This window comes from Anguilla rostrata, chromosome 17 (genome assembly GCF_018555375.3).
Source record: "Anguilla rostrata isolate EN2019 chromosome 17, ASM1855537v3, whole genome shotgun sequence".
In the NCBI taxonomy this organism is placed as follows: Eukaryota; Metazoa; Chordata; class Actinopteri; order Anguilliformes; family Anguillidae; genus Anguilla; species Anguilla rostrata.
In genome coordinates, this window is record NC_057949.1 from 2,006,533 (window position 1) to 2,150,711 (window position 144,179).

The 144,179-nt window shown below is 43.8% G+C and overlaps 3 protein-coding genes across 10 annotated transcripts in view; all 3 read right to left on the reverse strand.

The window, feature by feature from the left end:
* The window catches only part of LOC135243354 (dnaJ homolog subfamily C member 7-like), a 30,275-nt gene extending 29,004 nt beyond the window's left edge, over positions 1-1,271 (reverse strand). The window contains exon 1 of the mRNA XM_064315108.1: positions 1,115-1,271. Coding sequence (XP_064171178.1) covers positions 1,115-1,182 — 68 coding nt within the window. The 5' untranslated portion in view covers positions 1,183-1,271. The remainder of the gene's footprint in view (positions 1-1,114) is intronic.
* An 11,596-nt stretch (positions 1,272-12,867) lies between these two features.
* LOC135243588 (zinc finger protein 385C-like) lies at positions 12,868-87,115 on the reverse strand. Of its 5 annotated transcripts, none has more exons than XR_010326687.1 (10): positions 86,727-87,115; positions 45,678-45,819; positions 40,575-40,685; positions 31,772-31,970; positions 22,502-22,822; positions 21,786-21,973; positions 19,109-19,207; positions 18,470-18,559; positions 13,672-15,575; positions 12,868-13,537 (listed from the first exon to the last, which is right to left on the reverse strand). XR_010326687.1 is itself a non-coding variant. In XM_064315530.1 (10 exons), the coding sequence occupies exons 2-10, from the start codon at positions 49,749-49,751 to the stop codon at positions 15,345-15,347; spliced, it is 1,452 nt and encodes a 483-aa protein (XP_064171600.1). In that variant the 5' UTR covers positions 49,752-49,781; positions 86,727-86,809; the 3' UTR covers positions 12,868-15,344. The 5 variants fall into 5 exon arrangements, 3 of the variants coding, with proteins under 3 accessions (XP_064171600.1, XP_064171599.1, XP_064171601.1); XR_010326688.1 differs by having other exon boundaries at positions 12,868-13,000; positions 13,410-15,575; XM_064315530.1 differs by adding an exon at positions 49,685-49,781 and having other exon boundaries at positions 12,868-15,575; positions 45,678-45,823; positions 86,727-86,809.
* A 39,405-nt stretch (positions 87,116-126,520) lies between these two features.
* The window catches only part of LOC135243180 (ATP-dependent RNA helicase DHX58-like), an 18,852-nt gene continuing 1,193 nt past the window's right edge, over positions 126,521-144,179 (reverse strand). For 3 of the 4 annotated variants that reach the window (XM_064314800.1, XM_064314801.1, XM_064314802.1), the window contains 11 exons: positions 143,984-144,166; positions 142,575-142,779; positions 140,496-140,680; positions 138,625-138,741; positions 137,884-138,010; positions 137,214-137,405; positions 136,054-136,304; positions 134,462-134,773; positions 133,353-133,543; positions 131,958-132,051; positions 126,521-130,534 (listed from right to left, as the gene is read on the reverse strand). In XM_064314800.1, coding sequence (XP_064170870.1) covers positions 130,355-130,534; positions 131,958-132,051; positions 133,353-133,543; positions 134,462-134,773; positions 136,054-136,304; positions 137,214-137,405; positions 137,884-138,010; positions 138,625-138,741; positions 140,496-140,680; positions 142,575-142,779; positions 143,984-144,160 — 2,031 coding nt within the window. In that variant the 5' untranslated portion in view covers positions 144,161-144,166 and the 3' untranslated portion in view covers positions 126,521-130,354. The remainder of the gene's footprint in view (positions 130,535-131,957; positions 132,052-133,352; positions 133,544-134,461; positions 134,774-136,053; positions 136,305-137,213; positions 137,406-137,883; positions 138,011-138,624; positions 138,742-140,495; positions 140,681-142,574; positions 142,780-143,983; positions 144,167-144,179) is intronic. The other variant, XR_010326574.1, reaches the window with a different exon arrangement.

The following is a 144,179-nucleotide window of genomic DNA, read 5'->3' on the forward strand; positions in this document are numbered from 1 at the left end:
TAAAATTCATTTTAGTGGGTCTAAACGATGTTTCAGACCGAAATAAATATTACTTTCATTTTGACCGTACATGTCGCGTCGCATCGCATCTAGCTTCTTGTTTTAGCTGTTAGCTTATCTCGTTCGTCAATGAAACACCACAGCCATGATCGTGTCTTTTTCAAGATAGTACATGAATCAGCTCGCTGTAGAAAAATTCACGTGTATGATCATAATGTGTTTCCAGGGTGCGATGACAGGACAGGCAATACGCTGTATTGTTCTTGACAGTAATAAACTTCCCGAACGCTTAGCTACCTATTTCTAGACTATTCCTATTCCGCTGTGTGAGAAGATGAATATATACCAGCAAGTAGGTTCGCTTACAATGAAAACGTCATATGAAACACGACCACAAAACACAACAAACAGAGGTAGCCAGTAGCTATACTAACGTTTAAAACTATGAACATTTAGTTATCTAAGTCAGCTAGCGTACCTTACCCAAGTCACCCAAGATTTTTCTAGCAAGCCATAGAAATTTCCTAGCGAGCTGAAAAATACACACTGACAGACTAGGCAGTTAGCTAACTTTGTTGAATAGTAGGTTGCTAGCTTGTAAATGTGATCTACCAGTAGTTATAAAGCAAATGCTAACCAATTGCATGTCGTAGATATTTTGTTAGAAATTTTCGTTAGTTAACAGCACACCACTAGCAAGCCAAGAACGAACAGAAAAATTGGGATGCATGTTAGGCTAACTTGGCTAACACTGAAGTAGCTTGCTAACAAGACTGAAAATGACAATTCATCTTCTCACAGCAACGCTGCCGCAAGCCGTAAGCGCGTAGAAGCTTATGTGACAGTTAATACAATGGCAAACCCAGGACATCAGCAGTGAAAAGCCACCGAGAGGACAGCAGGCCATGTCATGTACCCACACTGTCCAGGAACGTATAGCCAGCTAGTCAGCTACCTGCGGCAACTGCCGACTGACCAAATTGGATATGCAGCGGGTGGAAGACAGGTTGCCTAATGCTAACCAACCTTACATTATGTAGTAACAATTAATTTAAGATGTGAACTGCTAGCTAAGTCCCCAGTAAAGGTCACAGATCTATTGTGCTGAAGTTACCTTTCCAACTCTTCGTCACTCATTTCCAGCTCCGGTTCCATGGGTACATCACCGTCTATAGTCGCCATTTTGCTGCCGGGAGGCGGTAGGGGAAAGCGCAGAAGACGCACTGCCGCTGACTCTGTCAAGCTCCGCGTTGCTTCTGTTATTACGCATGAATCACGTTGACTATTTTTGCGCAGACCCGGCACTGAGCGAATGAATATAGGCTATGCTATATGTGTACATTTTATTTTTTAAACTTTTGCAATATAATTTGACTCGGCTGTTTTGTCACCTAAACTTACGTATTTTCTCTAATTCTGTGTAAAATATGAAAATCATAATCATAAGAATTTGGGGAGACCATGGATGAACTGCCCGGAAACGTTGGATTTAGCCTACATTCTTCGCTCTGATCTCTATCTCTTTTCTCTTTTTTCAGTGACCCACTCAAAACTATCTTTCTTCTTTTTTTCCCAACAAGGCTCCAATGTACACTGGATGACCCACTGTGACCCTGTTGATTTACCCAATAAGTTCATGAAAGCTGAGTTCTTAAGTTTACTGGCGTTTCTCCCATCTACACGTGCAGTGCTGCTACTGTGATTGTTTTACTTGGTCACAACATAATATTAGTGCTTGGCATTGAATTGTATCTAATTTCTTTAGCCAACTGTTAGCTACATAGCCTACTACACGCCCGTATTCAAAAACGAATCGGAAAATATAACCTAAATATATAGTAGTAACGTTGTCCTTTCTGCACACCCTTCACCTAGTAAACACCTTATCACATTTAATACCTTTTTAAATTTATTGACTATCTTCTGTATGCGTACTGCCCATATTAATCTCTCCTCAGACCATAAACCTAAAAATGTACTGTATGTATTATGTAGGAATTAAATGCTCCACAATGTAATTCCTTGAATAACAATTTCCTACTTTAACATGAATTGCTCTATGAAAAAAACCAAAACATTTTATCCACCTCTATATTCTTCCTCAAATTATTAATGTAACTTTATTATAATTATCTTAATAATTCTTCTTTCCACAACATGTCAGGGCTATAGGTCTGTAATTAAAGGGGAATTTCACTTTATAACACTTCTGGGCTCATTTTCACACCTACCCGAGCTTTTGTGTGCACCCCAGACAGTTTTTAGGTTGCTTGCTTCAATATTTAGATATTTGTAGATATTTGATACTCATGTAAACACACATTCCTGCTTCTCATGACTAATATTTCAGAATTAAATTCTGAAAATGATCAGTCCTTGTCATGAGTCTAAAAGCTTTATTTAAACTTGTCACTGCCTCAGCACACTCAAAGCCCCTTCCCCCATTCTTGAATTCTTATACCAGAGGAACTGGATTTTCTATTGGAAGTTTTCATATTTGAATTTCAGGTGAGCTTCTGCTGCTGTAAGATTTATCAAGATGTTTAATTTGAATACTTTTCATATTTTTCTACAGTTGTAAATTGTGAGCTAAAGTGAGTACAGATCCATGTGGTTTATTTGTGTAAAATCATCGAAACTTCTAGGGTAACTTTTGCCAGGAGCATCTTGTTAATGCTGAAATAGGGGCAAGAGAAGAAGTTCTGATAGACTAAACTTAATTGGGAATATTATGACAAACACACTTCTAGAAACATATTAGTTACGGATTACAGAGCCTCCAGGTGATTTGGTCATTTTGAAGATTTGGAGTTATTGGCTCAAAAAGTGTGGCTGTTATGACTTAGGCCAGTGGTGTCAAACTCGTTGCCATGGAGGGCCGTGTGTATGCAGGTTTTCATTCCAGCCTCAGATCTTGATTATATAATTAGTTAAATTATTTGCTGAATTAGGGATGCAGGTTTGTGCACAATGGTGACCTGACGTCTATGGTGACCCGCATTGTCTAAATAAAAATTTTCTTATATTCTGTGCTTCAATGCAGTTAAACGCATATGGCTGACTGAGTAATTGGACTCAATTAAGGCAGCATTAATTGGTTGGAATGAAAACCTGCATACACACGGCCCTCCATGGCAACGAGTTTGACACCACTGACTTAGGCAGTCAATGAACTGCATAAAGAAATGTTGTGACTGTCTAGTTTGTGCCGGCTCTCTCTCCCTGATGCAGCCCAACAGTCGGTAGTGTTTCTCAGCAGTTCCATAGAACGTGTGATGTGTAATGACTGCCATTGATCTGCAGGGGGCAGTGCCTGTTTAGCTTCTCTCTCCATAGAGTATAAAGGACCGCAAATTGCCGGCTAAAGGCTTTGATTCTGGGGACCGCTGTCATGGGAATTGCTTAATTCAGGGTAACCTTTAATCTGTTCTCTGTGACAATTCACCAAAGCTGCCTGCTGCTCTCCTGTGTCTCCAATCAGAGGAGGAAGAGACGTGAGACTGGAGGCAGCTGTGATTGCTGGGAAGCAGGAACTGAAGTTGAATAAGTTCCATGGCATGGATAAAAACCTTTTATTGCTGTGTTCAATTGGACAAGGGAAAACATACGACTCATTGGAAATCAGTGATTTCTTATGCAGATACAGGCCCCCTATGTTTGTTGGTTTTCATTCCAACCACAATTGCAATTACAGAATTTTAACAAGCTGTTAATTTGTTTAAATTGTGTGCTTTTCGTGTTTGGATTGATTATTTACTCTCTTAAACCTCATTATGCTAGAAATAGCTATGCAGGCCATGAAGAATAAAATATAATGCTACAAGCGTTGAATAAGCGTTTCATTTCTTACACTTATTAGCACAATGCACGTTTGGCATGTTATCATTTGCTTTGTCTTTGAATTTTTCATTATCTTTCCAGATGGTTAGTTTTAGTGGCCAGGTGTCCACAATGTCACCAATTAGAAGCCTATTGATTGATTCACCTCAGTCATTAATTTGATCAGTTAATAATAATGCATCTCTTTTTGTGAAATGTTTTGCATCTAGCACAATAAGCACAATATGAACATGGGAATTTTATTGTTCATGGCATGCATATCTATTTCTGACATATTGTGGCATAAGAGGCTAAATAATCCCTCTGAACACAAAAAGCACCTAATTGAGAAACAGTTTGTTATGATTTTGTGGTTGTAATGAAAACCAGCATACACAAGGGGGCGCCAGGACCATGTTTGGGAACCACTGTTCTGTTTGATGAGGAAGTGTCATCTAGCAAACTGCAGTATTGGGGAACCAGACTGGGAGATTGGCTAAAGGTGCGTCCCATTGCTTTTAACTACTCACCTCCTTTCCTCCACTCACACTACCACTTGCCCCTTACCCAGAAGTATGTACAGGAGAGGGGAGGAGGGGAGGAGGGGAGTGGAGGGAAGGAGAGAATGAGGAGACATGATGAAAATTGGGTGAAAACAGCTGATCTGCTTCTCCGTAATCAAAGCCAATGCTAACTACTGATGAAATAGCCCCATCATAATCGCTACGTTTTTGCAGAGCCCACACACAGTCTCATGGCCAATCACAGATCTTACATGCGGTCAGTCCATTTAAAGCTGAAAAATAGCATGTAACGTTCAAGTATAAGAAGTTGCATGTACAGTAGCCTGTACAAAAATGACACTGGCATTGCTGTTCAAGTCAAGACACTAGCTGATATATAATCAGCAACATTAGATCACAGTAAACATCTTACTATGTACACAAACATTTTACTGTTCCATTACCCTAATGTGCCCAGTGTTCACAGAGCACTAATTCACCTCATATCCTGTAGTTATAGCCTACATTCTGTTGCCCATTCATTGCACCTCACATAAGCTAATTCAGCAATATTTCCATAGATTAGTGAAACGAATCATCACTTCATATTATCTGAGCTATGGTTATTACAGTGGAAAATAATAAACAACGAATAATTAGTATTAATCACTAACATCTTAAATCTAATTTATTGGTAATAAATACATCCTTTGGAAACTGTTAAATAAATAGATTCATTCACTCTGTTCACATACTAAAATAATGGTAGCTTCCATTCTTATTTATGTTTAGTTATGTTCATCTACAACAGGGAAGCAGGTTTTTTATTTGCTTGTATACATGTTGCTTAAATGAACAAATTTGTCTGTTGGTTTAGAGCCACAAAACTAACTGACATTTTGTTATTCGTTGTATATCTAACCTTCTGGCATGTGTGATAACCTATTGAACCACACACAAATTTGGCTAAATATCTTGCATAATTGGTGAAATTCAGGTTCTCCACCATCTCTACTTTCTAAAGTTTGGGTGGGCTCTCAATTTTTTTGAGCTAATTAAAAATGTCTTATATTATCCGTCCTTGTTTCCTTGGTCCTCGCCTGACCTGGAAATCGATTGAGGTCAGCCATCCAGAACATTCCGACCCGTTAAATACTCCTTGAAGGAGCTAAGAGTGAGGAGCTAGGAGGCTCCCGAAGGATGCGTAAGCAAGGAAAGACAAGTGCATTCTTTGCAGAAGTTTTTTTTTTGGAATGCGTGACGTATAAATTATTGACCTGTGGATCTACCTCTCCCCATCTGCCAGGTCTGTAATTGATGTGTCTTCAAATGAATGCTTGACTGAACAAGGACGTTCCATTTGCCTAATACACTTTTACTCGATTCCTCTGTCCTCGCGTCCTTTCCTCGCTTCCTTTCTTTGCGTCCTCCAATGAGTGGAACTAAGAAGTGTGGAAGCCGCTTTGCGCGTCTCCTCCGATAAATGGGAAATTAGAGGGAGGGAGGAAGGACACAAAGATCCATTTCTGGGACACAGAGGAGACCAGGTGGTATTTCTGTGACAAACATAAACATTATTGGGAAAATGTGTAGAAGTTTAAATTCATTCATTCATCCCTATCCCTATACAGATACCCTTGTGGTAAACTAGAAAATTTCCTTATTATTATTCCTGATTTATTAATTGTGACAAGATAGATGTGTATCTATGATTTAGGGATTTCATTTAGGGTCTCGTTTCTCCAAAACACTTTCCTGTCATGAAGAAAAATACTGGGATTATAGTATCTGCCTGAGATGCCTGCTCCACAGTGAGGCAGTGATTTACCATACAATTGGATTAGGGAGTGAACCACCATACAGTTGGAATAGGGAGTGAGCTACCATACAGTTAGAAAAGGGAATGAACTACTATACAGTTGGAATAGGGAATGAACTACCATACAGTTGGAATAGTCCCCAGCTCCTTGGTTTGAAAGGTAAAGCTCCCAAACCTTGAGGCCATAGAGTCTGTGTATACTAATATATTCATTTGATTTTCATCTCAGATTCATTTGTAACTTTTATTTGTAACTTCTTGAAGCATCAAGGTGAAGTGTCTTCTGCTAAAAAAGTACACAGCAGAGTCCGACCTGGGTTTTGATTTTGGCCTGGGCCCAGGTATATCCACTCAGAAGATAAATACAGCAGTATAAAATGTTAAGTAAAATGTAACCATTCAATTTTAAAAACCGTCTTTGTACTCAATGTTCTGTTAGCTGTGCCTGTATTAAAACAGCATATGGAGGGGTGATAACTAGGTTTTGTTTAGATTCCCAGAAATCACTTGTGCTATGCTGAAGCTGTCTGCTCTCCATTGACTCTGACAGAAGCCATCTAAAAGTTTTAGGGGCACTTCAAAATTACAGTCTGTGATTTAAAGGCTATTAACTGAGCAGTGCTTTGCATTGCATCACTTGAACAGTTTGAACACAAGGACCTGTATTCCTTAAAATACCTACAAGACCTCCCTACTACGTGAGCTCTCAATCATGGTTGATGGCACCATAGTGACTGCCTCTCACTCTGCAAAGAGCCTGGGGGTGGTGCTGGACAACCAGTAGGACCTCAAGGACCGCATCAAGGCAACATCACAGTCCTGCAAATTCCTCCTGCACAACATCAGGAGGATTCAACCATACCTGACTACGCACTCCACCCAGCTAATACTTGTCCAGGCTATGGTGACCTCCCATCTTCACTATTGCAACTCCCTCCTTGCAAGCCTGCCAGCTTGGACAATAAAGCCACTACAAATGATTCAAAATGCTGCTGCCCGACTAGTCTTCAACCTTCCCAAGTTCTCCCACGTCACTCCTCTGCTGAGGTCACTCCATTGGCTACCAGTCGGTGCCAGGATCAGGTTCAAAGTCCGGACTCTCGCCTGCACTGCAGCCAACAGGACAGCCCCTGTCTACTTACAGGACATGATTCAATTCTATATGCTTGCACAACCACTCTGCTCTGCGGCATCCGGGTAAAGGGTTCTTGCTCGTCTCTACCACGGAGCTTCTCCACCCTAACTCCCCCAACGAATGAACTCCCTTTCCCTCAACACACCACTCCTTCACTTCCGACATGGTCTGAGGACGCATCTCTATAACTATACCAGGACTAAGTAACTATCACCAATCTGTGATCATTTTTATCACTTAAATTCCCCTCTTTCCTGTGCCACTCATGTTACATGTAACGCCACCCGGCACTTATTGCGCCTTGTATCACTGTCTTGATGTTGTAGCTTATCATGCCTCCTAGTTTGACTTAGCATAGGTTAGGTCAGAGTAATGTTCACTGTGTGAACTGGACTTAATGTGTTCATGGCTATGAATAACTGTACAAAATGAGTATTGTACCTTATCGGACCTGTGTTTCGTCATTGGAACAATGACCTTTTGATATGCACTTATTGTACGTCGCTTTGGACAGAAGCGTCTGCCAAATAAATGCAATGTAATGTAAAATAAAATACACTTGAGAACATTGGTCTGAGTAGTTACACAGTGTACATCATTTACAGATTATTTACACTGTGTAGATTCTTAGTTCTGCACAGAGAGAAATACAGGACATGAAGGAGTCTCTGTGCTACCTAATGCTCTCTGAAGGAAACATTTAGTAGCTCAGAAACAGACATTTTGATCCCTTGTGTGAACTTACAAGGATGAGAATGTTATTTGTCTTTTGTGTTCATAAAGTTAGCGTTTGTGAGCATTATAATTGTGTGCTGCTTATTCTTATCACCTCAGAATAGCATTGATGAACCAACTCATGGTGCATCTGAGACTTACTTCACACAACACTTCTTAGATCACAAACTCAGCTTATTCACTGGGCTTAGATCACAAACTCAGCTTATTCACTGGGCTTAGATCACAAACTCAGCTTATTCACTGGGCTTAGATCACAAACTCAGCTTATTCACTGGGCTTTGAAACTATTTTACAATGAAAGATATTTTAAATTATGCAAAATATCTGTGCTCGTACACCCGAGAATTTCTCAGTGACTGAGAATTATAAAATAAACTGAAGAAAATGACCTCCATCTTTTGAATTCATTTAGACCATGTGTGGGTACATACTGTATGCATACCAGCACAAGAACATTAAAAGGGCTTCAGGCAAACAGTGACAGTAACCTCAGAATTTGGGGTGAATGAGTGTTTTATAAGTGACCCGTTACACAGGAACACTCTACCTATGATGCTGTTCGGCCCACAGCTATTTTGTATTGTCATATATGTGTGGGGCATGTATGTTTGGTATTGTTTGTTATATCATGTATGGGACATGTGTAGTTTTATCTTTTGAAATACAGCAGCATTCATGTCCACTGAGACTAATTTCCTTTTGGGGAAAATAAGCTTTAGCTTGTCTCGGTTTAAACTTGGTTAAATTCCCTGGAGTCTTTCTGCAGGTTTTGCATTCTCTCTGTTTGAACAGGCTCACTGATCAAACTGGTTGCTAGCTGTACCTTATTAAGTACCATGAATATATTTATCCATAATTACTTTCTGGACAGGGCGTATAATTGCATATTTGACAGAATAATTAATGGAGCAATGTAAATTAAGTGCTTTCAGTGTTTTAATGAGTGCCAGGGAGCTGCCTAACACCTTGGTCCAGTACTGGAAAATCCAGGTCCAGAAGGTAAAAGTCCACCCCAATATTTTGTTCCAGTCACCTGGAAGTCTCTGAGCCCCTTGTCACAGTAGGTAAAAAAAACCTCTAATGCAATAGACATGTTTCTTAGGCAACAAGTAATGGGATTAGGGCCAACGGTGTGTTTTACAGTACTGTTACCTGCACTGGAGCTAGGAACAGATGACTTGTGTATTGAGCATTTCCAGTTACCATTTCTTGATAGTAAACTGGTGCAGGCTTTGTCTGACAAGGTTTAATTATGCAGGCCTTGAGCCATGTACCTCAATGGCAGCACTGAGTTTATTGTAACTTTCCTACCTATAGCGCTTGCTTGAGCTAAAAGCACTAGCAGGCAGGCACACACAGACTGTTTGACTGTATTAATTTTAGCTTCCTGCTTCACCAATGGTGTTTTGTCCTCTGATTTTCTGCTGCCCAATGATTTACTCACACTTAAAGACATTAATTAGCGGTGTGTGAATGTGTTGTATATTGCTGCTTGCACTCAGATGCTAATTCCATTTATGGAAATACCATAATCAAGATTAAGCAAGGGCCTCTCATGATGAGCTCTTGGCCTTGTGGGTGAGTCCCGTCATTACAGTGCTACAGCAGGGCTCTGTGATGCTGGTCCTGCACAGCTGTAGCATCTGCTGCTAATTCTGGGCCAGAATTGGTGGCACAGCTGGTCATAGTGTCACACAGGTAGGAAGCAGTTTAAGCCAGTAGGGTGTTCTTCAACTGATCGCACAATACTGACCCCTCTGGTCAATAGGGTGCATGCAGTCTGTCTGCGCTGTCTGCATGAGAACCGCAGTCCTCTAGTGCAGTGACTGCGCAGCTCAGCAGTCTGTCTGTGCTATCTGCATAAAAACTGCGCAGTGCTCTAGTTCAGTGACTGCGCAGCTCAGCAGTCTGTCTGCCCTACAGTATCTGCATAAGAACCGAGTGCTATTCAGTGACTGCGCAGCTCACAGATCTGTCAGGGCGCTATCGGTTTCTGCATAAAACCGCAGTCCTCTAGTGCAGTGACTGCGCAGCTCAGCAGTCTGTCTGTGCTATCTGCATAAAAACTGCGCAGTGCTCTAGTTCAGTGACTGCGCAGCTCAGCTGGTGAATTGCAGAATAAAAATAAACAGCTTCTGGAGGCATGAGTAATTTACAGTGATGAGGCAGATCTGGCAGAAATCAAATCTAGGAGATGACCTGCGTTATTAACAAAAAGATCCCTTCTTGAGCAGCCATTGCTTGTGACAGGTATGGGAGATAGCAAATTCCTCTGAAAAACTAAACAGAACGAGAACCAAAGTAAGTTTTGTTGCCAAGGGAGAAGAAAACTGTGGCGATGAATGTGCATTTGAGCTGAGAGGATAAAAAATGTCCCCTTCTTTCAATCACAGATACAGGCCCATCAATCACCCTGCCCCCCTCCCAATTAATGGCAGCCGGTTGTAAGATGACTGATTGTAATTGTGGCTCTGGTTAGCAGCAGACCAAGTTTCCTGCAGGAATGGATAGAAACAGTAAGCTCCTTTTAAAAGCCATGTCGCATGTTCTCCAGTAAAAACTGATAGGTGTTCACCGATATCTTGCTTTGATATTGGATGTTCACTGTATCAACAGGGCTATCAGTCTCCAGGAGATTTCCAAAGAGAAAGTACTATGGGTTTATTTACACACACACACACACGCACACACACGCATGCACACACACACACACACATATACATACACACGCACACACAAACACACACGCACACACCGAGTCAGTGACGAACGCCAACACTGCTTCTTATCCTTCCCAACTCAATGGGTGATCATCCAATCCAGGTCCCGGACATGCAATCACAAGCACCAACAACAAATAATCCACGATTTTTGCAATGTAACAGCTAGCTTGCTATCCCTCTGAGACTGTCAGTTAGATTTTTCCACACACAAAAATGTGAGCTGGAGCAATTTTTTATTGTCTTTAACTCGAGCAGTTCACTCAACGGCTCCGTGCGGCTGGAAAGCTGTCGACCCATCACACAGAGAGACAGACGGCTGTCCTCACAGAACTGCACACAGGCACACAATGTATTCTTCAAGGAAAATGATCCCATACCATTATGAGGGTGACCGTCCAGTTCACTTCACTGAACAAGTTGATTTTACAATTAAATTGTTTTTTGATTAATCAGTGTTCCTTCTGCTCCATCTGCGAGAGAGGCACAGCTCCACAGACTCCCAATGTAAAATCAGCAATGAACACTATACCTTTTTGTGATAAGCCACACCCACAGAAAATTAATTGGATCGTCATTCAGCCATATTTTTCCATAAACACTCCAAACAGTGAGTTCCATCATGTTTTGGACTAAGACATATTTTATTTGATATGGCTCTGTACTCCAGAATTTTCGTTTGGAAATCAAACAATGCATATGTGGTTAAAGTGCAGATCCTCAGCTTTTATTAGTATTTTATCACATTTTTGTTTCACCATATAGAAATAACAGCACTTTTTATACATAGACCCCCCCCCCCTCATTTCAGGGCACCATAATGTTTGGGACAAATGGCTCCACAAGGTGTTTCTGGATAGCTGGGTGTGTTCGACTGCTTCCTTGGTGCAAGCATAAGAGTTTTCAGTGTATAGTCTAGATTCTAGGCTTTTTATTGCCTTTGAAGTCTGTTATTGGTGTTTGTAAACATGAGGTCCAGAGTTACACCCGTGAAAGTCAAGGAAGCCATCATGAGGCTGAGAAATAAGGAAAAACAGCCAGCGACTTACCTAAATCAACCGTTTGGAACATCATTAAGCGGAAAGAGAGCACTGGTGAGCTCAGTAATCACAAAGGGCCAGGTAGGCTAAGGAATAGCTCTACAGTTTATGACTGAAGAATTGTTTATGTAAATGTCAATGCACATGTAAAGTTTTAAAACTTTATGTGAAATGGTTTAAGAATTATTTGCAGTTTTGTGATAAGCCAAGCTCAATGAAAAAACATGGGATCATCATTTTGCTATATTTTGACATAACATAAAGGTATGTGAAATACCAAATTTTTGTAGGAGAAGTATTTTAGGTGTTTTCAAAAACATTCAAAATGGAAGAAAATCCAATATGGCAGAGTTTAGGGGTCCTTGAGACAAATTTGTTCCTCATGAGGAAAGAGATTTGTGCACTAAATTTGACTCCAATGGATCACACATCTCCAGGGGATCACACATCTCCAGGGGATCACACATCTCCAGTGGATCACACATCTCCAATGGACCATGTCCTTCCTTGATGTGGCCCTTCCCTCTCGGAGGAGCCCTTCTGTTCTGGGAATGGAGTCCTGTGCACCGCTGCACCCAGATAGACACGCATCTGTCTGTGCTGAAGGCCTGTTACTGTAACTGCAGGCTGTCTGGCCAGGTGCTGTAATGGCTGGCTGTCCTCGTGAAAGGATGACAGCCGTACTGTATCTGGGCCCAACAGAGCAGAAGGTGTTTCTGTAACCAGCTGGATGTTGACCCGTGAGGCTCACTGAACGCTGGAGGATAATGGTATACACATGAATGGAGGTTTACTATAGAGCACTGGTGCAGGACTCAAAAGGCCAAAGACACTGCATGTATAAATGAAACACCCACGCACATTGCTGTCATCACGTTGGTCCTTTTAAAGTGTCTATCCTTATTTTTTCAATTAGGCGGATTTGACAACATCTATGGTGAGTGGTGGTAGTTTTCCCACTCCAAGAGTTCCATTCAAAACAAACCTATTCCTAGGAGCACATTCAGTGCTTATTTTTCTTAGAAGATAATCCAGCAGTAGCATGTTCTGGAGACTGCCTAGAGACAACCAACCATGCAATCTGACATGGTAATATTGAGCAACGTATCAAACCTAGTTTTAACGTTACCTTCTGGATTTTGGGTGCACACTCAGCATTTTGCATTCAGCATGCAAGTTCCTGTGCTTACATCATCACATCTGAATACTTGGCAAGATGGCTGCACCTGACGCCACCAGTGGAAAATGACATATAAGAAGAGTAATTACAGAATGAAAACACATTTAATCAAGCGTACAAGATGCCATTCAAAAAGGTATCAAATGTGGCATTTCTCAACACAAAAAATTAAAATGTAAACTTTAAAAATGTAAAATGAGGAAAACAAAACAGAAAAAAGAAAGAAAAACCTTACATTTACTCTATTCCGTCATATTTACTCTTACAGTACATATGTGTATGTGTGTGTTTAAGCGAACAAATGAATAAAACTAAACATAAAACAGTGGAAAATTGATTGGGATTCAAATTAATTGACCTGGCTTGATTTTTAAACACCTGCTGGGGGAAAAAAGGAGCATTGCGTGACAGTACAGTTTCTGGAGTAAGGTCTGCAATGTGACAACCTGACCTACAGGTGGCACTGTTGTTTCTTCTCAGGATAGACTGGACCTGGGCCATTGGCTTTTAAAGGAAACATCTGCAGGATTAGACACACGGCTTTTCATGTCCATTTATGGCTCCTGTCCTCCTTCTCTCCCCACTGTGAAAGGGAAACAATTGCTTTTTAACAATTAAAATTCACTCCTTGGGCTAAAGTTCAACAAGGATTATAATAATTTGCGTGTGTAGCCAGTGACACATTATGAAATGTGATTTAGGTAGGGAATCCCACACCTTTCCTGGAGCACAGAGGAATGACGGGTGGCTGACTGCAGAGTCCGGCTCCTCCTGAATGGGACAGTGCCAGCCCAGGCCCTAAGGGGGCTAACTGCTCCATTATTACACAAGCTAGCATTCTCTCTTCACTGTCCAATTTTACCGTTTTGAAAAAAATGACAAGATGGCAGTTTCCCCAGATAAAAGATTCAGTAATGGCTGATATCCATGGTGTTTGTCTAAATCACGCTAACACACACAGGCACACTACTCATGGATCCCTAATGATCCCTCCATGTTCTCTTTTCCCTGTTTCTGCCTGGTAAACTGAAATTTAAATATAAAAAAATCCCACTGATATTTTTACACTGAAAGACCGAAGTGATGATGGCTGCATGTTTAAATAATAATAATTCACCATTCATGAAACCTTTCAAGTGTTGGGTCCATAATCAGCCATTGAAACATTCTGGGTTATGTTCAGCTGTCAGATACATTAGCAAAAAAAAAAAAGAAAAAAAAAAAGCAATTTCTGCATGAACAGCATTAGAGATCTCAAAGTCTGATGACCATAGAAGCTGACAGGTGACATTTTAACTTATTTTCTTTTTTAATATTACACATATTGCTTTCATTTTCCGGAAATGAGGTAATTGAATTCAGTCCTGTTGATTAGTAGTTAGCAGACAGAACACAAGGTGCAGTCATGAATATTGCATTGAAAAATGAAAAAAGAAATAAAATTATTATTGGAACCTGAGTTGAGAGAACTTGACAGTATGACCTTTCAGAGACTGTAATGAGCGCTTAATCTATTCCTGTGGAGATTCTGGGTGAAGATTAATTAAGCATTTCCGTGTGGTTCTGTTCCGAAGCTCATAATTCTCTAGCATAACACAGAAATAAATCATATTCATGTTCTCAATACTCCATGTTGAATGCAGAATTTGGAGAAGGTTTTGTGCTGCAGAATATCCAATGGTCTATCCAAAGGTCCCGTGCTCAGCTGGTAGGTCATGGCTAAGGGGCACCAGTTTACCACGTTCCCCAGCATCCCTGGAAAGTGCACAGTGCCTTCTGCCAAACTCATCTGCAGACTGTATACCTCCAGATACAACATCACAGCTGTAAGGTGGCGAGAGGCACACACATTCTTTACTAAGGGGGGTTATAGACCCATCACTGTTTTTCCCCATAATGCCCACAATGCAACTCTGACCTTGAATGCAACACACGCACCAATCAGAACCAGGAGCATGACGTTCACAACTGTTCGGACACACCCACGCTGAAAATGTGCTCCAGGTGTCAAGTAATGTGATCTTATTGACTGTGGAGCAATGCTAAATATACTGCTATACTTCTCAAATGTTTTCTACCGTCTCCTAATAAATATAAAAAATGATAAATTGATCTGTCATTTTGTCTTCGCAGACGATGGGGAAATGGGCACTGGTTTGAGAAGAAAGTGCACGATGGATCCAGCTTCACACCAGGGATCCTGTGCAGTGCGGACCCATCTGACCAAGGGGCAGGTCTGCCTGCGATATTCCCCGCTCGCTGGTCCCAGTGCGCTCTCTGGTGTGGGCTGGGGGGTTGGGTTAGCAGGGGGTGTGGGCTAGGGGGTTGGGTTAGTAGGGGGTGTGGGCTGGGGGGTTGGGTTAGTAGGAGGTTTGGGCTGGGGGCTTGAGTTAGTAGGGGGAGAGGATGAGGGGGGTGTGTGGGGCCCTCATGGGGCCTGAGGGGGGCCGGAAGGTGGCAGGGCCCAGCAGTGGGGCCTGGATAAAGGTGGCGGTGCCCGGGGGGTGACACAGGGTGAGGGGGCCGGTCGCCATGGTGCAGAGGGTGGCTGCTCTCAGCGGGCGGGGCAGGAAAGCTGACGCTAGGCACCTGCTCAGCTGCTTCTGCAGGGCCAGTCTGGCCTGAAAGAGAAGAAGGCCCACTTCCTATAGCATTCATATTCATAGGCCCACTTCCTATAGCATTCATATTCATAGGCCCACTTCCTATAGCATTCATATTCATAGGCCCACTTCCTATAGCATTCATATTCATAGGCCCACTTCCTATAGCATTCATATTCATAGGGCCACTTCCTACAGCATTCAAATTCATAGGCCTGCCTCCTATAGCATTCATATTCATAGCCTCACTTCCTGTAGCATTCAAATTCATAGGCCCGCTTCCTATAGCATTCATATTCATAGGCCTGCCTCCTATAGCATTCATATTCATAGGCCCGCCTCCTATAGCATTCATATTCATAGGCCCACTTCCTATAGCATTCATATTCATAGGCCCACTTCCTATAGCATTCATATTCATAGGCCCGCCTCCTATAGCATTCATATTCATAGGCCTGCTTCCTATAGCATTCATATTCATAGGCCCACTTCCTATAGCATTCATATTCATAGGGCCGCCTCCTATAGCATTCATATTCATAGGCCCACCTCCTGTAGCATTCATATTTACCTTATAATGACTAGGCTAACATCACAGATATGTTGTACGCATCATGCCAGTACAAGCTCCCACCCACATCCGCACATGTGTACATTAGAACATACCTCTTTATTAATAAGAATAAAAGTCCCGCTTTTCTTTAAAGAATGACCCACTCCATGCACCTGTCCCACTCTCTCTACACATGCGCTGTAACTCAGTCAATTGAACATACGCTTCTTGTTGAATTTTTTTTTAATGATTCAAAACTTTATAATGATTAGTGCCTTTAACATTCCACAGTATTATGCTCAATTGGGTTGCCCTATATGTAAGGAACCTTTGGCACAGTCAATGGCACGGTGTAGGGGCGCACTGGGCATGGCTCCTGAATGTTGGTATTTTTGTGGCTAGAGGCATACTTCCAATGTCTGTGGCCTATTACTGCCAACCTCATTATGTATTGTTATAGCTAATAGATGTATACTGTCGCTGTAATAATGCATTTGTTTCACAAAGTAATGTCTAAAATTGCAAACTAACCTTGTATTGTAGCAAGTGCTTAATCAGTTCACATTAACCTATACCTAATAATATTGCCTGCAACTGTTGTCCATAATTTAAAAAAGTAAATCCAACATTTTGAGGATGTGGTAGGATATTATAATGAAACAAAATCCACACATACTGAAAAAGCAGATACAAAAACTAGTTTATTTGTATATTTAAATGACCAAATAGGCAACCGCTAATAAAAGATTTCACCTAGTAAAATTGATATGCATTGCATTGATTGATGTGCAAAGCATTGCCTACCATTAATAGTTTTGTAGCCTAAAGTGAATAGTCTACATGTTTCCATGTGATGAAACGAGCAACGCTTTCATTCCTAAGTTACTTCAAACTAATAAATGATTCTTGTTTTAACATTTGTTTGCAGCTATATTTGAGAGTAAATACTCTGAAATAAGCCTCCGTTCCATATAGGTCTATGATTAGAGAGATTAATAGAGTTCACTCCCAAAAAGGTGATGCATTTCATAATCTTTGATGACAAGTAGATCAAGCAGAGAAGTGCCTATTACATTGCCCACTGGCACTGAAACATTAGATTAGATACAGTATTGTAACTGTCTCTGTCCCAGTAGTTATGTTACACCATCAATAACTAATTAGCTAACATGTACAATAAGAGTGAATGCCAGCCCAGCATGGTACAATGTGATGCCAATTCAAGCAAAATATTACAGATTGTCCAAAATAGCTAGCTAGCTAGAGCAGATGTCAATCTAATTGAGTTAGTAGTTTTGAATGATTGCATGTTTCTTGGGAAAATGTCCCCATGGGGATAATGAAGTATTCTTATGTACTGTATGTATGTATGCATGTACAGTATCTTTAAAAAAAAAAAAAAATATATATATATATATATAAAGAACTCGTATATTTTGTAAAATTAACATGGTAGTCAAGTATCATATCAAACATATCGTTTCTAGTACGTAAGTATTTATCAGTTGCTTAAACAATCATTTAAAAAATGTCTTCTTCCACAAGGCAATTTTTGATATTTGACACTTCGATGTCGCACTTAAAGTTTGAATGATCACATTCTCTTCAGATGGTCAGATGAAAAAACACCAGACCAAGTTATTTGAAATAATTTAGGAAACATTGGGTAGCATTGCTTTGGAATAGAGCTTGTTTAATTTGTGTGAGCTAAGATACAGTAGCCAATATTGTTTCTTGTTACTTGGCCTAATTTTGAAAATAATACTTTTAATGGAAGGACTAGATTCCTCAGGCTTGAATTAATAACTTAAGGACAGTGCTTTTAATGTGTGAGTAACTTGGCATTTTTGTACATTCAAAATGTGTTTCTCTTCAGATATTTTTCTTCAGACCAAAAATGTATGAATTTCAAAAAATCTAAAATATGTGCCTGCTGTATATGTTCGTATGGCTGATTTTCTACATAGAAAGATGGGCTGCATCCTCTAAATAAAGCCTATACTCTGACGATTTGTTAAAATGAGCTCACTTTGTGGGTCTTTGTGAGGCTCCTTAAGGAAGTTATGTTGTGGAATCCTTCCCAGACAGGCTTGAAACAGCCTGGTTCCCCAGCAGCTGCGTAAACAAAGCCTCTGTGGATTCCACTGATTATGTGTCTGAACACTTTTTCTGCTCTACATGATAAATAAGCCAGTAATGGTTATTTTTATACCGTCTGAAAGAGGACAATGGCCAAACCTGCCACGCTCTCCCTGTGGTTGGTGATGTTGATGACTGGTTTTTGCTTTGCGTATGAGAAGGCAGACAGAGGAGCTGCACACCTGTCCTTTTGTGACTGCTACCTCCCCCTGACACTCACCTGAGAGGAGAGACAGGTGAGGCTGCAGCTGTTGAACACCTTCTTCATGGCAGAGATAGTTCCCCCTGCGTGCCCGTTCCATCTCACACTCTGCAGAGACACAGAGACAGGGGGACACAAGAGATGGGGGGACAGAGAGACGGGGACACAGAGAAAGGGGGACACATGAGATGGGGGACAGAGAGACAGAGGGACACAGAGAAATTATACCAGCAAGCAGCTGAGCTGACTCGGGCTGTGTGTCAGTACTAAGTAACTAGACTCACCTGTATGCAACTGAGCTTGGCTGTGTGTCAGTACTAAGTGACTAAACTCACTGGTAAACAGCTGTGCTGACTCTGGCTATGTGCCAGTACTAAGTGACTAGACTCACTGGTAAGTAGCTGCGCTGGCTGTGTGCCAGTAGTAAGTGAGTAGACTCATCAGTAAGCGACTGAGCTTGGCTGTGTGCCGGTACTAAGTCACTAGAGTCACTGGTAAACAGCTGTGCTGACTCTGGCTGTGTGTCAGTACTAAGTGAATAGACTCACCAGTAAGCAGCTGAGCTTGGCTGTGTGTCAGTACTAAGTGACAAGACTCACCAGTAAGCAGCTGAGCTTGGCTGTGTGTCAGTACTAAGTGAATAGTGAATAGACTTACCGGTAAGACGGTGCTCTGCTGACTCTTGCTGTGAGGGCTGAATTTGGGCTTGGGGGGCTTGCCTGCTAGCCGGTCCTTGTGCCTCCTGCTGTTTATGTGCTGCAACAACAACAACAACAGAGAACCATCATCATCATCCTCATTATCATTGTCACATAATTATCACATCATCATATCGTCATAATTCTCATTGTCAGTGTCACACCATCATCATCCTCATAATCACATAATCATGACCACCTCATTATCCACGAAAAACCAATGAGAATAAAAACCCATAAAAAATGTGTATGTATCATCCACAGGACCCATTTACAGTAGTAATATGGTAAGATACATATGGCAATGTAGGGAATAACATAGAATTGAATTCATACTTGATATTTAATTCTGTTATTATAAAAGGCATACTGTTATGTTTATTATATGTGACTTCAATATATATTAATATATTTAAGTCACTGTCCACTCAAAGGGTGTCTTAATGTTCTAATCAAGAGTGTTAATAGGATGTTCTCTCTCTGACTTTAATTCCTCCAAGCCTTCTCCTGCAGCAGGTTATACCTCAATTATTAGCGAAAATCCTGAGGATAACAGGGAATCAGAGACCACCCAGCAGGCCTCTGGGAAGTATGACTGACAGTCTGCGTCAAGCTGACCTTAACCTTGTCCTCTCTCTTTCCATGGGGCTCCGCCCCTTACCTCGCCCTGAGTTCAGAGACCGCTCCAGCCTGTTTCCTCGGCCTGAATCCCCAGGATCGCTCCAGTTCTGTCCTTCGCTCTATGGTCATGGACTGGTTTAGCCCTGTTCCTCCCCTGCCCATGCCTTGATGCTGTCTGGAGCTATAGATCCATCATCCGGATCCTGTAAACTGCATTATTCTGAACTACACCATTTGGTCTTCTATTATTCCAGTTAGCTTTCACCTCAGCTGTAACTTGCTTAACCCATTTTATTTGTTGTCTGCTACTTTACACCAGGCTGGCCAGTGGAGGAGGGGCTCCCCCTCTATAGCCAGGTTCCTCTTGAGATTTCTTCCCATTGGGAAGTTTTTTCTCGCTGCCGTTTGAGGGTTTTCTCCCCACTGGGATTTTTTACCTCATGTACTTGCTATTTGGGGGTTCAGGCCTGGTGTTTGCTGTGTTTGCTCTTTTTGCTATGTTTCTTACCTTGCTACTCTGTAAAGCGTCCTTTTTTTAAGATAAAATAATTACCTAATGGTTTTTCCTTTTGGGCATAAACATATTTGCATATAGAATGAGACCAAGCCATCCAACTCATGGCTTATTAAGGATTTTGGTTATTATTTGTGCTACCTTAAACACTCTATAATGCCAAAGCCAAAAATCTTTTCAAACTACTGGAAAAATATATGTTTATCAAATTGGCATATTTTTATGTTTTCCTAATTGCAATGTTGTATCACAGTGTTGTGACTGTGCCATGTTTAATGCCCCTAGAGTAGTGTATTTTTCTAATGCTCGTTTTTGAATGTATGAATGCAAAAAAATAAATGCATAATACATACAAGAACATGAACAATCTGTCAACTGAATGGCTCGGTCTTTCATTGACTGTGACATATCCCAGCTTTTTGAATGTTCAACAAAACTTGCATTGGGTGAGTGAACATTCCATTTTTAATGATACAGCTTAGTTACATAAGTACTGATTATGAAGTGTAAAAATTATAATATAAGGACCCCATTATTAAAAGCTATTGAAATTGCTAAGTTTAAAGTGGATGCGCAGGGGTCCTGTTACTGCCAAACGGCTTTGGCTGAATAAATGTCGGCTTGGTTAGTACTTGAATGGGAGACCTGGGAAAACAAAGTCGCTGCTGCAGCAGAACAATCATGGGGTCACTGTGCTGTAGTCAAGTGTCTCAGATGAGATATTAAATCAAGGTCCTGACTCAAAGTGTTAAATAAAGGCTTCCTGATGTCCTGACAGCTTTCATCCCTTCACTGTGAAGTGCTTTGTGGCTAAGGCCTAATTCATAGTAATTCTGTGACCCAGGCATTAGCACAACAGTGGTGCAGTGTAAATAAATAATAAATGAACTGTGGGTGTGGTCTCTTTAGAAACAGTGCATCAGTGCCAGAGCTAACATGTGATTTCCAATCACCTGTTAGAATGTGAGAAAGAGGGATATGTCCAATCACCTGTTAGAATGTGAGAAAGAGGGATATGTCCAATCACCTGTTAGAATGTGAGAAAGAGGGATATGTCCAATCACCTGTTTGAGTGTGAGGGAAGGACACGCCCCCTCACCTGTTTGAATGTGAGAAAGGGGGATATGTCCAATCACCTGTTAGAATGTGAGAAAGAGGGATATGTCCAATCACCTGTTAGAATGTGAGAAAGAGGGATATGTCCAATCACCTGTTAGAATGTGAGAAAGAGGGATATGTCCAATCAACTGTTAGAATGTGAGAAAGGGGGATATGTCCAATCACCTGTTAGAATGTGAGAAAGGGGGATATGTCCAATCACCTGTTAGAATGTGAGAAAGAGGGATATGTCCAATCACCTGTTAGAATGTGAGAAAGAGGGATATGTCCAATCACCTGTTTGAATGTGAGAAAGGGGGATATGTCCAATCACCAGTTAGAATGTGAGAAAGAGGGATATGTCCAATCACCTGTTTGAGTGTGAGAAAACGACACCCCTCACCTGTTGGAGCTGTGTTTCTGAGTTGACATGGATCTCACACATGGGGCAGTGGTAGGCCTTGCTGACCACGCCCACACTACCCTTGACCCTGAGCCGCTTGGTCCTGCAGGCAGAACGAGACGACCCCGCCATGCTCCTCCTCCGCGGCAACACACTCTGACCCCCCAGCATGAGCTTGTGCTTAGATCCTGGGAGGGAGACAGAGGGAGAGGGAGAGGGAGAGAAAAAGAGAAAGGGAGAGAGAGGGAGAGAAAGGGGGAGAGGGAGAAGGAAAGAGGAAGAGAGGGAGTGAGGGAGAGAGAGAAAGCAAGAGGAAGTGAGGGAGAGGGTTACTGGTTCTGAAGCTATTATCATTAGTTGCAGAGTCAGTTTAAACTGCGATGGGGCTGCATGGACTGCAGAGTCAGTTTAAACTGCGATGGGGCTGCATGGAACTGCACAGTCAGTTTAAACTGTGATGGGGCTGCATGGAATTGCACAGTCAGTTTAAACTGTGATGGGGCTGCATGGACTGCACAGTCAGTTTAAACTGTGATGGGGCTGCATGGACTGCACAGTCAGTTTAAACTGTGATGGGGCTGCATGGACTGCACAGTCAGTTTAAACTGCGATGGGGCTGCATGGACTGCAGAGTCAGTTTAAACTGCGATGGGGCTGCATGGAGCTGCAGAGTCAGTTTAAAGTGCGATGGGGCTGCATTGGGTTCCCCTGCATACCGCTGTAGTGGGCCGCAAGCTGAGACGAGGAGTTGACAGTGACTTTGCAGACAGGACAGTGGAGGTGCTGCTTGTTTATTGGGGGGTCCCCATCCCTCTCGGTCTGAAGCTGGGGCCCCTGGCACTGGGGGGACTCCTGGCAGGGGGGGGTTTCTGCAGTGCTGCTCTCCGACATGCTCTCTGACAGCCCAGAGGACGGGGACGGCTGGGGGGAGCTCAGACCAGCCAGGTCCAGGGAGGAGGCCTCTGACACGGGGGTCAGCACCACCAAGCTCCCTGGGGAGTCCTCCAGCTTTAACACACCCGGCTCTGACAAGAGACCTGCAGGGACAGAGTGCGCCATCACTCAACACAGTGCGCCATCACTCAACACAGTGCACCATCACTAAACACAGTGCACCATCACTCAACACAATGCGCCATCACTCAACACAGTGCGCCATCACTCAACACAATGCGCCATCACTCAGCACAGTGCACCATAACTCAACACAGTGCGCCATCACTCAACACAGTGCGCCATCACTAAACACAATGCGCCATCACTCAACACAGAGCGCCATCACTCAACACAGTGCGCCATCACTCAACACAGTGCGCCATCACTCAACACAGTGCGCCATCACTCAACACAGAGCGCCATCACTCAACACAGTGCGCCATCACTCAACACAATGCGCCATCACTCAACACAGAGCACCATCACTCAACGCAGTGCGCCATCACTCAACACAGTGCGTCATCACTTAACACAGTGCACCATCACTCAGCACATTGTTCAGACACACTCACAGTGTTTCATCACTCAACACAGTATGCAATCACTCAACACAGTGTTCAGGCACACTCACAGTGTTTCATCACTCAACACAGTATGCAATCACTCAACACAGTGTTCAGGCACACTCATACAGTGCTCCATCACTCAACACAGTGCACCATCACTCAACACAGTGCTTCATCACTCAACACAGTGTGCTATTACTCAACACAGTCCTCAGACACACTCACACAGTGCGCCATCACTCAACACAATTCTCAGACAGTCTCACACAATGCTCCTCACTCAACACAGTGTTCAGACACAATCACACAGTGTGCCATCACTCAACACAGTGTTCAGCACACTCACACAGTGCGCCATCACTCAACACAGTGATCAGATACACTCACACAGTGCGCCATCACTCAACACAGTGCGGCATCACCCACCACAGTGCGGCATCACTCAACACAGTGTTCAGAAGCACTGACACAGTGCACCATCACTTAACACAGTGTTAAGACACACTCGCACAGTGCACCACCACTCAACACAGTGCGCCATCACTCAACATGGTGTTCAGAAGCACTGACACAGTGCGCTATCCCTCAACACAATGCTCCATCACTCAAAACAATGCTCCATCACTCAACACAGTGCGCTATCACTCATCACAGTGTTCAGACACTCTCACACAATGCTCCATCACTCAACAGTGTTCAGACACACACAATGCTCCATCACTCAACACAGTGTTCAGACACACTCACACAATACTCAATCGCTCAACTTAAGCCGCGTTTCCACCAAAATTACCCGGAACTTTCAGTCCCAGGAACTACTTTACCAGGAACTAAAAGGTTCCTTCAGCCAATGGTTGTCTGCGTTTCCACCGGGGTCTAAAGTCCCGCGAAGATTAGGCAAATTAGCCCACTGACGTATGAAAAAGCGACGTTGTCGTCGGTCCATCTGTCATATGATTTCTTCTGTAACCCCATACTACCACCGAAGTTGCCTACATTATTTTCTAATAACCGGGACAGCCCGGAGGGGTTTATTCCACTTATATACAATGGGTTACCAACAATGACTATATATGGTTACTTTTGTATTTATTGATTTTTATCGATTTAATCACATGGAATTGAAATATTCTTCTGCAGCCGTTTGGGCATATTTTACCGTTGTCAAGCAAAACTGTCGTTGGTAGTTGAACTTGGACCGTTATGCAACAAATAGGATATAACAGACCAATAGTCAGATTGTAACTGTTTTATATATCCTCTCAAACACATTCATTATGTTTTTATGCGAACATTCGCTTTCATGTCTTGACATCCGAAGCGACAGAATGCATTCACATTTCCAATATAACTGGCAACAACAGCAGAAAACATGCACACGTTGTAAACAATTTGCTGTTTGATTACTTTCTCATCGTCAATTCTATATAGGCTAATCGCAAAATGACAAGAATAGAACGAAAACTCGGACTTGCGTGAAAATTTAAATTAGTAGTGGTACAGCCACCGTTTGTTTTCCTTCGAAGTTACTGCTAGCCGAGCAGCGAAGTGTGCCCTCCAGATGCGAACCATGCACCATAAATTAGTCCATAGTCTTCCTGGTCTTTTTGTGGAATTGAAGAATGGCAGAGTAAAATTACGGCAGTCTGAAAAAGCTAAAGGTACGATTACTAGAATTAACCTGTATTTTACCCTGACAAAAAGTGCGGAAGGTGATTTCCAGTTTGCTTTTACTGTATCACCAATGTGAATTACGCAGAACTACCGCATACCTCACATAACTGTATCAAACGTTTTGAGTCTATTACAACGGGCTAACAAAGAAAATCCGGAAGAAAATATTCAGCAACCGAATTAATCCGTTTGAATGTTTTAGTAGGCTACGTAATATGCTGTCCCAGCACGAATGCTTAGCATTTTATAAAACAAATACTAAAGCAAGAAAAGAACAGAAGAGCACACGTTATAATTCCAAGACGTTGGCAGGCTATAACCAAAAGTAGGCTACTGCGCCGCATAACATACAAGTTTGATTTGAAGTTATTATGAAAATAAATTGGTTTGCGCCTGCATATTTTCAAACATGGCGCCTGAAAATAGACACAAAAAAATGCTGCGAGTACTCAACCAATCAGAAATGTTCAGCGCTGCAAGCTCCACCCAAAAGGTTCCTGTATTTTCGGAAAGTACTACCCCCGAGTAGGAACCTTTTGGGGGGTAAAACAAAGCCCCCGGAACTAAATTTAGACCCTAGTTCCTGCGGTGGAAACGCACTGAGTTCTTCAAAAGGTTCCTAGTTCCGGGGTATAGTTCCTGCGGTGGAAACGCGGCTATAGTGTTCAGAAGCACTCACACGATCCTTAATTACTCAACACAGTATTCAGTAACAGTTATATCAGTGAACCAAGACTGGAATATTTCCATGTGATTGTAAATATCTAATGCATATCAATAACTCTGATAATATGTGCATGATTAAACAAATATATTTAGAAATGGCTGTTTTTCTCAATGGTTTACACAATAAAACTGGTGCTATGACTGTAATGAGCAAAACTTTTAAGTTCACATGAAAAACAAAAAATGATATCCTTAAAACACATATGGCTTGTAAGCACATATGGCTTGTTTTCACAAAGATTTCTGCTTCATTTAACACTTTCCCAAAAACACCTCAGACAATTCTCCTCTTTAGGCACAATTTTCACAATGTAAATCTGTTGTGTTCACATGGAAAACATTGCCATTAAAAATGATAAACTGCTATTATCAATTGAACACGCCCACTCAAGGTTACAGGTTGAACACTAGTTGCTTTCATTATTCAATCAGCTGTTGGAGCTTGACCTCTCCTGTGTTGGAGAGCAATGGCTGATGCTGTTGCCAGAGGTAGAGGAGGGAGAGTGAGGGAGGAAGAGCACAATGAGGAGGAGGAAGAGGAGGAAGAACAAGGAGGACAAATATCACAGATGAGATCCGGGTGGACGGACCTTAAGGGAAGCTGGGCAGTGTTCAGTAGAATCTCAGCCACGTCACCATTGCCTCTATCACACAGACATTTAGAAATGAGAATAGGTAAGTCTGCTCAATTGATATTTACTGTAACAGATCAATACTCAGTGATTTATACTACTACGTAAAAAATTGAAGTTGTGTTTATATGTTCCCAATACTGTATTTATTAATTTGGCAGAGTTGAAAGATGACCATATGCTGGTGGTAGACAATGACTATTCACAGCAGAACAGGAAACTGCCATCTTCGACATGGTCTGGACAAATAAAGCAATTTGAGCGTGAGGGACCCAGAGTTTCCGTATTGAGGACAATATCATGTTTCCAGGCATTGACAATGTGGGTCTGTCAACAATTGCCTACTTACTAAAAAAAACCCCATTGGGACAAAGCAGGACTTCTGGGTGCCTTCTGAGAGGAATTCAGCAAGGGTGAAAGAACTGCGCTAGCAGTATATACAGGTATGTAGGCTACTGTACTGTAATTCCCATGGTTTGAACTGTAATTCTCACAAACAAATAATAGCAATGGTACTGTAAGAACCTGCCAGGTCACAGATCATGCAAGGCTTATTGGAACAGGAGTTTGTGCAGTTACTTGAGCGTTTGATCCACTAAAGATATACCAACAGCAGTCTTTTTGTCATTGTTCTTCACTGTCTTGAGTGCTTGAGATCTCTTTCTGAAACTGCTATTTTCTTTTTCAGAGAGTATTTGAAATGGAAGGCAGCCCTATTCCACATCAATATATTTTAATTGGTGAAGCCAGGTACAATTTAACCAAGCAGCAGAGACGAAGAAGGATTATTATAGGCCCAATTTGCCCGTTGTCCCTGGCCAGCGTGGGAGAAATGTAACTCTCTGTGCTGATATCAGCATCCAGGAGTCCTCCATCGCCTTGCCTATTTTTGTCCATACAGTCTTGCACATTTCCCTTTTCCAATTTCCGCAATCTTCCAATCCCACCTAATCCCAGAACCAGAGTAGCTCACACACATGGTCATATCTAATCCAGGGGAATAGATTAACCAGAGTAGCTCACACACATGGCCATATCTAATCCAGAGGACTAGATTAACCAGAGTAGCTCACACACATGGCCATATCTAATCCAGAGGACTAGATTAACCAGAGTAGCTCACACACATGGCCATATCGAATCCAGAGGACTAGATGAACCAGAGTAGCTCACACACATGGTCATATCTAATCCAGAGGACTAGATTAACCAGAGCAGCTCACACACATGGTCATATCTAATCCAGAGGACTAGATTAACCAGAGTAGCTCACACACATGGTCATATCTAATCCAGAGGACTAGATGAACCAGAGTAGCTCACAAAGCAGCAGACATTTCGCCTGCTCACATTTTATATTGTGAACTCCCTATATGTAATTTGGAGAAAATAAATTTACAAAATCCATCTCATTGTTCCTTTTTACATTTGAGCTGGCTGGTATATTCAAACAATGAGATCCTGTCTGTAAATTGACAGTACAAAAATAATAGTGCCTTTATTTATAATTTACCAGTATGTAATTGGTATTCATAAGGTTCATTTGGTGACTTGTGTTTACAATAAGCAAAATGTCATTTTCGGGGAGTACACATGATTTTGAACACACATTTAATTTTGACAGATATTTTCAAAGTTTTGCAAAAACAGTTCTGGTTTTATGTATATATTTTTCAGAAATTAGTTTCAGGAAATGTGTGTAAACAATCTAAAATAAAATAAAACCATTTCATCACATTGCCTTGTAAATGTAAATACAGTATTTTTGGAATGAGATTTTATCCACGCTCATTGAGTTTTTACCTTCTCAATGAGCGTAATGTATAATCATTGATTAATTTAGTCATTTTCGACATATTACCACCTGGACTCCATATAATCATATAGTTGAAAGAGGAAGCAACAATTTCGCATTGATCTCAAACAGATCAATCCAAGAGCCTTCCAATAACCAATAAACCTTTATCAAGTTAAGTATTCTGCTTCAGATTGCATATCGAATGCCTTAAAACAGTTTATTTTTGCTTTTCGCACAACAGTCAGTTATAAAATATCTGGAGCACAGGACAACATCATTTTATAAAAGTGCGCAGCCATTCATCAACTTTGCTGTAGTTCCCAAGCACAGTAAAATTAACACACTGACAGCAATCCACAGCTGATTAATCAACGCAGCTCCCCGACACACCTTCCCAAAAGCATCCCAGCCTGAGAAGCACAACACACCTTCCCAAAGGAATCCCAGCCTGAGAAGCACTGACACACCTTCCCAAAGGAATCCCAGCCTGAGAAGCACTGACACACCTCCAAGAATCCAGCTGAGAGCATGACACACTTCCCAAAGGAATCCCAGCCTGAGAAGCACTGACACACCTTCCCAAAGGAATCCCAGCCTGAGAAGCACTGACAAACCTTCCCAAAGGAATCCCAGCCTGAGAAGCACTGACACACCTTCCCAAAGGAATCCCAGCCTGAGAAGCACTGACACACCTTCCCAAAGGAATCCCAGCCTGAGAAGCACTGACACACCTTCCCAAAGGAATCCCAGCCTGAGAAGCACTGACACACCTTCCCAAAGGAATCCCAGCCTGAGAAGCACTGACAAACCTTCCCAAAGGAATCCCAGCCTGAGAAGCACCGACATTCCTTCCCAAAGGAATCCCAGACTGAGAAGTATCTGGACACCCCACAAACCGTGCATTTCATTTGATTTAAAAAAAACAAGAATGACAGGTCAACCTTTTTGTCTCAACATCTACAGAATCAGTCAATTGATTTTTCCTTAGAACAAAATCATTACATTAGATAAGTCTCCTTTATTCAAAGTGGAGGAGAATGGAGGCAGACAGGACCAAAGATTCCTGGGAATGCTGAGATGCTGGCAGACAGGACCAAAGATTCATTGGAATGCTGAGATGGTGGCAGACAGGACCAAAGATTCCTTGGAATGCTGAGATGGTGGCAGACAGGACCAAAGATTCCAGGGAATGCTGAGATGGTAGCAGACAGGACCAAAGATTCCAGGGAATGCTGAGATGGTAGCAGACAGGACCAAAGATTCCTGGGAATGCTGAGATGGTGGCAGACAGGACCAAACATTCCAGGGAATGCTGAGATGGTGGCAGACAGGACCAAAGATTCCTGTTGGTTACTCTGTAAGACAGTTCTGGCCTCCAGTGAATAGACCGGTTTTAGCTCTAGTATCTCTCATGAATAGAAATATCTCAGTAATTAAATGTGATAAAGAGAACCCTTCGGATCACAATACATTTTTTTGCATAATAGAAGCTGTCATTTAAAAAACTTTCTGGTGTAGGAAGATTTTTGTCACAACAAAAATTCTATATTTATTAAGAAATAGCAGCCTTACAGGGAAAGAAATAATGATAAATTGAAGATATTCTCGATCTCAACAGTTCAAAAGAATACTCAATGACTGATTAAATTATGTTCTTATTCATTCATCTTCGCTTCCAAATGAGTCATTCAGTCCCTTCCATGAGGCTGCCGGTGAATACCTAACCTTATGTCTGTAAAAGGCTGTTTCTGCTGCAGCTGTGCGAGGAGCACAGCTCCGCCACGGCATTGATATTGGGATCAATGTCTCATTTTAAGCCATTTGTTTCAGCATGAAACAGCTTTTCATCAAGGTCTTACGCTAACGAGTTTTAGCCCCCCAGGTAACCAGGATCAATGGGACAACATCACAGAGGAGCACCAAAGGATGCTCTTTTGTTTTAATATACTGGGGGGGGGGCACTTTGGGGGAAATGTCTTTGGTGGTACAGGGATTCCCATGCATCTGAGCAGTCATGATCCCAGCCTGGTAGTAATCGGTTCACAGTGGACAGTTCTCTGAGTAACATTAACTGCCCATTAACTCCACACTGGCTGTGACAATTACACAGGTGACTCATCAACTGCCACATAATCCTATCACATCCTAACACACGCTCCATTCTTCAGCTTGCCCAGCCAGAAATAGTGCACTCTCCATAGATCACCTCAATTCTTGTACTATCCCAGCCGTATCGCCCAAGAAGATGAGGGGATTATGGGTTACTGAAAGCAGCCCGTGAAGCTGGCCCACTGATTGGCTCCTGGTGCAGGGTTAATGACATGCACAGGTAATAGGCTGCTAAATCAGCCATTACTCTATTAGAGAGCGCCATTTTGACTTCTCGTGGATGGACCGTTCTGACGCATTTCAATTTCACACAATCTTACAATTGAGTTTATTAAGAATCGGTCCAGGTTGCAAAATTAGCTTGAATCGGTAAAATTATTCACGGCAAAAAGCCAGCCAGTGCTTATGTACTCTCGCTTTCTCCTCTCACTGTTCATTGTCATTTTCTCTCCATTTCCCTCCTTTTGTATCGTTACAGTCCCTTTCACATACTTTTGACAAAAGAATATGAAATGGGATTTTATGGAAAAAGTTATTTTTTGACTCGATAACAGGCTTGAGGGCTCCAGCGGGGTGCAGATGGCCTAATTTTCATCCTGTTCTTAACCTCTCCAGTGCTTTTGGCAGCTTGCACATTAATGCTGCATTTCAGATCTCACAGAGAAAGGGCAGAGCACAATGGATTTAATTCCCTCTGCATGCTTATCGCCATCATTTATATAACTGTTATTGTTACTTATTCCTTTATTAACCTTTTTTAAAAAAAAAGAAAAGAAAACTGGGGAAAATGCTTTCTGCACTGTTCTGGTCAGGATTTGAACCCTCAGTTCATGAACTCAAAGATGCAATTATAACATCCATATATCCGTACCACCTACACTGCACTTCATATAAATGAGTAAAGGAACACAAAGAAAGGGTTAGAAATCCACACTTTGCTGAATACATAAATAAAATCCATGCTGTGCTATTTAGCTTAATCATGCCTTTCTTCACCCCATATTTTCTCATTTTCCTTCATTCCTTCCTGTGAGGCAGCTAATCTGCTGTTGCTCCTGCCACTGAGACACACAAAGGGAGAGAAGAGGAGAGACGAAGAGGAGAGATGCTCCAGAGACAGATGAGGGGAGAGAAGAGGAGAGAGAAAGAGGAGAGATGCTCCAGAGACAGACGGGGAGAGTGGAGAGGAGAGATGAAGAGGAGGGACACTCCTGTGGATGTGCCCCTGAGCTCATACCCAGGAGAACACCTCCCTCATCTGCACCTGATAAGAGGATGTGGAGAGAGAGATGACCAGATGAACAATAAGACGGAGCAGACAGGGAAAGATCACAAATAATGCACAGCTGGAAAAAAAGAGTTGCCACAGGGATGAGGGGAACAGAAAGAGGCAGAAGATGAGAGGGGAAGAGGTAAGGGAGTGTGATTGGTGGGATCATGTTCAGAGTTCACTGGTTGAAGAACAGGGCAGTCAGAATGAAGAAAAGTGCCCAGGGCTGTCTGCTCCATCCCTCTATCCCTCCATCCCTCTGTGGGATTACTCACGCATTCTTTCCATCACAGCGGCGTCCATTAGAGCAGGGGGCACCTCCAAGGCGCGTGTCGTCTCCCTGTCCGTCTCCCTCTCCTTTCCTCCGCTGGCCCCGCCCCTTTCTCCCAGGTGTTGTCGCCGAGTCTTGTGCGCCTGCACGGCCTTCAGCTTGCGAGTGTGTTTGTGGCCCTGATAGTGCGCTTCTGCCTGCTTCTGCAAGAGAGCCAGAGAGACAGCATGATGAGGATCATTGTGCCAGTAGCACGAGTTGAGCCCTACTCGTTCTGAGAGACCAGAGAGACAGGATGATCCAGTGTACATGCTTACGCATCCATACTTGTGCCCTGATAGTGAGCACAGAGTACGTGCTTAAGCATCCATACTTGTGCCCTCATAGTGAGCTTCTGTAAGAGAGCCAGAGAGAGGAACAAGGGTATGATCACAGTGTACATGCTTACGCATCCATACTTGTGCCCTTATAGTGAGCACAGAGTATGTGCTTATGCATCCATACTTGTGCCCTCATAGTGAGCACAGAGTATGTGCTTACACATCCATACTTGTGCCCTGATAGTACGCTTCTGCCTGCTTCTGCAAGAAAGCCAGAGAGAGGAACAAGCATATGATCACAGTGTGCGTGCTTACGCACGCGCGCACACACAAGCAAACATATGCATGCACACACACATGCGCGCACACACGTAAACACAGGCCCGCACTCAAACACCCTGTAATACTGCAAAGCAAGGCTAAATGTCAGCATTGAGCTTTGACCAGGGTGAAATTTTCATTACTTAAAATACACATTTATTTCTGTCTTGTTTTGTCATTTATTTTAGCCTTGAGTTTAAGACAAAAGAATTCTAAAAAGGCATGCATATCAGTATTATTCACTGTTGGTAATCTGGTGAAGGGGTTTCTTGTAAAGTCTTCTAAGATGACATGTCTTTCAAAGAAAAATTGACAGCACTTAAATGTTAAATGTTATTACTTATTGTTATAGTGGTAGTAATCTAAAAAAAATAGCAAAATAGCTTGTTTCATTTTTTAGAATTATAAATTAACGAGTTTATTTTAAAAAAACCTGTCATTCTCAGCCTTCTAAATTTGGATTGTAATTTAAATTCTATCAATTATTTCAACAACATCATAAACAATCACTTAAACATTAAACTATTGGAAACAGAGCCAGCAGTAAGTCAGAACGATCCATGTATACTTGCTATAAAGATACAAACCCAAACAGTTAAATATAATTGCTTTTAATATCCTGAAGATAACTCTAAGTAGCTGAGAGCATTAATGTTGATTTTGCCAGTATTCCTGACATTACACACGAGCAGAGCCATCAGGAGTAATGTTTCTAAAGCTGAGCATAGTTCATGTACACTGCCTGACCAAAAAAAAAGTTGCCGTTTGGATTTTTTTGGACAGTGCCCACTGTACAAGCCTCTGGAGGTAGCGTTATGATCTGAGTTTGCTTCAGTTGGTCAGGTCTAGGCTCAGCAACATTATGCGGCAATAAAATTAAGTCAGCTGAGTACCTGAATGTACTGAATGACCAGGTTATCCCATCAATGGATTTTTTCTTCCCTGACGGCAGGACGACAATGCCAAGATTCATTGGGCTCAAAATGTGAAAGAGTGGTTCTGGGAGCATGAGGAATTCACACATGAATTGGCCACCACAGAGTCCTGACCTTAACCCCATTGAAAGTTTTTGGGATGTGCTGGAGAAGACTTTACAGTGTTTCGACTCTCCGGTCGTTAATACAAGATAATGCAATTCTGGATGGAAATAAATGTTATGAGAACTTGTGACGTTGCATAAGGTTGTCGAAACAACGCCATGACGAATGTGTGCCGTAATCAAAACTAAAGGCGGTCCAACGAAATATCAGAGTGTGCAACTTTTTTTTTTTGGCCAGGCAGTGTATGATGCTCACACGCACACACACACACGCACAGACACACACACACACGCACACACACACATAATAAGGACTCTCCAGGATGAGCGGAGTCTGCTCGCACCTGACTGCTCTGGCACTACGATCTTTACTTCACTCTCGTGTGTTTTTCTGCACCTCTGCACCTTGAACCAATGCACTTGTTGTACGTCGCTCTGGATAAGAGCGTCTGCTAAATGCCTGTAATGTAATGTAATAATGTAATGATCATCCACCATAAACATGCTCACATCCACAATAAACATGCTTACATCCACAATAAACATGCTCACATCCACAATAAACATGCTCACCGTCACTCACATACACATATCCGCCATTATACCTACACCACAATCGCTACCAAACTTAGAATCTGACATACACTTGCACACACACAGGAATCACACACCTACACCCAACAAACATACACTCATTCAGACCCCTCCCAGCATTCTCTAATCTATCACTTCCCTCAGAGCAGTTCTGCACTGTAAACACCCCGTTAAACATGCAGTGTGAGAGCTCAAAGTGTGACAACGGCTTCCGCTGGCTGCCATCAAACACACGCTCACTACTCACAGAATGACACGCATGGGCAGGTCACATGCACACCTCCCGAGCCAGCTGAGGCCCCCAGACGCCAGCAAGAGGCTGGAGTCAACAGGAACCAAGTGGGAATCAGCTCTGGAGAGCTCCTCCATTAGAGGGGCAATAGCTGGGACTTTTACTGGCTCATGCTAGGTTGCTAGTGCAGAAGCATCACTAGCACCCTGGTTTTGGGTGGGAGCTATTTGTCCCTGCTCCTTAGAGAGGGAAATGAAAATGGCCCCTCTTAATTGCGGCTTGTTTAGCGTGACCTGCAGCTGAGCTGCCGAGCTGTCATGGCAGCAGTAGTCACAGGAGTTGCCCGGCTATGGCGAAGTCGCAGCACACATATTTGGGTTTTCTCTGGGAGCACAATTCAGTGAAACCAATCATAGGCTCCGAAGCAGGGCTGAAGTTAGAGGAATGCTAATATGTACTCGCCAAACACAAGTGGGTACACACTGCAGACAGCCGGTGAGCTTCCCATAGCAGCATACCTGTATTTCATTTGGAGTCATAGAGCCTGGTGAGATAGTACACACTCACTATATAACACATGGAGCCTGGTGAGATAGTACACACTCACTATATAACACATGGAGCCTGGTGAGATACACACTCACTATATAACACATGGAGCCTGGTGAGATAGTACACACTCACTATATAACACATGGAGCCTGGTGAGATAGTACACACTCACTATATAACACATGGAGCCTGGTGAGATACACACTCACTATATAACACATGGAGCCTGGTGAGATACACACTCACTATATAACACATGGAGCCTGGTGAGATACACACTCACTATATAACACATGGAGCCTGGTGAGATACACACTCACTATATAACACATGGAGCCTGGTGAGATACACACTCACTATATAACACATGGAGCCTGGTGAGATAGTACACACTCACTATATAACACATGGAGCCTGGTGAGATACACACTCACGATATAACACATGGAGCCTGGTGAGATACACACTCACTATATAACACATGGAGCCTGGTGAGATACACACTCACTATATAACACATGGAGCCTGGTGAGATAGTACACACTCACTATATAACACATGGAGCCTGGTGAGATACACACTCACGATATAACACATGGAGCCTGGTGAGATACACACTCACTATATAACACATGGAGCCTGGTGAGATACACACTCACTATATAACACATGGAGCCTGGTCCAATACACACTCACGATATAACACATGGAGCCTGGTCCGATACACACTCACTATGTAACACATGGAGCCTGGTCCGATACACACTCACTATATAACACATGGAGCCTGGTGAGATAGTACACACTCACTATATAACACATGGAGCCTGGTGAGATACACACTCACTATATAACACATGGAGCCTGGTGAGATACACACTCACTATATAACACATGGAGCCTGGTGAGATACACACTCACTATATAACACATGGAGCCTGGTCAGATACACACTCACTATATAACACATGGAGCCTGGTCAGATACACACTCACTATATAACACATGGAGCCTGGTGAGATACACACTCACTATATAACACATGGAGCCTGGTGAGATACACACTCACTATATAACACATGGAGTCTGGTGAGATAGTACACACTCACTATATAACACATGGAGTCTGGTGAGATAGTACACACTCACTATATAACACATGGAGTCTGGTGAGATAGTACACACTCACTATATAACACATGGAGCCTGGTCCAATACACACTCACTATATAACACATGGAGCCTGGTGAGATACACACTCGCTATATAACACATGGAGCCTGGTGAGATACACACTCACTATATAACACATGGAGCCTGGTGAGATAGTACACACTCACTATATAACACATGGAGCCTGGTGAGATACACACTCACGATATAACACATGGAGCCTGGTGAGATACACACTCACTATATAACACATGGAGCCTGGTGAGATACACACTCACTATATAACACATGGAGCCTGGTGAGATACACACTCACTATATAACACATGGAGCCTGGTGAGATAGTACACACTCACTATATAACACATGGAGCCTGGTGAGATACACACTCACGATATAACACATGGAGCCTGGTGAGATACACACTCACTATATAACACATGGAGCCTGGTGAGATACACACTCACTATATAACACATGGAGCCTGGTGAGATAGTACACACTCACTATATAACACATGGAGCCTGGTGAGATACACACTCACGATATAACACATGGAGCCTGGTGAGATACACACTCACTATATAACACATGGAGCCTGGTGAGATACACACTCACTATATAACACATGGAGCCTGGTCAGATACACACTCACTATATAACACATGGAGCCTGGTCCGATACACACTCACTATATAACACATGGAGCCTGGTCAGATACACACTCACTATATAACACATGGAGCCTGGTGAGATAGTACACACTCACTATATAACACATGGAGCCTGGTGAGATACACACTCACTATATAACACGTGGAGCCTGGTGAGATAGTACACACTCACTATATAACACATGGAGTCTGGTGAGATAGTACACACTCACTATATAACACATGGAGCCTGGTCCAATACACACTCACTATATAACACATGGAGCCTGGTGAGATACACACTCACTATATAACACATGGAGCCTGGTGAGATAGTACATACTCATTATATAACACATGGAGCCTGGTCAGATACACACTCACTATATAACACATGGAGCCTGGTGAGATACACACTCGCTATATAACACATGGAGCCTGGTTCGAGAGTACATTACATTACATTACATTACAGGCATTTAGCAGACGCTCTTATCCAGAGCGACTTACACAACTTTTACATAGCATTTTTTACATTGTATCCATTTATACAGCTGGATATATACTGAAGCAATTTTTGGTTAAGTACCTTGCTCAAGGGTACAACGGCAGTGTCCTACCCGGGAATCGAACCTACGACCTTTCGGTTACAAGCCCAGTTCCTTACCCACTGTGCTACACTCCGTCCATACTCACTATATAACACATGGAGCCTGGTCAGATACACACTCACTATATAACACATGGAGCCTGGTCAGATACACACTCACTATATAACACATGGAGCCTGGTCCGATAATACATACTCACTATATAACACATGGAGCCTGGTGAGATAGTACACACTCACTATATAACACATGGAGCCTGGTGAGATAGTACACACTCACTATATAACACATGGAGCCTGGTCAAATAGTATACACTCACTATATAACACAGCCTTCCAAGCACACTGACCGGTGTGCTGTGCATGCTTAATGTATACTGTAAGCTTATTATGGATGTAATAAAGCAATAGTTGAAATAATCAACAATGAATACTTCCTCAAAGAACTTCATCCAGAAGTGAACGAGAGTCAAACTTTTAAAAAAAGTTTATTTAAATTTTTTTTTTTTTTTAAATTAAAATACTGCTAGCAATAAAAATAATAAAGTAAGTCCAGATCAGAGACCGTGAGCAGGAGTAAAGGTGGGGAGGGGGTGTCGGTGAATCCTGATAGGCCGAGGGGGAGCAGACATTACTCAGCAGGCGATGTACAGGAGTATGAATGGACGGGGGTGCTGAAAAGCAGGGGTGGGGGGGTGGGTGGGTGTGGTTTAAAAGCCCCACCGGCTGCAGTGCCGTTACCGGGAGCCTGTGGGACAGTAACTGGGGGGATGAACGGTGGATTAGTCAGGGTCTGAAGGTTTATGCTTGTCCAGCAGCTTCTGTGTGATCGATTGATCCAAGCCTGTTTAACAGAGACATGACAAAGTAGCTGGCTGCGGTCTACCAAGATGCTCGGATTTGGTTGTGTGTGTGTGTGTGTGTGTGGGGGGGGGGGGGGCGTAGGTGGTTGATTTTATGTGTTGTACATCAGTAATTTTTCAGGTGTACACCTGAGTGCTTGATTAAGCATGTTTACCAGCATATTTGTATAAGCGTGTACACCAGTGTGTTTAAGCATGTTTACAGGGTATTTATTTCAGCATATACCTTAGCATGTACACCATTTGTTTAAGAGCGAATACTAGCATGTTTCCTTAAGTGCTTATACCAATATGTTTTAATAAGCACATACATTAGAATGTTTGTTTATGCATGAACACTAGGAACCCTGTAGGGGGTCTGGGGGATGCCCCCCTCCATGCACACTTAAAGGACACAGCTGAAGTGTGGATTCTTAAAGATGCACACTTAAAGGATACAGCTGAAGTGTGGATTCTCAAACATGCACACTTAAAGGACACAGCTGAAGTGTGGATTCTCAAACATGCACACTTAAAGGACACAGCTGAAGCCTGGATTCACACACTTCTGCCAGACTGTCTGCCCTATCTGTCCAATCCACTGTAAGGGGTGGGGGGGTCACAGTTAAGGACATTTACTTTTTAAAATAGGGCTCATTTTTAGATGCTGAGAGCATAGCCATTATTCAGTGTGCTGAACCCACCTGTGATAAAAATGTCCTCCACGCCGCATTCAAAGGATCGCCTCATTAGAATTCTGTAAATTTCGCTCATTTCCATATAAATGTAAATAAGTTATACAATAACTCAAGATGCAAGCACAGCTTAAATTAATTGAAGTCGAGCGGGAGAGATAGAAATGCCAATTGAAAATGGGTTTCTTTGCTAGACAGAAAGCATGAATGAACTGGTTCCAGTAATAATGAGTTTGCTTAGCTTCTATAGGACATTTCATTTCAAATTTTGTCTCACAAATGTGTCTTTGAAGACATTTGTTAAACTGTCCAAAATGGCAGGTTCCTGAGCACATGCAAGCATTGATTATAAAGCTCTGTGACACCTAACGGCCTCTTCCAATTACAGAAAAGAAACTAGAAATGCTGAGCAAATCTGAAAAGCATTTTTTGAACACGTGCTTAGTGGGTTGGGGTAGATTTATAAAAATGCGTTGAGCAGCTTTTCAACTTATCTTAACAATACTGCCTTCAGAATAAAATGTAAATAAAGCACCCTTCTCTAAATCTTGGCCAAATATCAGTGCTATTGCTAACGTGTATACTACACATGGTCTAAACGCTGTTGTGGGATTAGCACAACCTGCTCACGTTTATTCTGCATCTGGTAAATGAGCAATGCCACCACTTTCCAGTCGCGGCTCACGTCCATTTCAGCAGTACTGACTGACAGGTTTATAAGGCGAGTCACAGCCAAGCTGGAGAAAATGCCAGAACTGCACTGAAATGTTTTCCCTCAAAGGGGCTGCATGTTGCGCAAACAGAGACTTCAAGCCTTGTCACTACTAGCACAAAAACACTATTATTATTGAAAAGAAAGAATTCAATTCAGATTCAATTGAGAAAAAGGAAGCAGAGACCACTTAAAAGGAAGAAATGGTGGACAAGACTTTTAAAAATAATTAAGACATGTGTGATGTTGAAGGGCTGAATACACACTGCAGTTCTTTAAAAGTGGAAAGGATTTGAATTCCTTTCACATACACACACACACAGGAAGGCACAAAAATACACAAAAACAAACACCTACCCACCCACCCACCCACATACTCTCTCCAAATACAAATGGACTATGCTTTTCCTTCTATCCTCAGGATTTTCACCGATTGTCATGACTAATCTGCAGGTGCTAAAAAAAATGCTTAGAGAAATTAAAGAGAGAGAGGAAGTGAGAGTGAGTGAGTGAGAGAAGGAGTGAGAGAGAGAAAGGTTGACTAAGAGACAGGAGCAAAGACAGAAATCGGGGCGTGTGGGAGGGACTTGTGCAGATGCGCAGTATAAACGCACAAGGTGAGCTCATGCAGGTGTGTGGGGCAGGGTGAGCTCATCTAGGTGTGCGGGAGGGATGGGCTCATGCAGGTGTGTGGGGGCAGGGTGAGTCATGCAGGGTGGGCAGGAGCTCATGCAGGTGTGTGGAGGATGGGCTCTCAGGTGTATGGGGCAGGGTGAACTCATGCAGGTGTGTGGGAGGGATGGGCTCATGCAGGTGTGTCGGGAGGCAGGCTCATGCAGGTGCGTGGGGCAGGGCGCGCTCATGCAGGTGTGTGGGGCAGGGCGAGCTCATGCAGGTGTGTGGGAGGGATGGGCTCATACAGGTGTGTGGGGCAGGGTGAGCTCATGCAGGTGTGTGGGAAGGCAGGCTGCGCTCATGCAGGTGTGTGGGGGCAGGGTGAGCTCATGCAGGTGTGTGGGGGCAGGGTGAGCTCATGCAGGTGTGTGGGAGGGCGGGCTCACTCACCATAGAGTTGAACCTCAGGTGGCAGATGTTGCAGGAAATTATCTGCTTCTTCCTGAGAGGCTGGGGGACCCCAAACGTGTGGTTGATCACCGCTCTCTGGACTGGGTCCATCTATGAGAGCCAGGAAACACATTAATAAACACACAGCACGAGGTTCCAGGCTCATACACTGCCTCTCTGCAGAGAGAAGAGCACAGTGCTGTACAGGATACAGAGAGAAGGGCACAGTGCTGTACAGGATACAGAGAGAAGGGCAGAGTGCTGTACAGGATACAGAGAGAAGGGCACAGTGCTGTACAGGATACAGAGAGAAGGGGGCAGTACAGGATACAGAGAGTAGTGCACAATGCTGTACAGGATACAGAGAGAAGGGGACAGTGCTGTACAGGATACAGAGAGAAGGGGACAGTGCTGTACAGGATACAGAGAGAAGGGGACAGTGCTGTACAGGATACAGAGAGAAGGGGACAGTGCTGTACAGGATACAGAGAGAAGGGCACAGTGCTGTACAGGATACAGAGAGAAGTGGGCAGTACAGGATACAGAGAGTAGGGCACAGTGCTGTACAGGATACAGAGAGAAGGGGACAGTGCTGTACAGGATACAGAGAGAAGGGGACAGTGCTGTACAGGATACAGTGAGAAGGGCACAGTGCTGTACAGGATACAGAATGAACGAGGGAGGGGGAGGGAAGGGGGGGGGGGCACTCTCCTGCTGGAAGTCCAGGACATTTAAAGCCTTCTAGACATTCTGGCTGGCAAAAATAATAGAACTAAAAAGATAAAAATAAATATTCATAGGCTAGAACCTAAATCATGGCCCTTCACATGAAGGGTTTAGAGTATGGGCCTGGGCACTGCGGGTGGTGTTTAGGGTGGGGCCTGGGTAATGTGGGTGGGGTTTAGAGTATGGGCCTGGGTATTATGCGTGGAGTTTAGGGTAGGGATCTGGGTATTGTGGGTGGGGTTTAGAGTATGGGCCTGGGTATTATGGGTGGAGTTTAGCATGGGGCCTGGGTAATGTGGGTGGGGTTTAGGGTGGGGCCTGGGCATTGTGGGTGGGGTTTACAGTGTGGGCCTGGGCATTGTGGGTGGGGTTTAGGGTGGGGCCTGGGCATTGTGGGTGGGGTTTACAGTGTGGGCCTGGGCATTGTGGGTGGGGTTTAGGGTGGGACCTGGGTATTGTGGGTGGGGTTTACAATGTGGGCCTGGGTATTGTGGGTGGTGTTTAGAGTGTGGGCCCTACTATAAACTGGTGTGTCTCATCTTATCTTTATATTTTATTGATTTCCCGTTGTGCACAAATGTACAAGAGTAAAGAGTAAACCTGAGTTAATGTGGCTGTGAGGCACTCTGTCCTGTATGACGGCTTCTTGCCTGATGAGGGGGGAGGAGCCAAGGAGTGGGAGGACCCAGTAAATGGGAGGAGACTGAGGGGCAGAAGAGCCACTCAGGCAGATTCACTGTCAGAGGAGATGATGCACTTAAAGGATTTTGGGAGGATTTCCTTTTCCCCACTCACTCTCGGCTAGTTAGCTCTAAACAGAGGCTTTCTAAGAGCATGTTCTGAGTGATTTCTAGAGCCAGAATGGCCAACTGAGTAGGGAACACACAGAGAGGCTTTCTAAAAGCCTGTTCTGAGTGATTTCCAGAGCCAGAATGGCCGACTGAGTAGGGAACACACAGAGGCTTTCAAAGGAAATGTACACACTCACACAAACCCCCCAAAAATCTCCTTAAACGCTTTAGTGCATCAGCTCCGGATACGACTGTGTCCCACTTATTTCCACTTCCTGGATTTTCTTTCCCAGACCTCCTTTAAGGCAGGGGGAGAGGATCTGGAGAAGGCTAAACGCGCTTTTACTTAAAATGGAGGCAGAAGAATGCCTAAGACAAAGCCAGTCAGAGGTAAAAACAAAACTGACAAAGGGAACCAAAAAGAGAGTGTGGGTGTAAAAGAATGAAACACAGATTGCCTTCGTCTTACTGAAAGCCAGATAATTACAACAGCTCAAGATGTACAGGCAAGATATACCACACGGGTACAGACAATCAGAAAAAGAAAGACATGGAGAATTTCTTCAGGGAAATAGTGCTTGAATCTACCACAGTTGTTTAAAACAATGTTTGCCAGGTTTCTGAGAACAGCGTGCAGCTCAAGAGGCGTATTGTTGGGGCTGTTGTCATGGACATCCTGCCACAGAAAAATATATATTTAAATGGGCAGTCAGCGAACGAGAATGAAGAGGGGGCGTGTCCATGAGAGAGGCTGGCAGAGCTGGGAATATACGGGGGGGTTAGGCTCTGTTCATGCTGATAGACGATGATCATTTAAGAATGGCACAATCATGCTGAAATCTGTGTGGGCCCCCACCTCTCTACTCTCTAACTTCGGACCTGCTGCCAGTGGCAGAACTGGTTTCTGGGTTGGTTCAAGATGTGAAACCTTTTGCTAAATTTGACTAGGGCAGCGTTTCCCAACCTTTTTCTTTCGGTGGTACACTTTCCAAATTTACATAATCTCATGGCACACCGCGAGCGACGTACTGACGTTGATGTGACGTGCCAACAGTAAGCCTAAATGTTCTTTTGGGGTTTTAATTAAGCAATATGCATTTGACATTTATTTTGGCTTTTGTGAATGGGATTTGTTCTTTTAAGATCTTTTAATTAATTTGAACATTAAATTTTTTTTTTTGAATTTGACAGCACTCTGAAACCAGACGTTCAGTATAGCACTCTGAAACCAGATGTTCAGTATAGCACTCTGAAACCAGACGTTCAGTAACAGCACTCTGAAACCAGATGTTCAGTATAGCACTCTGAAACCAGACGTTCAGAAACAGCAGTCTGAAACCAGATGTTCAGTAACAGCACTCTGAAACCAGACGTTCAGTACAGCACTCTGAAACCAGACGTTCAGAAACAGCAGTCTGAAACCAGATGTTCAGTAACAGCAGTCTGAAACCAGACGTTCAGTAACAGCACTCTGAAACCAGACTTTCAGTAACAGCACTCTGAAACCAGATGTTCAGTAACAGCACTCTGAAACCAGATGTTCAGTATAGCACTCTGAAACCAGACGTGCAGTAACATCACTCTGAAACCAGACGTTCAGTAACAGCACTCTGAAACCAGACGTTCAGTATAGCACTCTGAAACCGGACATTCAATATAGCACTCTGAAACCGGGCGTTCAGTAACAGCACTCTGAAACCAGACGTTCAGTACAGCACTCTGAAACCAGACGTTCAGTACAGCACTCTGAAACCGGACGTTCAGTATAGCACTCTGAAACCAGATGTTCAGTATAGCACTCTGAAACCAGACGTTCAGAAACAGCAGTCTGAAACCAGATGTTCAGTAACAGCACTCTGAAACCAGATGTTCAGTAGCAGCACTCTGAAACCAGACGTTCAGTAACAGCACTCTGAAACCAGATGTTCAGTACAGCACTCTGAAACCAGACGTTCAGTACAGCACTCTGAAACCAGACGTTCAGAACAGCATCTGAAACCAGAGTTCAGTAACAGCTCTGAAACCAGACGTTCAGTAACAGCACTCTGAAACCAGACTTCAGTAAGCACTCTGAAACCAGAGTTCAGTAACAGCACTCTGAAACCAGAGTTCAGTATAGCACTCTGAAACCAGACGTCAGTACACACTCTGAAACCAGACGTTCAGTAAGCACTCTGAAACCAGAGTTCAGTATAGCACTCTGAAACCGACATTCAAAAGCACTCTGAAACCGCGTTCAGTACAGCACTCTGAAACCAGACGTTCAGTACAGCACTCTGAAACAGACGTTCAGTACAGCACTCTGAACCGACGTTCAGTAAGCACTCTGAACAGAGTTCAGTAAGCACTCTGAAACCAGACTTCAGAAAGCAGTCTGAAACCAGATGTTCAGTACAGCACTCTGAAACCAGAGTTCAGTAAGCAGCACTTGAACACAGAACGTGTTCAGTACAGCACTCTGAAACCAGATGTTCAGTATAGCACTCTGAAACCAGACGTGCAGTAACATCACTCTGAAACCAGACGTTCAGTAACAGCACTCTGAAACCAGACGTTCAGTAACAGCACTCTGAAACCAGACATTCAGTACAGCACTCTGAAACCAGACGTTCAGTAACAGCACTCTGAAACCAGACGTTCAGTACAGCACTCTGAAACCAGACGTTCAGTACAGCACTCTAAAACCAGACGTTCAGTACAGCACTCTGAAACCAGACGTTCAGTATAGCACTCTGAAACCAGACGTTCAGAAACAGCAGTCTGAAACCAATGTTCAGTAACAGCACTCTGAAACCAGATGTTCAGTAGCAGCACTCTGAAACCAGACGTTCAGTAACAGCACTCTGAAACCAGAGTTCAGTAAGCACTCTGAAACCAGACGTTCAGTACACACTCTGAAACCAGACGTTCAGAAACAGCATCTGAACCAGAGTTCAGTAACAGCATCTGAAACCAGACGTTCAAAAGCACTCTGAAACCAGACTTTCAGTAACAGCACTCTGAAACCAGAGTTCAGTAACAGCACTCTGAAACCAGATGTTCAGTAAGCACTCTGAAACCGACGTCAGTAAACACTCTGAAACCAGAGTTCAGTAAAGCACTCTGAAACCAGACGTTCAGAAGCACTCTGAAACCACAAATGCTCAGGTAACAGCACCTGAACCAGACGTTCAGTACAGCACTCTGAAACCAGACGTTCATACAGCACCTGAACGAGTTCAGTATGCACTCTGAAACCAGACGTTCAGTATAGCACTCTGAAACCAGACGTTCAGAAACAGCAGTCTGAAACCAGATGTTCAGTAACAGCACTCTGAAACCAGACATTCAGAAACAGCAGTCTGAAACCAGATGTTCAGTAACAGCAGTCTGAAACCAGATGTCCAGTAACAGCACTCTGAAACCAGACGTTCAGTAACAGCACTCTGAAACCAGATGTTCAGTTAGAGCAGTCTGAAACCAGACGTTCAGTAACAGCACTGTTTCAGTGTATGAAACCACTGCTATAGGTTTCCCATCTTGAATGGAGCCCTGGATCTGATCATTGTGGGCAGGTCCTGTGGTGGCCAGAAAGGGCGGAACTCACCGTGTTGAAATTTGGGAAGAGGCTGAGTGGGGAGGAGGCGCTGAGGTGAAAGGGAAGGAAGTGCTTGATGTCCAGCTGGGGTTGGAGAGGGGGGCGTCCCGGGACAGGCAGAGGTGGCAGGAGGGGGCTGCTCTGGGTGGGGCTGCCTTCGCAGGAGAAAAAACACAACATTTCCGTTAGGATGCAGAGACGACGCAAGAGGCACACTTTAAATGACCCAAAATTGGTTTGCAGAAGGATAAGCAGTCTCAAAACTTGTAGCACATTTTTTTTATTTTACTCATGTTAAACACTGTCATTCATATTTTTTATGTTATGAATGTCGGTGAAGTGGGTTTATAGAGCGTATATGCATCACATACAGCCGCCATTACTGCCCGCACGTGCTGGGAGGCTGGGAGAACATGTCACGGTTCATTGGCATTCTCTGTGTACATCTGGCATGTTCATACCGCACCACCACCCTGCTGCATCAGCTGCTTACTGCAGGGGTGTCCAGTCATATCTGCAAAGGGCTAGAGTGGGTGCAGCTTTCAGCCCAGAGCTAAAACAAGGATGCACATGCAGACCCCCTCACACACACAGAGGCACACACACACACAGGCGCACACACACACACACACACACACACAGGCGCACACAGCGTTTCCCAACCTTTTTCTTTCCGCGGCACACTTATCAAATTTACAGAATCTCATGGCACACCACGCCGACAGAAAAAACCTGCGAGCGACGTACTGACGTTGATGTGACGTGCCAACAGTAAGCCTAAATGCTCTTTTGGGGTTTTAATTAAGTGATATGACATTTTAATGACATTTATTTAGGCTTTTGTGAATGGGATTTGTTCATTTAAGATTTAAAAAAAAAAAAAAAAAAAAAAAAAAAAAAAAAAAAAAAAAAAAAAAAAAAAAAAAAAAAAAAAAAAAAAAAAAAAAAAAAAAAAAAAAAAAAAAAAAAAAAAAAAAAAAAAAAAAAAAAAAAAAAAAAAAAAAAAAAAAAAAAAAAAAAAAAAAAAATAACACAGTCAGGTACAAACCACTGCTAATTCCCATCAAAGAGCCCCAGGACCTATCATGCGCATGGTCTGATGGCCAACAAGCGGACACCAACACACTAATTTGGAAGAGGCTGAGTGGGGAGACAGCTGAGGTGAACGGGAAGGAAGTGCTTATTCAGCTGCGTTGGAGACGGAGGGCACCGGGACAGCAAGTGGCAGGAGGGGGCACCCGGGTGGGCCCTATCCAGGAGAAAAAACACAACATTTCGTAGGATGCAGAACGACCAAGAGGCCACACTTTAAAGACCCAAATTGGTCAAAGGATAACAGTCTCAAAACTTTAGCACATATTTTTAATTTTACTCATGTTAACACGCATTCAATTTTTTCATGTTATGAATGTCGGTGAAGTGGGTTTATAGAGCGTATATCGCATCACAACAGCCGCCATATACTGCCCCACTGTTGAGGCGGGAAACAGCACGGTTCATTGGCATTCTCTGTACACTGGCAGTTCATACCGCACCACCACCCAGCTGACATCAGCTGCCTTACTGCAGGCTGTCATCAACGCAAGCATGCATGTGCCACTTCACCGAGGCTAAACAAGGATGACATGCAGACCCCCTCACACACACAACACACACACACACACAGACATGCCCACAACACACACACCAACACACAGGGCACACACACATACACAACACACACACACCACAACACCACATCCATACCAACACACACACACACAAGCACACACACACCATACAAGCATCCACATCCATACACAGACACACACACACACACTAACACACACACCATACAGGCATCCACATCCATACACAGACACACACACACACACCAACACACACAACCCAGCGTCCCAACCTTTTTCCTCCAGCGCACCATTACAATTACAGAATCTCATGCGTTCCAACCTTTCCTCGCGACAGAAATTACAAACCATGGCGACACTGCGACTTGAGACGCGTCGACGAGTATAATGTTCTTTGGGTTTAATAATAAGTTTTTTGCGATTTTTAATGAACATTTTAAATTTTTAGGCTTTGTGAATGGGATTTGTTCATTTAAGTTTTTTAAATTCATTTGACCATTAACATTTTTTTAAAGGATTTTTCACACGGCACACCAGAGTGCCGCAGCACACCGGTTGGGAAACGCTGCACTAACACACACACACACCATACAGGCATCCACATCCATACACAGACACACACACACACCATACAGGCATCCACATCCATACACAGACACACACACACACACACCATACAGGCATCCACATCCATACACAGACACACACACACACACACAGAGGCATCCACATCCACACACACACACACACACACACACACACACACACACCATACAGTCATCCACATCCATACACAGACACACACACACACCATACAGCCATCCACATCCATACACAGACACACACGCACACACACACACCATACAGGCATCCACATCCATACACAGACACACATACACACCATACAGGCATCCACATCCATACACAGACACACACACACACAAGCACACACACACCATACAAGCACCCACATCCATACACAGACACACACACACCATACAGGCATCCACATCCATACACACACACACACACACACACACACACACACACACCATACAGGCATCCACATCCATACACAGACACACACACACACACCATACAGGCATACACATCCATACACAGACACACACAAACACACACAGAGGCATCCACATCCATACACAGACACACACACACCATACAGGCATCCACATCCATACACAGACACACACGCACACCATACAGGCATCCACATCCATACACAGACACACACAAACACACAAGCAGGCATCCACATCCAGGCATCACAGCACACACACACACCCAACTAAACAAGGCATGCACATCAGTACCACTACACACACACACACACCATACAGGCATCCACATCCATACACAGCACACACACACACACGCACACACACACCATACAAGCATCCACATCCATACACAGACACACACACACACACACGCACACACACACACACCATACAGGCATCCACATCCATACACAACACACACAACAACACACACACCCATCAGCACCACATCCATACACAGACACACACACACACACACACAGAGGCATCCACATCCATACACAGACACACACACACACCATACAGGCATCCACATCCATACACAGACACACACACACCATACAGGCATCCACATCCATACACAGACACACACACACCACACAGGCATCCACATCCATACACAGACACACACGCACACACACACACCATACAGGCATCCACATCCATACACAGACACACACAAACACACACAGAGGCATCCACATCCATACACAGACACACACGCACACACACACACATACACAGGTATGTGCATGCACACACAGACACACATGCACACACACACAAACATGCATATCCACACACATGTACACACACAGACACAAATGCACACACACACAGACATGCATATCCACACAAACGTACACACGCAGACACACGTACACACACACACAGACATGCATATCCACACACACGTACACGCGCAGATGCACACACACACAGACATGCATATCCACACACACGTACACACACACATGCACACACACACAGACATGCATATCCACAGACACGTACACGCGCAGACACACATGCACACACACACAGACACGCAGATGCATACACACGTACACACGCAGACACACATGCACACATACACACAGACACACGCAGATGCATACACACCTCAGCAGTCATTTAATTACTGAATTATAGCCCAAAGGGAACGGTGGTATCAGATTTCAGATGGACTGGGGGTGTAGAGATTTCCAATTTTTCGCATGGGTAAGTTTAAGCACTCTCCCGGGGCTCAGCTAGCTGTGGAGGATCAACAGATCAATCACGGGCGTCAACGCGGGGTCACATGACTCACAAAGAGAGCAGACCCCAGGAGCAGGAACAAATGGACCCACTGAGCACCAACAGTGGGCTGAATGCATCAATCCCAAAGGAACACAGGCCGCGTAGAGCTAGCGTTAACACACAACACACAACACATACACTGCACACAGAGCTAACGCTAACACACAACACACAACACATACACTGCACACAGAGCTAACGCTAACACACAACACACAACACATACACTGCACACAACACACAGAGCTAGCGTTAACACACAACACACAGAGCCAGCGATAACACACAACACACACCCTACACACAACACACAGAGATAGTGTTAACACACAACACACAAAGCCAGCGTTAACACACAACACACGCCCTACACACAACACACAGAGCTAGCGTTAACACACAACACACACCCTACACACAACACACAAAGCTAGCATTAACACACAACACACGCCCTACACACAACACACAGAGCCAGCGTTAACACACAACACACAACCACTACACTGACCAACACACAGCTAGTTAACACACAACACACACCCTACACACAACACACACCCAACACACAGAGCCAGCGTTAACACACAACACACACCCTACACACAACACACAGAGCCAGCAGTAACACACAACACACAGAGCCAGCGATAACACACAACACACACCCTACACACAACACACAGAGCTAGCGTTAACACACAACACACACCCTACACACAACACACAGAGCCAGCGTTAACACACAACACACACCCTACACACAACACACAGAGCCAGCGTTAACACACAGCACACAGAGATAGCGCTAACACACAACACACACCCTACACACAACACACAGAGCTAGCGATAACAGACAACACACACCCTACACACAACACACAGAGCCAGCGTTAACACACAACACACACCTACACACAACACACAACACACAGCGCTACACACAACACACAGAGATAGCGTAACACACAACACACACCCTACACACAACACACAGAGCTAGCGATAACAGACAACACACACCCTACACACCCTACACACAACACACAGAGCCAGCGTTAACACACAACACACACCCTACACACAGCACACAGAGATAGCGCTAACACACAACACACACCCTACACACAACACATACACTACACACAACACACAGAGCCAGTGATAACACACAACACACACACTACACACACCCTACACAACACACAGGGCCAGCGTTAACACACAACACACAGAGCCAGCATTAACACACAACACATACACACGTACACACAACACACAACACACACACATTCCACATATGAGGTGTGGAAAACCAGCGGTGTGTGGTAACACAGCACACGCCGGACCGGCAACCTGCAGGCACATGTGGTTACTGAGCGTTTGCGACTCATCTCAATTTATACGTGTCATCAGGTACGCCACAGGGGGGCTGGGGCGCCAGAGGACTGTTTTGGGGTGCAAGTGCCACTCTCTAGTGCACTCGATCGAGCAGTCTGTCTGTCACTGCTCACAGACTGAGCAGCAGGCCACTATGTTACTGCGGGCAACAGCCTATTTCACCACCAATTACAGTCATCAGCCAGAGAGGAACAACCCAAAGATGCCACAATACAGTTACATTACATTACATTACAGGCATTTGGCAGACGCTCTTATCCAGAGCGACGTACAACAAAGTGTATAACCATAACCAGGAACAAGTATGACGAAAACCCTGTGTGACAGTTCCTGTGTGGGCCCACAAAACAGGCTGAAGATGAGAAAATTCAGACTGACTGACTCTGATAAAGCAGTGAATCAGAGACTGACTGACTCTGATAAAGCAGTGAATCAGAGACTGACTGACTCTGATAAAGCAGAGAATCAGAAACTGACTCTGATAAAGCAGTGAATCACAGACTGGCTGACTGATAAAGCAGTGAATCAAACACTGACTGACTCAGATAAAGCAGTGAATCAAATGGTAAATGGACTGCATTTATATAGCGCTTTTATCCAAAGCGCTTTTTAATTGATGCCTCTCATTCACCAGAGCAGTTAGGGGTTAGGTGTCTTGCTCAGGGACACTTCGACACGCCCAGGGCGGGGATCGAACCGGCAACCCTCCGACTGCCAGACAACTGCTCTTACCTCCTGAGCTATGTCGCCCAGAATCAGAGACTGAATGACTGAATCAGAGATTCTGATGATGGTCTCTGTCTCTGAGAGTTAGTTTTCTGTCTGCACTGACTCTGTTCATTCTGTCACAGAGAGAGGAAGCGTACTGATGCACACAGAGCATATCCACTCACCCAAATGCAGCTTTGATATGCTGCTGATGTGAGACTAAAGGCACTGAGAGACGCTGTTATCTCGCGCTCTTCTGCTGCAGCTCTGTCATCTGGTTGATAAGTGCAAACACACTCAGAGCATGAAAGCCACAGGAAAGCCACTTGGCCTTCTCTATGGGAGAAGAGAATGACACCGTGTACGCACAGATTTCTGCTTCAGGAGTACAAGGGAGAAACACTTATTGAACTGTGGGGCTGAACTGTGTGCTGTATCTCTCCATCACACAGTCAGTAAAGACACAGTCTCTATAGTCACAGTCTGCCCTGTCACAGTCTCTATAGTCACAGTCAGCACTGTCACAGCCTCTATAGTCACAGTCAGTACAGTGGCAGCCTCTATAGTCACAGTCAGCACTGTCACAGTCTCTATAGTCACAGTCAGTACAGCCACAGTCTCTATAGTCACAGTCAGCACTGTCACAGTCTCTATAGTCACAGTCAGCACTGTCACAGTCTCTATAGTTACAGTCAGTAAAGACACAGTCTCTATAGTCACAGTCAGCACTGTCACAGTCTCTATAGTCACAGTCAGCACTGTCACAGTCTCTATAGTCACAGTCAGTAAAGACACAGTCTCTATAGTCACAGTCAGCACTGTCACAGTCTCTATAGTCACAGTCAGCACTGTCACAGTCTCTATAGTCACAGTCAGTACAGCCACAGTCTCTATAGTCACAGTCTCTATAGTCACAGTCAGTACAGTCACAGTCTCTATAGTCACAGTCAGTACAGTCGCAGTCTCTATAGTCACAGTCAGCACAGCCGCAGTGCTATCACTGGCACAGTCACCCAGTCCACACAGCCACAGTGGAATCACTGACACAGTCACACAGTCAACGCAGCCACAGTGCTATCACTGACACAGTCACACAGTCCGCACAGCCACAGTGGCATCACTGACACAGTCACACAGTCTGCACAGCCACAGTGCTATCACTGACACAGTCACACAGTCTGCACAGCCACAGTGCTATCACTGACACAGTCACACAGTCTGCACAGCCACAGTGCTATCACTGACACAGTCACACAGTCTGCACAGCCACAGTACTATCACTGACACATTCACCCAGTCAGCACAGCCACAGTGCTATCACTGACACATTCACCCAGTCCACACAGCAGCAGTAAGCTGGAATGTTCAGGATTCAGGCCACTGCATACAGGTCACATTTCTTAAAGATCTCTTTTTTTCCTTACAGGAAGGCCTGTGAATACATGATATAATTAATGCCAATAATCACCAAGGAGTGGCAGGGAGATGATTTTAAATGAAATCTTTGTCTGTCATTTCATCTTTGTCTTAAACGCTGTTCAGATTGTTCAGATAGCCACCAACACTATAATGGACCTATTTATGATAAATGATTTACATCGAAACTGTAGTCTTAAATCAGATAATTCACCCTGTGTGAGTATGTGACTGCGTGGGCAAAAACAGTTTCAAATACATGGTGCCAGAAACTGTTGAAAACATCTGCCGATATATTGCGCGTGAGCTAACCACAGTCTGTTAGACCTGCGCTGGTGACCCTCATGCCACCAGGCAGCTGTGAAAAAACCAAATGGACCATTTTTCTGTGAGCGTCGCTTTCTGTTTACCTCTCTGTTTACCACTTATGCTGCCCACAGAGCCATGGAGGCCATGGGGTGCCCACTCCCACATGCAGCACATGGCTCGTTTATGAGGCCTGGTCTGAACTACTGGCTTACCGCTGCAGGTTTATGAAAACTGCTCAGGTGAGAAATGATTGGATACAACATGTGCATTTGAGTTTGAGATGAGGGGGCAGAGAAACTGCAGGTGGTGTTTTGTCCTTTGCAGTATCATAGGAAACAACCCACACATTATTTTAAGAGGCTCATGACAATGAAAAGACGTTCTAATTAAATTATTTTTTTTTTAAAAACTCATTTATTAAATGAGTAACTCTCCTGGTTCTGATTTGTGAAATACTCACCGTTAATGCTGAAAGCTTGGTTTTGGTCACACTTTATGCTAAAATCTGCACAGTGTAGCACAGGTAGAAACCAAACTGTGCACAAACAGACTGTTGCTGTTTCAGTTTGACCTTCTACCAGCAGAAAAAAAAGTAAAAATGTTAATTTCTTAAAGATTTTATTCCATAAAAATGACCAGGACAAGTTGAACTCCACCTGTGTTTGTTGCCAATATAGCCAAATGTTTTTATCCACAACAGCTTGAAGACACAAAGGTTTGTATTTTGATTCCGTGACTCATGCAGTTTTATGAACAGTTCCATTTACTTTCAGTTAGCTATTTGATTAACAAGGGACCTGTACCTGGATTCTGTAAGTGAGATTGTTGATTTGGAAATGCACAATATTATACACATACAGTATGAACAGACATCCAAACACCACATACATTTTTTGGTTATTTATATTTATTTCCTATTGCTGTGGGTCAGTTACCATATTTTTAAAAACTATTTTTCACCTTTATTTCGCTAAATCTACATGTTGAGATTTCAGAGTCATTCCTGCAGTCCCATTACTACAGTATTATAGAGAAACTAATTTTAAATCATATATCAATATTCTAGCACTTGCTGGTCCAAGTTTGTTGATTTATGCCTTTCTGTGCTTTAATGAGATATGTAACTGCACTCTCATCACTAACACTCGACATTTCTTAACATGATTTCTCCGGCTCCTGCTCCATTGTAAGGTAATCCTGTCACATGTTCGACAAACTGCTGTCAACACGTGTTGCCACTGATGCTGCCAAAAACAACCTGGCACCAGCCGTGATTAGCACAACATGCCGAATTTCACCCTCTGCTGTGCTGCTTCTGATCAGTCCTGCATATCATGTGCCAATCTGATAAGCTATTAAACCACTTCAGAACAACACCAGTCATTGGTGAATGCCCTGCCAGCCAGAAAGAGCCCTTTAATTCCCCAGGTTGCCTGTTCCCTGAGTGGACCAGCTGGACCTCAAGGAGCACATCAAGGCAACATCACGGTCCTGCAGATTCCTCCTGTACAACATCAGAAGGATTCGACCATACCTGACTACGCACTCCACCCAGCTGCTTGTCCAGGCTATGGTGACCTCCCGCCTTGATTAATGCAACTCTCTCCTTGCAAGCCTGCTAAATTGTGCCATACAGCCACTATAGATAATTTAGAATGCTGCTGCCCGACTTTTCTTCAACTTTCCTAAGTTGTCACTCCTCTGCTGAGGCCACACCACTGGCTACCAGTTGCTGCCAGGTTCAGGTTCAAAGTCCTGACCCTTGTCTACACTGCAGCCAACAGGACAGCCCCCGCCTACTTACAGGACACGATTCAATCCTACACGCCAGCTCGACCACTCTGCTCTGCTGCAGCAGGGCGACTCGCACCCCCTGCCATCCGGGTGACTGGTTCTTGCTCATCTCTACCACAGAGCTTCTCCACCCTAGCTCCCCAGTGGTGGAACAAACTCTCCGTTCCTCTACGAACCACTCAGTCATTGCCCAGCTTCCACCATGGTCTGAAGACGCATCTCTTCAGACTGTACCTGGACTCACTACTCTGCAGGTCACTCCCAATCTAGGATCGCTCTTATCATTTGTGTCCTTCTAATTCCTGTAGCACTTCCATGTTACACATGTAACTTCATCCAGCTCTTATATTGCACTACATCTATCTTGATCTTGTAGGTTGCTGTCTTGCCTCCTAGTTTGACTTAACATTTCTCTCTGACCTACCTTATGCTTACTGTGTGAACTGGACTGGACTTAATGTGTTCATGGCTATGAATAACTGTTACATAATTACATACCAATTTGCCCTTTTTGATAAAAATGCCATTTTTTCTTATGCATGTTTATAAGGTAAAACAGGTATCATGTATATCAACTGCAAGGGTTAGACTTGAATTCCAAGGAAGAGATGCACATTTTGATTGATATTTGTTCATGACAGTATGCTAAAGAATCCTTTGTGTGTACTTATATGATTACAAATTGGAATACTATTTGAACCCATTGAATGTGCTGAAGGCCACTGTAGATAGACACCTGGGGAAGCCAGACATTAAATGATAAAATGTTGAAAGATGCAGAACATGACAGAAGCTTGCCTCAGGGCCGAAGAGCTTGCCATGTATAAGCACATTTCCCAACTATTAATGCATTGAAGCAAGACTGATGGGCTGCCTCAGGCACAGATGTGAAGCCTAAGTCAAGTGGAGGAATGCTGGGTTTCACCATTGCACAGTAGCTGCTGAAAAACACCTGAGGTTTCCTCCAAAAGGAGTAACATCAATTCAAACATCCATTCACCATGTCCAAAAGAGCAATTCATCAAGGCTTCACTGAATCCATAGCCTGGAGCCTTGACATCCCAGCCAACATGGCTAAACATTCAATATAACTGGCTGCACCCAATGCAATGAGAAGACCCATTCATCAAGGCAATCCACCAACGTTCAAGCATGAAAAGAAGAAACCAGGACAGATATAATGATTTTAAGCATTATTTCACTCAATACACTGTACATTTGTCAAAAACACAAAAGTGCATAGCACATAGCAAGCCTCTCTAAGCTAAGATCTAGAATCATGCAAAGTAAATGTTTGTTTATTTTATTCCTTTTTTTTCAAATAATAAAAAATCGGACATTTTGGCTCCATCATTGGCTGAACGCCTCAGGATATTGGACATTTTGGCTCCATCATTGGTTGAACGCCTCAGGATATAGGACATTTTGGCTCCATCATTGGTTGAACGCCTCAGGATATTGGACATTTTGGCTCCATCATTGGCTGAACGCCTCAGGATATTGGACATTTTGGCTCCATCATTGGCTGAACACCTCAGGATATCGGAGACCTGGCTCTGCCGGGCTGTATATCAGCTGACCTCGGTTCAGAGGAAGGCTCGTCTCCGCGCTGAAGAAGACATGGATCTAAACCTCCAGGATACACAACCAGGCCTCCTTTCTTTCCGTACGCTCTCTGGCTGTGTGCCATCTGACCATCTGGCTTTCAGTAGTTATTCAGATATTTGGAATGAAGGGTTTCATTGCATTGCAGCTTTGAGCTGCTATAAGGAGTTAGGTGGATACTGATGACTGGCACTGACATTGGAGACATTTCAGCCCAGTGTTTCCCCCAATGCCAGCTGAAACACAGAGACCAAAAACTAAGAGCAACTCCTGCCTGTCACCAGGAGACTTTCAAAGGCAAACTCTCGCTGGGAACCTTCTGTGAGTGCGGCTGCAGGCGACGGGCTCTCCCACCCCAGGTGGGCCCGTAAGCAGGAGCCTGCCTTTCAGCCAGGAGGCTCTGAGAGGCTGCCTCTCATCAAAGCACACGCTCCCCTCAGGAACACTACCCCCACCAGGCTACTGCACTCAAAACCAACATCGGCATCTCCCTCTCTGTTCTTACCATGAAAAATCATCAGCATCTCCCTCTCTGCCCCGACCATGAAAACTCATCAGATCTCCCTTGCTCTACAGTGAACTCATCAGCATCCCCTCTCTGTCCCGACCTGAACTCATCAGCATCCTCGCCGACATGAAACTCATCAGCATCTCCCTCTCTGTCCCGACCATGAAAACTCATCAGCATCCCTCTCGCTTACATGAACTCATCGCATCCTCTCTGTCTTACATGAACTCATCAGCATCTCCTGTTTTACATGAAACTCATCAGCATCTCCCTCTCTGCTCTTACCATGAAAACTCATCAGCATCTCCCTCTCTGCTCTTACAGTGAAAACTCATCAGCATCTCCCTCTCTGCTCTTAGCATGAAAAGACTCATTTAATTAGATAGCTGCTGTTCTGAATGTCAGCTTTGTTAAACTGTGCTTTGGAATTCATCCTGAATCTTCCAAGTATAATGTACATGTTTATTCATTTTGGAATAATTATTGTATCGAACAAAATGTTGTGCAAATAAATATACAGTAAGAGGGCTTAAAGATTTAATTTTCAGCCAGATCTGATTTAATGAAATATGGATGGCATGATATATTCCCCGTCAAAGGGACACTATTTCAAATTGATAACTTGATACATGTATGAAAAATGACAGCAGGATGTATCTGAGTGCAGTTAATATAGAGCCCATCCCCTCTCTCTACCGCTGAGGATGATTCCAGAACATAAGAGGCATTATACTTATAATGCCAGTGAGGGAAATACTGCAGGTTATACTACAGAGTTAGCTACATACAGCATGTTCCAGTTAAAAGCATACTATAATACTATTAGCTGTGCTTGTAGGACATATCACGGCTGGGCAGAACACAAATATACATATTACCAGTATGGTAATTCCAAGCTCTCCATCTGAAAACAGCTGAAGCCTGGCAATCCTTCAGTCCCACCCAAAATCACAGGCAAACGAATGCATGCAATGCATTTGCCACATTGGAAAAATATATAATATAATAAGCCTTAATGTTTTATTTGTGTATAATGTGGGTAACAAAATGCTGCGAAGTACTCATGACTAAAAGTTAGGTTGAACAGTGGAGGAGTTATTTTTATGGACTCCAGGCTGTAATCATTTCAGATATGCTCAATGAATCAGATTAGCGTGGCAATAATTGCTCTCGAGCAACAAGATTAATCTGCATCTGTGTGACTTCATTTACTGCTTTTATTGTAATTCATTATGGCCGGCAGCCTGATTTATTGAACTAATTTATTCACCTCAAATAACATACACAGCTAAACAAAGGTGAGCGATTATACTAATGATGGAAGCCAAAAAGCAAATTGAAATGGCTCTTTAAATACAAAAAAAAAAAATAGACGATAAGAAAAATATAAAACACACAACCATCTGAGATGTGTGAAGTATGTAATCTCTTACACAAACACATTCATACCCAAATACACGCCCACACAGACTGACACACACATACACAAGCCCACATAGACACATTCATACCTACACACAAGCCCACACAGACTGACACACACATACACAAGCCCACAGAGACACATTCATACCCACACACAAGCCCACACAAACAGACACACACATACACAAGCCCACAGAGACACATTCATACCCACACACAAGCCCACACAGACAGACACACACATACACAAGCCCACATACACACATTCATACCCACACACAAGCCCACATAGACACATTCATACCCACACACAAGCCCACAGACTGACACACACATACACAAGCCCACAGAGACACATTCATACCCATACATACGCCCATACAGATACAGACAGACACACACATACGCATGCATGCACACACATACACAACGTACGCACACACACGCATGCATGTACACACACAAGCCCACACAGACAGACACACGCACACAAGCCCACACTGGCAGACACACACATACACATGCATGCACACACACACATACATACACACACACAAGCTCAGAACAGACAAATTCATTCACAAACACATGCCTCACACAAACACTCACACACACACGCATGCGCACATACACAAGCCCACATAGACACATTCATACCCACACACAAGCCCACACAAACAGACACACACATACACAAGCCCACATAGACACATTCATACCCACACACAAGCCCACACAGACAGAACCACACATACACAAGCCACATAGACACATTCATACCCACACACAAGCCCACACAGACGACACACATACACAAGCCCACATAGACACATTCATACCCACACACAAGCCCACACAGACAGACACACACATACACAAGCCCACAGAGACACATTCATACCCACACACAAGCCCACACAGACAGACACACACACACACACACAAGCCCACACAGACAGACACACACACACACACACAAGCCCACACAGACAGACACACACATACACAAGCCCACATACACACATTCATACCCACACACAAGCCCACACAAACACATTCATACCCATACACACACCCACATAGACAGACACACACATACACATGCATGCACACACACGCATACATACACAAAAGCTCAGAACAGACAAATTCATTCACATACACATGCCTCACACAGACACTCACACACACACACACGCAAGCTCACATAGACACATTCATACCCATGCACAAGCCCACACAAACAGACACACACATACACAAGCCCACATAGACACACTCATACCCACACACAAGCCCACACAAACAGACACACACATACACAATCCCACATAGACACATTCATACCCACACACACGCCCACACATACACACACACACATATACCACACAGACACGCACGCACATGCGCTCACACACACAAGCCCACACAGACAGACACACACATACATATGCATGCACGCACATGTGCATGCATGCACACATACACACACACAGACACATACGCACACACGCACACACGCACACGAACACACCCACGAACACACCCACACACGCACATACACACAGAATTATTGTCGTATTTCTAAGCGAGACAGCAATTGTTTGCACAACAGAGGAGCTGAGCAAATAAAACTGCAGAGGTGGACTGGCTGCCCACAGCACAAGCTGCTGCCGCTGCACCAGGACCTACAAGAAGTAAAAGACAGCGGTGATCTCAATTCAAAAACAACATGGTGGCAACTGGAATAAGCCTGTCAAGATGTTTTATGCTTTTCTTTAAAAAACCCCAAAAGGGATCGAGTTTTTCGCCTCATCGTGTCTAATCAGAAAGACTTGAAGGCGAAGAGAGGGAGACAGTTTGCCCCATGAAGCCCTCTGCACAGGCCTACCATGGCCAAGCAGTACATTTATTACAAATTACGACTATGATGAGAAAATGAACTCATAATAATAGAAAATTAACAAATATCACAAACAAGATTATTCCTTTCCTGTTGACCTGTCCATTGTTTTTATTCAAAAAGAAACATCTTAGAAATATTCATAAAACTGACAACCAGTTCACAGCCATGACTTCAGACGCAGCCGGGTTAGGATCAGGAGGTGTGGCTGTGCAGATCCTCAGGAGCAGACTTCGCTAAGCACCGGGTGATTCCTATTGGATGAGGCCTGCAGCCACACGTGAGTTTCCTGATAATACAGAACCCTCACTTTGACATGCGCTGGGCCAACACACTGCGTTCCTGCCCGCGAATGTCTGCCGCTTAGTGGAGCCTGGGCTTTCTAATCATCGCTCTGGAGATGGGAACTGGAAATAGGAAGCTGGCCAAAGGGGAAAGCAGTGAGCTTAAGACATTTCGAGGGTCATGAAGGAAAGGCAAACCAATGTTCCAAATCTCTGGGGTTTCTCTGCGAATATTCACGTCGATTTTAGAGAGCGACTGTGCATCTTGTCGTCTGAGCAATGCGATCAGCTCTCTCACGATGGCGCACGGTTTTGATCAGTGTCATTTTCACACATTAACGAGCATGCCGCTTTGCATGCAGGCTAATTACGGATGAATTTTATGGTTTAAAGGCCTCATTGAGTGGAACCTAATTAAACTTCACATTCCAGCTGGTTTCCAAATGCCCCCCCCCCCTTTGTTGTCATGACAACTGAAGTTCAGCTCAATCATCTCATGCTCTGGCAAAGGTCCCAGGTTCGGAGGAATCAGGTTTCTGTTACTGTGGAACCTGGTCAAAGGGGCGTGTTTACAAGGTGTATGGATCATTCTGCCAATAAGTAGCAATCCTTAATTTTTCACATTAAAAATTCTATACTTTTTTGATATTGATTTAATACCTTTTCACGCTGGCATATTTTTAGCAATAAATGATCATTTTGACACAAGTCAGATTCAGCGGTAAGCGACGTAGCCGCAACATCTTCCCAAAGGGCAAGCTCCCGGCCACAGAGTGCGACAGAGGGCGACAAGCTCCCGGCCACAGAGTGCGACAGAGGGCGGCAAGCTCCCGGCCACAGAGTGCGACAGAGGGCGACAGAGTCTACACGGGCCTCATGACAGGGATATCTGTGCATGATACAATTTATATAAATGAGGATAAAACAACATCAAACGCATATCTTGCTGATTACAAAAGGGTATGTGGTAAATAATTAGGCATAAAGCTCTTGCAAATGACACTGGTGAACAAGCATTCATAACAACGTGTTAATAAACATGATTTAATTATCTATCAAACTTTAGGAACCAGTTTTTTTTTATTAGTGGGACACTCTAGAGGAGTTTTTTCTATCACCATGGTTTTTTTTTAAAATGCTTACGTGTCCCCTCAGCCATATTGAATGATTCGTATCAATTCTAGTTTTTAGAATACTGACTTTGAGAAACAGACAAAATAATTTGACCCAGCAAACTCTCTCATAGTCCACACAGAGGCATATGTGATCTAGCAGCTTGCTGTGTTTGACCATAGGAATGCTCTCTCTATCCCTGCTCTCCCCTCCACTAACATCACAGGAAACATCCTTGGGGCGGTTACAGCCATGCCGAGGGTCTACAAAATGTACACAAACCAGGGGCGTCCTGGAGTTCTCTCTCCTCTGAAAGTTTTACTTGAAGACACAGCACACCAGAATTATTTTTGGTCAGAGGCCCATCATGGCTACAGAACACACAAAGATCATGTCCTTTCTGATTTTATGTTTGAATTCAATTTGTGAAATTTAACTGAAATCATTTATTAAAAAACTTAATGACTATATAGGTAATAGTGGGTGAAGACTGAAATGTTGAAATCTACATTTTTTTGGTCGTATTGCATGGACAACATTTTGCCTGCAGGTGGAGATTACTGCTAGCTGGATTTAACAATTATGTCTACATTTATCACCCGTTGTTAGTCAGAATTCGACTTGTTTTCCAATAGCTGAGCTGGATTATTGCCTAACATATTAAAATTTGGCTTTGCTATAAAGAAGCTAAAACAAATGACTCTTCTGATAACAATATCATAGTGCTCAGCCTGGCTTCCAACAATATAAGGCAACTGTAATTTATGAAGACTTATCTCTTCAGACTATACCTGGACTATCACCACTCTGCGGGACACACCCAGCCTGGGATCATTTTTATCACTTAAATCCCTCTACTTTGTTCCTATAGCATGTTCATGTTACACATGTACCTCTTGCAGCACTTATATTGTACCTTGCATCGTTATCTTGATGTTGTAGCTTGTCATGCCTCCTAGTTTGATTTAGCATAGGTTAGGTCAGAGTAATGTTTACTGTGTGAACTGGACTTAATCTGTTCATGGCTACAAATAACTATTACAAAATGAGTATTGTACCTTATCTGACCTGTGTTTTGTAGTTGTTCCAATGACTTTCGGTATGCACATGTTGTTGGCTACGTTGCTTTGGATAATCTTGGAATGCAGGTTTTGCCTTAATTGCAGGTTGTGCTGAAAGCTTTAATGGTAGCTAACAAAGTGGTATATCTTTTTTGTTTAATACTTAATGATTAACTGCTGTCTAATTTACCATTTAATCCCCAAACCTGATGTAAAGAAAGAAGCTGTGTGTTTACCTGCTAATGTACTATTCAGATCTTTTGAACAGTTGTAAATTAAGGAAAATGAATGAAAATGGGTTGAGATCAATCATCAGTTAAGGTGGAGGTCTACCGCCCTGTCTGTTTTCAGCTCAGCAACAGCCCCTGGGTGTAACAGAGCAAAATGCGAAAAGCGATACAGGCTGCTGAATCACATGAAGAAAATACAAACCTACTGGTAAAGTCAGCTGACAGCATTTCCGTAGTTACAGATTTACCAATTCATGGCAAAGACAATAATGTTTTATCTGTTTTGCAAGGAAAATAATTTACACCAAATTTGACAGTAGTCCAACATGATGCATGGAAGTGAGAAGTGCCTTTTGGACGTGCAGGTGGATTTGAGCAGTATGGCTGCACTCACCTCTGGTAATAGAGGGTAATGCTGAAAGTATACCAGGAAAAATTCAGAGGTTGGATGCTAAATGAAGTCCAATAACTGCGAAGCCCGCACTGTGCCAGTGTCAAGCAGTATTTGGATGAGCAATATAAAAGGTTTTTAAGCATTGTCCAAGCAGAAATCTGCACTGCTCAACACTTCTAAGGAACCAAATAACAGAGCAATGCTCAGAACATCTAAAAAGATGGGACAGTTGGTATTTTACTGGAGAAATCTCACAAAATACTGCCATTGCTGGCATAGCTCAAGAAGTTGTCCTGCGATAAGGGCATATGGACACAGCTTATGTTGATTTGCTAGCGTGGCAAAAGCCTTGTTGGTCCACTGGTTTCAGAGTAGGGATATCAGAATTGAATGTAAAATCAATGTGAACAGCTAAAGTGAATACCAAACCCTGGCTCAGCAGACACACTGCTCAGTCAAAGCAATAAACAGACAATGCTTCAGAACATTGCAAGCAGTTGCCAAGAAACCAATAATATATTACAACCCCAATGCACTTCATGGAACTGCTTTTCTTTCAACCACCAAACAAATCACTTCATTAGAATGAATCAATTCATTAGCAAGTCTGCACACATGACCTGCCAAAACTGCCTGTGGACTGGCCGTTCTAGTATTTTACAAGAACTGCTCTTCTGAATTCATAAATTACAAATGATGTGCCCAAGAAAACTCATGGCCCCTGCAGGGGACAAAAATGAATTGCCAGGTCTTAGGAGGCTGTAAACAAAAGTATGCCCAGAAATTACAGCCAATACTGTTAAACCATTGATCATAACTCAATCATCAAGTTTAAACTATACATTCAATTTCAGTTCATCCTTTTTAATATTTTTAATGAGCCTATTCCTGCTGCAATCAACATCAAAATTATGAATAGCTTTCTATGTATCATGTTTTACACATGAAATTGAACTGTTTATGTGTATAGGCTACTTCACGTTATGTTTAAATAACAATTATATAGCACAGCACCACAAAAATATGCCACTGCCCAAGGTGGTGGTAGTAACCATAGTGACAGTATGGGACTCAACAACTGATAATTGACTTATCACCCTGGATGACTGGGGAGGTGCAATGTGATAACTTTCACAAGCGATCAAAGAGGGTTTGATTGACCTCATGCAAACAGACTTGCAGGGGACAACCGGCTTTGGAAAAAATGGCAAGTCTGCTCATGCCATCTCTGATGGTGTCCCCCAGGGTTCAGTGATTGATCTTCTATCTCTATGGCAAGTCTCTAGGTTCAATCATCTTCCCCCACAGTCTATAGTCACCACTGCTACAGTGAAGACACACAGTGTTTACTTCCTCCACTGGCTGCTGATATTGGCTTGTATCAAACACAACCATGGTGTTAGCCATTCGGGCAGTTACAAAACACACTAAAACTGGTTCTTTTAGCAAAAACTCCCAAATGATTACTTCAGCTCTCAGAGGACCAATACATCTCTTAAAACTAAAAACACCTTTCACTTTTTCTGAAAATCTCTACAAACAAATGGTCTCATGAATCACTGGTTACACACTGTGCTCATGCAACAAACACTAGCAGTCAAAACATTTAACTCAAGTCATCACAACCTAAACTCAGGTAGCACACCTTTCTCTAGGTGCAAACTCTTGGCAGCAAAATTGTAAACACACCAGTTACAATCTCAGGATCAATAAATAGGGCCACAGATTGCTCTAAAATGGATCCTCAAAATGGACGACAAAGGATGACAGGAAGACAAAGAGGAAGAGGCAGGAGACAATTTGTCCCAGACGAAATACGTGCCACCTTGATTGACCATATGCTGGTGCATGGTATGACGATGAGGGAAGCTGGACAGAGAGCTCATCCGAACAGTTTCACAGTGGCATCCATTGTTCGTACTTTCAGACAAGAAAACAGGTACTGTAATTTACTGTACCGTTACATTGTATCTGCTGTACTACTGTGAGAGGATATACTGTCTATGTAAATGTTGAAGTGTATTTACAGACTATATGTTCTTTAGATTATATTGTACAAATGGATGACTCAGTAATCATCAGTAATTGTTTGCTCACATTGTGTTTTTGCAGAACTGAGAGGCGGCCACCGGCTGGAGGCAGGCAACAGCAATTGTGAGATGACCAAGAGATGGCAGTAGTGAACATGGTCATTGCAAACAATACCATTCACCTGCGTGAAATTCAGACGAGGATCATTCAAGATCAGGGCGTTTTTGGAGGGATTGACCGTATTGCCATATCAACCATACAGCGCATACTTCACTGCAATAGGCTGAGGATGAAGAAAGTTTACAGAGTACCTTTTGAAAGAAATGCAATCAGGGTGAAGAACCAACGGTTTCAATATGTTCAGGTAAGCCCAAAATTATACCTTATTTTTAGGTACATGTACAGTACTGTATTTGTAGAGTGCACTATGATGGTCTACCTCTCCAGTACAACAGTGCTGTATAGTAATGTAATGTGTGTACTGTAGTGCCTTACTGTAAATTACTGTATGCAAGGCATATCTTTCATTGTGGTAAAGTGTGTGTACACTGCATACTCTAGTACATACCTTACTGTATTTACAATACATATACAATGTTTTTTTGTGGAGAATTTTTGAGCTTGATGCTCTGGCCGAACCCCATGAATACGTCCTTGTTGATGAGGCGGGGTTTAACCTGACAAAAAGGAGAAGAGGAAGAAATATCATTGGCCAGCGCGCCATTGTTGAGGTGCCAGGACAACGAGGAGGCAACATGACCCTATGTGCCACCATCAGCCAGCGGGGCGTCCTCCACCGCCATGCTACCCTGGGGCCTTATAACACAGCACACCTCATTGCATTCCTAAATAACATGGAAAACAACATACATCAACAGGAAGGGGAGCCAGGGCAGCCAGAGCAGTCCCACTATGTTGTCATTTGGGACAACGTCAGTTTCCATCATGCTGCTCTGGTTATTTCTGCCTACATATTCACCATTCCTGAACCCTATTGAGGACTTTTTCTCTGTGTGGTGGTGGAGGGTATACGATCGCAACCCCTACGATCGTGCTGGAAAATCTCATGCAGGCCATGGAGGAGGCCTGTGGAAATGTTGTGCTCGAATCCATCCAAGGGTGGATCAGGCATACCAGGGCATATTTCCCACACTGCCTTGCAAGAGCTAACATCATATGTGATGTGGATGAAATTTTGTGGCCTGACCCAGCCCAGAGACGAGACAGCGATTAAGCTGACGATGCTGAGTAGCGTGTAAACTATTCTCTACATTGCAGCTTTTTTTATTGTGCTGCACATACTTTTTTGAGTTCCTTTTTTGAATGCTACTCTCTTTTGAAATTACTACATTTTTTGTTCCTTCAACTGTGTTGTTTACAGTAATTTTCACTTTTCAGTACTGCAAATAAAATATTGGGAAAGTTGCAACTCCTGACTCACTGCTATAAAAGGTTTTTGCAGTATGCTTTGAATTTAACTCACTGTGTTACAGGTAATCTACATTGTCTGTGATTTTGATGGCTTGAATGTGCAATATGAAGTCAAAGTTTAATTTTGATGGAAGTGTATATGTTTTTGAGAAGAGAATTTGAGTTTGGCATGGATGTTTGAGGTTTGTACTGACGTGTAGTTTTGGGATTGTGTTAATAGTTTTGAGAAAAAGGGGAATTGTTTCATAAAATGTGTCTTAGCAATCAAAAAAAAAAAAACTATAAAAGGGACTGCTCCGTTATATCTTCAATAAGAACATCAGACCCTATACCAGAACTCGGTTCTGCTACTTTTGCTACCTGGTTTGATCAGAAAATAATAATTGTGATTTTAAAAGTGTGTGGTCTGCGAATGGCATGACTGCAAAAAACGAGGCTGTGGTCTGTGAGGTGCCAGGTATTTCTGTGTTAAAGCCTTCCAGCAAATGCATTTGTAATTCGGTGAGAGCAGTGGGTAATTGCAGGCCACTTAATTGCATTTAGAAAAAGCAGGCTTCAATTTTCTGCTGTCAGAGTTGCAGAGAGAGTGGATGAGTGGGGAGGGAGACAGAGCAAGCAAAGAGGCTGCCCTTTATTATTATTATTATTATTCTTATAAGCCAAAAATAGTATTCAGACACTCTCTTTTGAGAAGAGACTTGCTTCTGTAGCCTACATTCCCCAGTTTCATAGACAGCAGTACTGCAAAGTAGGAAATGACAAAAAACAGTTTTCTTTAACGTTTCCCTGTTACTCTGGTTCACGTTCCCATTCCAGATTGCAGGGCTGTATCTGGTTAATGTTCCCATTCCGGTTTGCACGGCTGTGTCTGTTCAACCCATTCCGGTTTGCAGGGCTGTGTCTGGTTAATGTTCCATTCGTGCTGTTTGTTCCATTGGTGCAGCTGTATCTGTACTTCCCATTCTGGTTTGCAGGGCTGTGTCTGTTCAACCCATTCCGGTTGCAGGCTTGTCTGGTAAGTTCCATTCAGTTGAGGCTGTGGTTCCATTCCGTTCAGGTCTTATTGTTTGTTCCCACTCCAGATTTCAGGGCTGTGTGGACAGGCTCCTTCCTCTATATGTCCCCCAGTCAATGCCAATAGCAGGCTGAGGGGCCTCATGTGCAATCCTTTTTATTTTAGAGCCTGTTCACAAGCCAGGCTGGCTAGCCTCTTCTCACAGAGGGAGTTGGAGTGCTATTTGTGTTGAAACACATTGAAATAGACTACAGAATGACAATATTGCTTACTGAAAGTAGGTTATCATTTTGACTTTTGGTTACACAGATCTGGGCAACCACACACATTGTTTTTAGATGGTTTTTATCCTCTTCATAAATCTTTCATATTGATTAACCTCTTAGCCCTAGTGATCGGCACACCGGCGTGCCGAGATTATTAAATTCAGACATTCGGTGCTACTGCAGCCAAAGTAAGAGTTAAAAACAGAAATGCATTGTTTTAGTTTCATTAGTAGACGATACACGACAACTATGCCGAATACGGAGTTTCGCAGTGCCACCACCGCTCTGGTCGTTCATTTAACACGCACCCCCTCCCTGCAGTCTCATCTACAAAACACACCCCACCCTTGACATAATGGACAATACTGTCTATCTTGGCATTCATAAAAATATTCTTTCACCACTAAAAAATCGTATTCCGTCATAGCAACGAGATAAACCCGACAATGGCCCTAAGATATGCCTGTACATCAGTGAAAGCGCTGCTCACTGTATAACGAAATAAACGAGAAAAAGTTTTTAAAAATGATACCATGTCATTCTACAGTCAATATCTGGGACTAAATATTGAATGAATATACAACCTTACCATTGGTTTTATGCATAGAGATGTCCCTTTTGAGACTGAGGGGTCATATATTGTCTTGGACAATCCGTTTGGGAATTATACGCGCATTTGTGATGCCTGGGTACCTTCCAAAATAGCTGTGCGTAATACCACCCCTGTAGTTTACGGCGTCGTCGCCCTTTTTAGTACAGTCTGGCTTGACTGACAATTCATTTATTCAGTAGGTGAGAGTATAAGATTTATAACGATGTATAACATGTCTAATTTTGCTTTTGGAATAGCGTTTTATAGGTCAGCGTAATCGGAAATTTTCTTATCATCGCATTCAATTACGCATTCACCTGGTAGCAGTAAAACAAAGATGCTGCTAACGAAACGCTGCTAATTTTTCAAAACTTCTTGGAAAATACTATTATTATTGAGGACTTCTGAGCATAGCTAAGCCATATGTTTGCTGTAGACCTAGCTGACATAGTTTTCTGGTGTAAGACAGGAGCGGATAGAACTATATCATTGATTTCCTGTCTCTGTCTCCATCTACTGAAAACAGATACGATTTCATCATTGCTATGCAAGTATTACTGCTCAAAATACTTCGGTTATATGCATTATTTTTGAAATTGAGTGTCTTTATATAATACCACTAACCTATTTAATGTGGATATTTCACACTGTAATGTAAGCGTTAGATGGAAGTGTAATAGTTTTTGTGAAGCATGCAACAGTGATGACGTGAGAGTTGGAGCATTGCCAAAACGTGGTGGACGGTTGAAAATTGTTTTCATGTCGTCGTCCCATCCCCATACAAGAAAACATACGAGAATACAAAGTATAGAAATACATACAAGAGTTAATTACACATTTAGGTACTGTACCGCATTGTGTGACAATATTTTTGCATTATTTTTTAACCTGATAGCAATGTTCCATCTTAAAACTTCATAAGGGGCTCGTTTATATGCTTTATAATGGACCGAAAGTATTCTATTTAATTTTGGAGAGATTTTGGATATGTTTCTGGACACCTAGCTATTTTAGACCACTGTACTGACTGAAAGCTTGTAATTCCGACTTGAAAATGATGCAACAGTGATTTTATTGAGTCAAAACAGTTGATTTGTAGTGAAATACGTGAATATGTTGTGATTCACAGTAATGCATAATTTAGACATTTTGGATAGATTTGTAGACGCTGGCTGCACTGTTTAGTTTTTGCTGCATACATCTATAGTAGTTCTACATATCCACCCTTAGATTTTATGAACTTGTGGTCAAGAAGTTTTTGATCCAGCACATGTACAGTTTAACCTGCTGTATATATGCAGTCTCTCAGTATTTCATTGCAAACTAAAAAAGTGCAAATTCATTTTTTATTTTTTTGTCTAGACAATTGCATTTGTGGCACTTTATTTCTTCCAAAATTATGAATATAAACTAATCTGCATTAGTATTGTAAATTGTACAAATGTCTTGCTTCATTTAAGCCATTTTTCAAGTCTCTGTGATGTTCACATCTGGAGTTATAAAACTTTAAATAGGGTACCCCCTAAATGGGCAAAGATTGGCAAGATTTGACATGTGTGCTAAGGGGTTAAGTTTGATCAACTGTGCTATGACAAAATATGACAACAAGCTTAATGGATCATACCAGTTCAGACATTTCAGAATTTTCTGTGCAATTACACCCTCTTGTCTTGACAGCAGACTAAGAAAGCTTTGAAGATCCAAAGATAAAACAGTAATTACCAAACAGCTGGCACAGAGGGGTGGGGTGAGTGGGTTCACTGTCCCATCGAAACACAGCCCATTAAATCAGACTGTATAATCTCTTAACTTCTGTCTGTTATCTTACACCTTCAATCTCTGTCTTTTCAATTTACAGTCAATTTACAGACCATTTTTAACAGAAATGACTTTTATAAACGGATACATAATAAATGTTTTGAGTGGTGGTATAGAGAAGATAAAGAATTCCTGTACAGAGGGCCAGTGTAATAAACTTCAGGTACGAGGAGAGATCCAAGGTGCTTTGTACTGTCAGTGAAAAGCCCCTCCCATGGAGCATGTTTCTACACGCGGTGCACTACCGTAGCGCTTCTGTCTGAAGCTCAGGCTGTTATAACCGTACAAATACAGCCACAGTGCCCCCTCTCAGGGGTGTGCTGTCTGGACTGCCCCCTCTCAGGGGTGTGCTGTCTGGACTGCCCCCTCTCAGGGGTGTGCTGTCTGGACTGCCCCCCTCTCAGGGGTGTGCTGTCTGGACTGTCCCTCTCTCAGGGGTGTGCTGTCTGGACTGCCCCCCTCTCAGGGGTGTGCTGTCTGGACTGACCCTCTCTCAGGGGTGTGCTGTCTGGACTGCCCCCCTCTCAGGGGTGTGCTGTCTGGACTGCCCCCCTCTCAGGGTGTGCTGTCTGGACTGCCCCCCTCTCAGGGGTGTGCTGTCTGGACTGCCCTCTCTCAGGGTGTGCTGTCTGGACTGCCCCCTCTCAGGGGTGCTGTCTGGACTGCCCCCCTCTCAGGTGTGTGCTGTCTGGACTGCCCCCTCTCAGGGGTGTGCTGTCTGGACTGCCCCCCTCAGGGGTGTGCTGCCTGGACTGCCTCCCTCTCAGGGGTGTGCAGTCTGGACTGCCTCCCTCTCAGGGGTGTGCTGTCTGGACTGACCCCCTCTCAGGGGTGTGCTGTCTGGACTGCCCCCGTCTCAGGGGTGTGATGTCTGGACTGCCCCCCTCTCAGGGGTGTGCTGTCTGGACTGACCCCCTCTCAGGGGTGTGTGTCTGGACTGACCCCTGCTCAGGGTGTGCTGCTGGACTGACCCTCCAGGTGTGATGTCTGGACTGCCCCTCTCAGGGTGTGCTGTCTGGACTGCCCCCTCTCAGGGGTGTGCTGTCTGGACTGACCTCTCTCAGGGGTGTGCTGTCTGGACTGACCCCCTCTCAGGGGTGTGCTGTCTGGACTGACCCCCTCTCAGGGGTGTGCTGCCTGGACTGACCCCCTCTCAGGGGTGTGATGTCTGGACTGCCCCCCTCTCAGGGGTGTGCTGTCTGGACTGCCCCCCTCTCAGGGGTGTGCTGTCTGGACTGACCCTCTCTCAGGGGTGTGCTGTCTGGACTGACCCTCTCTCAGGGGTGTGCTGTCTGGACTGACCCCCTCTCAGGGGTGTGCTGTCTGGACTGCCCCCCTCTCAGGGGTGTGCTGGAGGCTCGGAGACAACCCATTTTCATTTTCTGTCCCAAGAGAAGGGAGAACAGCAGGACATTAGGCCACTTTACAGATGAGTAGTATAGCAGAGCAAAGGGAAAATACTAAAGCAGGGATCTCAAACTGAAATCCTGTGTATTGGGGGAGACACTGTGTAGCTGTGTAGCCAGCTCAGCCAGTTGCTCCAGTGTGAGTTCAGAGGAGCAGGGACTTGTGGGAGGTAGAGGGAATCCTTTCAGTCCTGGAGATGAGGACTCTGAGTCAGTCAAACAGTAGGACAGGTGGGTGGCTCAGTGTGGAGTGATGGGATACCATGACTTGCTGTCCCTGAGAAAGCAGGGAAACGTGATGGACAAGGGCCTCTTTTCCCTGGAAGAATCAGCGCAGCAGGAGGCAGAGAGGGGGAGGGAGTGAGGGGCAGCAGGAGGCAGAGAGGGGGAGGGAGAGAGGGGCAGCAGAGCAGAGGGGGGAGAGAAGAGGGCAGCAGGAGGCAGAGAGGGGAGGGAGGAGGGGCAGCAGGAGGCAGAGAGGGGGAGGGAGAGAGTGGCAGCAGGAGGCAGAGAGGGGGAGGGAGAGAGGGGGCAGCAGGAGGCAGAGAGGGGGAGGGAGAGAGGGGCAGCAGGAGGCAGAGGGAGCAGCAGGAGCAGAGAGGCAGCAGGAGGCAGAGAGGGGGAGGGAGAGAGGGGCAGCAGGAGGCAGAGAGGGGGAGAGAGAGAGGGGCAGCAGGAGGCGAGAGGGGGAGGAGGAGAGAGGGGCAGCAGGAGGCAGAGAGGGGGAGGGAGAGAGGGCAGCAGGAGGCAGAGAGGGGGAGGAGAGAGGGGCAGCAGGAGGCAGAGAGGGGGAGGGAGAGAGGGGCAGCAGGAGGCAGAGGGGGGAGAGGAGAGAGGGCAGCAGGAGGCAGAGAGGGGGAGGGAGAGAGGGGCAGCAGGAGGCAGAGAGGGGGAGGGAGAGAGTGGCAGCAGGAGGCAGAGAGGGGGAGGAGAGAGGGGCAGCAGGAGGCAGAGAGGGGGAGGGAGAGAGGGGCAGCAGGAGGCAGAGAGGGGGAGGGAGCAGGGAGGCAGGGAGGCAGAGGGAGCAGCAGGGGCAGAGAGGAGCAGCAGGAGGCAGAGAGGGGGAGGAGAGAGGGGCAGCAGGAGGCAGAGTGGGCGAGAGAGCAGAGGGGCAGCAGGAGGCAGAGAGGGGAGGAGAGAGGGGCAGCAGGAGGCAGAGAGGGGAGGAGAGAGAGGGCAGCAGGAGGCAGAGAGGGGAGGGAGAGAGGGGCAGCAGGAGGCAGAGAGGGGGAGGGAGAGAGGGGCAGCAGGAGGCAGAGGGGGCAGCAGGAGGCAGAGAGGGGGAGGGAGAGAGGGGCAGCAGGAGGCAGAGAGGGGGAGGGAGAGAGGGGCAGCAGGAGGCAGAGAGGGAGCAGGAGGAGAGAGGGGCAGAGGAGGCAGAGAGGGGCAGCAGGAGGCAGAGAGGGGGAGGGAGAGAGGGGCAGCAGGAGGCAGAGAGGGGGAGGGAGAGAGGGGCAGCAGGAGGGAGAGAGGGGGAGGGAGAGGGGCAGCAGGAGGCAGAGAGGGGGAGGGAGAGAGGGGCAGCAGGAGGGAGAGAGGGGGAGGGAGAGAGGGGCAGCAGGAGGCAGAGAGGGAGAGGGAGAGAGGGGCAGCAGGAGGCAGAGAGGAGGCAGTGAGGGGGAGCAGGTGGCAGTGAGGGGCAGACAGAGAGGTGGAGGCAGATGTGGCAGCAGGGAGTCCCTGTTTTCTCTGAGAGATAGCATGGTGTTGAAGGCTGTGAACGTGCAGCAACAGCTGGAGATGACAGCGAGAGAAAGCGATTTGTTAAAGCGTGATTAAAAAAGAGCCACAGCTCTTTGCTAGGGCACTGGGTTACACAGAGCAGGGGAATCAATTACCAGAGGCCTCAGGTTGCCTTGGAGAGAGGGAGACAGTCAGGGGGTAGGATGATCTCACTGTGAGCTTGATCAAATAGTGCAGAAATGAGGGTTTTCTTTCAAAAGCCCAAAAAACTTGCTGAAACTGGGGCCCTCCAGGACTGGAGTTAAACCTGCGGACACTGCGGCCCTCCAGGACTGGAGTTAAACCAGCAGACGCTGCGGCCCTCCAGGACTGGAGTTAAACCAGCAGACGCTGCGGCCCTCCAGGACTGGAGTTAACTGCGGAGCGCGGCCTCAGGACTGGAGTTAAACCAGCAGACGCTGCGGCCCTCCAGGACTGGAGTTAAACCTGCAGATGCTGTGGCCCTCCAAGACTGGAGTTAAACCTGCAGACACTGCGTGTCTCCAGGACTAGAGTTAAACTTGCAGGCACTGTGGCCCTCCAGGACTGGAGTTAAACTTTCAGACAGTGTGGCCCTCTAGGACTGGACAAATAATTTTCATATAGAATACTTTATGCAAATGAGTTGGACACACCTACTCACCCACCCCCAGAACACATTTTTCAGAATTGCACAGAGAGGTTGAAGCAATTAAAGAGCGCAGATACTCTTTAATGAAAGATATTTTCCAATATGACACGTGACATATTTGATTTGGACTGCACTGCATTTCTGTATATGCCTTCAATACGTGACACACATCCACTGCAGCAGGTGTGATATGGCAGAGAGTATTCCATAGATGCACTAGTACTGTATGCGCGATTCCTTCATAGACTAAAGTCTGGAATTCAAACCTTTTTGAAAAAGTGAGCTTATTCAACAGGGAAGGAAGAGGGGAGCATTGAGACAGCAGGGGGGTAGGAAGCATGAGGAGCTAAACCCAAACTCTTCAGTGTGGGCTGGGGTTGGGGGTGGGGGTTCGGGGTGGAGGGGTGGGGCAGGGGGGGCTGAGGGAGAAACACAAATTTCAGAGGAGAGCCTTAAATCTTAAAGAAGCCATAATACACCCTGCCTCTCCCGAGGGCTAGCAATGCTGCTGATGTCATCGCCCTGAGCGGATCATCATCAGGCCTGATAGAATACTCCAGGAAACAGGTGTGATCAAACCACTCCTCCTTCTCCTCTCCTCTCCTCCCCTCTCCTTTCCTCTCCCCTGCCCCCAGACGTGATCAAACCACTCTTTCTTCTCCTCTCCTCTCCTCTCCTCTCCCCTGCCCCCAGACTTCTGATCAAACCACTCTTTCTTCTCCTCTCCTCTCCTCTCCCCTGCCCCCAGACGTCTGATCAAACCACTCTTTCTTCTGCTCTCTTTAGCGCAGACATCCCTATATTTTAGTAGTCACAAACACACTGGGAGGTTGACAGTGCAGTATGAGCAAATCCATGGCAGGATAAGCGTCCCTCTGCTTCAGATGGGGTATTTAGAGTGGGCCCTGGGCAACAGACTGGGGAGGCAAGGTGTGGGCCAGCGATACACTCAGATGCACCACATATGGACTGTGTAAACGATGGAGCCCTGAGACAGAGTTAACCCAGTGCAGACACCTAACATCAAGCTCTGTCATTTTACAGCCTACAGCCTTGTGTGTGCCTGCTTGTGTATGTGTGTGTGTGTGTGTGTGTGTGTGTCTGTGTGTGTGTGTGTGTGTGTATGTGTGTGTGTGAGTGTGTGTGTGAGTGTGTGTGTGCACGTGTGTGAGAGTGTGTGTGTGTGTGCACATGTGTGTGAGTGTGTTTGTGTGTGTGTGTGTGTGTGCGCATGTGTGTGAGTGTGTCTGTGTGTGTGTGTGTGTGTGTGTGAGTGTGTCTGTGTCGAGGTCTGCGTGTGTGTCTGTGTCGAGGTGTGTGTGTATGTGTGTGTGTGTGTGAGTGTGTCTATGTGAGTCTGTGTGTGCGTGTGTGTGTCTGTGTCGAGGTCTGTGTGTGTGGGTGAATGCATCCACAGTGAAAAGTCCATAGCACTTCAGATTACCTGCTGGCTTTGCTTAAGCAGAGACAAAAGCATATTTACACCCACAGAGGCTCATTGATGCAGCCGTACAGACTGCAGCATGTGGCCCAGAGCAGGAGAACAGGCCTGAAACAGGGAGCTAGAGAACAGCTGAACAGGACAGGAGACAGGTGACAGGAACAGGAGAACAGGGCTGGAACAGGGGAGTGGTGGAACAGGGCTGAAATGGGGGAGTGGGGGAACAAGGTTGCTCAGAGAGACACTTCGGCTCAGAGCCAAGGGGCTGTGGGGTGGGGGGGGTTAAACTGCAGCTTGCCCCCCCGACTGTTTGCCAGTGATGAAATGAGGTTTGCCTCAGAGACCAGGACAGCTGTTACTTCAGGCTCTTCTGCCTGTCTCGTAGCCAGTGAGAGTCTGAGAGCAAAGGCACGTAAAGAAACCCTGCCTAATAACAACTGAATTTGTCTGGATGGGATTTGCATGTTCAAATGCACTTCTTAATATGTCCTGGATGCTGTGGCCTGTATTTTGTCTATAAACCAAATCTTTAATCTGTAACTGCAAAAAAAAAAAAAAAAAAAACTTTTGAATGTCATTGGGATATAACTGTATTTGGGATTGGAGTTATATAAGTGTGTTTTGAATCTGACAGTACCGTATAAGGTTTATTTTTGGCTGGACCGCAACAGCGGGGCCAGCCCTACAAACGTGAATGTCTGTGAGTGACTGACTGGCTGACTGACTGACTGAGTGATGAAGTTACACCATCGGTCGGCCGGATCACGTGTGTTAGGTCCAGCCATATACTAGGTTTTAACCTGGTCTTGTTTCCCATTGTATTGCTGAAGTCAGAATCACAGTATTTAAGAAGTAACCGAAGGTTAGAGCAATTGTTGGGATCCCTTGTCTAAAATGGTGGGGGTGGGGGGGGGGGAGTGCAGTTCATTTACTGTGGCCCAAAGTAATGTCAAATCCAACACATTAAAATGAGAGAGATGCATTATTCTGAAGCTGCAGATGCATTTTAAGGCAGAGTAGTCCTCTCTACTGTTCCAGTTTGTAAGAATCATGGAATATGGCCCGCAGAGATTGCTTAATTTGGCCTATTTTCAGGCAACATTGTATGGATCCTTATTTTTGAAGGCAATCCCAGAAGTATTTAGCAAAAACATAAATCTAACTTCCATTACAATAAACGTGGATGAGCAAAGAGAAAAAAAAGGAGTTTTTGTTTTAATATAGGTTTTTGAAGTCATGACCAAGAAAATGTAAGGGCAACTATTCCACAGCTTTGGTTTTGTTCCTTTTGAATTAGCAAAACAGTGGCTAGGTTAACATGGGTTAACATTTTACTTCGTGATTAAAATGGGCCTTCTGTACCTTCTTAGGAGATCACTCCTGAGACTAACACTGAGATTAACACTGAGGCTAACACTGAGACTAACACTTGGATTAACACTGAGACTAACACTAGTACTTAGATTACCAACAACTGAAACAAACACTGAGATTAACACTGAGATTTACACTGAGACTAACACTGAGACTAATACTGAGATTAAAACATAGATGAACACAGACTAATACTGAGATTAACACTAAGACTAACACTGAGACTAATACTGAGATTAACGCTTAGGCTAACAATGAGATTAACACTGAGACTAACACTGAGATTAATACTGAGACCAACACTGAGACAAACACTTAGATTAACACTGAGACTAACACTGAGACTAATGCTTAGATTAACACTGAGACTAACACTTAGATTAACACTGATACTAACACTGAGATTAACACTGAGACTAACACTTAGATTAACACTGAGACTAACACTTAGATTAACACTGAGACTAACACTAAGACAAACACTGAGACAAACACTGAGACAAACACTTTGATTAACACTGAGACTAACACTTAGATTAACACTGAGACTAACACTGAGACAAACACTGAGACTAACGCTTAGATTAACACTGAGACTAACACTGAGACAAACACAGATTAATACTGAGACTAACACTGAGACAAACACTTAGATTAACACTGAGATTAACACTGAGACTAACACTTTGATTAACACTGAGACTAACACTTAGATTAACACTGAGACTAACACTGAGACTAACACTGAGACTAACACTGAGGCTAACACTTAGATCAACACAGACTAACACTAAGACAAACACTGAGACAAACACGTAGATTAACACTGAGATTAACACTGAGACAAACACTTTGATTAACACTGAGACTAACACTGAGATTAACACTGAGACTAACACTGAGAAAACACTGAGAAAACACTGAGACTAACACTGAGACTAACACTGAGACAAACACTGAGATTAACACTGAGACTAACATTGAGATTAACACTGAGACTAACACTGAGACAAACACTGAGACAAACACTTAGACTAACACTGAGGCTAACACTGAGGCTAACACTTAGATCAACACTGAGACTAACACTAAGACAAACACTTAGATTAACACAGACTAATACTGAGATTAACACTGAGACTAACACTTAGAATAACACTGAGACTAACACTTAGATTAACACTGAGACTAACACTGTAGTTAACGGTTACTTAGATTAAGCCTTCTGATCTTAGGAGATCACTCCTGAGACTAACACTGAGATTAACACTGAGGCTAACACTGAGACTAACACTTGGATTAACACTGAGACTAACACTGATAGTAACACTTAGATTAACACTGAGACAAACACTGAGACTAACACTTAGATTAACACTGAGACAAACACTGAGATTTACACTGAGACTAACACTGAGACTAATACTGAGATTAAAACATAGATGACCAGACTACGATAACCTTAGACATGAACACTGAGACTAACACTGAATTAATACTGAGACACACTGAGACAAACACTTAGATTAACACTGAGACTAACACTGAGACTAATGCTTAGATTAACACTGAGACTAACACTTAGATTAACACTGATACTAACACTGAGATTAACACTGAGACTAACACTGAGATTAACACTTAGATTAACACTGAGGCTAACACTTAGATCAACACTGAGACTAACACTAAGACAAACACTGAGACAAACACAGATTAATACTGAGACTAACACTGAGACAAACACTTAGATTAACACTGAGAATTAACACTAGCAAACTGTAACACTGAGACTAACACTTAGATTAACACTGAGACTAACACTTAGATTAACACTGAGGCTAACACTTAGATCAACACAGACTAACACTAAGACAAACACTGAGACAAACACTTAGATTAACACTGAGACTAACACTTAGATTAACACTGAGACTAACACTGAGAAAACACTGAGACTAACACTGAGACTAACACTGAGACAAACACTGAGATTAACACTGAGACTAACATTGAGACAAACACTGAGACAAACACTGAGACAAACACTGAGACAAACACTGAGATTAACACTTAGACTAACACTGAGGCTAACACTTAGACTAACACTTAGACTAACACTAAGACAAACACTTAGATTAACACTGAGACTAATACTGAGATTAACACTGAGACTAACACTTAGATTAACACTTAGATTAACACTAAGACTAACACTGAGACAAACACTTAGATTAACACTGAGACTAACACTGAAATTAATACTGAGACTAACACTGAGACCAACACTGAGATTAACACTGAGACAAACACTGAAATTAGTACTGAGGCTAACACTGAGATTAACACTGAGACAAACACTGAGATTAACACTGAGACTAACACTGAGACTAATACTGAGATTAATACTGAGACTAACACTTACATTAACACTGAGACTAATACTGAGATTAATACTGAGACTATCACTGAGACCAACACTGATGTTCAGCACTTCTCTGGATGAGAGCATCTGCTAAGTGACTAATGTCATTTAGTGACTAGATAGTTACTTTACTAGCAAACCAACTGAGAAAACAGTAGCGACAAACTCTTAAGTGCTGCACTGCTCTCTAGTCCTTTCATCTGCCTGTCTCAGGAAAGACATGGACAAAAAATATATATTACTGACAGTAGTGTAGTTAACACAGTTAATCATTCTCCGTTATTTAGGCTATTGTGTGCTGCTCCATATTTATAGACCACATTATCACCTGGCACTTGGATATTTGCATCTGTTCAGTGTCTGTGTCTCAGCTTTACTGCACCCTCACTGGGCCCATATGATAAAACACCAAAGAATGTCTTGGGATACACAGTGAGAGGCCTATTGGAAAATGAAATCAAGCAAAAAAAAACAAAAACCACTAAAATAGTAAAATACCACAACATAAATGTACCACTCATTGTTTCCAAGAGATGGGCATGATGTGAGGACGGAAGGCTTGAATATTACAAACCCTTACCCTACATTTCCACAGTCAGTCTCATACACTGTGAGGAGGGAAGTGTAGAATACTACATCTCCACAGTCAGTCTCATACACTGTGAGGAGGGAAGTGTAGAATACTACATCTCCACAGTCAGTCTCATACACTGTGAGGAGGGAAGTGTAGAATACTACATCTCCACAGTCAGTCTCATACACTGTGAGGAGGGAAGTGTAGAATACTACATCTCCACAGTCAGTCTCATACACTGCCTGACCTTCTTTTCCATCAACAAACTCCACACTCCACTAAATCTTAATGAATTTCACAGACACATAAATGTGCACACACACACACACGCACATGCATATGCTCGCTCTCTCTCTCACACATACACACAGACACACATGCTCACACACACACTCAACAGTTGGGAAGGGGAGCTGGCACACAGACACAAGCAAACACATCCACACATGTGCAAACATGCACACACACAAGCAAACACATGCACACACACTCTGAGCACACTTATCCACACACACGTGCACAAACACATCCACACACACACGCACAAACTCATGCACACAAACTCTGAGCACACTCATGATTGGATATCTTTACATTTTATTTATTTTCTGACAGACCATGCTCAGCCTGTTCACAGGAGAGCTAGATTAAGGTCTGTTTTCTCTTAGGTGAATTAGCTGAACTCTCCGACAACATGCACTCCAATCAGATACAACTTCAGGTTTCATGCCTTGCAATTGGCCTCTGCAGTCTCCACACGACTAATGCAAATACGCCAAGTTCACAGCCAGATGGCTGTTTGCATTAATTTATTTGCTGTGTCGCTAGGCTGGACTAACCCTGCTCAGCCTTCAGCTGTGTCCTTCAGCTCAGCCTGTCCCGACTGTTTTAATCATGGCTGTAGGAGAGGGGAGAAGAGCACCCCTGAGACCATATGCAGAGGAACAGCATATAAACTCTCTAGCAGGTCACAAACACACGACACCTGTGTGCATCTAGAGAACCTGGTGCCATTGCCTGATTCTTTTTTGATTTTTGCAGTGAGCTGCACTGTCATGTGTCCAGCCCCACCCTGCCAGGCCCCGCCCTTCCAGTAGTCCAACATGGTTCCTTTCTTCTCTTAAAGAGTTGTCTAGACTCCCCCAAACTGACAGTGGGTTCACACATGAACACGGCTGCAGTTGCAGTTGGGCATTTCAAATTAGGGTGGAAACTGGACATGCTCAGCTCCAAGGTGGGAGCCAAATTATTATTATTTTCAAAAAGGGCACCCTGTATGTCGTATACCAGATGGACTGATCCAGGAGCTGAATGACCCTTTCCATTGGCAAGGACAAAACTGTGTTTTGTACTTGGTACTAGCTGTTCACTGGGTTTTGGATCTGCTGCCTTCAATCATCCCTCATCAAAGTGAACATGCACCCAGTGCCCACCATGGCTTTCAGTGGGAGGTCTCATACCTCTTCTGGAGCACACCACAGCCATTGAACTACATGAGATTTGGCCTCAGTAATGTTTCTGTTCTGTCCAGTGGGAATCAATCAATGTACTCTAGCTCTTGCATGGTACTAATGGTTTTAATGCTAGCCCTGAGTGCACTGGTGATGCTTTGCTATTCTTCAGTATCACCTGGACCAATTTCTTCTCTGTGATCCCAGTTCCAGCATGAGCACAGTGCATGGTAATTGTAAACGAAGTCCTCTGATGCTTTTGATGGACCCCAAGAATTCTCTCCAGCGGTTGTTCAGCTTCTGCTTCATAATCTTCAGCCAGAAAGGCATGTTTGAATCCTGTCTTGAATTCGGCCCATGAAGCAACTTTAGCATGTGTGGCTGCCCACTAGTCTTTCACTCTCTCTCTTGCAGTGTGCTCGGCCAGGATTTTGGCATTTCTAGTGGGACACATAGCAAAGAACTCATTTTCACTGACCCACTGTACAGCCCACATTTTCACTGACCCACTGCAAACAGTCCACATTTTCATTAATTAGGGAGTTGAGGTGGAATGACGACCAGCTTGTCTGTGAGCCATGCACGCTGCAGTCATTTGAACATGAGAACACTGATGGACTCCCAAAGCAGAACAGCCCCTTCCACTGAGACTCCTTCTCTGTCTGGTCCTCTCTCAGCTGAGACACACACAGTTCCACTGAGACTGTTCTTCTCTGTCTGGTCCTCTCTCAGCTGAGACACACACAGGTCTCATTTCACTCCTCCACAGCTGGTTCTTGTCCCGCAGTCAGCCATCTGAATCCTATCAGCCCTCTGAGTCCTCTGCTCTAACAGCAGCCGTTTTGTTGTGAACGATGGAGATCCGTTTTTCTGCAAAAATTTCGCCCATCGCCTCTCTTACAGCCCTGAAGGCCTGCTTGAACGCAATTGACTCCTTTCTTTTCCTCTTTCCTCTTCATGGCGGAGATAGCGGACTAAGAGGAAGAGACACTTCACTCTATCCTCCTGCCATCCTGGACTCTAATTAACTGCCTTCCCCCCACCCCTCCGCCTCGCCCATGGCTCACTGACACCCCCACCCCCCTACCCCCGGAACAGAAAACCGCATGGTCCACCAGAAGGTATGGCACAGGTAGGCTGATCACTTAAATCCTATTTGTTGAAGGCCAGATTAGCTGTTGACTGAAGGAAACAATAAAAACTTGCAGATGCCCACTCTTATATTGCTGTGAGGACTGTAGGGTGAACACTTTGAATGCATGTGCACACAGCATGGCCTTCAGGTGAATAAGAGGTATCTCAGTAAGCACTGTTTCCAAATTATGTAGTAAAAATGGAGAAAATTAAATATAACAGATGAAGTGTTCATTTTAATCCTGATGCCTACTTTACAGTTCATTAACAATAAAACGATAGTGTGAAAATGCCTCAGGTCTACTCCGGCACACAAACTCTCTTACACACACGCACGCACGCACACACGTCATACAGTCTACTTCCATCATCATCTCCCTACACATATAAGCGTATGTCCATGTAAAGCTGTGAGAGGGCACTATGACACAACTGCAGAATCATGTAAATGCTGACAGAATTAATTTGCAGAAATCAATGACGTGTGCACTGAAGCCATTTGAAAACAGACACTCATTTCTTGCATCTAAACTAAACACAGATTGATCATCTGCATGAACTACATAGATAGGCCTAGAAAGCCATTACCACATAACCATGACACTTAATAGAATTGAAGTACCTTCCTCATCGGCATAACAACAGCACTCCAGAACGGAATTAAACCTGCAACCTTTGTGCTCCCCAACAGTACACTGCTGCCATTCTGCTCATAGGAGATGAACACCAGTTTATGAATTGATCCAATAAGCATAATCTTAGATATTTTAAACAATCGCAAAGCCCCAGGCAATTGGCTGTGTTGTATAATAAACCTCTGTCTGGGAAGGGAACTTTTTGTGTTCAAACACTGGACTGGCTGATCTCTATCAACACTAGAATCTGTTCCTACTTGAAACGTACTGTAAGTATACAGTCAAATTGATTCCAAAATTGTGCACAACTGCAGCAAATGCAGAGTTCAAATTCAAAACAAAATTCAGAGTTGGTTGCTATAGCGCTGTATCCAATGGTAAGTAGACCCTGACAAGAACTGCATTCAGAATCCGGCCAGCAGCCTGAGCCACTCTATTTTAATCTACAACAGGGGATTTATTGATGCAAGTGTAAAAAATAACAACTTATACAAATAAAAAAATTGCAATATAACTGGTGAACTTTCAATATTAGATGACAACCTGGAGCCAGATGCCCCTTGGCAGGGCTTTTGATCCCAATAGTGGGGCAAGATGCCCCCATATTATTTTTGGGGCTGCTATAACAACAAAGTTGCGCACAGTTACAGTTTAATTTCCCTGAAAGTGTATAGGCTTAAGTATAACTATTATGGAGATACTGAACTTATATCAAAATATGTTCTAATTTAACAGCAAATTTAATCATTTCTTAAGAGATGAATCTATTTTGATGCCCCTCTACTGCATTGTGAACAAACTTCTGCTCTTCTGCTAATTATTTAATTAGCTCAATCATATCTTGCTTTGACTTTTGTATAAGAACCAGCTACAGCTGCAGACTGCAAGTGTATCATCCAGATTTTACTGTGCTCAAGTACAGAAGTGAACCAGTGTCGTCTGTAGAGCTGTCAGAAAACCGAGACTAAGGTAATTGGTCGGTACTTTAACAACAATCATAATGACAACAATAAAGTTTTCAGTTACACAAAAGGTTGCAACTGTGCGTTTATAAGCAGAAACTGGGAAAGCCGTGCAGTCTGAAAATGCTGGTGTCTATCATAACATTAGATTCAGTTTTGAGTCGCGCGGTGTCTGTAACAATTCGCAAAACTTACCCTAACATTCAGCTGGGAAACAGGTGGATTGATGTAGATTGCATCAACTTATCCAAAATACAGAATGCACACAAAGTAGACTTATAGCATCTCTTTCCATCCAAAACAACAGCAGCTTTGTTAAACGAGGAGCTGATTTGAAGCTCCTCGCTGTTCGGTTGCAACTATGCGCATATAAACAAAACAGGCGCAGCAATTTTGGCAACGAAGTAATAAATATAGTAAATACAGTGAATATATACGACCACAAAGCAAGTGATTTGCCTTAAGAAATCAGTCTCAGAAAATAGTTCCGGAATGACTCGTCCCGTCCGGAGAAGAAAGCAAGGGAGAGCGGACAGTAGGCCTACTTTTCCATGAAGAGCATAGCATATTCATTTTTTGAAAAATGAGTAGCTACCATACCAATGTACCATCACGCAATTTTTTTCAGAATAGGTGCGAGTGATGCGAGCACCCATCACATCTGTAGGTTATGTCCTAAGTGGATTTCCAGTGCGAGTATTTTGTTCACCTGTCGGTGTGGGGAGAGACAAACAGAGACTAATAATCAATTTGTTTAATTTCGCACCCAGGTTCTTCCTTTGAACGCAAACGGTCGACAACACAGGGCAGTGTGCGAGCTGGTTCTGAAAGTTTCTAGCTATATCCAACGCGGTGCTTATTGCTTCCGCAAACTACAGAAACGTATTACTTAATATTTCACTTTCCTTTTTGGTTTATAGCATATTCAGTGATTGAATTATGGCGTTAACCGCCGCCGACAAACACACATTGGTCTCTTGGAATTAATCAAAACCACATCATAAGTTATCCGCCCATTTCCTTCTGCGTAAAAAAAAAATGTTATTTGACCCTGATAAACACGAACTAAAAGCAAAATAAGTAGACCGAAACCTCCACTTAGCAGTAACCTAATAACATGTTACGCTTAAAACAGGTTGCAGGCAATAGACAGTCTGAAATGCAATTCCAATTGTAATTTATTCGCATCACAAAACTCTAACGTCTGTCAATGTCATAGTTTTTTAGAGAGGAGGGCACAAATAAAATGTATGAGGGCACAATGGGATGTAGTTCGCCGGAGAACGGCAGCGATCATATTGAAGGGTAACAGGGGTGATTCCCATAAGGTCTTGAGATAATATGCAGCTCTCGGCGGGCCATTAGGGATTCGACAAAACTGGCGGAAAAATACGGCAGGTTGAGGAGGCGACGTGATTGTTCTGGGTGGAAGCCGATAAATACAAATGGAATTTGCCAGCCATAGAAAAACGCTCATTTCGTGTGAGCGGCGAGCGTACCACCCAACACTTTTCACCTCGTACTCGTACCCGACCCTGTAAATTCCAGCAGAACAAAGCTCACACACCCACAACGCAAAATACACCCGACGGCTGAGCCAACATCACATAAATTGGTTGTTGTGAGAACTATAGCTATAAATCCGCTTTCTCATTCAGTGTTTTTCTTAGGTTAAACACACCTGCGAATTCGAAAGTGCAATCACTCCCGCACACGTGCAGCTCACAAGTGCACCTTTTCCTATGCATTGATATCTCAATTTCTGGCTTTATTTTAGTATAACAGCTTGCATCTCTGACTGACTTCATAAACAAGAAAGAATGTCTTATCTAATTTAAAACTGAATTCGATAAGAACATTTTCCAATATATTTTGTGTTTGCACAGTATGTGCTAATGAAAGGGTAAACGGCATCAGCAGCGCTAATGAAACAGCCGCGTGCTGCTTCGGCGCCCACAGATACAATCTGCACAAAGTCCATCCGACTTACCCAGCAGCATCATTGGTCTGAAGGACGCCAGAATTCTTCAAACTCTCAGTCACTATAAAATTGGACCAAATATTGCATAAAAAATAAAAAGGAAGAAAAACCCAGACGAGACAAACGTGTTCCAGCGGCTGAACAGAAGGGGATTCTGTCTGTCTCCTCTCCTGCTGTTTCCCACACTGCTGCTCTTTTTGCATTGAGAGACAAACGCTTCCAAATCCCGCCTGCTAAAACTCAGAAGGCTGCTACTCCTGCACCTCAATTAAAGGCTTAAGTTCCACTGATCGGTGTGCCATGAGGGAGGTTAGCTAAGTGAGAGAGAAATAGATGGAGTGCCTGCATACTCTCTCTCTTTCTCTCTCTTCCTCTCTCTCACTCTCTGACAGAAGAGAAAATGCTGAAGTGAATAAAAGTTTTTTTGGTTCTTTGATTGCACTGCCAAAGTCTGCCATCCGAGTCTGTGGCAGGACTTGGAGGAGGAGGAGGAGGAGGAAGGGGGGAAATGACAGTGTTGAAAGGAAGGCGGCATTTCTGTTAAAAAATAAAATCAGAGAATTTACAGAAATGATGTCTGTTGGGAGTCATAGGAGTATGTCAGTGGGTCATTGATTGGAAATCTGTCACATTGCTGGTGTGGTTCAGGTTTTACTGATGATTTCTCACTTTGGGTCTGTGATATTAACACTTTGAGCCGATGATATTAACACTGGGTCTGTGATATTAACACTTGAGCCTGTAATATTAACACTTTAAGTCTGTAATATTAACATTTTGGGTCTGTAATATTAACACTTTGAGCCGGTGATATTAACACTTTGAGCCGGTGATATTAACACTTTGCGCCTGTAACATTAACACTTTGAGTCTGTAATATTAACACTTTGAGCCGGTGATATTAACACTTGGAGCCGGTGATATTAACACTTTGCGCCTGTAACATTAACACTTTGAGCCTGTAATATTAACACTTTGGGTCTGTAATATTAACACTTTGAGCCGGTGATATTAATATTAACACTTTGAGGTGGTGATATTAACACTTTGAGCCTGTAATATTAACACCTTGAGCCTGTAATATTAACACTTTGGGTCTGTAATATTAACACTTTGAGCCTGTAATATTAACCACCCCCCAACACTAACCCCCCCCCCCCCACTGTGTCATGGTGACAGCACCAGTACTGTGGAGGGGGGCATGTCATGAGCACAGCCTGCTCAGACAAGCGCAGGTCTGACTCAGGATTCAATTTAGGGGGGGAGGGGTGGGAATCATTCTGTGCCGCTCCCACCAGGGGGCAACCTAGACAACCGCTACCCTGCCTATGTCAGTGACCGGCACTGCTCAACCCTGATCCAGGGAACAGTGTCTGCTGTGTCTCTGACCCTGATCCAGGGAACAGTGTCTGCTGTGTCTCTGATCCTGATCCAGGGAACAGTGTCTGCTGTGTCTCTGAAGGACAAGCTGCTGAGTGAGAAGACCTGAAGAATACTCAAGGCTGGAATTTAAAATACCGCCATCTAAGCACCATTTGCCTTTTTCCAGTCACACAGACACACACACACACATTTTTTTAAATCAAACTCTGTATCCTCAAATTAACCAGTAAGAGAGAGGTACTCTTTTTGGTTTACCACCTTATTAACCCACATCAGAGGCCTGCCACCGACTTCACTCACTGACTGCAGCCCTTAACCAATCACTTTCATTCCTAGCCAATCACCCCTCTCCCCTCACTGCCCCTAACAAATCACGCACCAGCCCCAGTAGTGCTAACCCCTCCCCCCTCACCGCCCCTAACCAATCACACAACAGCCTCAGTAGCGCTCCCCCCTCCCCCCTCACTGCCCCCAGTAGGGGTCATAGGCAGAGGCGCTATAGGGTGGCGTAGACCATATTGCCTGTGCTCCATGCTTAGTGAGCGTGTGCTCGTCACTATCCTTTCCCTCGGCTGCATTTATTTTGGTTCTTTATCTGTTTTTGAATTTGCATCATTTCTGCATTCAGAGCACATTTCCTTTAAAAGATAACACTGGTAATTTTCATTTTTCAGTATTGTCAACATATCCAAAAATGTTTTTGTTCAACTCCCAGTATCCTATTTCGCGTTCAGCCAGGAAAGACGTTCATTTCAGCTGTGTGCTGAAGTCATTAAATACAGCTCAGAAAATCATGTTTTCATTTTCAGAAAATGCAACCTGTTATCACAAAAAACATGACCAGTTTTGTTTTTACCAATTTACTTTAAAACAGCGCAAATTGTTAATTTCAATAGGGACTATTTTCAGAATATTGGCATCGCACCAAACCACTTTCCACATATTGAAAAAGCAATCCTTTCATTTCATAAAGTTGTTTCCATAAAAAATACAAAGGCCAGGTTTTTTTTGTAATGGTTAATAATGCCGACCAAAGCAACAGTATGTGTCATGGTTCTGTGTTTTCCTGTCTGTGTTTCCCTTGTTGGGCCGCCAGATGGCGGCACTTATGTTTTGTGTCCTGCTCCCCCCTGTTAATTGTATTATTGTTGTCTTGTTATTCTATCATTGTTCCCACCTGTGTGTTGTTATCCCCTCCTTTTCTGGTTTGATTGTTTTTTGTGTTCTGTTCTGTGTTTTTTTGTTCTTAAGAATGTTTTGAGTTTGTTGTTTTGCCCTTTGTGGCCTTACCTGTTCCCTGTTTGTTTGCCTTTTTTGTTGTTGTAGTAAAGTCCTTGTTCGTATCTATCCTTTTGAGTTTCGTGTTTTTTTTCCCCCTCTGCTTTTGGGTCCGTACCCCCCACGAGTCCTGACAGTATGTCTCTTTGACTTTTTAAATACTTTTTTGGACAACAATGGAGTTCTATGACTTCCGGTATATCGGCATTGGCTAGATTAAATATTATTTAATATTTAACAGTGCTTCTGCCCGGCGTCCTGCTCTGGCTCACCCTTCCATGATTAACAGTGCAGAAGCAATCAGGCAGCACCCGCATCACACTGTGATTACATTACTGATTACCAATAGCATCTCAGCAACAAAATAAATAATATGCATTTGATTAAAGGCGTAATGACAGGGCAAAGTGACAGCATTCAAGCTGAGTGGAGCTGTATTTGCTTATTCCTCACCTTTGTTGCTCAGTCCTGTACTTACAAACACACGAACAGACCATTGTTTGGGCTGTGGCTCAGTCCTGTACTTACAAACACACAAACAGACCATCGTTTGGGCTGTGGCTCAACCCTGTACTTACAAACACACAAACAGACCATTGTTTGGGCTGTGGCTCAGTCCTGTACTTACAAACACACAAACAGACCATCGTTTGGGCTGTGGCTTAACCCTGTACTTACAAACACACAAACAGACCATTGTTTGGGCTGTGGCTCAACTCTGTACTTACAAACACACAAACAGACCCTACAATAATATTCATAATCATAACTGTAATAGCTCTGACAGTGCAAACGCACTGTCCCAAGGGGGGGGCGGGGGCTTGAATTTGATAAAAATGTGTATATTTTTTATCACTGTTAGTAAAATATATTCCGTACAGTAACTGGGTGGTAAAACAGTTTTTCTAGGCTGGTGCCCCTTTCTCACTTTGAGCACCTGCCTCTCTAAAGGCCTCTGCAAGGCTCTGCACTACTGAGATGATTATCTTTTAATAACATTTAGTTCTTTCACTAAAGGGTGTTAAAATGGACAATGCTGGGGAATAAATACCTTAAAGTTATATTAACAGATTTAGATAAGGTTTTAAGAACTAGACATTCTAATTCTATGCCAAGTAAAAGCTCAGGAAACACATTTAAAGGACGACATGATAAACAGACACTTTGTGCTTCACCAGGACCTGGACAACACCAGCACCTGAACCCTTCTTCATCTCAAACTAATGGTTGCTATTGAGGTTAAAAATGCTTTGATTGGTAAATTAAATCTCAGCCTTGACACTATCTGGCTGAAGGAGCGGTTCCACCTCATGTCCCTGTCTGGCCTTGTGAGCTGTCTAGACGGGAAGTTTCAAACATAATGAACCAGCAGATAAGCCAAGTATGAGAAAACTGCTTATTTTCCCTCCAGTTGTTTAATGTCCACCACCACCATTGTGTGTGTGTGTGTGTATGGGTGTGTGTACCTGTGTGTGTGTGCATGTGTGGGTGTGTGCGTGCGTGCGTGTGCGAGCGTGTGTGTGCATGTGTGGGTATGTGCGTGCGTGTGTGCGTGTGCATGCGTGCGTGTGTGTGTGTGTGTGCATGCGTGCGTGCGTGCGTGTGTGCGCATGTGTGTGTGTGAACATGTGTTTTATTTACTTCTGCTGTGCAGAGATAAATAAAAAGTGTATCATTTCAGGCGCACATATTTTTTTTTTAATTACACAAGTTATTTTCTGAATTCTTGTGAAGTACAATTTTATTTGAATAAAGACACCCCAAATCATTTGAGAGAAATATATTTTACACAACAAAAATAAAATAGATTTGCACTTCAATAGGCATTTCAATCATTACTAAATAAATGAATAAATAAATACATTCCATGAATGTAGACAGAAGCTAAGACCAGAACCGTAAAGAGAATAATCATATTTTGCTGGCTTGCTTTTCATAATTAACCATGCAAGTTCTATCTCTGTCTCATACAATAGGGACAATCCTGATATGAAATCAGGCAAAAACCCTGCTTATCCGAGCTCACTGTTTTCACAGCGACCGTGTCTGACCAGGTCAGAACAGAGAGGAGAGGTCTAAGCTGAGAGGACTGGAATGTGATGGGCGAAAGGTTTGCACTCTTTGAAAAGACTGCTGAAAAAACGAGTGACAGTGCTTGTTCATGCAATGAATTCTTCTTTTTTTGCTGTGCATTTGAAGATGTAGTTTTACAAGAGTAATGTTTGTCTTCATGTACAGTGCCAAGCTGGCACCATAAGCGGAGCGGGAGGGTGCAGCAGCACCCCACCCCAGGGCCCGGTAAGGGGGCCCCTAAATCCCGAGCTTGCATTGACACATAGACTTTCATAGTGATGCTATTATTAGCCTGTAAACTTGACATGTTCTTAAGCCTATAACAGGGAATGTTTTCTAGCCAGCTAGGAAACAGCCAGGCTATATCCAGGTAATACCTGACCTAAACTGGAGCTAAATTGAGCTGACCTGGTGTTTATGTCCAGGTGTTTATTCCAGGTTTTTGGTGCAGAGACTACATTTATCCAGTCTGTTGACCATCGTTATGGCGTCGGACCTCATCTTCCCTGTTTCTGTTTCCCTGGGGCTCCTGCCCCTCCCTCACCTGCAATTTTCTAAAATAACTGGATCAGATTTATAACGTTAAAATGTTCCAAACCTGTACCTTAGAATGTGTAAATAATTGTTTTCATAAAATAAAGTTAATAAAATGTATTTTTCTATGCATTATATTTTTTTCAAAAGAAAATCAAATTAGGGAAAATATGAAATTTGAAACTGGCAGAAATATGGAAATGCACATCACTCCAAATATAAGCATTTGCAAAACCACTGCAGTAATAAATCTTGTATGCATGTAATCTTGTAAATGATGTATTACTGACACAGCGGCTGACAGGCTTGTGCAGATCCCACATTGCTGCTTCCCTCAGACAGAACGTCATTTTGCATGCACCTGTATCGGCGGCTGCATGGTGCCCAGGTGCCCAGGTGCCCAGGTATGTAACGAGCTGCAGTGAATTACCTGTGATGGACATGTGACTGCTGACCCCTCCACTATGTCATGGATGAGGATGTACACATGTATACATGCATTTAAAATACACGTGTTTGCTATTTCTGTTTCCATCCATCCATTTATCCATTATCTATACCTGCATATTCCTGGCCAGGGTCGCCAAAAGGTTCTGGAGCCAATCCTAGCATGCATTGGGCAAGAGGTAGGAATACACCCAGGATAGTTTACCAGTGCATTGCACGGCACACACACCATTCACTCACACTCATACCAATGGGCAACTTACAAGCTGGAGTACCTGGAGGAAATCCACGGGGACGCGGGAATAACACGCAAACACGGCTAACTCCACACAGAAAGGCCCCAGTCTTCTTGCAGTGAGGCAGCAGTGCTACCCACTGCACCACCCGGCCGCCATATTTCTGTTTACATGTATTAATTTCATATGTGACACATGCTGCTTGCCTGTTATGTATGGTTTACACTTCTGCGCAAAGCAACCTACTGTGTGTCTCTCTGTGTGTCTCTGTGTCTGTGTGTCTTTGCGTATCTGTGTGTCTCTGTGTCTGTGTGTCTTTGCGTATCTGTGTGTCTCTTTGTGTCTCTCTGTGTGTCTCTGTGTCTGTGTGTCTCTCTGTGTGTTTCAGTGTGTCTGTGTGTATCTGTGTCTCTGTGTGTGTCTGTGTGTCTCTGTGTGTCTCTCTGTGTGTGTCAGTGTGTGTGTGTCTCTGTGTGTGTGTGTGTCAGTGTGTGTGTGTGTGTGTGTGTGTCTCTGTGTCTCTCTGTGTGTGTCTGTGTGTGTCTGTGTGTGTGTGTGCCTCTGTGTCTCTGTGTCAGTGTGTCAGTGTGTGTCTGTGTCTGTGTGTGTGTGTCAGTGTGTGTGTGTGTGTCTGTGTCTCTGTGTGTGTGTGTGTGTGCCTCTGTGTCTCTCTGTGTGTGTCAGTGTGTCTCTGTGTCAGTGTGTCAGTGTATGTCTGTGTGTCTCTGTGTCTCAGTGTGCCTCTGTGTCTCTGTGTCAGTGTGTCAGTGTGTGTCTCTGTGTCTGTGTGTGTGTGTGTGTGTGTGTGTGTGTATCTGTGTCTCTCTGTGTGTGTCTGTGTGTGTGTGTCAGTGTGTGTGTGTGTGTGTGATGTGGAGATGTGAGTATGGGGCTGCTGTGAAGCTGCTGCCTGTCAGGTGTGTAGTGGCATTAATAGGTATTAACAGGCAGCCTGCAGAGCCGTTTATCACTCACAGAGAGATGGCCTCGCGCACTTTATGTGGAGGGCAAATTTTCCTCTTTTCAAATCTTTCTCAGCCGGATTACATTCCCATTAAAGCCCTTTCCCCTTAATGCACACCTCATTAGCAGGAATAGGGGATAGACTCCTCAGTAGTGAAGCTGTCTGGGATATGCAGCTATACGTGGCCCTTATATGAAACCAAAAACTTGGGAACTTAACATGCCGATCAAACCCAGTTCATGGAGTACTTTCATTTCACATATAAATGCATTGCTGTTGGTGAGTGTGTGCATACATGTGTGCATGTGTGTGACTGTGAATGCGAGTGTGTATGTGTATGTAAGCTGCAGATTTTCAGTTGTTCCATATGTGCAGCAATGGCACATGCTCATGTCTGAACAAATGAGCAGATGGAAATGAACACTGGGGCTGGTAAGCTTCTTGGTTGGCTGGTTTATTCTTCAGAGCAGAGAATTGTGTAAAGCAGCCACTTTGGGACACTTAACCTCCCTGACTTTTGATTGGCCAAATTAAGCTATAAAATCAGAGGGTCATGGGAACCTCACCTTTGTGAGCTCAAACATTGAGGGGTGAGATCTTGACATCCACCGAATCTTATGTATTTAACAGGATTATGACCAATCACATGACAGAGAGGGAGTGGAGAGTTTCCTGTGTCTTTATTCTGTATTTGTAGCAGACAGGCATGCGTGCACAGACACACATACACGCACACGCACACGCACACGTACACACACACACACACACACACACACAAACGCACACACACATGCAGGCACTCACACACACATACACCCGAGCCCCACCCTCACCATCACATCCATAGTGCTGAGGCAGAACTTTCCCTCTGACAGCACCCTGAAGCCTAAGAGTCAGACCATAAGCAGAGCTCAAGGTGGGACCTGATGAGGTGTTGTGCCCAGTGTGGGATGGGGGCAGATCTGCTGGAAACACTCCCTGTTCTCTATTAACAGCAGACGACTGGAAAAATCTGCATCCAACAAACATGCATCATTTACAAATCACACTTGCCTGCTATTTTTGTGCCTGATATCACAGATACATTTTTATAAAACTGTACATAATCACTGTATATTTATTTATCCACTGACAAATAAAATTAATGAGGAACCAAGGTCACAGCTGAAAGGCCCAATGGTGTCTGAGAAAGGGAGACTGCAGCTCTTTTCCCAAAAGCACAGAGACCCTGCACGCTGGTGTGGAGGGCCACTTCACTCCTGAAACAAGGGGCTGAGATGACGCAGATGAGAGGGGGCGGGGCCTCTGTTGGCCTCCAGCCAATCGAGCATGATGAGGAACGACTGCTGCAAATTCCTTGAAGGGCATGACTAAGCTTTCAAAAGACAGGAATCCCTTGTCCTCTACTTCCTATAGACTCACACTCTCCATCTTTATTCCATTCGTTTAATTTTATTTATGGACTCAAAAAAATATTCCATAATTAAGCATCACGTAAAACTCATGGACAACTGCCACCATCCAGTGAAAGCAAATCTGGTCCAGTGATCGCGTTTGTCATCAATCACATCTTAGTTTACACTTACATTGTATACATTGAGTGGATGCTCTTAGCCAGAGTGAGGTACAAACTTACACAGCATGCAATCCATTTATACAGCTGGTTATATCCGAAAGCAATTCAGTTTAAGTATCTTACCCAAGGGCAAGACAGCAGTACCCTACTGGGGAATCAAACTCTTATGTACTGTGCAAGGAACAGGAAGTCAAGACAGCCCAAATGACCTTGTTTTACATACACGTATCTGGAAATACTGAAGAGGCACCTGACAGGCCAAATCACTGAAAACAGTACCCCGCAATGCACTGCTTTCATTTGCCATAAAGAACAGCATAGGGCCTCAACAGCTAGAATGGAATGTTGTAGAAAATTCCTCAGAGTGATTGTGGATGGCCTACATTTTTCATGCAAAATGATTTGCGACCTCTCTCCCCTTCCTGTGCACCGGCAAACACCTCTCCCGGAAATTGGCTTAACACCACACTCTTAAGGAAATATGCATTTCAAATCCACTTATCCAATCCGGAAAATGTGTTTTCAATGGCATTCACAATGAGTGAAAATGCACAGAATTTCATTCAACTGCCAGGACCTGCTGCGCTTACGTCTAGGTCGTTGGTTATATGCATAATATGCATGCATCACTGCATCTGTAATAGGCCATGCCCCCACAACGAGGGGAAACAATCAGTTGGGCTCAATTTAGATAACATTAGCAGTCAGTGGATTATCGAGATTATGAAAATGCCAAAAACATTGTTGTATGGTGGGCTGTACAAATAGCAATGAACAAGTTTTATGTCCTCCCTGCAAAAAGACTGAGCCAATGAGGAGAAATCATGGACTCATTAGACATGAGGGGAAACCAGAAAACTCTGGGATCCTGAATCAAGCCACGCCACATCTACATTTGTAGTAAATTAGCCATTTTGTCTCTAGTAGGTACTAATAACTTTCATTCACTGTAGCTAAGAGGCTATGTCAGAAACGGTAATGTGCATGTTTGTTTAATTTGTTTTTTAAGATGTGATGTGACTTATAACTGCATAGCTAGCAATGTCACGTATCACATCACATCCTAAAGAAACAACGTTAGCTAGCTAGGGATCTTCTGGAACAATGCTGAAGATCTATTCACATCAACCCAGCTTCAGCTGACCGATTCTCGTGGTGGAGTATTGATGTACCCCTCCTGCAGCATTGCAGGCGCTGGTACAGTGCATACAGGGCACACATATTAAAATTTTTCTGTTCACATCCTGCAGCTCCATCTACAGATATGTGTGAATTATAGTAGATCAATAAACCAAATGACAGTTCCCAACAGTAGTTCAATCTTGGGCTAAATCTTATTCACCCTTGAATTAATATACTGTACACTGCGCACACATTTTTTTTTTAGGAAATAGGGCTGTCACTTCTTGGCTCCCAAACAGCATTGCATCTTGTCATATTAATAGAAAACTGCACATTTTGCACTTACAAATGCAAAGACTGCAATGACTGCAAATGTAAATTATGTAAATAAACCTTTTTTATTTTTTAAACCTGGATCTGGCTGTTAACCCCATCACACACATACCAAATCTGCCCAATCCTTGCCCAGTTAGGGGGTACCCTATTTAAAGCTTTATAACTCCAGATGTGAGCATCACAGAGACTTGAAAAATGGCTTAAATGAAGTAGGACATTTGTACCATTTGATTTGATTACATTCATAATTTAAGAAGAAATAAAGTGCCACAAATGCATTTGTCTAGGCAAAAAATCAGAGATCCCATATATAAAACAGGTTTAACTATACATGTCCCAGAGCTATATGCTCAGCCTATCATATGCTATCCCAAAAGTAAAATTAGACATCGTTAGAAAGCTTATTCTGTCACCTATTGGGTAAATTGATTGTCAATCAAGGCAGATTGTACTACAAAGGGTGGCAACACCGTGAACAACATGTGTGGTATTACGCACAGCTAGTTTTGTAAGGTACCTAGGCATCACGAATTAGCGTATATTTCACAAACGAATTGTCCAAGACAATATATGACCATGCAGTCTCGAAAGGGACATCTCTATGTGTAAAACCAATGATAAGGTTGTATATTTATTCCATATTTAATTCCAGATATTGACAGTAGGATGACATGCCATCATTTTAGAAAAAATCCTTTTTTTTATTTCAGTGTTCAGTGAGCAGCTTTTTTCACAGCTGCACTGGCATACCTTCAGCTATTGTTAGCTTTATCTTGTTTCTACAATGAAATACAAATTTTTAGTGGTGAAAGAATTTTTTTAATGAATGCCCAGGTATACACTATTGTCCAGTGTGGGGTGGGTGGGGGTGTAGTTGCAGATGAGACGGCAGGGAGGGGGTGCTTGGTAAATGAACGACCAGTGCGGTGGTGCTTAGAAACTTCATCTTCGGCATAGTTGTCCTGAATCGTCTACTAATAAAGCAAGAACACAGTGTTTGTGTCTTCAACTCATAGTTTGGTTGCAGGAGCACTGAATGTCTGAGCTGAGAAATCTCAGGATGCCGGCATCATGGCTACTAGGGGTGTCACGGTACGGGTAGGGGGGACCCAAACGCAGAGGGAAAAAAAACACAAACTCAAAAAGGGAAAATTAACAAAGAATTTACTTACACGACAGGCAAACAAGTAGGGAACAGAAAAGGCCACGATGGGCAAAAACACAAACTCAAAAAATATCTAATGAAACAGAAAACAACAGGAACTCAAAAACACAGGCAGGGCAGAACACAGGCAGGCAGAGTACAAGGGCAGTCAAACAAACACAAACAGGTCAAAAACACAGGCAGGTACATACGGTCTGAAACACAAGTCGGAAAAAACACAAGGAACCAGCACCCGAGTCAAGGGAACAAAGAACTTAAATAGACAGGGGGTAACAAGACACAGGTGAACTCAAAAAACCATCAACCCAGAAAAGGAGGGGATAACAAGACACAGGTGGGAACAATGATAGAATAACGAGACAACAATAATACAATTAACAGGAGGGAGAAGGACACAAAACAGAAGTGCCGCTATCTGGCGGCCCAAAAAGGGAAACACATACAGGAAAACACAGAACCATGACAAGGGGATTGCACCAAAAAGTTAAATAAAAGGAGTTCCCAGCACACAATCGCACAAAGTGAGCAAGCTTCTCTGTAAAACAACTAGCCATTACTAAAGTTACGCTCTGAAGAAGGCTTTCATAGCTGCAGGGCTCTGGAACATTCCAGATAACTGCAGCTGGAACAGCACAGTCAGACTCAGCACTGCACAGTAAGACTAAGTACAGCACAGTCAGACTCAGTACTGCACAGTCAGACTCAATACAGCACAGTCAGACTCAGTACAGCACAGTCAGACTCAGTACAGCACAGTCAGACTCAGTACTGCACAGTCAGACTTGGTATAGCACAGTCAGACTCAGCACTGCACAGTAAGACTAAGTACAGCACAGTCAGACTCAGCACAGCGCAGTCAGATTCAGTACAGCACTGGGGGGGCAAAGCTGGGGATGGTCATGTGGGGGGAGGCAAAGCTGGGAATGGTCATGCGTGGGGCGGGCTCTCTCTGCAGCTCTGCCTGTGCAGGGACAGTATTCACCACCCCAGTGACCGCTGGGCCTGAGTGCTCACACCACGCTGAACGGACCATCAGATGCCTGGAGCCTGAACATGAGCGACCAGAGGGAGTGTGGAAGTCTGACGTGAACACACCTGCCATACAGGTGTGAAGATTCTACCACAGCACACCTAGCACCTCCTGGCACCTCCTGGCACCTGGGGACCCTTTGTGTGATCATATGGCCCTGTTTATCACTGGGGGTGATTCCACTAATGTGTAGCCCCCCCCCCCCGGGTGATGCGTGACAATCATTCTGCCTCAGAACGCCCACCACACATCCACCGAGGTGGGGGGGATTTATTGAGCCAATTAAACTGGGCAGACTGAGATGGACTGATTGAGAGAATGAGGGAAAGAATTTGTGCCCGTTAATGATAGGTGCCATGGGAGGAATGAAAACAGCGACCCAGTGAAGGGAGGCAGTGGTAAAATACTGTCCCTTACTCTGCCAGGCCTGGTGATCTCTGTCCCAGGTGCTAGTCAAGCCCCGCCCTCGTTCCTGTCAGCCATTGGACAGGAGCAGGGTACATTCGGCGTGTGGTAGACATTCCTAACCAGGTTGAGAAACTAAGAACACAGCTTATACTTCTGTACAAGCAATCCATCCGTCCCACTACACAGGGCTTATCCAGCTTTCTGGCACAACTTAGGATGAGTACATTACTTAAGGGTTTAACAGTAGTGTCCCGCTTGGGAATCAGAACTGCAACCTCTAAGTAAGAACAACATTTCTGTAAGCACTGTTGCTGCGCAGCACAGCGTCTGCTCAGGTGTCTTACCTGCGCTCTCTCCAGGTGGGCCGCTGCTGGCCTGCTTCAGCCTCTTGCGGTGAGCCTTGCCCTTGCGGTGGATCTGTGCCTGGGCCGCGGAGTTGAGCTGGAGGTTGCAGAGCTCGCACAGCATACCTGCCGCCTGCTCCCTCCTTCTCTTACCCCTGCGCTCCGGGGCGGCCAAAAGGACCTCTGCCACTTCGCCGCCAGGCTCGCTGTCCACCGACTGGCCACTCTCCAGCAGGTGGGCAGGGCTAAGCAGTCTCTTCATCCCTAGCGAAACAGGAAGAGGGGTCAAGGGTGACCAATCAGGGAGCAAGGCTGCACTCCCCAGACCAAACCACCTCGGCTGGGTAGGTTCATGCTGCAGGTCATGGATGGACAGGGATGGGCAAAATCTAAAGAATTTTTGAAATTATAAAATACAAAATGCCTCAGATAAATGAATCTATAAACCTCAGCCAGAAAGGTGCAGGTTTCTTTGCAGATAGCACAGAGGTATATACCATACAAAAAGGCAAGCAATCCATATTGCATATGTAATAGATACATAATACATAATGCATACATACATCCATCCATTCCATCCATTCTCTAAACCGCTTAACCCAGTCAGGGTCAAATATGTATTTGTTTTGGATTCAAATACTTTTCTGTGCTCTATTGATCTTGCCTGGTGTAATTGAGCCTGCCAATATGACCAGAGGGCGGGGTTTGTACTTTTTGAGAGTATTTAATTGGTTACAATACACCAGACAAGATCAGTAAAGCGTAGAAAAGTATTTGACCCAGGTCTGCTCAAGAACATGCATGTGAAATACTGACATGCTACCCATCCCTGCTGTGGAGGGGATGACAGTATCAACAGCTCCCTGAGTGTAGCCAGTTCATTTCCATACTGTGCAGTGACGCCCACATTAAACATGACCGTGATTCATGTGGTCTTATTAAAATGTGTGCTGTTCGATCCTCGAGTTCCCGTGGTACTCTCAGTCCCAGCGACGACCTGAGTCACATAGCGGAGGACGGAGGGACATTCCAGCCAGCGTGTGAAAATGACAGAGCTGCTGTCTGCAGTCCCTCAGCTGACCACAGGGGGAAGATAACGTTCCACTTTCAGAGGAGCTACTTCGCCCTCACAGAGGTTTTAGGTGGGGTATAGGGAGCAGGGACAGGGGAACGGGGGGGGATCAGGGGGGACAGGGGAGCACAGGGGGGACAAATTCCCTCAAATATTGGAAATTGTTAAACTTGCCCCCCTCCCCCCAATAACTCTACAGAAAAAAAGTTCACCATTTACTTAAATTTTGAAAGGCATGCTGTGGGAGCGCATTCAGTCATTTCACCCGATACAGCAAGTATGATTCCTTTTAATGGAGCCCAATCTTTAAAACATCACAACATTCAAATCATGGAGTAGGTACCTACAAACCAGGAGGCTCAGCAGGTTGCAATCAGATGCTCGAATGGCTACAGTATCAGTCTTTAAATATCACCACATTCACTGCGAGATTTTGCGAGGGAGTATGCAGTCATATGGGAGGAAGGTAACATGAATACTATGCTATTACTATTATCATATAAAATAAGTTGCTTGCATTGTTCAAATTGTATTACATAGTTATCATAAAGGTACATGTATTGTTCAATAAGTATTGATTGAACATGCATTAATCTACATTATTTTTGGGTACCTTATTTGTATTAAAGAAAATAACTTTTTTGGTTCCATCATGAATCTAGCTATCGAAAGATTTTTCTGAAGCTGGAATGCGTTGTAATGTTTGCTGAAAGCATCGGAGCCAGGTTAGAAGGCGGGCGGCCCTAGTGACTGATTTAGCAGTCTTGATTTTATTCATTTCCAGTATTCCTTCGTCCAAAAACATGGCAACAAAAGCAGTCAACTGATCCAGTCCAACGTTCAGCCCAACATAATGTTGCACTGAACAGCATTTTGATGATGGGGGTGGAGTTTTTTGTGACCAAATATTTTTCTTTATTTATTATTTGAGTGGAATTTGGGTAGGAAAAAGGAGAAAGGGGAATTAAAAGAGTTTGTTTTGTATGTGTTATGTTTTTGGAATGCTCTTATATGCCTGCACAGGATTTCCTCTTGAAGTCAAACTATCTATCTTATCTTTTTGTCTTTCTCTGTTAGATTCTCAGATAAGGTAAAATAAATATAATGATTTGATAGTTTCCATATGTGTCAGTAGAGGGTTTGGATGGGTAGAGAGGTGGATGGGTAGAGCGATGGATGGGTAGAGAGGTGGATGGGTAGAGCGATGGATGGGTAGAGAGGTGGAGGGGTAGAGAGGTGGAGGGAGGTGGTGTTGAGGTGTAGAGTAGCTCTTCTTCACCCTTGTTCAGTCGGCATGCCTCATCCACACCCCACACTCTGCCAGACACATTTATTATGTGTGCATTTAATTAGGTAGCTAAAAATAGAATGTTTATGATGTATTCAATTCAGGCATTTAAATATTAGAGGGTTACATATGGTTTAATTAAGTTGATTAAACATGATGCTTTCATTCTTGTGCCCTCCTGAGGGAGCCTGTTACTGACTAGGAGATATCCTGCATACATACAGAATAAAGAAAAAACAAATCCAGCTCTTGTAGATGATAATAGATGAGACTATCATGTCTGCATCTTTAATACCCATAGCTGGCTCAGGTGGAGCCAATGAACTTTTCCACTAACTATAATATTTGATTAACACATCTTAGCATAAAGCTCATCCAGTACGTGACAGGTTCTGCTTTTCCTGTTACTGCAGATGAGTTCCTACAGTTCATATCCCTCTCAGAGATAAGAATTAAGAATTTGTTCTTAATGACTTGCCTGGTGAAATAAAGGTGAAATAAAAAAATTAAAAATAAAGATGACGGCAGAGACAGGTTCTGCTGTCTGCTAGCTTCTGTATGTCATGTCATATTATGGCAAAGACGTAAAGCGCAAAAGAAGAACAGAGGCCCTGGAGAAAGTTGTGGATGACAAATTCTGTTAAAACAAATTACATGAAATACATCCACATAATTCTACATACACAATTGTAAATCACTTACAATTTCTGATGTACTGTATGTTGCTCCATACAATAGTCCACATATAGGTAAATATGAGGATTTAAAATGAAATCTTGCATGAAAGTACTCCTTTATATTACAACCAAACCCTCCTTCACATTTTCTTCCCCCTGAAATTATTTAAATACCTCATTAACAGATTTACAACACCGAGAATTTCAGCTCAGTGTTTATTGTTGGGTTCCCTGAACTATTTGTGCATAAACGTATAAATATGTATTAGAAAGTCAGATCGATGAAAGCTCAAATCAGAGCAGAGTCTGTGAGCAATCGTTCAGGTCTTGTATTTTTAAAACGTCTTGGAGACCGGCCTCTTTTCACACTACTTTCTTTTTGAGGTGAACTGTAAAGCACTTAACCTTTCAGAGCACAAACCAGCACAAGCCAACGACACATTAGTCTGGGAGCCCCTTACAGGGTTCATACACTTTTTCACCAATGATTTTCAATGACTTTTCCATGACTTCTCCACAACCTTTAACTGAATTTCCATGACCAAAACAAATGACTTTATCTCAGCGGGACGATTTAAAATTATTTATTGTAACAGCTCCAACTACCCTGTACCCTCCAACAGACCCTGAATGGTCTTGATATGTGGGTAGAGGAGCACAAAATGAAACTCAACCAAAAGAAATGTAAAGTTTTACATGTCACCCACATGAGGCATCCACCCGCCCTGCCGACTCTCTCCATTGACCAGAACATCCTGGAAGACACTGTCAAGGTCCTGGGGGTCACCATCCAGAGTAATTTGCGTTGGGACAGTCAGGTGGACCACATGCTGACCTCAGCGAACAGGAAGCTTTTTGCTCTGCGTTGCCTGAAGAAATTTGGTGTCCGAGCCCCAGAACTGGTTTCCATCTACACAGACTACGTACGCCCAGTGCTGGAGTATGCAGTCCCCGTCTGGCACAGTTCCCTGACTACAGACCAGGCTAAAAGGCTGGAAAGCACGCAAAAACGGGCTTGTAAAATCATACTTGGCCAGAGGTACTCAGGGTACCCAGAGGCTCTCTGCACTCTCGGATTGTGCACTCTATCAGAGAGACGCACTCAACTGTGTCTTGGCTTTGCCAGAAAGCTGCTAAAGTCCAACTTCAGTGACTGGCTACCCCCCCTCAGGGAGGAGCTCACAGGTCATCAGACAAGGAACTCAAACAAACTGGCCATCCCAAGATGTCGAACTGAGAGATACAGGAGATCACCAATCCCCTATATGTGCAGACTCCTAAATGACAGCGGATTTTAAATTTAAATTTGGGATATGAGATTAGATCTCAGCTTAGATAATTGCAATATTTAAAAATGTTTGTCTACTTAGTATTGATGTTTTATTGTAACAGCAAAATAATTCAGTGTTTTTAATGACAACTGTCTTTATGAACCTGTAATAATTCTGAAAGGTCAATAAATAAATAAATAACACTAAGTAAAATTAGGTCTGCATCTGAAACATATGGTGCCTCTCTAAAACAAATAAACACCAGACAGACACACTTAGATGTGTGTGACACTTTCGCTGCACTCCACTGTCACGCGACACAGAGAGCTAACGCGTTAACTAATGTTACCTGAAGACAAAAGTTTATGTTCAATTTATTAGCGTTATCGAAAGCTGAAAAGTTGAAGCGGACGTTTTGTGTAGCGACCCAGTTGGAACAGCTAATTTCTCCGATGCAGTTTACTGGCGGTTGATTTAATTAGCAGTATTAATGTGACGAGAAGCGCTTTGTCGTTTGAATGCATAACACGCAATTCCTTGAAGAGTGGACACATTTTATGCCTGACAGTTTAACTGTTACTTGTAAACCGTACTGTTATATTGTCGTTTTTTATCAATAAAAAATCTATTGCATTTATTGTTTCGGTGGGTGTTCCTAAGTTTTTGAAGTTGGGAGCACCAGTGCTACCAAGTAAAAAAGTTAATTTCGAGCCCTGATATATTATTGAAGCTGCACTTCCCTGGCATATTGTCGGCACAGTAGGGCCTACGTTTACTAACTGCTACATCAGCAGAGGCGTGCCTGTAAACAGACTGAGCCGGACCGAATTAACTTCTCACACCACCAAAGTACCCCGAAGGTTACGTGCCAATTTACGTTTTATTACTATACATACTATGTTTATGATTGGATTAATTAGTAATTATATTTGATGCAACTTTAGCTATATTTCCATTACTTTTCCAAAAATATTATTTTCCATAACTTTTCCAGGGCCTGGAAATTGCATTTTAAATTTCTATGACTTTTCCAGGTTTTTCATGACCGTACGAACCCTGCCCTTAGTGGCCAACCTGACACCTGGAAAAAAAACACACTTGAGCACACAAAACTCAGACACATATTAAAGGGGGTAATGCAGTTGTTTACTATTTTTGGAGCGGTAAGAGTGAAAACATCCAATAATACTACATGCTAGCTGTTAAAAACATACGTAAGAACATACTTGGACAATGAGACTGCAGTCCAGACACGCAGTGCCATGGAAACAGAGCCAGTGTCACTCATAAATGGCGTTGGTTACAGAAGCAATGTGGCAGCAGACATTTGGCCCTCAGCTGTTGGGAGTCTGAGCGTGCTTCTGGCGGCACTCCCCGCCTCTCACTCTCAGGGGGAGAGAGACTGACTGATGGGCGTTGGGCAGCTGTGCCAGCCTTGCCAGCCCCACTCTGCCAGTGTCACTCCTGGAGGACAAGTGCATTCGCTGGGTTTTGGGCCAACCAAATATTCCTGTTTTATTTTTATAAACGAATGTACACACCAGTGCTGGTTCAGTCCTAGATCAGACCACACATGATTTCAGCAAAGATAAATATGCAGTGTTATTTGTGACTATCAAAAATGTTAGACAAATCTTTGAACTAATAAAGTAATGGAGCGCATAATTTAGCATAAAATCCCAAAATGGATCCGCTTTGTGTGTATCCCTGGATTTGTTGTCTGATTCAGGTGCCCCCTGAATTTCAGGAGGTGGTACTGTTTAATACACACACACACACCTACACACATACACACATAAACACACGCACACACACACACACACACACACGCACATACACACACACACATACGCACACACATACACACACACACACACACGCACATACATACACACACATACGCACCCACAAGCACACACCCCCACAAGCCTACAGACCCACGAACACACAGACCCACAAGCCTACAGACCCACAAGCACAGACCCACAAGTCTACAGACCCACAAACACAGACGCACAAGCACAGACTAACAAGCATACAGACACACAAGCATACAGGTGACTGCAGATCCTCAAACACACACCTATTTCAGTGCCACACTTGTTTCTCACTGTCAAGTCTTTATTTTTTACAATTGGATGCAAACATTTCTCAATTTAGTTTCGTTTTTCAAAACTCTTTACACAGTTCTCTGCACCAACGTGCAATTTGGCACGTCAGTTAATTTCATGCCCAAAATGTACCTAAACTACCAAAACACAAGCTTACATATCTCAAATGATTCTAAGAAAACATTAGCGCTAGTTTTCTCTCAACATGAACACTTTGTTTCTCATAACACTGTGACCTAAAAAACACTAACAGGTAGCATTTCAGTTGATGCATCATTTTATGCTAATCTTTGAGATAGTAAATCATTTTGTGCTCTCTAGTTTCATGCATTGAACATTTTTTCTTTTTTCTTATTGTTAATAGCATAATAAATATGTAGATTATGTCTAATCAAATGGCCTTGCAGTCTGCATACATTACCAGTCGGCTTCCTGAAAAATTCTCACAGTAGATGCCACCGTTGAGAAGTCCAGACATAACTGCACTCCCAGGCTAGCCTCCCTCATCGAGAAGCCATGATTTACCACATGATCACTTATAGAGGCCCTAAACTCATCTGAGGCTACAGCTCTTAGCACATGATCACTTATAGTGGCCCTAAACTCATCTGAGACTACAGCTCTTAACACATGATCACTTATAGAGGCCCTAAACTCATCTGAGACTACAGCTCTTAACACATGATCACTTATAGAGGCCCTAAACTCATCTGAGACTACAGCTCTTAACACATGATCACTTATAGTGGCCCTAAACACATCTGAGAATACAATTTTTACCACATGATTACTTATAGAAGATTTAAACTCACCTGGGAATAATGCTCATGCTCTTCCTGTCTGTAGGCTTCTGCCACTCAGGCAGATACCATTCCCTCTCTTCCACACCCTCTTTTTCTCCCCCTCCCTCTCCCCCTCTCTCTGTCCCTCTCCCACTCCCTCTCTCCCTCCCTCTCCAGGCCACACTTCTTTCTCTGTCAGCCACTTCTGTCGCTCTCAGTGGTTCCATCTTTACATGAAAAACAATTCCAAACATGTCCCCTTTAAATGTATAGATGGTAATAAAAAAACACCATCTATGATGGGAATCACATGTGGTTCAACAGTTTCTCACCATTTGCCTCCATAAACATCATATCGTATTTCTTAGGATTTTGAAAATATTTAATTATGCTATTTGTGCTGTCCACTTGAATTTTATGTTAGGGTTTGAAATTAAATTTAAGTTTTGAAAAGAGTAGTGAAAAGTGTGCATTGAATGCAATGTCAAAGCAATGAAAAATCATTCTCCAGTTAGCACACTGCTGTTGTTTTGAAAAAAAGTTTTGAAGAAAGTGAACACAATTCTTGTAACCAATTGTTAAAAAAAACTTTTAAAAAAAACTGTCACATGCCCTGCTAAACCCAGACCATTGTTTACATGAAAATCTCAGTCTCCAAACAGGGACAGAGCAATCTGGCATCCTGGAGAGAGGAGGTTGCCTAAAGGTGTGTTGCTCTCCACAGTTAGGGGCCGAGACCGGGAGCACACACTGAGATGGTGGTGGAGTTTGTGTTTGTCCCAGCTGTAAACCTGCTGCTGAGAAGCGGGCCAGCTATGAGCGGTGAACAAAAGGCTGCCCCTCAGTTTCGCTTTCTTTTGTCTTTATTATTTTAGTCTGTTGTTTTAGTTAATTGTTTTCGCCCAGAACCCGTGAGGGGGAAGAGTGAAAACATTTTATGTGATTTTGGGTTTGTGTGTGTGCGCTCTCTCTCTCTCATGCAGCAACTGACGGTGCACTCCTGGAACTGCCGCATCTCCGTCCCTCCCTGTCACACCGGCGTACGACAACAGCATATAAAAATATACGCACTTACCTCACTTCCAACAATTTTAAGTGTGCTGCGAACAGTGTACTGTAAATACTTATTTTCATTTAGACACCACCATGTACCAAGTACAGTTATTTTATTTGAAATTGTTTCAATGTTAAATTGTGTTTTTTTTCCCCAAAAGAGAGCCTACAAAAACATTTGAGTTGTTAGAGTTGAATTCAGGAAGATGTGGGCAAACCGTGGACAGTAGATGGATAGCATGGCTGCCTGTGCTTGCGGTCAGAATGGCTAGATGAGGAGTCTGAGACCATGAAGCACAGCTCAGCCTGCTCAAGCTTAGCGTGTCATAAGAACACTCCTTAACTTAACTGGCTGCACCACCTTTAGCAGCAATAACTGCAACCAAATAGCTCATCTAATTTGATATGAGTCTTTCACATTGTTATAGAGGAATTTTAGCCCACTCTTTTTTGCAGAACTGCTTTAATTCAGACAAAAAGTTTTTTGAGCATGAACTGCTCGTTTCAGGTCCTGCCTGGGTTCAAGTCAGGACTTTGATTTAGCTACTCCAAAATTTTAATTTAGTTTCTTTTCAACCATTTAGATGTAGACTTTCTTTTGTGTTTTGGATCATTGTCTTGTTGCATAACCCAATTACGCTTCAGTTTCAGCTCACGGTCAGATGACCGGTCATTCTCCTTAAGAATTTTCTGGTATAGAGCATAATTTGTGGTTCCTTCGTTAATGCCAAGTTGTCCAGGTCCCGAGGCAGCAAAGCACACCCACAACATCACACTGCCACCACCATGTCTGACTGTTGGTACGATGTATTGTGAAATACTATACATAATGGGACTCATGTCATCCAAAAAGTTCAACTTTTGACTCATCTGACAATAGAACATTAGGCCAAAAGGCTTGTGGATTATCCAGGTGTTTTTTCAGTCTTGCCCCTCTCCCATGAATCCCATTCTTTTCTTGAACACTGACCTTTACTGAGGTTAGAGAGGCCTGCAGTACTTGAATCTTTGGGGATCTTTTGGGACTTCCTGGACCTCTTTCCAGGAAGTTCACTGTGCTGGCAGGCCAGCCACTCCAGGGATGATTCACCACTGTTCCAACTCTTCTCCATTTGGAGATAATGGCTCTCACTGTGGTTCGGTGGGGTCCCAGAGAATTAGAAATGGCTTTGTAACCCTTTCCAGACTGATAAAATTCAAAAACTTTTTCTCATCTTTTCTGGAATTTCCTTTGATTGAGGCATCGTGTGCTTGTAGAAACTTTGTGCTGACTACTTCACTCTGATGGTTCAATATGAGTCAGGTCTACACTACCGGTCAGAAGTTTTAGAACACCCCCGTTTTTCCAGTTTTTATTGAAAGTTACGCAGTTGTCTCAATGTACTCTGAAATTAAAGCAGAACAAATAAACAATTGGAGATAAAAAAGAAATCATGGAATTATTCTGTTAAACACAATTTATTCTAATTTTTTGACTCATCAAAGTAGCCACCTTTTGCACATATAACAGCTGAACACACTCGTGGCGTTCGTTCTACAATAGAAATCAATTATTGTTCAGAAAGATCTTCCCAACACTGTTGCAGAAGTTCCCACAAATATGTTGCACTTGTAGGTTGCTTTGCTATCACCCTTCTGTCCAGTTCAACCCAAACTAGCTTAATAGGGTTTAAGTCCGGAGACTGTTCTGGCTATTCCATTATTTGAAGACTACCGTCTTGTTCTTTTCTTCTGTGGTAGTTCTGACATAGCCTGGAGGTATGTTCTGGGTCATTATCTTGCTGTAGGATAAACCACAGATCAACTAGGCGTTGACTAGAGGGTATTGCATGGCACTGCAAAATGCTGTGGTAGCCCATTTGGTTCAGGGTGCCAGTAACTCTGTGCAAGTCACCAACTCTGGATCCAGCAAAAGAGCCCCAGACCATCACGCTTCCTCCTCCATGTTTGACAGTTGGTGTCACACACTGAAGAACCATCCTTTCACCTACTCAATGGCATACAAAAACCCTGCGTGATGAAACGAAGATTTTGATTCATTGGTCCAAAAGACCTTCTTCCAATCTTCAGTAGTCCACTGCTGATGCTTCATGGCCCAGGCAAGCCTCTTTTTCTTATTTAGCCATTTTAGCAATGGCTTTCGTACTGCCACTCAACCTGTCAAACCTGCAGCTCGAAGTCTTCTCTTCACAGTTGAAACTGAGTCTTGCTTAGTTCGACCACTGTTAAGCTGGGCTTGAAGCTGTTGTCCTGTGAGCCGCCAATCACACAAGCTGTTGGCTCTCAGAAACTTGTCTTCTGATTCTGTTGTGGCTTTGGGTCTGCCGGACCTCTTCCTGTCAGAGTTACCTCCAGTTTCCAAGTGCCTTTCGATGGTGTAGGAAACTACTCACTGACACCATGGCTTGCTTTGCAATTTCTCAAAAGGAAAGACCTACACTTTTAAGGGTAATAATTATCTGTCTGTCTTTCTTTGTTAATTGCCTTTTTCTCGCCATTATGATAGCAATACACTACTTCATGCAGTGCAATATTGTCCAAATAATGCTTTGGAGGGTGTAGTAATACAGTCTGTTCCAACACTGATTTTATACAGCCAGAGGGTTTGTAAGTAATCAACAAAAGTTGGGACACCTGTAGGCATCAACTTTCAAGGCTTAATTTGCTTCCATTGCTACATGAAAACTGTATGTTGTTAACCCATTACTTGTTCCCTAAAGAAGGCCTTTATTATAACTCTGATATTTACATTATTTTTCAGTTTTTGGTAACCTAAACTTTTTTCCCACGGCGTGCAGGAACTGCCTTCGTGGGCTACGCATGTGGTCACTCACTCACTCATGGATGACCTGAATTGTGGTCACTCACTCACTCATGGACGACCTGAATTTTGGTCACTCACTCACTCATGGACGACCTGAATTGTGGTCACTCACTCATTCACTCACTCATGGACGACCTGAATTGTGGTCACTCACTCATTCACTCACTCATGGACGACCTGAATCGTGGACACTCACTCACTCATTCACGGACAACCTGAATTGTGGTCACTCACTCACTCACTCATGGACGACCTGAATTGTGGTAACTCACTCACTCACTCACTCATGGACGACCTGAATTGTGGTCACTCACTCACTCTCTCATGAACGACCTGAATTGTGGTCACTCACTCACTCACTCATGGAGGACCTGAATTGTGGTCACTCACTCATGGACGACCTGAATTGTGGTCACTCACTCACTCACTCATGGATGACCTGAATTGTGGTAACTCACTCACTCACTCACGGACAACCTTTCAGGGACGTATTGTGGGACGCATGCGCAGGTGGTGCCAGCTAAAATGTGTCTGCGGAAGTGAGTTGCACCGTGGGTCTGGATGGTTCTGTGCTTGTTTTTAAACCTCTGGCAGTTTACCCCTTACCTTTGTACCATTTCAAGTCATTCACTGGACTTGAACTGCTTAAATTTCAATAGAACTGAAAAAATGGAGGTGTTTTAAAACTTTTGACTGGTAGTGTAGATTCCACAGGGCTGGCTGAAATCAAGCCGGGATGTGGTCAATTAAGTGAATCTAATTATGAATTCAATTTGATTAACTGGTTGATTGAGTATCTAAGGGCACAATTACTTTTTGACATGGGTGACATTTGGTGAACTTTTTCATTAAATAAATGAAATCAAAAATGTGTTGCCCTTTGTCTAATATTTTGTCTAAAGATCTAAAACCATTCAGGGTAACAGATATGCAATAATAGAGGAAATCAAGAAGGAGGCAAATATTTTTTCACAGCACTGTATATAGAAATTATGATTTTCAGTCAAGGATTTTAATGAAATGTCACAAATTGTATTCGAACTTAAAGATAAAAGGAACATAATCTTTGAAAGGCATTCTCTGGGCATACTGATCAACTCTATCCCCAATAGTTTTGTGTTCTGTGTCTTTTCAAGTAATAAAGAGATAAAACTTTCAAAGGAGAGAAAACTCATCTATACATTTAGAAGATCTTTGATATGTCTAATTGCCCCTAGGATTTATGTTTGTGGAGGGAGAAGAAGACAGAATGAGGAGACAATATTCCTATGGTCACACAGAAACTTTTCCAGATCAAATTATGTTGTCTGTTTCTCAAAGGGGGTAATATAAAAATTAGATATCCAATGGTATTTACCAACAAACAGGACCTGAACTTAACTAAACTGAGATGCACAAGAACGGAGGTCCCTTGTTTGGTGACAGAAAGGATGAGGTACAGTATCCTAGCCTTCACCTTCTCAATTTAGTCCTTCCAGCTGTTACAGACCCAGTGCTCTATTCTTATCATTTCTTCCACTATAAGTCATGATGTAGCCATCTGGAGTGGAAACCGGAAGGGGCATCGACGAGTTCTGATTTTACAGGGCTGGATTTTTGGAAAAGTTAAACATAGTCTTCTGTGTAGTGGAGCCTGACCTCAGCAATGTGGCTCCATTACGATGTGCTCATTCATGACGACAAGCACTCATTCCATCTGGCCTCCCTTGGGAGCAGGAGGAGCAAAGCACTCCGTCTGTTGGAGGTGTCCCCACAGACCAGGTGTCAGGGTAACAGCGACAGTCTGTGGGTCACAGAGATTGGAGATGAACACAGGTGTCCACAGCTATTTTGGTGTGTGGGGTGTTGCTGGGGGGATTTTGGTCAGAAGCATTTGAGTGGCTGCTGTTCTCTGAAAGAAAAGTACACGGGTGGTGAGCGAGAGGGGGAACAGACATACTTCCCCTGTACCCCTTCGGTTTCCAACACATCCCCAGCTTGAGTGGGACAACACAGTGGGGAGAGAGTGAGATGCACAAACTCACATCTGATCAGACACAGGAACACTTCTGTAATCTATATCAAATTTTATTCATAAATCTGAGTCCCAAAGCCGATAGGATTGTTGCCACTATGGGCAAAAGAAAGCTCAGGTCTTTGTCCCGGGGACAGAGGGAATAAATGAGCCTGCCTGGAAAGACTGACCCATCACAGATGCAGGCCAGCTCACTGGGTGAGCTCTGCCACAGCCAGGGTGAGAGACAGAGAGGAGCCATGTTTCAGCTAAGAGAACCCAGTGAACATTTCTGTGGTGTGAGGTCAATGAAACGCCATCAAGGTGTTCAGACGAAAGCGTGGCTACATCTGGTTGAAAATTGAATGTTATCTAGCTGTTGCCAGACTATATTCAGGTTAATCCTGAGCTATATTGGGGTAAATCTAGTCAAAACATCAGTCAACCGAGATTTACACCCCTCTAAATGTGTAGATTCCAGCTTTTGCTCACTGGGAAGGGTCACCTCCATGCAAGAGAGATGAGCGCTCCACGCCCAAATATTAAGGCCTTGTCATCAGCCGCCGCCACCCCCCGCCCTCCCCCCCCACCACCACCACAGGGTGAGTCAGATTGAACTCATAGCCCATGAAGAGTGAGAGAGGCTGGTGTCTGTGAAGGCTCTGCATAGAATTATTCCTATTGTATTTTATTTATTCACACAACAAAAAACAATAAAGACAATACAAAGCAAAAAGACGTGTCGGAAAGGTTTGAACACCAAGCAGGCTTATAAAAACACCTCACTGAAAAATAAAGTTATGTTCGCAATGGAAACAAAAAAGAAAAAAAGTTTTGTGCATGTGAGCAGTGTTCGAATTACGGGAGGAATTGGGGGGGGTCTGACCCCCATTATTAAGACTTGGACCCCCCCAAAAGAGGTAAAAACAGGTCGGGGGTGTCAATATTTATATCCTTCTTACCTGTACTTGTAAATATTACAATGTATTTCCCATCACTACGGTTGGTCCCTAGTGACGCCACTGATGGAAAATATTGTAATATTTACGATTACAGATAAGGATATATGTTTAAAAGTGCTCATCATTTTTATTCTTACCCATGTATAGAATGATCGGTAATGCCAGAACCTGAATTAGTGAATTTACTTTTTTGTGGGTTAAAATCAAATTGGTATCATCAGCAAGCATCACTGGAAGCAAGGTAGAAGACGCAGCAGCAAGATCATTAATATAAATAAGTATGAGAGCCGAGAGCCATCTGCTCCATGTCCACAGTGTCCACAATCCAGTCCGTGTCTGAGAAGAGTCAAGCACCCCTTGCCAGCAGGTCCTCCCTGCCCACGTCAGAGCCTTGTCATCAGGACAGATATGAGAAAAATAAGGTGTGCGTCGCTCTCCCCACTGCACTGTCCCATACCTGCTGAAGATGTGGACATCAGAGGGGTCCAGAAGGGGTACAGCAGGTCCTCGTTCCCAAACCTGAGCGCCTTTCCATTAGAGAATCAGGACCTTGTCCTCAGAACCCTCACCTCTAGGCACTAGCTGCCATTTGGAGGGCTTAGCCACTCCCAGTTCACCTCTGCTGTCTCTGCTAGACCGGTGGCTCAGGGAAAAGCAAAGAATATGTTAGGAGCCGGGCTTGGACTGGACCCAAATGCAGGACTCAGAGACAGTAGTAGATGGAATTCAAAAAGGGGTTTGAGTACAGACAGAGGGCGGTAGGAACCAGGGCAGATTTGGAACAGGGACCGTGAGGGTAGGTGCGGAGGTCCGGGATCCGGCTTGGCGTGGCACTGAACAGGCTGTGGTAGGAACCCAGGCAGGCTTGGAGCAGGGGCTGTAAGGGTTTGTGAGAGGATCCGGGATCCGGCTTGGCGCTGAACGGAATACCTCCGGTGTCGGTGGCGGAGCTGGGCTGGAGACTGGGAGGCCGGCAAAGGACGGGCTGGATCGGGAGGTTGGAGCTGGGGAGGTAACTGGGGAGAACGGAACAAGACGCAACGCAGACGACACGTAGGTACGACAGACAGGGGAACACTGAACAAGGTGCATGAACAAACAATCAGTGGCTAAGAGAACAGTGCAAGGTGAGGAAACCGAGGAAGGTGCAGCAAAAACGGGGTATAGAAAAATAGTGCTAGGCTAGGTTTTAAACGCGATTGCAAGGTGTGACGCTGGGCAACAAATCAACAATCTGGCAAAGACAGAAACAAAAAGTGTGGCTTTAAAGTCTGGTGCTAATTGGAATTAATCAGGGAGGGTGTGAGGAATGCGACCTGAACGAGTGTGAAAATGGCTGAGGGCTGGAAGTCGTTAAGGAGTGCATGGGGAAAGATCACGCCCACCCTGTGGGGAAAAGCAAAGACATGGTGAGGAACAAAGCACAAGGAACAGAAATAACCGGAACACAAGGAAAACCATATGACAATCGAAACACGGGGGCATGACAGAATAGTCATGTGACTGCAGGCTACTGCACCTCCAGCTAAACTAACCGCTGCTTGAATGACACAAAAACAAGATAATGCCTACAGCAATTAAATGACCACAAAGGCAATATTGTTGTGGGTCTGTCAGGGAAAAAATGTTTACACAATGTGGAAACTCAATGTAAAAGCACACAATATATGAGTAGCTATTCTAAAAGCCTGACAGGATCTCAGAGTGCAGTGTAGGGATGACTGTTATGCTGTTACAGTGTAGTGCAGGACTGACTGTTAGGTCTTTTGTCATGTTCCGGTGTTCCTGTCTGCGTTTTCCCTGTTGGGCCGCCAGATGGCGGCACTTCTGTTTTGTGTCCTGTTCCCCCCTGTTAATTGTATTATTGTTTGTCTCGTTATTCCATCATTGTTCCCACCTGTGTCTTGTTATCCCCTCCTTCTGGTTTGATTGTTTTTTTAGTTCACCTGTGTCTTGTTATCCCCTCCTTTTTTGGTTTGATTGTTTTTTGAGTTCACCTGTGTCTTGTTACCCCTTGTCTATTTAAGTTCTTGTCATGGTCCTGTTTTCCTGTCTGTGTTTCCCTTGTTGGGCCGCCAGATGGCGGCACTTCTGTTTTGTGTCCTGCTCCCCCCCCCTGTTAATTGTATGATTGTTTTCAATGGTCTCGTTATCCCATCATTGTTCCCACCTGTCTTGTTATCCCCTCCTTCTGGTTTGATTGTTTTTTGAGTTCACCTGTGTCTTGTTACCTCCTGTCTATTTAAGTTCCTTGTCCCCTTGACTCGGGTGCTGGTTCCTTGTGTTTGTTCCCAACTTTTGTTTGTTTCTGACCGAATGTACCTGCCTGTGTTTTGTTCCTGACTAGTGTTTTGTTCCTGACTAGTGTTTGTTGATTTGCCCTTGTGTTCTGCCTGCCTGCGTTCTGCCCTGCCCGTGTTTGAGTTCCTCTTGTTTTCTGTTTTATTTAGATCTTTTTTGAGTTTGTGTTTTTGCCCTTTGTGTCCTTTTCTGTTCCCTGTTTGTTTGCCTTTCTGTAAGTAAAGTCTTTGTTATTTTCCCCTTTTTGAGTTTCGTGTTTTTTTTTTTTTTTTTTTCCACTCTGCGCCTGGGTCCTAGCACCTGTACTGTTACACCTTTACAGTGTAGTGTAGGACTGGCTGTTAGGCTGTTACAGTGTAGTGTAGGACTGGCTGTTACTTAAAGCGGTACAGAGCAGTGACCCTAAAGAGGTACAGAGCAGGTGACCCTAAAGAGGTACAGGCTCTGTTCTGTACTGACAGTCAGACTCTCTACTGACACGGTCAGGCCTGTTCTGTACTGACACGGTCAGACTCTGCTCTCTACTGACATGGTTAGACTCTGTTCTGTACTGACAGTCAGACTCTGTTCTGTACTGACACAGTCAGACTCTGCTCTCTAATGACATGGTTAGACTCTGTTCTGTACTGACAGTCAGACTTGCTCTCTACTGACACAGTCAGACTCTGTTCTGTACTGACAGTCAGACTTGCTCTCTACTGACACAGTCAGACTCTGTTCTGTACTGACACAGTCAGACTCTGCTCTCTACTGACATGGTCAGGCCTGTTCCTTACTGACACGGTCAGGCCTGTTCTGTACTGACACAGTCAGACTCTGCTCTCTAATGACACATTCAGGGTTATCAGGCCCAGAAACGGTTCAGCTGTTTCAGCCACACAAGGCAGCTTTAAAGCACTTTCAGAAAGTGACCTGCACTGTTTGGGATTCGTCTGATATCTGCTCCCTTCTCAAACCATCTACCAATCAGGTTTCACCACAGTGCTTTGCAGGAGGGGTGGGTTCACAGGACAGCTGAAGTGTGTTTGTCTGGGCACAGCATGGAGAGGGACAGGCAAAAATATACCGAAATATAACTTCTTTAAAAAAAAAAAAAAAAGCAAAATAAATGTATTAATTTATTAAAATGATAAGGTGGCATTGAATGCAGGTGACTGTGGAGGTGGAACATTGGTATAAACCATAATACAAAGAAAGTGGTTTGTTGTGGAGCCTAAATAGTGTACTTTAGACAAAATGTATGTTATTTGATTATCTGTAAGGTGTAATGTAACACTAAATCTACAGATATTTTTCATCAGACAGTCTGCACCTGACTCAGTACTCACCTGAAGAAGAGAGAGTATATCCGCACACTCTCTCTTCTATACTAACTATTTTTTTATCCTGCACCTGTTGGAATATTTCGGATGTGCGTGCATTCCCCCGGACTGCATCAGTACTCACCTGACTCAGTACCTACCTGGCTGAGTACTCACCTGACTCAGTACCTACCTGGCTGAGTACTCACCTGACTCAGTACCTACCTGGCTGAGTACTCGCCTGACTCAGAATGCACCAGACTCAGTACTCACCTGACTCAGTACATACCTGGCTGAGTACTCACCTGACTCAGTATTGCATATGTTGATCACACTTCTTCCAATGACCTCTTGAACAAAAAATTACTTATAAAAGTCATTTTATTTTTTTCAAAATAAAAGTTTTGTGAGGCAGTAACACCAATGACATGACATGGGGTGACCAATATTAGCCCAAACCCAGTTTTTATTACATGACTGAGTGAGTAAACTGCTTTAGTATCAATATTTATTTCCCCAAAACCGTCAGCACACATGCCACGTTAGATGCACATAAAATTGCAGGGAAATCTCTTGTTTGAAGAAGATATACTTTATTGAATGCCGTGGGGTAATTTGTCCTCTGCATTTTGACCCATCCTAGTTACTTAGGAGCAGTAGGCAGCCACAGTGCAGCGCCCGAGGACCAACTCCAGTTCTGAGGCCAGTGCCTTGGTCAAGGGCAACTGCAGGAGTGCACCTAACATGCATGTCAGTGAGTGTGGGAGGAAACCGGAGTACCCGGAGTAAACCCACGCAAACACGGAGAGAACATGCAAACTCCGCACAGAAAGGCCCCAAGCCGAGATTTGAACTCACAACCTTCTTGCTGTGAGGCGACAGTGCTAACCACTATGCCACATATGATGGGAACCTGCCATGAAGAGGAAACATGCAAGTGTATTCATCGTTTCAAACTCCTCCCCTTTAAAAATATTCTCAAAATGTTATTTAATTATTTTTAGAAAAAAAAATCCACTCTTTCTTTGTGTTGTTCAATGTTGATATCAGTTTTGCACTTACAGTACTCCCTTATGTAATGGCACATGCCCCTATCTAGTCATTGTTATAAAATTTGGATTGATCCTTAGTTTTGAAAAACTACAGGTGTTTTGGTAGTGACTGCATCATTACAGTAGTGACAACAGTTTTTTGAGTGTAGCATGGTATATACACTGTCCTTATTTTTGTTTTATCATAATCGGTGTGATGTAAGTATGATACAAGAAAACAATTTCACAAGCATGAAAAGGCATATCCATCTATCCATTATGCTGAGCAAGGTCGTGGGGGGTGCTGGAGCCTATCCCAGCATGCATCGGGCGAGAGGCAGAATACTTCCTGGAAGGCTGCCAGTCTATCGCAGGGCGCACACACCGTTCACTCACACACTCATACCTATGGGCAATTTAGGGTCTCCAATTCCCCAACCTGCACATCTTTGGACTGTGGGAGGAAACCGGAGTTTCCAGAGGAAACAGACATGAGAACATACAAACTCCACACAGAAAGGCCCAGGCTGAAATTCGTACCCACGACCCAATTGCTGTGACAGTATGATGATTGCAGACAGACGGTGGTCAGCCAGTCACTGATGGATGATGATGATCAGCATACTCAGAGTTCACACCCAGGTAATGCTCCGGCCACCTCCTCCTGCCCTCCTACTCTCCTCCCCTTCTGCCCCCTGCCCTCCTCTCCTTCTACCCCCTGCCCTCAATTCTCTGCGTGTGACCACTTCTAATGAAAGACTAGACTGTACTCTCACCTTATGCTGCTGTGTGAATACCAATTATCCACTTGAAGGAGAGGCATTTGTATGTAAAGTCCCAGTGCTTTTGGTTTTTTTTCCTGAGCATTTTCAACTGGAAAATAAACATTTGTATGACTTTTTACCTGGAGGCTAAATTGGCCTCTTTAAAAAATGCCATGGATATATCCCCATCAGAAATTATGCCTGTGCTTTGAACACAAACAAATAAAATATGCCCACACATATCAACAGAAAGCAATGATTGGGAAATATGAAATCAAATTATTTTGAAGCTTTTGTAATCAAATTATTATTTATTGATCAACATATATGAGGCTAAAGAAAGTATGATGTCGCATTTACCTGATTTTATATCATTCCACTTTGTAATTAATTATAACAGAATGGCCAATGGTATCAAAGGCTGTAAAGAAATGAAAGGACCACAGTACAGAACATTTACCAGAGTCAGCATTTAGTGATAGATCATTTATTACCTTGAGATGGGCTGCCTCTGTGCTATGATGTGCCTGAAGAAGTAATTATGATTTTCAAAAGAGATTATTGCTTTTCATTATGGATAAAAATTGCTTAGAGACTACTTTTTCAAAAACTTTTTTAGAAAAGACAGTTTTGAAAATGGGTCTGTAGTACAGAACCAGTTGTATCTAGATTTGAAATTGGAAGGACGGGCTCAGTTGCTGCCCATTTAAAGTAATCAGCAACATACAATCTGACAAGCAAGCTGTGAACAATACTGACTAATGGATGGCTGATTACCACAATGGCATCTTAAAGGAGTTTAATAGGGACGATTTCTAGATGACTAGAAGAGAATTTCATTTAAGACACAATTTCCAATACATTTCCTTGCTGAAATGGGCTCAAAACTCTTCAACACATCAATATACAGACATGGAATAGTGAAGACATTCTTTAATAATAATACATTAGCACAGAACACAGTCGAATGATTCATAAATTTATAATTTTTTATTTTTTTATTTTTTACAAAAAGATATTTACATATATTCCTCCATTGGCCATTATAACAGGAAGTAGTCACCTTCTATGGTGTCATATGAGGTTATCGAAATTCTTGGGGGAACTCTTGCATTATTACACAATATTACGCTGAAGTGCCTGTCCAAAAAGGGACATTTTTGTTTAATCTAACGACAGGCCACAGTTCCAATTGTAGTTCAGATGTAGTTTGGTGAATTCATGACTCCTTTTTCAGTTGATTGTTTTTAAAAGAGGCTTCGTCCTTGCATCCTTACCACGAAGGCCATTGTCATGTAGGCATTGTCGAATGATAGCTTTGGAAGTCTTGTAACCCCAAGATTCCGAGTTGTTTTGGAAAACTGTGCTCCTTGGATTTCTTTTTACCACTTGAACCATTGGTCTCAGGACATGTGGGGACAAGATAGATTTGCGTCCTCTACCTGGCAAGTTAGTCACTGTTCCAGTGGTCTTAAATGACCTAATATTTGACACAACAGAGGAAAGTGGTATCTTCTTTTTATGGATTTTTTGTAGCCATTTCTTAATCTGTAGAGAATGCTCAAAGCTCAATGGCCATGAAATTATACACCGGCATCAAAAAATAATATTGCCTTAAATTATTGTTTTTATTGGTCATTGGTTCATGGTGCAAGGCTATAAGCCATATGCTGTAAAGCTTAGTCTTCGCAATTTGATGCAAATAACCCCACTAGAGATTTTAAAAAATAACAATGCAGTCCCCTTCCCCAAAGGAGGGCTGAAATTGACACCTCAGGTTGATAATTATGGTATTTTATAATCCAATAACAGTCTGCAGGAAGTCAAACAAGTGCTAATACCACCGTGATGGTATTGACATTACCAAAATCCCCTGAGCTAAAAGCAATCAGTCCGCTCTTTGTACATTGGCTGGTAATGTCAACGCATTATTTCCACTGAGCTGATTGTGTTTTTAGGAGCACTTGAAAGCAAGTATTTCTATGTGAATGTAATATGTTATATGTCTATGTAAATAGGATTTTAAATGCTACTAGTGTCATATTTTCTTTTCCTAAAGCAACCTTGTCCCTTACAATCAGTAAAAAAAAAAGATCTCAATCAGACATTCCAGTGCTGAGTAAATTACTCTGAAATTATGTAAAACCAAGTTACTAAAAACCTCTCTATGATCTACTTATCGTCACTTTTGCCCCTTATTGGAAAACCCATTTACATTACAATAACCTTACTGTCTTATATTTTCCTAGCTCATTTACATAGCTTTCAAATGTAGTTTATGGCTATGGCTAGTTAAAATTGTGGCTTGGCTATTGTGCTGCGTACCGAGTTATTTTCATTTTTCGTTTTTGCATAGTGCATGAGTGGAAGCTTAGCGAATGCTTTATTGATTGTTTATTGGAGCTTTGTTTGTTTTATCAGTGTCGCCCTACACAGCCCAACACAGCCCTACACACAGCTCTACACAGCCCTACACAACCCTACACACAGCCCTACACAGCCCTACACAGCCCTACACACAGCCCTACACAGCCCTACACACAGCCCTACACAGCCCTACACAACCCTACGCACAGCTCTACACAGCCCTACACACAGCCCAACACACAGCCCTACACAACCCTACACACAGCCCTACACAGCCCTACACACAGCCCTACACACAGCTCTACACACAGCTCTACACAGCCCTACACAGCCCTACACACAGCCCTACACAGCTCTACACAGCCCTACACAGCCCTACACAACCCTACGCACAGCCCTACACAGCCCAACACACAGCCCTACACAGCCCTACACACAGCCCTACACAGCCCTACACACGGTCATACACACAGCCCTACACACAGCTCTACACAGCTCTACACAGCTCTACACACAGCTCTACACAGCCCTACACAGCCCTACACACAGCCCAACACACAGCCCTACAAAACCCTACACACAGCCCAACACACAGCTCTACACCAGCCCTACACAGCCCTACACACAGCCCTACACAGCCCTACACAGCCTAACACAGCCCTACACAGCCCTACACAGCCTACACACACACCCTACACAAGCCCTACACCCACACCTACACAGCCTACACAGCCTACAACAGCCCTACACACAGCCCTACACAGCCCTACACACAAGCCCTACACCACACCTACACAAGCCCTACACACAGCCCTACACAGCCTACACAGCCCTACACAACACCTACAACCTACACAGCTCTACACAGCCCTACACACAGCTCTACACAGCCCTACACACAGCTCTACACAGCCCTACACAGCCCTACACACAGCTCTACACAGCCCTACACAGCCCTACACAGCCCTACACACCCTACACACAGCTCTACACAGTACCCTACCAGCACACAGCCCTACACAGCCCTACACATGGTCCTACACACAGCCCTACACAACCCTACGCACAGCCCTACACAGCTCTACACAACCCTACACAGCCCTACACAGCTCTACACAGCCCTACACACAGCTCTACACAGCCCTACACAGCCCTACACAGCCCTACACAGCCTACACAGCCCTACACAGCCTACACAGCCCTACACAGCCTACAGCCTACACAGCCCTACACACAGCCCTACACAGCCCTACACAGCCTACACAACCCTACACACAGCCTACACAGCCCAACACACAGCTCTACACAACTCTACACACAGCCCCACACAGCCCTACACAGCCCTACACACAGCCCCACACAGCTCTACACAGCCTACACAGCCCTACACACAGCCCACACACACAGCTCTACACACAGCTCTACCAACACAGCTCCACACAGCCCAACACACAGCCCTACACACAGCTCTACACACAGCCCAACACACAGCCTACACACAGCCCTACACAGTCCTACACATCCCTACACACAGCCATACACAGCCCTACACACAGCCCTACACAGCCCTACACACAGCCCTACACAGCCCTACACACAGCCCAACACACAGCCCTACACAGCCCAACACACAGCCCTACATAGCCCAACACACAGCCCTACATAGCTCTACACAGCCCAGCACACAGCCCTACACACAGCCCAACACACAGCCCTACACAGCCCAACACACAGCCCTACACAACCCTACACACAGCTCTACACAGCCCTACACAGCCCTACACACAGCCCAACACACAGCCCTACACACAGCCCTACACAACCCTACACACAGCCCAACACACAGCCCTACACAGCCCAACACACAGCTCTACACAGCCCTACACAGCCCTACACACAGCCCAACACACAGCCCTACACAGCCCAACACACAGCTCTACACAACCCTACACACAGCTCTACACAGCCCTACACAGCCCTACACACAGCTCTACACAACCCTACACACAGCCCTACACAGCCCTACACAGCCCTACACACAGCCCAACACACAGCCCTACACAGCCCAACACACAGCCCTACACAACCCTACACACAGCCCTACACACAGCCCTACACAGCCCAACACACAGCCCTACACAACCCTACACACAACCCTACACATCCCTACACACAGCCATACACAGTCCTACACATCCCTACACACAGCCATACACAGCCCTACACACAGCCCTACACAGCCCTGCACACAGTCCTACACACAGCCCAACACACAACCCTACACAGCCCTATACAAAATAATTTGTTATTGCATTTTCTTTAATTCTACAGTTGTATAATATTATAGGATTTAAATTACAATAATATTTTTTATCATTTATATTATTTTTTAATTATTATTTTCATTATTTTACAAAGCATGAAGGTGCCAGGTTCCACCTCAGATGGTGGTTGCCTCAGTGGGAGCTCATCTGTAAATAAATGATAAAAATCAAACCATTGTAGTGACTTTTTAAATTTGGGGGTTTCAATTATGTTATGTTTGGTCTATACTGCAAAAGCAAATGTTTAAATTTTGAATACAAACTAAGCACTTAGGTAACACTTTTTAAACACACGGACATGTTGAAGAAGAGAGCACTTATTCAGGCATCAGTAGGGGGGTGTGGGGGGTGCGAACGGCATCGGGTGACACCATCAGAGGGGGGTGACACCAAAATGACTGGCAATAAATTTTTTTGTGCAGTGTTTTGTGCACGGGTTGAAACAACCAGTTTCACTGATGCAGTTTACTGCCGGTTGATTTAATTAGCAGTATTAATGTGACGAGAAGCGCTTTGTTGTTTGAATGCATAACATGCAATTCCTTGCGCCCACTCCCACCAGCATTTTTTTTTCTTCGCCTCAGATTTGACATTTTTTACTTCATCAGTTGTACGACCTTCTCCGGATACAGCGTTCACTGAACAAGTAATAGCATCCCATGCATCTTTTTTGTGTTATTTTATATCTACTACTGACGCTACCTGCAGCAGTACCTCCACTTCAGAACTACTGAAGTTTTTCTTACGTTTGGAATCTGGTGCTCCACCGTCTTTAGATTTTGGTTTGGGCATTCTTGACTCCTCTCTCAACTTTTATTTTCAATTTCTGTGTGTGATTTCTGTGTGTGCACACAGCCCTGCAGTCTCATGCCCTTTTATGGGGATTGGTGGGGCGTTTACCTATGCTAATCAGGAACAACTGGCACACGCTTTCAGTTTACGAGGACAATGGGATTCATCATTATAAGAACATGGTTGCGAACAATTCTGTGGTTTAAGAACACGTCATGAATCTGACATAGACTTTTCTTAGGACCTTTCTCAAGAACAAATTTAAGAAAAAACTTTATTGGTGATTTTGTTGAATAAGACCCAATGTTATCAATGAACACTCTCAGAAAAAAAGGTACCATTCAGTACCTAGAAAGGTACAATCGCTTGTCACTGTGGCAGTACCCCTTGAAGGTACAGAGCTGCACCTTTACCAGAAAAAAAGGTACCATTCACTACCTAGAAAGGTACAATCGCTTCACTGGTCACTAGTACCTTTTGAGGTACAGTTTCGTACTTGTACAGAATTTGTACCCTTGTGTACCTTTATTTCTGAGAGTGAAGAAGAGGGAGGCAGCAGTACTGAATGTGGGATACTGAACCTTACCTGTGGGAACTATAACTGTGGGAGAGGATCATAAATACTTAATCAATTGGTGCAATTATTGATGGAAAGTGCAAGTACCATTTAAGGCAGCCAATCAAATGTTTTTGCCTTAGACCTATGTCATGCCTTAATTTCCATCATTTTAGGGCAAGGCCACTTAGCCTTAAGCCATAATTTGAGTGTACTAAGGTAATCAAATTAGACATTAATTCATCAGGGCCAAAGTCACATTATAAAACCACTTACCATTAAAAAAATATATATGGCAGGCACTAGTAAATTCTCATATTGTATGTGCATGGCTATATACACTACATGGCCAAGGTACTACATGGTATGTGGACACCTGACATCCAACATCTCATCCAAAATTATGGCCATTAATATGGAGTTGGTCCAACCTTAGCTGCTGCAGGGATTTGCCTCCATTCAGCCATTAGTGATCTCACAGGCACTAATTGGGAGATTAGGCCTGGCTCGCAATTGACTTTTCAATTGATCCCAAAGGTGTTGGATGGTGTTGAGGTCAGAGCTCTGTGCTAGCCAGTCAAGTCCACACGATTCTCGACAAAACCATTTCTATATGGACCTCGCTGTGAGCCAGGGGACATTGTCATGCTGAAACAGGAAAGGGCCTTCCCCAAAGTGTTAGGGAAGCACAGAATCATCTAGAATGTGATAGTATGCTGTAGCATTAACATTTTCCTTCACTGGGCCTATGGTGCCTAGCCCAAACTATGAAAAACAGGTGTCAACTTTTGGTCATATAGTGTATTTCTAGAAACATGTATGCTTATTTGTATTGGGGCCCCCCAATTCATACCACTGCCACTTCATCTACTGTCTGTTCTATTGCAAATTCCCTAATCGCCATTTCTACCTTCTTCCCCACGCTGCCGGCAGGGCTCTTGCCCCAATCTTCGAGAGTGCTTTGAGAGTCGTCTGGTCTCCCCCACCACTGCGCTCCAGCCCCTCTTTCGTCATTACCACGACCGTGCCCACATCCGTCGCCACCTGCTGCTCCTCATCACCACCACCCGGCCTGCCCATCATCTGAGCCACATCATAAACCCACCCCCTGTAAAACTGAGGATGGGTTTCCCCCTTGAGCCTGGTTCCTTCCGAGGTTTCTTCCCATCTGCCACAGGGAGTTTCTCCTTGCCACTGTTGGATTAGGCTTGCTCCTGTAGGGGTTTAGGCTAGGGTTGTCTGTGAAGCGTATTGTGACAAGTGCTGTAAAATACGCTATACAAATAAAATTTGATTGATTTGATTGATTGAATTTGATACTAATATGTATTATTAAATTTCTATACAGTACAGTCCGTATGTATCTGGACAGTGGCATAATTTTTGCTGTTTTGGCTCTGTACTCCAGCACATTGAAATTGAAATGAAACAATGAATATCATTGAGAATAGCAGAATAGCAGACTTTCAGCTTTAATTTGAAGTTATTTACACCCATATTGTGTGATTCATGTGGAAAACACAGCCCTTTTTTATACATAGTTCCCAAAAGAACTGGACCAAAAGAAATTGGACAAATTAACACAACCTTAAATAAAGTCATCATATTTAGCACTTGGTGGCAAATCCTTTGCGTTTGATGACTGCCTGAAGTCTGCAACCCATAGACATTGCCAGACTCTGGGCATCTTCCCTAGAGAAGCTCTGCCAGGCCTGCACTGCCAGGCTCACCCTTTAAATTACAGGCTGGGTATCATCCTTGGTGATGCTCTGCCAGGCTCACCCTTTAAATTACAGGCTGGGTATCATCCTTGGTGATGCTCTGCCAGGCTCACCCTTTAAATTACAGGCTGGGTATCATCCTTGGTGATGCTCTGCCAGGCTCACCCTTTAAATTACAGGCTGGGTATCTTCCCTGGTGATGCTCTGCCAGGCTCACCCTTTAAATTACAGGCTGGGTATCTTCCCTGGTGAAGCTCTGCCAGGCCTGTACTGCGGCCATCTTCAGCTCCTGTTTCTGGGAGTTTCAACAGGGGCTCATTCCAATCACATATTTTATCCGTCCTTCTCTCCTCAGTCCTATGGTAACCATCAAAGGCCTTGAACTAGAGCAGGTTCAGGATTTTAAGTATTTAGAAACTATTTAGATTCTCAGTAAAAAGGTCTTGCCGTGTCTTTCTTCCACCCGTGAACCCAGCTGATTTCACTAATTAATTTTACTGCCTGGCAGAAGAATTATGCTAATTTGCAAACCAAATATTTGGAACAAAATACTGTAGAGGACCTTTCATTTCTGAACCTGGATTTCCCACACAAAAGATGCGCCCCATCAGATTTCACTCCTCACCTCCTTTCTTCCGCCCCCCCCCACTCCCCCCCCCCCCACTACCACTCGTCTCCTGCCCGGATGTATGTGGAGGAAAGGTGGGGAGGAGACAGTTTATATCAGTGGTGTCAAACTCGCGCCATGGAGGTCCGTGTGTATGCAGGTTTTCATTCCAGCCTCAGATCTTGATTATATAATTAGTTAAATTATTTGCTGAATTAGGGATGCAGGTTTGTGCACAATGGTGACCCGACGTCTATGGTGACTCACATTGTCTAAATAAAAATGTTCTTATATTCTGTGCTTCAATGCAGTTAAATGCATATGGCTTAATGAATAATTGGACTCAATTAAGGCAGCATTAATTGGTTGGAATGAAAACCTGCATACACACGGCCCTCCATGGCACGAGTTTGACACCACTGGTTTATATGCTTCTCCATCATTAAAGTAGATATCAACTATTGATGAAGTATCAGTCATAACTGACTTATGTTGAGCCCACAGATATTCCCATAGCCAATCACAGATCTTACACATGGCCATTTAAGTCTACAAAATAGCTTCTGAGGTTCAAGTGAAAGTAGTTGTATGTAGAACACAAAAACCTGACCTTGCAGTTCATGTCGAGATTAATACTAATTAATATGTAATCAGCAACATTAGATCAAAGTAAACATGTCATAGTATACAAAACATTACAATTTACTGTTATTTCATGAGTCCCAATGTGCTGGATATCTGAACAAACAGAGCAAGTTCATTGTATCTAACATAGGCTAATACAGAAACATTTCTGTAGATTAGTGAAATGTATTTGTTGCTTCATATTATCCAAGTTATTGTTCCCTAATGTTCATATTTGAACATATGGACACATTCAATACCTATAGCTGAACTCAGGATTACATGCTGGCTAAGGCAAATAAACATAAACATGTTTACCAACAAAGTACATAACTAAATGACTCCATATGGCTATAACTATGGTACCAGGAAAACTGTTAAGCAGACTGTCCTGAGCAAGCCTTCCACACCACCCTCTTTGTTTGCCCAAATAAGGCCTGGACAGGACTAGGCGTGTAATACCCTCAAGAGACCCCCTCCTACTCCTCCAGGAATAGAGAAACTGATCGTAATAATTTGCCTTTTCTGATGGAATGTGATCTTATGATTCTACCTATCATTTCTCTAGATACTTTCTCTAGGTATTTTTCATAGCCTGGTGTAATCTGCTGTCCTTTTGACACTTCCATGCCATTTATATCCTGTGTCATTTGTGGCTTCACCAGTCTTCAACAGTGGTATTTGGGTGAAAGTCCAAGAACCCTCAAAATTCACCTTATAGAATTGTCATTTCACAATGTCATTTTGATTAATGCTTTTTTTTTCACTTGGGCCTATTTGGAAAAGTGGACTATAATACTACTTGTACTGGACAGGCACTTTTTTGTGTGTTGGAAAATACTCAGCCATTTCTCCACTTTCTAAAATTTGGATAGTGCCAGATTCTGTGGAATAGGCTTTCAATCTCTGTGGGCATGAGCACAATGATGTCACCAAGAAACCTGAAACGACTTCCGCGGGACGATACATTGATGTATCCTTCGCTGGGAGGAGACAAGGGTCTCTGTCTAATTGCTTAATTTTACTTCCTTGCATCCTTTCCTTGCATCCTTTCCTAACTCCTTAGCTCCACCCTATGGAAGATGCAAGGAAAAAATGCAAGGAAAGGTTGTGAGGAAAGGACGTGAGGATGGAGAAATCGAGGAAACATATCGGGCAAATGGAACGTTCTTGCTCTTTCAAACATCAGTTTGAAGCCACGTCAATTACAGAGATGGCAGATGGGGAGAGTTCGATCATTTATATGTCATGTATTCTGAAAAATACTTCCACATGTTTCCTTGATTAAACATTCTTCGGAGCCTCCTAGCTCCTCACCTTCTTCAAGGAGCATTTAACAGGTTGGAATGACCTTAAGGATGGTGATCTTAAAGATGCTGGACCTCTCGGTCATTCAAGGACAAAGGTGACAAGGACAGATAAAATAAGCAGTTGGAATGAGCCTAAGCAGCCAAGTTTGAAGAAGATTCGCTCATCTCCTCCAATATTGGGATACTAGAGAAGGGAGGACACAAATATCGGTTTCCGGGGCACAGAGGAGATGAGGTGGTAGTTGAGGAACGGTGGATAGATTTTTTGAGTATTGGAGCGCACCCTAAGACTAAGCAGACATGGGGAGAACAAGGGACTTATATACAAAGGGAAGGAGATGCAAATGACAATACAATGACAATCAGGGAAGACAAAACATACAAAAATGAGACACACAAGGGCTGGGGAACTGGCGGCCTCTGCTGGTCAGAAACAGGAACTGTGACAGTTTATACCACTACCGCCTTCAACGTCTCTACAATTCTGACAGAAACTTAGATGCATTTATTTGGGAGGTATTTTGTATTTTGTAACAAGATACAAAATAAAAAATACCTCCCAAATAATAGGTACCATTAGGACAGTGGTGTCAAACTCGTGCCATGGAGGGCCGTGTGTATGCAGGTTTTCATTCCAACCAATTAATGCTGCCTTAATTGAGTCCAATTACTCATTCAGCCATATGCGTTTAACTGCATTGAAGCACAGAATATAAGAAAAATTTTATCTAGACAATGCGGGTCACCATAGACGTCGGGTCACCATTGTGCACAAACCTGCATCCCTAATTCAGCAAATAATTTAACTAATTATATAATCAAGATCTGAGGCTGCATACACACGGCCCTCCATGGCACGAGTTTGACACCACTGCATTAGGAGAATGAGATAGGAGTGAAAGTGGGGGTAATCACATACTGTGTTTGATTGGTCTCTCAGGGGCTGGTCCAGTGAAGAAGTGGGAGTGTTAACAGCCCTGTATCTATGGGAGAAAAGGGCACGTGTGTCCTCAGAGCAGATCAGGGAACTTTTTAAGGACATAGTCTGTGTATTTGAAGTCCTCAACGCAAAATGGGACATCCTTCCATTTCTTGACAGACTGTCTGTGGCCCAGGCTGTCCAGGACAAAGTTTTTAATACCCAGGTTGGGCAGAGTCACCTCCTTGTAGATCATCTCCATCCCCCATTCCTACACACACAATAAACACATGCCCAGACATTCATTGTAATGGTTTGTTTCAGACCACAATTAAACATAGGCAAAGAGCTGAAAAATTTATAAGAGATATATCATTATAAGATCTATCATTTAATATGATGTATCATTATAATAAATAAGTTTTTTGTTGGTTGAGAACATTGTTGTGTGTAGTCTTCATTCAGCATGTATGACTTAATCACTGCCCATGCCAAGACAAAGTCTCTTCACTTCCTTGCCTCACAGAGACCCAGATCACCCCAAATAACACCTCCACTCCAGCTGCATTGCCTTCTTGCATACCCCCAGGGCCTCAGCAAGAGCTTCATCCCTCTCCTCTGTCCTGATCCTCCTAGACCTGTCTGCAGCATTCCACAGGGTCAACCACAAACTACTCCTATCCAAACTGGCTGAGATGGGAATTTTTGGGACTGTCCTCTCTTGGTTTGGTTCCTATCTTGCAGATAGGTCCTACCAGGTCACCTGGATGGGGTCTGTCTCTGCACCTCATCCCCTTGTTACAGGAGTCCCACAGGGATCTGTACTGGGGCTTATTCTCCATTTACACCAAATCTCTTGGTTCAGTCATTAATTCACATGGCTTCTCTTATTACTGTTATGCTGATGATACACAACTCTTCATCTCTTTCCCTCCCTCTGCCATACAGGTCAATGAGAGAATATCTGCCTGCCTGGCTGATATCTCAACATGTATAGCCAGGCATCATCGGAAGATCAACCTTAACAAGACCGAGCTGCTGTTCATCCCCTACAGTACCTTGCTACGGGAGCTCTCAATCACTGTTGATGACAGCACAGTGACTGCCTCGCACTCTGCAAAGAACCTGGGGGTGGTTCTGGATGACCGGCAGGACTTAAAGGAGTACATCGAGGCAACATCACAGTCCTGCAGATTCCTATTGTACAACATCAGGAGAATTCAACCATACCTAACCACACACTCCGCCCAGCTACTCATCCAGGCCATGGTAATCTCCCGTCTAGATTACTACAACACCCTCCTTGCAAGCCTGCCAGCCTGTGCCATACAGCCTCTACAGATGATTCAAAATGCTGCTAGCCGACTTTTCTTCAACATTCATAATTTCTGTCACGTCACTCCTCTGCTGAGGCCAATCCACTGGCTACCGGTCGCTGCCAGGTTCAGGTTCAAAGTCCTGACCCTCGCCTACACTAGAGCCAACAGGACAGCCTCCGCCTACTTGTGGAGTTGGCTCACAATTAACTGGGATCCTTAAAAACTTAAGAGTGGGTATGGTGTATACAAACTAATATATACCAACACACACTGTGAATATTACCCACATATGTGGTTTTTGAATAACAAAGCCATTAAAAGTTTGAATGTCAGTAAGACAGAATCTATCCAATGAATGCATGTGGAGAAGCTCACCTTGCCACAGTTGGCACAGCTGATCTCACGCCCGGGCTCCCAGTCTTCAAACGTCCTGTCAAGCTCCACCTTCGCTCCTGCTTTGTAGTAAACCCTGACCAATCACATGCCATTAATGTAATAAACCCCGACCAATCACATGCCATTAATATAGTAAACCCCAACCAATCACATGCCATTAATATAGTAAACCCTGACCAATCACATGCCATTAATGTAGTAAACCCTGACCAATCACATGCCATTAATATAGTAAACCCCGACCAATCACATGCCATTAATGTAGTAAACCCCAACCAATCAAATGTAGTAAACCCTGACCAATCACATTCTATTAATGTAGCAAACCCTGACCAATCACATGCCATTAATGTAGTAAACCCCAACCAATCACTTGCCATTAATGTAATAAACCCCAACAAATCACATGCCATTAATGTAGTAAACCCTGACCAATCACATTCTATTAATGTAGTAAACCCCAACCAATCACCTGCCATTAATGTAATAAACCCTGACCAATCACATTCTATTAATGTAGTAAACCCCAACCAATCACATGCCATTAATGTACTAAACCCTGACAAATCACATGCCATTAATGTAGTAAACCCCAACCAATCACATGCCATTTCTGTAGTAAACACCAACCAATCACATGCCATTAATGTAGTAAAAACCAACCAATGACATGCCATTAATGTAGTAAAAACCAACCAATCACATGCCATTAATGCACAAAATCTTAACCAATCACATTCCATGTAGTACACCATGGAAAATGTTGCATTTTTCCCCCTGAACAGTGTCAATTTAATAAACCCTGACAAATACCATGTAACATTGTAAGCCCTGACTAATTGCACACTGATAAGCATAGGGCATCATCTCTGCTTCACAGCAGCAGCAGCCCTGGAGATCTCACACACACTGCATGTGAGAATGGCTGAAGTCTCAACTGGGGTCCTTCTCTTTTCCTTTACAAATCTGTGTCCCATATTTTCTCAAAATGAATATATAGGTAAGTCTGTATGGTATACACTTGTCCAAAAATGAAATTAGTCATTGTAGATTTGAAGTAAAGGGCACACGTACACCCAGTGGCCATTTCATGCACCTTGCCAGCTGCTCATTAATGCAAATAGGCTGTGCCTCCAAGCAGGAACTCATCTGGCTGCCTGACCAAACATTAGAATGGGCAAGATGTGTGAATTGAACAACTCTGACAGTGGGATAGTTGCTGGCGCCAGATGTGGTGGTTCCAGCAGCTCAGAAACAGCTGGGAGGCCACTGTGTGTATGTGTACGCTGTACAGATGTGTACACCACACACACACACACCCAAATCCATGAGCACAGAGAAACAGAGCAGTGAGAAGCAGGACGGAAGGCTCACTCAAAGTTAGGGTTGATGTTGACATATTGTGAGCCATTAATCAGTTGCATGTCATTGCCCAGGGCAACTGGGGTGTTGCAGAGCCGGCAATGGAGTCGGACATCAGATGCTAGGCAGCGGTTTTGCCTTTCCGTCAGCTGAAGCTCCGCCAGCCGCAGAGAAATCACACTTTGCCTCTGCAGTTCCGCAACCTGAGGGAGAGGAGGGCAAAGAAAGAAGGGAAATCACACTCCGCTACCTGAGGGAGAGGAGAGCAAAAAAAGAAGAGAAATCACACTCCGCTACCTGAGGGAAAGGAAAGCAAAGAGAGAAGAGCAATCACACTCCGCTACCTGAGGGAGAGGAGAGAAAAAAGAGAAGAGCAATCACACTCCGCTACCTGAGGGAAAGGAGATCAAAAAGAGAAGAGAAATCACATTCCGCTACCTGAGGGAGAGGAGAGCAAAGAGAGAAGGGAAATCACACTCCGCTACCTGAGGGAGAGGAGAGCAAAAAGTGAAGGGAAATCACACTCCACTACCCGAGGGAGAGGAGAGCAAAGAGAGAAGGGAAATCACACTTTGCTACCTGAGGGAGAGGAGAGCAAAAAGAGATGAGAAATCACACTCCGCTATCTGAGGGAGAGGAGAGCAAAAAGAGAAGGGAAATCACACTCCACTACCTGAGGAAGAGGAGTGCAAAGAGAGAAGGGAAATCACACTTTGCTACCTGAGGGAGAGGAAAGCAAAAAGAGAAGAGAAATCACACTCCACTACCTGAGGGAGAGGAGAGCAAAAAGAGAAGGGAAACACGTACATGCAGACACATATTCACTCATGCACACAACACACAGATAGTCAGACAGACACACACACACCTAACATCACTTACTGATATTTTTGTATATATTTTTATATTTTTTATATAACAAATTCAGATTCTTGGATTCATCGTATATAGTTGTATGTTTTAACCACTGCTTTGGCAAAACAAGTGCCTATATTCGTCATGCCAATAAAGCCACTTTGAAATTGAAATTGAGAGACAGAGACATGGTCACAGAGACAGAGAGAGACAGAGACATGCCCAACACAAAGACATGGTCATGGGGGCGGACCCTGTAGGCTCACCTGTTGCTGGAAGGCGAGCTGCTCCATACTCTGGATCTCTGCGATGGCCCTCCTGCTCAGCTCCTCCAGGTACTCATTAGTGCGCTCCCTCCGCACCTCCTGACCACCTGCCCGCGCCACCACGGAGTACACGCTGTCCTCTGCCCGGGCGCGCCCGCTGGCCTGCTGCATGGCGATCTCATTGGTCAGCAGCCCGTAACGCACCACCAGGTTGCACTCTGGGATGTCCAGGCCCTCCTCAGCCACACTGGTGGAGATGAGGAGATTCAAGGCACCCTCACGGAACTGTCGAATGGTCTGCTTCTGATCTTTCTGCAATGGACAGCAGCCACCAAGAAACATTATGCTCAAAATCCCCTGCACCCCATCCCTCACACACAGGTCAAACATGAATCTATCTTCTGGCTTATTCATTTTTATGACTAAGGACTTTTCAAAAAACCCTAAAACATGTCTTAAGGCTTGCTTTTGTGTCAGTTACTTGGGCAGTAGTGAAGCTGAAGTGGTAGTGATTAGCGATAGGTGTTGGAGAAAATAATGGAAACACCACATAAAAAAAGACTTGAAGTACTTTGAAGAAGCTAAATTAAGCTGAATGCAAATTAGCAGTGTGTGTTTGTGATAAAAGAGGTCTGGCAATCAGGTCTTTAATACGTGAGTCTCCAAAGAAGCATGAGGCAACTAACAAAACAGGCCAGTGTCAGAACTGCTGGTGCAATAATATGAGAAACATAAATAATTTGCATCGGTAAAGAGCTTGCAAATTGAAGCTCACCACTTTAGCAATTATCCTGTTTTTTGGGACAGACAAAAAACAGGATGATTGCTAAACATCCCAAAACTATGGCCTCAAAAATGACCACAGATTTGAATAAACACCTCTGTGACTGAGTCTCAAAAAACTGGATGTTGTGAGCGTCACAAAGCAGGCGTCCCTGTCAAGATTGCCATGTGGAAATAAAGGCCAGAGCACAGAAAATTCATAACCTGGCCTGAGTACAAAACCTGCACCCAAGAAATGGAAAAACTAATACAGTCTGATCAGCCAACTTTTACACTTTTTCCTACATCTGCATGGGTTGCCAGCTGTTAAAAATAGTGGTGGATCTATAACAGTATGTACAGCTCATCTTAGCAGAGTGATTGGGCCCAAAGGCAGCTTTGCATGGTCATGTAATGGCCAAGGCATATCATGCTATTGTACAAGACCAGGTGTACCCCGTGGTGATGCTTTCATAGTACTGGTTTTCAGGCATCTTTATATTTATGCTACAGCTTGTTGGTTACGCTGTATCACTTTGCAAACACTGTTCCTTCAGGATGTCCCCATATTCCAAGATGATAACAATTTCCATTCAAACAGATTAGAGTGTGGTTTCATGAACACTAGGATGAAGTCTGATGCCTTTTGAGGCCTCCACAATCACCACACATCTAGACATCATGGAACCTTAAGGGAAAGTTATGTAGCTCTGACTGTGAAGTAAATTTCACCTACTTCATCCCTAAAAAAACTGTTGACTTTTCTGTCTGAAGAAGGTTCCAAAATCCCACTATACCGAGCTCAGAGTTCATGTGACTGGTGTGGATACCTGTGTCATGTGACTGGCCTGGTTGCTGGCTCCGGTCAATATGGCAGGCTTAATGCCGGCATCCTGCATGGGGCGGTTGTCGGAGACCCAGTCAAACAGGCAGTGGGTGCTGACGCGGGTCTTGGAGAAGAGAATCCCACGGGACTTATTCTGCCCCACAAACTGCTCCAGCAGGGTCTTCTGCAGCTGCCCCAGCTTGGGATTCTCAAACTGCGTTAGAGCCGCCAGCGCCTGCAGTTCAGCTTCGTTCACTACGGGAAGAGCCATCATCACCTTAGCAACCGTTAGTCAAAGCTTCTCTGTCTAAAAAGCATTGGTCTGACCAGCACAGGCCCTGGTGTCTCCTGCTACTGTATGGCTTTTTCCCTGTCAGGAGGCCATGTATCATAGAGAATTACAAAAGCCAAATCACTCACTCATCACTGTCTTCTCCATGAAAAGACTGGTTGTACTTCATTAATTTTACATGGGTCCATTCACTTGTATCTCTAAATTTAAAAAGGCATCATAGAAAAGCAACTTTATTACTTGAGCTATTTACTTCACTGGAATACCAGTAGCTATCAGCTTCGTTCTAGAAATGTATTGCTTTTTAAAAATTCCCCCACCTTACACAGAAATTTGGGAAATGGGTTTTTACTACTGCACACCAAAAAGCTTTAATAATTTAATCTGTTCAACCGTTTCTACAACTTGTCCTATCACCTGCTTATGAGTCTTCTTATTGTGATATTGATTTAACAACTGTATATGCCAGGTCCCTCTTTAAAAGTAGATATCAATCACAATGCAGTTTTCCCGGTAAAATAAAGAATAAATAAAATAAAATAAGGAAGGTATTGCCAAAGCAAGCTTATCACACTTACACTGGCTTTTTCAACCTGGCCACTTAATCATCTGCTAATTTATTTGTGTTAGTAATTCCCTCGCTCTCTACCTAAGCTAATATGTGGTTTGCGTTCTGATGCAAAATGGCTGTCATACTTTGGCCAGTGATGATGGTTAAGGTGAATTCCCCACTTCACTGTGAAGCACTCTGTGATCTTGAAGTGAGCTATGTAAATGCTACACATTACTCATTAATATTGCTTCTCTACAGGGGGTAAGCCTCCCTGGGGGGAAGACGAGAGTGGGCGTGGCTGAGGAGGACTGGTCCTCACCCTGGAACAGATCGAACAGGAAGTGGTCGGTGTCATCCAGCCCGACGCGCTTCTCTGCCTCTCTGCTGTAGAAGTCCCTGAGCAGCCGGAATGCGTCAGCCATGCGCACCGTGTCGTTGATGAGCAGCGCGTCGTTGTACTGACGCAGGTGGAGAGCGCACTGAGCCAGCTTCCTGTTCCCCTCCACCGCAGCTGGAACCAGGATGGACCAGGGTGATGACACAGAGTCGCCTCCACAGCAGTACATTACAATACAACCAACCAATGGCATTATCCAACAAAGAGGACATGAGTGTACAGCACCTAACCAATCAACAACACAACCATTTCAAACCAATGTAATGAAACAACATAGCCAGCATAATTGACCCTAGCCAAGGAAACCATGTAACACTGATACAAGGTGTTACATAAGTGTAAAGATAACTGAAAACCAATACAATTAAGCCATTACACAATTCCATCTTGCTTAAAGACCCACTTTTTCATTTAAATACCATTTACATAAAAAAAACTTATATAGTAGTTATTTGACTCCTCCTCTTTTATTTTGTTTTTGAGTTTATTCTGTTTTATTTCTCTGTATATATTTTTACTTAGTGCACCATACAAGGAAATTTACACAAATAAAATGAGTGTTATCATTCATTTTCAGGTACACAAAGCTCACCTTGTTTCTCAAGCTGAACCACATCAGCCTCATACTCCTGTGAGCCAAAATCACTCCTGAGATTTTCCACTGCGCTGAACTCATGTATCTTACTCATCATCGACTTCAGGTGGTCCCCAAAGGGGTCCTGAGAGACAGTTACAAACAGTATCTCTATTAGAAACTAAGCAACTTACAGTAAGGGCATTACATTACATTACATTATAAGCATTTAGCAGACGCTCTTATCCAGAGCGACGTACAACAAGTGCATAGGTTTCATGATGTAGAGGCGCAAAAGAAACACTAGAGTGAAGTAAGGATCGTAGTGCCAGAAGTGACCACATCGATCAGGACTCCAACCCTGTAGAGTAAGCTTGTTCAGCAAGCAAGAATCCTACCAAGTACAAACTAGCACTGGAATCACACCTAATCATACAAAAACAATCCTGCCAGATACACTAACATAATCAAATTATCCTAGCTAGGTACAGTGAGCTGAACTATAGGCTAGGGAGGGGTGGGGAGAGGTGCAGCCTGACATGGCTAGAAATCCACAGTTAGAACTAGGGACCAGTAAAAGAGCAAGCTAATAGTGTCATCATAGACACGCAAGACATAAGTCCTGCTGTGCAGATGGGCTGGACGGCAGACCTGCAGTCTCATAAGCATTTGGTGACCAAGGAGGTTTGCTATTAAATTAGATATTTTTCAATTTCCCTCTCGAGCCATAAGCCTGAGATCAGAGTAAGAGTGGCTCACCTTCGGTCTCTGGTTGACGATGTCATACTTCTTCACTGGCTTGGGGACCTTCCTCTGCAGCTCCTCAGAGTTCTCCTGGGGAGACACGATGGCCGAGGCGTCCAGGTTGGCACAGATCTGTCAGTCACAGAGAGAACAGTGCTCAGAGCAACTAGAGCCTGGGAGCCGAACAAAGAACGCATATGTCACCCTACAGTCTGCCTGTTCCAGGTGTCACATGATGCATATATCACCCTACAGTCAGGCTGTTCCAGGTGTCACATGATGCATATGTCACCCTACAGTCAGGCTGTTCCAGGTGTCACATGATGCATATGTCACCCTACAGTCAGGCTGTTCCAGGTGTCACATGATGCATATATCACCCTACAGTCAGGCTGTTCCAGGTGTCACATGATGCATATATCACCCTACAGTCAGGCTGTTCCAGGTGTCACATGATGCATATATCACCCTACAGTCAGGCTGTTCCAGGTGTCACATGATGCATATATCACCCTACAGTCAGGCTGTTCCAGGTGTCACATGATGCATATATCACCCTACAGTCGGGCTGTTCCAGGTGTCACATGATGCATATATCACCCTACAGTCAGGCTGTTCCAGGTGTCACATGATGCATATATCACCCTACAGTCAGGATGTTCCAGGTGTCACATGATGCATATATCACCCTACAGCTCGGCTGTTCCAGGTGTCACATGATGCATATGTCACCCTACAGTCGGGCTGTTCCAGGTGTCACATGATGCATATATCACTCTACAGTCGGGCTGTTCCAGGTGTCACATGATGCATATATCACCCTACAGTCGGGCTGTTCCAGGTGTCACATGATGCATATATCACCCTACAGTCGGGCTGTTCCAGGTGTCACATGATGCATATATCACCCTACAGTCGAGCTGTTCCAGGTGTCACATGATGCATATATCACTCTACAGTCGGGCTGTTCCAGGTGTCACATGATGCATATATCACCCTACAGTCTGCCTGTTCCAGGTGTCACATGATGCATATATCACCCTACAGTCAGGCTGTTCCAGGTGTCACATGATGCATATATCACCCTACAGTCTGCCTGTTCCAGGTGTCACATGATGCATATATCACCCTACAGTCAGGCTGTTCCAGGTGTCACATGATGCATATATCACCCTACAGTCTGCCTGTTCCAGGTGTCACATGATGCATATGTCACCCTACAGTCGGGCTGTTCCAGGTGTCACATGATGCATATATCACCCTACAGCTCGGCTGTACCAGGTGTCTCATGGTGCATATGTCACCCTACAGTTCGGCTGTTCCAGGTGTCGCAGAGCCTGTGGTACTGCTGTTCCTTTGTACTGAGTGGTCTTCAGGGATGTGTTCCATATTTATCCTAATTAATCAGTAAATTATTCAGATATTTAGGACCTAATCAGGGAACCAGAAGCAGAGGACTTGTCATCATAACGACTTTTCGTGCAATTTCAAGGCTTCCAGCCCTCTTGTCTGTTTTTCATTAGGGATTAGGCCTTTGGCGAGTATGTGATGTAAGGCTATTGAAAGCTACATCAGCCCTTTTCAGATGAAGTTGGAAACCCCTGGTCTAAATGTTATAGGAGAGGTCACTCAGAGCTAGTCTACTGCATGAAGCCTAGGGCTAGCCTTACATGAACAACTCGCCTTCTCTTTCCGCAACGTCCCAGTGAGTCGGCCATGTAGATACCCTCTATACGATGACCAAAGCATCCTCCCCTTCCTCATCACCTGCTCTTCACAGCTCCTGCTCTCATGCCTAGACTGCTGCAGTTGGGTAATAAGGGAATCGCAACACTGCACTGCCTCTGCAGCTAATACAGAATGCGGTCGCATGGCCTGTTGCAAACCTGCAGGACGTGCTCCTTTGCCCCCTGAAAGGTTTTGGCTCCCCCTGTCCCAGGAGATGCAGTCAGTCCCAGGACCTGGGGTAAGCCACTTTTCGGCTTGGCCTGCACGTAGCGCTGCATGATCTTGTTGTAGACATTGTCCTTGTGGGTGTGGTGGCACTCATCGATGATCAGCAAGGTGAAGTCTGGGGTGAGGAAGCATGAATGAACAGCAAAGAGTAAGATTCTCAGTGATGCACTTGAGTCTCAAACACTGGCAAATCAAGCATGCCAGCCTCCTGGATAGTTTAATAAGGTTCATTGAGGTATAAGTATACTGTAAGACATGACTTGCTGCCACTGATGGGCATAGTACTCAATTATAGAATAGCGACTGTGAGTGGTGGGTGGTCAAGAACTATTCCAAAGAAGGAGACTTGATTAACTGTACAATAGACTGTTTCCCCAATAGGCCTCTGGAGACTGAAACATCAGACCCCTACTGATTGGCAGACTGCTTTAGGAAGGCCAGACACTGGTTCCTTAAATCAAATCACATTATTTTGAATATATGATTTTGTTTATATGTTTCCATCTCAGAAAGCTATGTCTGCAAAACGATTTTTAAAGTCATTGTGTTCAGATTACAGAATTCAGATTAATTCTGGAATCCAGAGTGCCGTTCCTGTAAATAAACATCATTTTCATCAAATTGGAGAGATGTCCCTTTTTTCTTACAAAAGGCATGCATAATTCACAAGACAGGAAATCATGTCTCAGTATGTATTTATCCATTGTTTGTACCTATATAACTAGTTTACATGACATATATATTTAATATTATGTAAAATGTAAGAACATTGTTCAGTATTTTAAGTGTTAACATAGGTAAGGATTATTCACATGCTGCATAGTCCAAGGCGATACCCACTGTCAATCACCTACACTTCATATACAAGACTCCAGTCAGCATTTGCACAGCAGAAACCCTGAAGAAGACAGTGTGTGTCTGAACACTGGTCTCTGTAATAAATTACTTAGGAGCATAATAGAGTGTGTGACTGTCTTTCTCTTTTTATTATTGTCATCATGATTATTAATCAGGGACATCACATCGCTTAGTCAGGGAACGCTGGGAGGTGGGCAGGGTTTTTACTCACAGGACACTAATCAGCCTCCATTGAGTCTGAGCCACTCCATGCTGGATATTTATATGCAGCTCATCAAGGTTATTAAGTTTCCCTCTTATATTAATGGGAAAATGTGCCTGTATAAGAGGATGTGAAGAATCTTAGGTACCCAATGAGGCTTTGTATAATATAATAAAACAACAGGAGAGCAACCTTTGCAGCGACCAAAACAATGTAATAGCTAATTACAGTGAAACAGAAGAGCAATCCCATAGCCTTACAATCAGTGCATTCAGCAGCAAGTCTTCTTCAGGTACAATGATGTAATCAAGGGGATATCTGACTATAAAGGGGACAGGTAAAAATAGTTCTGCACTCTATAGCAGGTTGTGCAGGTTGCTTTCCTGTCATTTTATACCAACAGAGACCTGGATTCCCTGTGTGCTCTAAGGACTGATTCCCTGTGTGCTCTAAGGACTGATTCCCTGTGTGCTCTAAGGACTGATTCCCTGTGTGCTCTAAGGACTGATTCCCTGTGTGCTCTAAGGACTGATTCCCTGTGTGCTCTAAGGACTGATTCCCTGTGTGCTCTAAGGACTGATTCCCTGTGTGCTCAAGGACGATTCCTGTGTGCTCTAAGGACTGATTCCCTGTGTGCTCTAAGGACTGATTCCCTGTGTGCTCTAAGGACTGATTCCCTGTGTGCTCTAAGGACTGATTCCCTGTGTGCTCTGTGAAGGTGCCAGGGCGAGGTGGCAGATGGAGGTGCCAGAGGGAGGAGGCAGAGGGAGGTTCCAGAGGCAGGTGACAGAGGGAGGTGCCAGAGGGAGAAGGCAGAGGGAGGTGGCAGAGGGAGGAGGCAGAGGGAGTTGCCAGAGGGAGGTGGCAGAGGGAGGAGGCAGAGGGAGGTTCCAGAGGCAGGTAGCAGAGGGAGTTGCCAGAGGGAGGTGGCAGAGGGAGGTGGCAGTACCGGTCAGCTCCACGTGTTTGTCCTCCTCAGTGCTCCTCAGGCTGTTCTCCAGGATCTGGGCTGTGCAGATGATCACATCGCTGTCCTGCACCACTCGGCCAAAGAAGTCCTTCTGGTCACAGTCCCCGCTAATGGGTGCTACCCTGTATCGCCCCCCGAGGAATGGCTGGAACTCCTTGTTGAAGTGCTGGTCCACCAGGTGAACCTGGGTAAAGTATCAAAACTGTGTTAAATGTTTGTATTAGCCATGTACCAATTGCAAGCTTTACATTGGCTGTTTGAATAGGAATAAAATTCTTCTGTATACAAAGAGTTAAAAATATAAAGTTACTACTTTCTAGTCATCTAGTTCTGTGCCTTTACCAAGCATAAAAGAACACAAACATTTAATCAGTGTGGTTGCTTTAGCAACGTACCACCTGTTATTTTGCATTCTTATTAAACTTCTTATTTTCCTTCCACCTATTTCTGCTCCTCCTACAGCCTTTAAGACAGCTATAATAGGTGATTTTGGGAGAAGATTATGAAAGCTCAAGCCCCTCACCCTGTTCGACCCAGAGTCAAGAACTCATAAGCTCCATCTGCTTGAAATTTCAGCCATTTTGAATTTTATGAAAAACACTAAAACAACAGCTGTTCCAGAACAACTGGATCAATATGAACAAAACTTGGTATGCAGCATCTGTGGACCAAGCTTTACATGCCACATTCTATTCAAGAATTTTTGCTCAAACAATATGGCCACTATGGTGACATGTGGCAATTAAACACAAATAGTTTGCTTAATGACATCACAACTGTTTTAGACAGAGTTGTCATGGTTAGTGCTGTTGAAAAGCGGAGATTCACAGCTGTATTTTGAGTGGTCTGCCATTTCTGAAGACCAAGATCTCATTGGTTGAGATATTCAACATTAAAGTTGGGTGATTTTTTCTGGATGTTTGGAAATGGTAGAAAGGTGACATAGTGGCACCATTTGATAGTCTGAAAAATCCCATTAGGGTGTAATGGTCATAAGACTACACTGGTAAAGTTTTAAGATGCTACAGCTCTAACTTTTTAATTTGGTAACAGCTACACAACTGCTGAAGCAACCACACAAATGTTTATTCATAAACTTTACATTCAAGTTTACATTCATATTTTTGTCCTTTTCTTTCAGTGCCAAAAACCATAATGAAAGCTGAACTGGTGTTTTTTGGAGAAGAGGCTGGGGAAATTAAAGGTTGCTTGGTGGGCTGTAAATCATATAAGTAGTTTTTGGCTTCATTGTATTACAGTCACTATTGAATAATCTTATAACCGATGCTTGCTAGCTCTGAAACGCATAACCATCTCATCCCTGATACTGGACACTGAGCAGGCAGGTACACACGCAGCACACACGTCACTCTATGACAACACATTACCTTGTTCACTAGGACAGCCACCTTCGCCCCTGGCCTGGACTCCAGGTGTCTCTTCGCCACGTAGACAGCAGCTCGAGTCTTTCCTCCTCCTGTTGGCAGCCAAATAATGATGTTCCTGCCCTCCAGGGCTGGCTGTATTACCTCCTCCTGGTACCCGTACAGGCTGATCTCCTCCATCCCCCACTGGCAAAGACAG

Bases quoted from the DNA above. Each gene is read 5' to 3' on its own strand.
- LOC135243588 (XM_064315529.1), bottom strand. From the start codon at position 86,920: ATGCAAAAAGAGCAGCAGTGTGGGAAACAGCAGGAGAGGAGACAGACA. The intron at 45,820-86,726 runs GTAAGTCGGATG...CTGCGAAGGCAG, and splicing joins CAGACCAATGATGCTGCTGG to CCCCACCCAGAGCAGCCCCC. The intron at 19,208-21,785 runs GTGAGGGGTGTC...TTGTTGTTGCAG, and splicing joins CAGAAACACAGCTCCAACAG to CACATAAACAGCAGGAGGCA.